This window comes from Cydia pomonella, chromosome 17, assembly GCF_033807575.1.
Source record: "Cydia pomonella isolate Wapato2018A chromosome 17, ilCydPomo1, whole genome shotgun sequence".
Taxonomy (NCBI): domain Eukaryota; kingdom Metazoa; phylum Arthropoda; class Insecta; order Lepidoptera; family Tortricidae; genus Cydia; species Cydia pomonella.
In genome coordinates, this window is record NC_084719.1 from 1,999,531 (window position 1) to 2,143,709 (window position 144,179).

The 144,179-nt window shown below is 36.9% G+C and overlaps 4 protein-coding genes across 6 annotated transcripts; 2 read left to right on the plus strand and 2 right to left on the minus strand.

The window, feature by feature from the left end:
• Positions 1 to 11,411: 11,411 nt before the first annotated feature.
• On the plus strand, positions 11,412 to 20,743 carry LOC133526782 (trypsin II-P29-like). Of its 2 annotated transcripts, none has more exons than XM_061863529.1 (10): positions 11,412 to 12,375; positions 13,256 to 13,302; positions 13,403 to 13,492; positions 14,200 to 14,308; positions 15,253 to 15,315; positions 15,460 to 15,554; positions 16,401 to 16,577; positions 17,017 to 17,221; positions 17,542 to 17,705; positions 19,623 to 20,743. In XM_061863529.1, exons 1-10 carry the CDS (start codon positions 12,342 to 12,344, stop codon positions 19,779 to 19,781), a joined length of 1,143 nt encoding a protein of 380 aa, XP_061719513.1. In that variant the 5' UTR covers positions 11,412 to 12,341; the 3' UTR covers positions 19,782 to 20,743. The 2 variants fall into 2 exon arrangements, with proteins under 2 accessions (XP_061719513.1, XP_061719514.1); XM_061863530.1 differs by having other exon boundaries at positions 13,403 to 13,450.
• Positions 20,744 to 24,767: 4,024 nt separating this feature from the next.
• LOC133526781 (serine protease snake-like) lies at positions 24,768 to 42,748 on the plus strand. 2 transcript variants are annotated; one of them, XM_061863527.1, is made up of 11 exons: positions 24,768 to 25,034; positions 25,108 to 25,172; positions 26,631 to 26,693; positions 30,572 to 30,686; positions 36,874 to 36,936; positions 38,923 to 39,014; positions 39,809 to 39,883; positions 40,406 to 40,513; positions 40,973 to 41,195; positions 41,745 to 41,908; positions 42,548 to 42,748. In XM_061863527.1, exons 1-11 carry the CDS (start codon positions 25,007 to 25,009, stop codon positions 42,728 to 42,730), a joined length of 1,179 nt encoding a protein of 392 aa, XP_061719511.1. In that variant the 5' UTR covers positions 24,768 to 25,006; the 3' UTR covers positions 42,731 to 42,748. The 2 variants fall into 2 exon arrangements, with proteins under 2 accessions (XP_061719511.1, XP_061719512.1); XM_061863528.1 differs by lacking the exon at positions 40,406 to 40,513 and having other exon boundaries at positions 24,772 to 25,034.
• Positions 42,749 to 87,565: 44,817 nt separating this feature from the next.
• Positions 87,566 to 89,029, minus strand: LOC133527109 (tryptophan--tRNA ligase, cytoplasmic-like). Its single transcript, XM_061864000.1, has 3 exons — positions 88,909 to 89,029; positions 87,889 to 88,826; positions 87,566 to 87,811 (listed from the first exon to the last, which is right to left on the minus strand). Exons 1-3 carry the CDS (start codon positions 89,027 to 89,029, stop codon positions 87,566 to 87,568), a joined length of 1,305 nt encoding a protein of 434 aa, XP_061719984.1.
• Positions 89,030 to 91,696: 2,667 nt separating this feature from the next.
• On the minus strand, positions 91,697 to 92,683 carry LOC133527110 (putative inhibitor of apoptosis). The gene has a single exon (XM_061864001.1). It carries the CDS (start codon positions 92,681 to 92,683, stop codon positions 91,697 to 91,699), a length of 987 nt encoding a protein of 328 aa, XP_061719985.1.
• Between the last annotated feature and the right edge of the window lie 51,496 nt (positions 92,684 to 144,179).

Genomic DNA, 144,179 nt, shown 5'->3' on the forward strand with positions numbered 1-144,179 from the left:
CTGGCTCTCCATGTTGTAGCTGAGTTAATTTTACAATTCACTATTTATTTATACAATTATCACGCAATTATTTAATCAAAATACATAAACACAAAATAGCACATAATCTGAGCGACAAAACAAAGTGATTCAGGTGTGATACAGCTCACCCTTAGGACGCGTGGACAGGCCGGCGGCTCGAGCGAAAGTAAATCTTCCTCCGTTCAAAAACAAGCCAACCGGTCTGGCAACGGTCACCTGATTCACGGAAAGGTTAAAAAGTCGCCAATAGATGGCGCACAAACACAGGTAACAAGCTAAGCCGCTTGTCACCGTAAATCATCTACTATAATTTCACCGTCCGCCGCTAGATGGCGCAGAAAAGCATGACAGTAAGCAATCACAGATGGCGCTAATAGCAATTACGCCGACACGACCATCCTGCTGCAGGTCGCGCTCGACATGCTCTACAGGAGCTATCACACAAAACCAATCATCAGCCACTCGGCCAATTCGACATTGTAAGCTAGTGTTCATAGAAGGAGGCCCCTGTACTCAACGACTATACAACAACAAGTAATCTCAGAAGGAGGCCCCTATCCTCAACGACTATGCAAAAATAAGTAATCTCATAGAAGGAGGCCCCTGTCCTCAACGACTATGCAACAATACAAGATCTCATAGAAGGAGGCCCCTGTCCTCCACAACTATGCATCAGCAAAATTCTCATAGAAGGAGGCCCCTGTCCTCAACAACTATGCAACAGCAAAAATCTCATAGAAGGAGGCCCCTGTCCTCAACAACTATGCATCAGTAAGAAATCTCATAGAAGGAGGCCCCTGTCCTCAACGACTATGCGATAGCATCGAACCTTAAAAATGGAGGCCCCTGTCCTTCTACATTTTCAAGCATTCGAGCTCATAGATGGAGGCCCCTGTCCTCTACAACTATGCATCAGCAAAATTCTCATAGAAGGAGGCCCCTGTCCTCAACAACTATGCATCAGTAAGAAATCTCATAGAAGGAGGCCCCTGTCCTCAACGACTATGCGATAGCATCGAATCTTAAAAATGGAGGCCCCTGTCCTTCTACATTTTCAAGCATTCGTACTCATAGATGGAGGCCCCTGTCCTCTACAACTATGTTCCACTGACAAACTATCATAGGTGGAGGCCCCTGTCCTCGACAACTATGTAACAACGGTAACACAGTATCAGATATGATATTAATCATTTACTTGATATTCCAGTGAATATGTTAGAACAAAATATTTCATCAAAAAGAAATCTTGCTAGATATAACAACTGGACAAATACAACAATTACTCGTTTACATGTGATTTTAAGTACATTTACTTGGCCTACATAGTGACCTGTACATTATATTTATTGCTAAACATTAGAATGAACAATTACCTTAATTTTTAATCAGAATTACTGCAATTAGTAATGATTACACATTGACTTAATGTTGAATAGTTATCAATTATTACACATTCACTTAACGTTGAAGGAGTTATTAATGATTGATTACACAAACACTTAATGTTGAATAAGTTGTTAATGATTACACATCCACTTAACGTTGAATTTAAATCAAAAGAGTTAATTGCAACAGTGTTACTATTAAATTTTCAGTAAAATCGAAATTAATCTCAGGCTTTAAATCCCTTTTTTTTTTGTGTGTTGTTAGATTTTATTTATTTATCGGTTCTTGACTTATCGCCGACATGGGTTCCTGACAGCTGTTACTATTTCCGTGTTTTCCTTTGTTAAATGTCTGTTTGTTCAAACACCACGATCTTCAATTATTTTATTCAAGTACAGGTTGGTTGCGATCAACGATACTTTCAGCATCATTCATAAAGCACACTAGTTTAGCGGGTACAGCACATGACATATCTGTAAGGGCTTTTAAAGAAGTAAGAGTAGTCTTATTTTTTTTTTCATTTTATGGCTAATTGGAGAGCATCAAGACCTTTCTTCCAACCATTAGACTCATAATTTCGGATTGCCTTGTCAAAACTGCCAGCATTCGCTCCACTTGATCGTTGAATCGACTTACTCTGGCGCTATGAAATATTGTTGAATGCCGTTCTCTTTACTGTACGTCTTAAATTCAGTTTCGAAACCAGTGTCCTAATGACTTATTATTTGATTAGGTATTCGAAACATGCATGTACATAGGTACCACAACATATTCATGTTTATCTTTGCACTTATTGTTTGGAATGGCGTTGATTTACCTACATTTGTACTTGTTTTGCTCCTGAAGATCCTTTACTGGTTTTCCATTTGACACAGTTATCCACAAGTTGCATGACAGTATTGGATATCGCGGCAAATAAATAAACTTGACATAATTTTACCAGTGTCTTCTCCCGTCCAAAATGCTTCTGGATCGTAAACAGGGTGTAGTAGCTATTTATTATACTCCTTTGGGTCATACCTTTGGAGTATATTTGAATATGAGCTGTATTCGTTCACTTCTTTAACGTGGTTCTGACTTCTTTATTATTGCGGCTAAGTCATGCTCAGGTTTCAGCACTATGACACTCCACAGTTATTAAACTCGCGACTGAAGAGTTCTGTGTGCTTCGTTGACGATAGTCTAGTGACGAGAATGACGAGAAGATTCGATACTGTCTTTCCGGTTTTATCATTCTAATGTCCATGTATGCAGTGTATGCTAATACTCGTACGTGTTGACTGAACCATACTGAGCCATATCATGACAAATGAAACAAGAGTCATCAGCTAATCTGTTTTTTTTTTGTCACTCTATAGGTGCTATGCAATATAATCAAAGAGATACTAAAGTCTTGGTATTCCGCTTTTAATTGCCGATATTCATTTACGTTAGTCAAATCTGTATTAATGAATTGTATAAAGTCTTAACTCGCCGTTACTAGTACTTAAGCAGTTCCCATTAACATAGTAATACTTTCAGTAATGTTGACATATAAACCGGTCCATCTCATCAGATCGGATCCAATTATAAGCTCACATGGCGTTTTGTGAGGTTCTGCTGCAAAAACTAATGAGTACGTTGATAACGCACACGACTATTGTACAGTGACTAAACAAAATGGGATCGCTTCCAAATGGCATTAAAAAGTAATCTTCTCGTTTTCGCGTAAAGTTTGGTCTAATGGTCTTCTTGCTAAGGAACGATCTGCTCCGCTGTCAGATTATGCATTGCATTTATTGATTATGCATACTATAAGATTATGATCATTGGCTTCAATATGCATTGAAATGTATACGACAGACTTAACTGTAATCTAAGCTATTTTGTCACCATCGTCCTTGAGTTTTTTGAAGCAAACCATTTCTGTGTGACCTAATTTCCCACAATAAGTACATTTTGATGGTTGCTTTTCTATGGGTTTCGTGCTCACTGTTGAGTCATCAATGGTTAACAGAGGCTTAGGTTCACTAAATTTACTATTGAGACAATTTGATTGCACATGGCCAACCTTGCCACATTTGAAACAAGACAGGAGCGATTCGTCTCGACTGTTGCGAAGCCTAGGCCGTTTGGCTGGTGGTTCAACACTCTTGGGTTCGCGGGTTTTTGTAGTTGACACAACAGAGATCAATTCAGGCACGGTTATGCATTTACTCGATATCAGGCGTAATCGCAGGTATTCATTATCAATACAACCTATAATTGCTTCGACAGCATCTTTTTCCCTATCACCGCTCATAATTCTCTTCCAAATAGTCCAAGCCCGTGTAATAGATTCTGATGGATTTGACGCATCGAATTTGAAGTTACGTAATTTCACTATATCATTTGAATACCGTGCTTCAGGTTCAAACGTCTGCACTAAAGCATCTCGCATGTCGCTCCAAAGTGGGGATTTTACAAGCCACGTATCTCCGAGGGTCTTCGCTCGACCCTGTAATAGTCCCGCAATTTTAGTACAAATCTCGTAATCCGTTAGATTCCAATGTTGTTTAGCCCTATCTACGTGCTGCACCAGTCTCTCACTGGAACTTCACCATCCGGGTTGAATGGCGCAATATAAATATCGCTTAGCCTTGGGCGTTGTGACGAAGTAACAGCTTTTGACAAAATGCCAGCTAACAGTTGATTATTTGTATTCATGTTTGTTTGATTTTGGTTTGTTAACCTATCTAATATATCCGCTAACGACGATAATATTCGACTGGATTCATTGTTAGAAGCGTTGGTCGCGGTAGAAGTTTGCACGTCGTTATTGTTTATCACGGTCGAAACTGGTACGTGGTTATTTATTGCAGCAAAAGACGACACGATATTCTCGCCATTTATAGCGCCAGGATTCGACACGTTATTGTAATTTGTTGCGATGGGAAATTGCACATTATTTTGCATGATCGCACCGGAAATCGGTATGTTATTTTGAATTGTATTAGCAGGTGTCGAGACGTTGCTATTGCTCGTTGAAATTATCAGGCGCTCATTGATTATTGCGGTAGGAATCGGCAAGTTATTTTGAATAGTTACAGCAGGCACCAAAACGTTATTTTCGTTATTATTGTTAGTCGATATCGTCAGGTTCTTGTTATTTAACGGGGCACAAATCGATAAGTCACGATGGTTTATGTCAGGGTATCGCTGAGTCGCGGACGCGTAAAGCAATCTTTTTCCACTTCCGATGTCGGATTTATAAGTTGATATTATAGGAGAAGCCGAGCCGTCATCATCTGGCTCGCTCTGGCTCTCCATGTTGTAGCTGAGTTAATTTTACAATTCACTATTTATTTATACAATTATCACGCAATTATTTAATCAAAATACATAAACACAAAATAGCACATAATCTGAGCGACAAAACAAAGTGATTCAGGTGTGATACAGCTCACCCTTAGGACGCGTGGACAGGCCGGCGGCTCGAGCGAAAGTAAATCTTCCTCCGTTCAAAAACAAGCCAACCGGTCTGGCAACGGTCACCTGATTCACGGAAAGGTTAAAAAGTCGCCAATAGATGGCGCACAAACACAGGTAACAAGCTAAGCCGCTTGTCACCGTAAATCATCTACTATAATTTCACCGTCCGCCGCTAGATGGCGCAGAAAAGCATGACAGTAAGCAATCACAGATGGCGCTAATAGCAATTACGCCGACATATATTATTATTATTATATAAAATATAATTGTGGCCTCCTACGTTAAAGGGTACCTTATTGTACCCATCTTTTTAAAAGTATACATAGCTACTAATGTTAGTGAAAAGCGTCACAAATTTTACAGTTTGACAGTTCAACCTTGATAGTATGCCAATGCCAAAACAAAAATAATTTGATTTAAAATACACTATTATTATTAATCATATGAGCCAAATCAATTTGATGCTCTTAATGCCATGAACAAATAGATAAATAATAGCGGCCTTGTTTTACTAGGTATTCTTAATTTAACCGAAGTTCTGTTTCACCAACAAAACTTGGTACTTGTAAACTTATTCCTAATGGATACGCCAGCAGTAAGCTAGCTAATGCAATCATTATGAAGTTCCTCAGTCTTCTCAGTTAATTAATGAGCGCGCTAATGACGAAATGTTAGGCCGGTTCCTAAATCCGCTAGTTCAATGTTGTTATCGATTCAAACTTCGATGTTAAATTTTGTTTTGTTCATGTTGTGTCTAAGACCGCCTGTTGCTAGTGCTGTTTTATTTTGCGGCGCAATAAAGTATGTTTACTTTACTTATTTATTTAGACTTTATTGCATAGACACGTAGAATTATGTACAAATGGCGGACTTAATGCAAAAGGCATTCTCTACCAGTCGACAATGTCAACCATGGGCCAAACAGAAACACTAAAAGATGGTGCAGGAAAAAAAACAATTCAGTACGAAAATTTATATACATATACATACTTACATAAACATACATATATATTATATGAATAAATATAGTTATACATATGGAATGGGATACTTGGTATTAAACTATATTTTATCATTTTATGATGACCAAATAAATCAATAAAATACATGATTCAGAAGTGGTTAACCAAAACCGTAGATTTTAGAAAGCGCGTTCCCAATCGTTATTTTCAATTTTAAATGTATCTATGTTGGGATTATTAAATAACCACTTCTATTTTCAATATTCTACGTGTACCTACCTATCGGATAAAAATCAGCCCGACATATACATATATGTTTTTAATTCTTTGTTATATAACGTATATTATTCAACAGGTGTGTCATCATTCCTATTTGCCATAAGACATACATACTTACGCCAATCACCATTGTATGAATAAGATATGAGATACCTTCTTTTTTTTTAACATAATGAATTCCCCTCAGCATAATGAAAAGAAAACATTTCAGATAAGTATACGTTCATGCTTGCAATCTGCGAAATACCATTGATATTACATCTTGCCGTTCTTTTACATTTGCGTTTTCTACCTGTGAGTTGCGACCCCTGGGGGTTGTGAGCCTCTACGCAGGGATTGCGGGAATCGGTCTAAGGATATCCTTAGTAAAAAGAAAAATAAACAATATGTACATGTTACAAACAGCGGATGGTCGAGAATTACTTTAAACAAGACATATACAACATCAACACACTTATAGACTTGTAGGATTGGACCAAATCAGTTAATTTGAATATAATAGCAAAAAGTATAGAAGTACGTCAGTATTGCGACGAGTAAATGCCGTCAGCATAGTTATAGTAATCCTCTGTATATATACATTATGAATATTGTTATTGTAAATAAATACTTGTTTTCTTTATCAGAAAAAAAAATGAGCAAAAAGTAATAGTATAGATAGCAACTATATAGTAAAAATCTTTATGAGGAAAGGACCGGCCGCTTAGGAGCGAAAATCAAATCCCATTTAAAGCTAACTCTTATAATTAACTATAAAATCTAAAAAAAAAACAATAAAATGTATTTTTATAATGTTAATATACAGAGAGACAAAGAGAATTAAGAAGACCAAGAGTGCTCACTCCATACAACGGTTTTGTTTTCAAAAATACTACTAGTGGTGGGTCGTTGACGCTACTCGGTGCTAGATGTCGACTACGAAAATAATATGCGTTTTGGTACCAAAACTGATGTATGGAGTGAGCACTATGTACTTCTTATTTCTCTATGACAGAGAGATTTATGTAATGTATGTGTACATTATTAATAATAAATATGAATATGATGAAAATGGGGACTATGGGGAAAAGGTGGTTTTGCGCGGCGTTTTCGTCTAAAGATTTCATTATATCCCGTTTATTGAAACAGCTAATTTCCAAACCGTCTTATAATTAACTAGGCACTATAACTTTTAGCTCAACACCGTACTCGAACTTAAATTCCCCAGCTTCAAGCTCCAATAGTTAGCGAGTTGAAGAAAGGCTCTCATTTAATCTTTCAGGTACCATAAGGCCGATTTTGCTTTAACAATTTGATATGGTTTTCATCTTATTTTGATATGAGCTTGACCGTGAGTATCAATCAGTGTTACTGACTCAGGCTGGAGCTGATGAAATGCAATCAAGAGCAGGTTTTAATAAGGCATTTCGGTAGAACTTTGTTCGCTTCAGTCTGTTCCTTATCCGTACTTAATAATTCACTTTACTATTACAATATTAGTACTGCTACAAAATCATACTTACTTATTTACTTACTCCGTTGGCTCAGCGACCCAAAATGAGACTTGGCCTCCGACACAAGACAGGGCCACTTTTCTCGACCACTTATTTTTCTTTCTTTTTCCTTTCTTTTTCTTTTTTTGCCACTTTTTCTTTTTTCTTTTTTTTTTACTTATTTTTCTTTTTTTTCTTCTACAAAATCATAATCAAATCAAAATGTTTATTTTGTAAATAGGCTTATGCTAGCTCTTTTACATGTCAACTTACAACTAGGTATATATTCTATTTAACATACGTAAAAAATTATAGTTAATTTAATTAAATGCATCTTTATCCTCTATGAATCCACTAACAATATAATAAGCTTTTTGTAATAGTCTCGCGTTTCACAATAGTCTTGAATTTATTTATTGACAATTTCAATTTATTACTTGGTAACTTAATAATAAAACCGCACACCGTTCTTCATAAATGACATGTTTACTTTTTGTACTTAAGCGGAAACCTGGAATCGTTAATTTATTCTTATTTCTAGTATTAAAATTGTGTATGTCACTATTCAATTTAAACATGTCAATATTTTTCCTTACATACAATATGTTATCTAAAATATATTGGGAAGCAACAGTGAGAATATTAATTTCTTTAAATTTGTATTCACTTTGACTAGACACTAAAGCACTCACTTTATTTTGTTTGGTTACTGAACTAACATTGGACACGACTCGATCCTATTGTGTCAGGAAAAAAAATCATTAGCTATAAACAGTTTAATTACATTAAAATAAAAGCAATTCAGCAACTAATTCACACTATGTACAAATATACAACAATTTTAATTCTCAACAAATTCATTGATGTCCGTGAGATACTTAACACGACTTAAGGTTGTATCAAAATGAGAAAAAAAAAACACATAATATTGTCAATACAGAATCAGGCTCCTCGGCGTATTCTCAAGGAGCTAACTCGTATATTGCCTGCATTATGGAGCCTTTACAAGCCAAGTTCCACACTTAACCGGGTCCACTCCCTTATTCATGGCGCGCAACAAGTGCTTTTCATAATTGAACACACCTGCCGGTGTCTCTGGCGTTGTATGCTGTCCTGGTTATTTTATTGTTTTAATGAGTTCGGTTTTCCTTTCTATAGGATTTATTTATTTATTTAACGTGGACACTGACACAAAGAGATAAAGAATGATTGGAAAGCTTCGAAGGTGTTGGCGGGGAATGTTCTAGATAGGATTAAAGAAAAAATAAATGTAATAAAGGATATAGAATATAGAAGAGGAGTACTAATTCGACATCTGCTTTGACACGACCTGTTCTTAAGAACAACATAGAAGGAAAAATAGAGGGAAAGTGAAGAAGAAGAAGACCTAGAAAATAATATTTCAACCAAATAAAAGGAAAGGTTCAGGTCGTGTCATACCAGAAGGTTAAGGAGTTGGCAGAGGACCGGACGAGTAGGACAGTGTTCCACCGACAAGAGCACGGCTCTTAAATATGAAGAAGATGATTTATTTAAACTTTATTGTACAAATAAAGAAAAAAAACCGGCCAAGAGCATGTCGGGCCACGCTCAGTGTAGGGTTCCGTAGTTACTCTTCCGTCACAATAAGCTAAACTGGAGCTTAAAGTATAGTAAATTGTTAACCAAGGGATGAAACGGTACCTTTCACCTGAGTTAAATAAATAGGCAAATTTGCATAATCAGTATCTAATTAAAATAAGTCTTTTTACTATGAAGGGAAAACTTTTTGCGATAACTCAAAAACAGCTAAACTGATCATGTCCGCTATAGTTTTCATTTAATGTGTTTATTAAGCTCTACTTCCACGATTTTTTTCATATTTTTTGGACTTATGGTTCAAAAGTTAGAGGGGGGGGACACATATTTTTTTTCTTTCGGAGCGATTATCTCCGAATATATTCACTTTATCAAAAAATGTTTCTTGAAAACCCCTATTAGTTTTGAAAAAACCTTTCCAACGATACCCCACACTCTAGGGTTGAAGCGAAAAAAAAATTTCACCCCCACTTTACGTGTAGGGGAGGTACCCTAAAAAAAATTACATTTTTAGATTTTATTGTACGACTTTGTCGGCTTTATTGATTTATATATCCATGCCAAATTTCAGCTTTCTAGCACTAACGACCACGGAGCAAAGCCTCGGACAGACAGACAGACAGACAGACGGACATGGCGAAACTATAAGGGTTCCGTTTTATGCCATTTGGCTACGGAACCCTAAAAACGGCCTTAAAATTTACGGTTTTCGCAATTTTTCCTTTATCTGTGCTATAAGGCGTTGCTTCGTACCAAATTTCAAGATTCTGAGTTCACGGGAAATGTAAGTAGGTTTTGATTCCCTTGCGGGTGTCGGAAATTTGCGGCATAAATGGCTATATCTTTTGATCGCGTTGGCTTAGAAGTTTGATTTTTTCACAGCTCCAAGGGACAGTAGACCTGAGTATTTGATATAAATTCCAGCTTGATATCTCTACGCGTTCCTGAGAAAAAGGTTCTTGACAGACAGACGGATGGACGGACGGACAACAAAGTGATCCTATAAGGGTTACGTTTTTTCCTTTCGAGGTACGAAAGGAAAAACAACCCTAAAAATGTACAAAAACTTAATGCCAAAAGGCATTCTCTACCAATATAAAATAAATAAACGAATAATAATACAAACTTAGATAGATAGGAAACCTCCATAATTCCAAAACAGATATTGCTAATAAACATACGAATAAATGCTCCAGGATTTGAACCCGGGACCTCCTGCTTCTTAGACTGACCCTGTCGACTGTCTGGAGTAGGAGGCCGTTGAGTTAACAAATATAAATAATTCATAAAGAAATACTTGTTGTCGGTTAGCTAATATTGTTAGGTTTTCTTGGACATGATATGGAAGGTTGCCCTCACTAGATGATACGTAAACTTTAACGCAATATTATACAGAGCGTTTATTTAGTCACCTGCAATAATTTACGGGGTGAATATATAGATCATAATAAGCAGCTTTTACTATGGGACCTACCCCGAAATCGCGAAAAAAAATTGTCTACTTATTTCATAAATTTTGGTTCTCTGACCTTGAAATTTTCTATGGGAGAGTAATTTTATTTCGCGATTTTAGGGTTGGTCCCATAGCAAAAGTTGTTCAGTGTGACCTATAAATTCAGTTTGTAAACTATTGCAGGTGACTAAATAAACAAGCTGTATGCACCCAGTAAATTATTGCAGATGACTAAATAAACAAGCTGTATTCACCCAGTAAATTATTGCAGGTGACTAAATAAACAAGCTGTATTCACCCAGTAAATTATTGCAGGTGACTAAATAAACAAGCTGTATTCACCCAGTAAATTATTGCAGGTGACTAAATAAACAAGCTGTATTCACCCCGTAAATTATTGCAGGTGACTAAATATACAAGCTGTATTCACCCCGTAAATTATTGCAGGTCACTAAATAAACAAGCTGTATTCACCCCGTAAATTATTGCAGGTGACTAAATAAACATCCTGTATTACACGGTCAATAAACTTTAGTTTATTTATTTTTGACACAATATTTTTTTTTTTTTTTTTTTTATAACGATAGGCAAGCGTTTGACCACGATCTCACCTGATGGTAAGTGATGATGCGGTCTACGGTGGAGCACGCTTACCTATGAGATACCTATTTACCCTAGCCTTGAAGAGACCCAGATTGTACTCATGCGGAAACACAGACTCGGGCAGGGCATTCCACTCCTTGGCAGTTCGCATAAGAAATGTTGAAGCAAAACGCTTCGTGCGTATATGTACGTCACGTATGAAGCCAGTTAGTAAAAGATCCGCTCTGGCTTTGATTATATATTAAATAAATGAAATAAAATATAATAAATATTTGATCGACAATGAAAACAATGAATAAATGAAAGAGACAAAAAAGAGACATTAGCCTAGTATTAACGAAATTTCAAATGATTATTTTCCTTATAATTTTTAGGTTGACATGACATCATACAACTAAAATATTAGCAAGAAATAAACAACAAACTATATTATTATTGTCGAAAGCCGGTGTTGCACGAATTATTCAGTTGTCGACCTCACATGCACAGATTAAATAAGTCACTAGACCTCCAACAGACACACCACTCTCAAAAATTATACTTCTAAAAAATTCCTTCCTTCAAATTTCCTTCAAAGCGACAATACAAACTGGTAGAATGATATCTGATTATAAGATATAACAAGATTCGTGGATATCATTAAACCTCTAAAAAAATATGTAATCGTTCAGTTTTCAATGTCATCTTTCTGATACCTACCCATGTGTCAAGGCATTTTAGAAAAAGGTCGCTTCAGTGGACAAAAAAGTTAACGACTCTAGTAATATTAACATTGCGATGTCTACAGGAAAGAAGCGAACAAGTTAAGCATACTACAAAATGTATATGACTCATATGAATCATTGCTCTCCATAGCTTTTAAAAAAAGATAGGATGTTTATTTTTTACAAATTAAGGAACGGAATGAAACTTATGGATGTATGTTTGAGAATGGCGTGTCTACTACCTATAATAAATAATAATAATCTATGCCGCAAGTCCTTTATCAGTTCCCAGTATATAACAATAGGTATTAAGAGAAGAATAACAACATTAAAGTCCAATTAACATCATTAAGTATTTCGCATTCAAACCATTTCAACGTATTGTTTTAGTAAAAAATTGTAACTAGTTTCATTTTTAAATATTTAACTTGAAATGTGGAACGTTTGTGTTTTGTTTATGCTCCCAGGTATGTACAGTCGAGTTTAGAATTGCTAAACACTTTTATGTACAGTTAAATGACCCAATTATAGTCCATTAAGTACTGCAACTAAGTATGATCCATAAGTTATAATATGTACGTAGGTAATTAAATCAATGCCATTCTTTTTTTTATAAATAATTCGGGCAACAACGATTTTGAAATTTGTGGCTGATACTGTATCACTGCCACAAATTTTAACATAAATTTCTCGATAAAATGACATTATTGCCGCAAATGTCAAAATCGATTATGCTACCCAGATTTTTAGCACTTGCGGCAGGAACGCAGTCGGTAGTAATGTCACGCTACAATACTGCAGCAATAATGCTGATGCAGTTTGAACCCAAACGGTACCTTAACACATTCACTGCCAGACAAAAAACGGCGCACTACCCCAGAAACCGGTGGTCTATAGCTGCGTATAAAGGTTGTCCGGCATCTGAACAAAGTTCACGAGCGCCCACCAGGTGGGTTCCTGGCAGTGAATGTGTTAACCTCTCGACAGCAGTTCCTCCAGTTGACTGTAAGGGGAATGCGTCTAACCGTGGTGGAATGGAAACATATTTTTTTTTCAACCAAGGAAGATCACAAATATCGACTGCTCTTAATGACAGCCACCTTCGGAATGCTCACCCGCAGATATTTTTTTTCACTTAGCAGGGCGATAGTTCTGAATTCAAATACATAATTGTAGCCAGTTATCTTCAATAAGACTGTGAAGGTTGGAAATCGGGTAAATTATGATGACACCTTTATTTCACTTGTTATTGCAATAAAACACTTTCGACGCCGACTGTATTCGCAATCGCAATGCATTTGTTTCTATCGGAAATGTATAAGTAATTAATGGTAATAATTATTGCAGCGGTATCGAGTGCGGTGAATATATCATTTGGAAACAGGAATAAACGGGTAAATTATGATTTAATTGTGTTTAAAATCGTTTTATCAATGTTTGGGCTTTGTATTGATGTTTAAGCGCTATAATTTTGTGTGTTTGTGTGTGTTGCAGCAAGATTACTGGAGTTGGGGACTGGTTGAGGATAATGAGCCAAAAAATGTAAGATTGGCTACAACTACTACTACTTCTCTTAATTTTTATGTACGTACTCGTATTTATTATATTTTTAAGAGCTTATGCTAATGGAAGCAGCTTCTAAAATTAGTGTGATAAGGACAACGCCAGCCGGCCTAGCCAAGGTGACAAACGTTATCTCTACGACAACGAAACACTTTGTGTCTCTCTATCTCTTCCATATAAGTGCGACCGTGACAGTTGCGTTTGGACCGCTACGGAGCGTAAGCGATCTGCATGTTGGCTACGCGACCTGGTTAGGCGAAAAATCCTCCGTAAAAATTTAAACAAAAGATGTTTCGTACTCGACAGTTTCCTCCTCCAAAACTTAACCAAATGTAACGACAGTATGAGATCTAAATGGTAATAAAATTATCTGCGTCGGACTGTTTTGCTTTTTAGGCTAATTGATGTCAGTTTTTAATATCATGCTTCTCTTTGCGGCCTAGTAAATTAGGCCGTTTTTGCGAATATTTGAAGAGCACTAGCGCCTTAAGAAACAAAAATATCTAAAAGCAAAACAGTCCGACACATATATGAATAATAATAGTCTATATTGAAAAAAAAAAAACATTGATCTAGCTTCAAAACCACGTTTGTGTGGAGAAATGACCACTCCTGTTGCCTCTTAATTATCTGCTCCATTGTCTAAGGAAAAATAATGGATAAAATTGTATGGCCCCTAAATAACTTTACGTGTAATCTTTATAAATATAAATAAATGTTTATGTCAGAGCCAACTGCTGTCCACCACTCCAGCCGACGATGAAGCGGCTGCGTGTCAACCGTACACCTCAGCTATGCCTAATTTCTACCAGCCAGGTCGGCGGATAAGCGAGACCAGTGAGTACATAAGTCTATGTCTACGTCTATGTCAGAGACACCGGCTGTCTACCACTCCGCGGACGATAAAGCCGCATGTCTACCATACACCTCAGCTAGACCTGATTTATAGCAGCCAGGACGGTGAATCAGTGAATCGTTCCTAGAGACCTCGGATCTCCAAGTGATCTCTCCGACACCCTACTCAACATCAAATGTTAAATAGGATTCCTTGAGGCGTAGAGCTGGTTGGACTGGCGTACCCCCTCATCTCCTTCACGAAATATAGATGCCAGTCGTCGAGTTGCGGAAACCTGCCAATGCTATAGTCATGCCTAGCTCAAGCCTTTTTTATATTCTTCAAATACCTTAAAATTGTATTATTCAGTAAGCGTCTACTAAAATACACTTTATAACAAGTTTTAAGTACGTCTCCAAATTATTGAACTTTTTAAATCAGTCAGAGTCAGAGTATTAGTAATCTGTGAATCAGTGTAGGTTATTGAGCTCGAACTCAAGAAGTTTACTAAATCCCATGTCACTGTTTCGCTGTATATCTGTCTGTCTGATAACTCTTCACACGTAAACCGCTGAACCGATTTAGAAAACAATGATTATGGAGTATTTTAAAGCCCGGAGGATATGGGTTAATTTTTACCAATTATCATTCTACGCAGACGAAGATGCGGTTAAAAACTTGTTTTAATATAAAAATAGCATGTTCAATACGAAACATTTTCAAAGCGCTGTCAATTTAAAAAAGTGTAAAAACGGAATGGACAGCTCTAATGAAAACCGTTAGTAGATACTTTATGAGAAGCTATTTTTGTAGCACTGAGATTTTCCAAGTCTTTGACAACAATTTTTCACAATTTGCATTATCTTTAGGACACTTCTATAGCTAATATTAAACTGCACAAAAAGGTCTATTTAAGCAATAATGGTTAAATTTGTTATATTTTCAGAATGCTACGAATATGCTTGGCAAATGCAAGACCAAGATGAGAGAGATCAAAGGGAAAAGGCATGTAAGTTATTCTGCTTGTCACTCGTCCCTGTGGCAAAGCCAAAGTTGTTTTTTTACGTTTAGCATCTTTAATTTTCCATAACCTTAATAAATCTTTCATAAAATAGCTTTTCTTATGAAAAAGACTTGATGAAAATGTTTTCAGGTTTGGCCTACAGGAGACAAAAGGCTGGTTTACGGTCGTTTCGGAACCTAGTCGTCGGTGGCCGACGAGCTCTTGCTGGGGAATACCCTCACATGGTGAGTTCTAATCTTATTTCTATACAAAACAACACACAAAAAACAAATGTCATACGAATAGAAAAATGTATTGAAAAGTCGCGTGACTATTTCTATCCATTATTAAAGTTTCGATTGGAGTTTTCTATCAACCATTGTCATCTTGGCTAGTTTCCCTGACCATACGGTTACGGTACGGTATGGTCTTCTAGTAGTCTCTAAACGTCATCAAATCTCCTGAAAAGTTACTTGTATGAAAAGTTTGACAGATCTCTATAGTATGACTCCTGCCGCCGCCATATTTAACGTTCAATAGTTCGTTCAAATGCTGTGACTTGTGAGTTTAGGTCTTTCTTTGAGCGGAAAGCTGTGCATGCCTGGGCTCGCGGATATGATCATTGCCTATTGAATTTTTATTATTAACGAAAAAGAGTAATTGATGAGTTCGGTCAAAAACACCATCCAGTATGGATTATTAGAAAATAAATTATTAGAACAATTTTATTTTGTACATAAATACTCACAATTTTGTAATGGTGCGGTTTAAACCTATGTTTGTGATTTTTTGTATCGAGCGAAAGCAGTTTAATCAGGTTTCAAATCAATTAAGTTACTAGAGAAAGACCTCAAAATGTGCTATTCGTATTTTTGGTAACCGTGTAATGATCTATAAAAGCGCTCGATTTTTTTTAAACTCTGCTCTGTGGTCTGACCCCACTGTACCTTAATAATGCGTGTAACCCACCATTGAATACTCTCATTTTGAGAAGAACTTATTTGATATGTTTCCAATAGGGACTATCGGAGAAATATTGCTATCAATGATATTTAATATAATACTTGAAAGTTGGCCCACCTATTTTTCAGGGAGCGCTAGGCTGGAGAGCCGTTGAAGGCACCTGGATCTTCAAATGTGGAGGGGCTCTAATCAGCCCCAGATTTGTGCTGACAGCTGCACATTGCACTAAGTCGTCGCGTGATCCCACTGTGGCTGAGGCTGCTCCGAAGATCGTGAGGCTGGGAGCCAGGAATATTCTCGATGTTGTGAGTAGTTGGCTACACGTTGAGCCAAGTTTTCACGCGTTATCACCGTGGCAGACCCTGTTTGACGTGGGACTGAAAATATATCTAAAAAAATAAATATATCTAAATAAATATATCTGAAAATATATCTAGAAATATATCTGATATTATTTTGGAATTTATTTGTTCTGATTGCTTAGATATTTAACATAGTCCTCGCCATGCCAGACGCTGTTGAATCTCGTGAGGCTGGAACACAGGAATATAACAAATATTAACAAAATACTGTAGCTGAATTGTTGAGAGCCTGAGAGCTTTAACTAAGTCATGTAAACCTTAAATTAGGTATAGAAATTATGTACGAGTAAATGAAGGTGCTCGTGTTTTGCATAACTCAAACAAAAATGCCTTCATAAAATTCCATCCTTCATAAAATGGTAAAAACAAATTTTGCTTTCAGCCTGAGCCCCACGACGAGCTAATCACTAGAATCCTCGTCCACCCCTCCTACTCTGCCCCTCGCAAGTACAACGACATAGCCCTACTGCGGTTGTCCAGAGACGTCGAGTTCACCAGATACATACAGCCAGCTTGCTTGTGGACCTCGGTCAATACAAGCGCCATTTTCGGTGCAACTGTTACCGGTTGGGGAGTAGTGGTTTCAGGTATTTACAACAATACAGTTACAATAACCATTATGCTATTCTATTACATCCACATCCTCGCAAGTACAATGGATGAATGGATGCATGGAGTATAATGGATTAATGAATGGATGGATGGAAATAAATGGATGGATGGAAGTGAATGGATAGATAGAAGTGAATGGATGAATGGAAGTGAATGGATGGAAGTGGAATGGATGGATGTCCCTATTATGGCTGTCCAGAGAAGTCGAATTCTCTCAACTTTTGTATTTAACAACAGTACACAAGTATTTTCCTCCCTCTCAACAAATTATGTTCAACATATTAACCATGTTTAGGTGGTCGCGATTCATCCCCGAACCTTCAAACGGCGGAGGTGGACATCATAGAGTCCACCACCTGCGACGGTCTGCTCCGCCATTACTGCAACCGAAATTGGTGCGGGCTAGACCAGACGCAGGTCTGCGCCGGTAAAATTGAGGGAGGAGTTGACACTTGCCAGGTACTGTACTGTTATAAATAGGTACAATCTACAAACGGCTGAGGGGGGCATCACTACACTGTACTAGGCAACGATGTACACAGATTCAAACCAGCGATTCGGAAGGCCAAGACGGTGCACGGGTTTTTTACGTTAATATTTATATAATTATGACGTTTACTTGACACTTACACCGTCTGAGCTATCAAAATCGCTGCCAACTTATCTTGAACTGACTCCACGTATAGACATACTTATATACATGAAATACACCTATGATTCGGGAACAATCTGTGCTCATCACACAAATAAATGCCCTTACCGGGATTCTAACCCAGGACCATTGGTTTCATAAGCAGGATGAGGATTATAAACATTGCTTGGTTTGATCTAAGTTCATCTCTTTCTCAGTGTAAAAGCAGCCCTATGCCACAATGTTTCAATTTCAATTTCAATTTATTTATTTCCTTTAATACATTTTTAACTTTACAGTATATAATTCGTAAGAGTAGGAAATGATTCCTCCGTACTAGTAAGAACTGTATGACGGCAGGATGCACCACCTCTCCCAGAACACATTTAATCTATCTAAGTCTAGACACAATATACACAGTCAGTATCTCCGCAGTACTAGTTAGATATATTTATATAAAGATAAAGAGAATATAGTATATATACAGTACGCCTAGTGTAACTTTGATCGACATCATAACGTGACGAACGCGTTTGCGTTAAGTCTCATTTTGTATAGGATTTTGAGTTTCCAAAACGTCCCGCTTGGCGCGCTCTTTCGAAATCCAATACAAAATGAGACTAAACGCAAACGCGTACGTCACGTTTGGAAATCGAATTTATTTACACTAGGGGTACAGGTTGCAAATTAAACAAATGGTATGGGAAATTCAAATAAGTGTTTATATATGCGCGCGCGCGTGTGTGTGTGTGTGTGTGTGTGTGTTGTGTTGTTATTTTTTTACTATAAAAACCAATATTTACTGGCTTACACAAACCCCAAACTTTGGAGTATGTTTAAATGAGAATACGAACGGAAACCATTTAATTAGGTTAAATGTTTCAACAAGGCCGAAAACCGATTAAAAAGCATTGAATGTCTCGCCATTTCGAGGCACGTGAGCGATTTAACGCACTAAAAGGTTCTTACAACTTGCAAAATATATTGGACTTACGTCGTTTTTAAGGACAGTATTAAACGTTTATCTCTCTACCTGGATTTCATTTTATTTAATGCCGTCCGTTTGTTTTTGATGTAAATTTTTCGGATAAAAATATTACGATAAATCCTGGCGATCATGCAAAGCGCGGATTGTGGAGTTTATTATTTTATCCAATTGATCGGCGAATACGGTATGCATTTGAGGTTTTCATGTGAAAAATTGCATCTGATATTTATTAATCAGCATACGCCGGGTTTTGGGTACGGGTATGTGTTACATTAGCTAAAACAGAAACTATTTTAACATTTCTATTTTAAATTCATCATTTGGTAACTATTGATGATGTTGAACTAGGATGAAACACCGTGGGATTAAGTGTGATTGTAAATAATGAATTAAGTATTTATTGTTATATTAATAATGATGAAATTGATAATTCAATGTATATATATATACCTACCGCATTTTTTGACATTTAGATTTTATTCTAGAAAGTTTCTAGACTAGTATTTTTATACAATTTTGGTGTTTGACGATCCTTTTGTGTATGTAATTCAATGTTTTTTTTTTGGGAACAATAATAACTGCATCAATAAATTGCTCTGATATTTAGATTAAGATGATATTTGTAAAATTGGACGATTTAAGTGCTTGTTGCTAGGCCTATTTGAATAAAGAATATATTGACTTTTTTGAATTGACTTTTATTTTACGATAAACAAAATTATCAAATCAGTGTAGGTATCAATTTATTCTTTTCCAGGGGGATTCCGGCGGGCCGTTGCAAGTGCGAGCTGGTTCATTGACCTCGGTGATCGGCGTGACGTCATTCGGCTTCGGCTGCGCGCGCGTCGGAGCTCCGGGCGTGTATACTAGGGTCGCTGCATATAGCGATTGGATCGAACGTCACGTATGGGGATAAGGTGATTGATTCCAAATAAACAATTTATTATGGTTTGATCTCAAAATTCAAAAAAATATTCTGCAAGTAGACCTCAACGGCTCATTTACAAGTCAATACAACATTTACATATGGGAGGGGGGGGTATCGAGTTAATACTAGTATATAGTCATGTCACTATTTGACATGACATCTGGTTTTGATATTACCTCGGCGGTCATCTAATCTTGGTGGTAAGCGCGCATCTGACGCACGAGTTTTCCTTATTTTCGCTTGCACTAATTACCGTGATTCATCTTCAATGCCGTATCAAAACAGTAACAAATTGTATTCTTAAATTAAATTCGAATTGGGCTCAAGGTTTGCTAAATTTAGGGGTAGGGTTGGCAGTGACGTTTGAGAAAAAGACTGTGGGGTAACATCGTCGATCACCTGTCATTATATTATCCCTTACTGAACTGCTGAAAACTGATATAAATTTCGTGATTTCTTGCGTGAGAATACGGTGATAAGGTTTAATGTGTCGTGTGTCTTTGGTGTGTCTGTGCTATTTTCTGATTTTTTTTTACTTTTTTACAATATTTAATCGTATGGCATAAATATAAAAATAGGCAATTATTTACATTAAAATTATTCGTTAGTAATTTAATCGTCAACGTTCAGGATACTGATCCAAGCAGCTGCGTCGGGTGTGAGATGCAGTAGATCCTCGTACTAGATTATTTTTACTGATGACGTAAAATGGACAGAGTCAATTAAATCCAAGTATTTCGAAGTTGTATTAGTCTCCACACGTTTGAAATCATATTCGAATTTAAATTTCTTTCACGTTCGCAGCAAAATCTAATTTTGCTAATTGTTTTTAAGCAGCGAAGTACCCTTGTACGAGCTGGTGAGATCAATGATAGTATTTTTGGAGAATAAATTTGTTAGAAATTAGTTTGATATCGAAGTAAATTTTTTTTTATACCTAAATAACGTTATTATGTAATAAACATTTTTCATATATTAATGATTTTATTCGTCAACCGGTCCATTCAGAACCTCCTTGTGCATAATTGTATTATTCTACAGTACCCATTACTTTGGGAAACAGAATAGATACCTAAGTATATCATTTTTTAATTTAAAAATATTTTGTACTTCAGATACAATCTCACATAAATGTTCAATGTACATTGTGTAGCGGTGCGCGGCGCACGGTGCGGCGTGCGGGGTGGCTGACGGAGCGGCGAGTGCAAGTGGCTGCCGCTGTCGTCCAAAACAGTTTCGTTCAAGCCTATACATTATGATCGTACCGCTCGGAACCATACTTTGTGAGATGAATACTAAGCCAGAACTTGTGTTGTATATAAGGTGCATGGGGTAACTTTGAACGCGAGGTAATTTGTAAGGTAATAGCAGCAGGAATACGTGAGGAATTCCTAGTAAAGGTAGGTGTACACCAAGGGTCAGCTCTGAGTCTACTTCTCTTTAATCCTGTCATAGTTGTGTAGACCGCGCTCGATCTACCCTCATTCGTGCGCGTCGGCTGCGTTCGCTTTCAACTTCGGGTCCACACTTGTTGCGTCGAAATATCGGGAGCTCAATAAAAACAATATAAAATCTTCTTTTTCTTCGGGGTCTTCTGTCACAGGTATTTTATACTTACTAGAAGACTCCAACCTTTACAATTGAACCCTGTATTATTAACAAATAAAACATTTTTCATTTCCATTTTTCATTTTCATTTTCATAAAAGGTAATCACGGTTTATATCCCAGTCGATATAAGTGTAGAGAAATGAAGATGCTGAGATGGGCCGGAGGTGTCACCCTCGCCGACAGGATGAGGAACAAGCATATCACTGAAAGTTTTAAGATCCGCCCTATAGAAGAAAAACTATCCGAAACACGTCTTAGGTGGTACAGACATGGAATAAGAAGGCCTGAAGAGCATGTGACCCGACAAGTCCTTGACATATGTCCCCACCGGTCCGAGGAATTACGGCAGACTCCCCTTGACTTGGATTTCTGTCATCAACAGTGACAGCCCATGTAAATGACTCAACGACCCAGAACTGACGTGTCTGGCGACTAAGGACGAGGAGAGCCGACCCCAAGTGAAATGGGATAAGGTTAAGCAGAGAAGAAGAAGAAAGCGGGGTAATTTGGGAAAACGCTATTATCCCAGAAATGTTTCATACATTGAAAAAAAGAAGAAAGCAAGAAAGGTAATTTATTGGATACAGCACACATACGCACTTTAAGAACAAATTAAATTACTTTATATGAAAATATTTTAATTTGTATATATTTTAACAAATGTCATATACAAAAGACATAATGACCAAGGTCGCCTATTTTTGTTCACAATACACTGGAAAATGAAAGACAAATAATAGAAAAGAAACTTTTACGCTACTGCAACGCTTACCAAGGCATCTTGCTTGTTGCTACACCAGAAAGTGCTTCTGGTGTATAGGTAATACCTATATATATGTTGCATTATCTATGAAAAGGGACCTTATTGTCGATGGCGCTTACGCCGCACTGCGTAGCGCAGCGTTGTATTTGTATCGGAGCATCGTTAATAACAGCGGAAGCGCCATCGACAATAAGGTGTGCGAATCGTTGACGATCCCAAACTCACAAGCGGTATTGAACCTTTAAGTCTAAGGAGAGACTTTGCCTCCTTGTGTGTGTTCTACCGCTTGTACAATGGGCTGTGCTCTGAGGAATTGTTTGACATGATGCCAACGGCCGCTTTCTATCACCGCACCGCTCGCCGTCGGCAGGGAGTTCATCCTCACACCTTAGAACCTAAATGGTCGCGTACTGTGCGGTTCAAGAGGAATTTCCTCCCGCGGACGCTCCGGCTGTGGAATGAGCTCCCTTCCGAGGTTTTCCCGAGGGTCTACAGTATGGGGTTCTTCAAAAAAGGAGTGTTCAGGTTTTTAAAGGGTCGGCAACGCGCATGTAACACCTCTGGAGTTGCAGGCGTCCATAGACTGCGGTGACTGCTTACCATCAGGCGGGCCGTATGCTTGTTTGCCACCGTCGTGGTATTAAAAAAAAAAAAAGGTTCCTTTTCATAGACAATGCCACATAATGTAATTCATAGTTTAATTACCCCTCATTCGAAGTTCTCCAATGTATTTTACACCGCGCAAGTAACAGGTAGGTAGGTACTTAATTACCTACTTACTATTATAAACATTATAGATAAGTGTAACCACTATATTCGTACAGATATTGGTTTTACCATGATATGAAAGTAACTACTAGTTTTTGTACTGGGCCGGTAAAATCCTGACAACACGTTTATCAACGTCATCGACGTAAAAACACCTACTACACTAAACTAGTTGCTACTTGACAGACTACCTCCAACAGATAATGCATCATGATTAATGAAGGCAGTGGTTCACATATAATACATAGTTCGTACTCATACTCATACTCATATATTTATAATATTATGACATATTATTACAGTTGTAAGTTACATTTTTATTACAGTTATGATTTAAGTTTACAGGTTTACAGTTACAGGTTAGATTATTACTACAGTTTCTGGTATTGTCAATAGTTAAATATGTCAGTTGATTGTACAATAGTGAGCATTATATAATATAAATTAAATATGATATATTGACATATTGTTTCGATGGATATAAATTATCATAATAAGTAATACCGGTTGGTTATTTAGTCACCTGCAAAAATTAACGAGCTGAATTTATAGATCATACACAGCAACTTTTACTATGGGACAAACTCCGAAATCGCGATATTTTTTTTAATAGTATTGATTGGCAGCGCCATCTCTCTCGCTAGCTCGGTATCACCTGATTTGATCCAGTTAGAAGGTATGAACCATACTGTTCTACCTTAGGGGTGGCTAGGGGGCGCCGTAAGCCTTCAGTAAGAAATGCATATACTTGAAAAATTCGATCAATGCTGCCCTGACCCCGGTGGCCGAGTGCCTCAGGCACCTGCCGCGATAGCAGAGGACGCTGGTTCGATTCCAGCCTGGGGCACCGGAGGCCTTGGTCACTTTATCTTAGTATATGACATTTATTTCAGTTTAAAAAATTTACTCTCCTATAGGAAATGTAAAGGTCAGATGTCAGAGCCAAAATGTATGAAACAGACAATTTTTTATTCGCGATTTCGGGATTGATTCCATAGTAAAAATTTCTCAGTATGAGCAATATATTCACCCGTAAATTATTGCAGGTGACTAAATAAACATCCTGTATATTGTAGAATTCATTCAAGCTATAAAAAGCGTAGGAAAGAAGGTATAGGTAAAAAACTTAGTCACCTGTTGTATGTAGTTGTGACGTGTTCGAATAGACATAAGTTTTTTACCTATAAATAAGTTGGACGATTCTCTCATGGTGATATCTTTGGGCATTTGTTAAAAACTTTACGTAACGTAAGTATGGACCTAGTACGCAGCAAGCCGCTACACTCAGATTCAAATTTATATCTTTATAAATGTTATACTCGAATAGTTCATGTTTTATACTTAAAACTAAGCTTCTGTTGATGTTTTTTATTTAGGTAGGTATTCCTCTGGAGTTGCAGGTGTACATAGGCTACGGAGACTGCTTACCATCAGGCAGGCCGTATGCTTGTTTTCCACCGACGTAGTATAAAAAAAAAGGTAGGTACCTACATTTGTAAATTACCTTACCTTTTCGGAGTAGTAATTCGAATAAAGCTCCGCATGCGTCGTATGCACCATCTAGTTCAAGCGATCAGTTCTAGGGGTATTACCTTACCATTCATTAAAACCAAGCAGCACTGATCGTTCGTAAACCCTATGTCATAACAATAAGATCTATAATTAGTCAGCTAACCATGTCAAAGCTAATTTACAGCAACACTAATAACTGATCATTGATGTACCTTAAGACTATGCAAATAAGGTTGATAATAAATAAGTTAAATGTGTCATTATCTACATAATTATGTATGGTCAACTAATTTGATTCCTAGGCCACTATAGAACCATGTCATAATGACTTCTACGACAGTGCTTATTGATCGAGTGATGCATGTAATGTATAGAGTAGTTAAAGCGACAAGGTTATATAGTGGCCTAGGATTCAAATTGGTTGAATGTACACGTCTTTAACCAGATGACCGCGAAAACAAACTGAGAGAAGACGTCTTACGTTTACATAAACAAAGTTATTATCTTGCCTATACTCGTATTGCCTTTTATGACTGTAATATAGAATTATCATTAGGAAAATGCTCAAGTTAATTTTAATTTGCTCAGGTAATAAGATTGTCAGGTGTTTGTTTTGAATATTAGTTTGTTTATTCGTAATAATGATTATGTGTTTCGGCAGTGTCGTGTTGCGTGCAAACTGTGGGATCATATAAGGATTTTAACGCAATAATAAGAAATAAAAGGGTAAGTTAAGTGTACTAAATATACTCAATTAAATTGCGTAAGGCGATTTTCACACTGATGCGACTTTCGTATGTAGCCAATTACCCCCTTATTCATAAACGTGTACTGAAGTTATGATGCCGCTAATAATCGTTTGTCCCTCTCCATCATACCAATACGTCGGAAAGGGACAAACGATTATTAGCGGCATCGTAACTTTAATACACGTTTATTTTATTTTATTTATTAAGTACAACCACATCGTATATATTACATATCATCACAGTACTCTTAAAGTATGTATGATATTGGGAACGACGTAAAAACTATGGAACATTAAATTTTATAACATTAAATTTGTAAGACTTATAAAACAATTAAGTAATATATTTACAATTTTACCAATAAATACTAATATATAATTTAACACAGAATAATTTAAATTTGAAACTAATTATTATTTTTGTTTTGGCAATATCTTAGATTTAAAAGTGGGTAGACGGTCATGGAAGATGTCAACGAAATTTTATGAATATAAAGTATTTAGAAGTAATTTGTATTCCCTGATTAATATGACCTCGGTTTATTTAAAGCAAGATTGAATTACTACTGAACCAGTGAGCTCCATCTTAGGCCCTGTCTTCACTTTCCATCAGGTGTGACTAGGGCCAATCGCCGATCAGTATATAATAAAAATAAAAGCGATTATTCGCAATAATTGAAATAAAAACAGATTTTGCTTATCGCGCATTCTTCTCAATATTTTCTTACAAGGAAAGGTACCCAACTGTCCGGTTCCGATTTGATTTATATTTATATATGTTATAGAGTAGTCTAAAATAACGGAAACGTATTTTTTTTAGCTGCCCAAACTCAACCTATTGGGAAAAATTGTCCTCCAAAGTACTAAAACGTTACTAAATCTTCTAACTCCTATAGAAAGTGATGCTCAAGCAAGTTGCTAGTTAATGGCTTGTTTGAGTATAGGTATGTTTGAGAACAGGAAAAATAATGTACACGTGTTTTGTTATATCTGCTTAAACTCAAGTTTTCCTAAAAAACACCCGTCTTTATGTCTAACTTTAGCGATAAGATATTATAAAACTTCGAATGTCGATTTTTTTAGGAAAAAATGAGTTTTACGACCGGTCTGGCCTAGTGGGTAGTGACCCTGCACCGTACACCGTGGCCACAGCGTACGGTATAGGTGATAATCTTAAATACATTTTTTTACTAAATTAAACTTGATAAAACAATAAAAATAAAATGAAAAAATATAAACTTGAACATATAAAAAAAAAAAACAAAAGTTAGTCACCGGGCGAGATTCGAACCCGTATACATATATATAATACCGCCAGTATCCTTGGTACAATGCCTCAAGAGCCTATTTTAGATTTAAGTTAGTAATAGTAATCCTCTGTATATATCCAATTTATATATGAAAGTAGATTTAACATAATAAATAATACTTTTCAGCAAGATGTCGACTCCAGGTGGTCGTGGGGATTCGTTGACGATTATGAAACGACAACAAAAACAGTGAGTATTGTACTAGTAAGGTAGGCTATTTCTAGACTTATTGGCGATTTTTTAGATTCCATCTTTAATGTAGGTAAGCACTCAATTATAAGTTATTTTCAAAAGGCCAAGAGGCCAATTCAAACGTAGATAGATAGATAGATAGAATACTCTTTTACAGTACATATGGGGCTACTTTATAGCACTAGTGCGAGAAGTAGCATATTACGTTACTGTGTCGAACATTTAAAGGGCCATATCGACGGTCCCAAGTAACACTGTCGGATCTGCAAAATGACTACTTTCCAGCAGAGCCAATCAAAGTTTTGCAAACAGGTTTTGACTCTATAAAATCGTCAAATTATGATATTAACTTATAAAATTTGGGAATAGTTACTATTTTTAGATACTCTTAAAATGTGCATAAGTAAAAATAAGAAAATACTTGAGGAAACCTCAGAAATAGTACAACCGACATTTTTGCCTAAAGATTCTTAAACGATTTTGTCGGATGTGTCACATACTACTTTTTTATTTGGACATGGTTCATATAAAATGGTCGTATATGTCACTAACGCCTTTTTTTATTGGACAATAGATAATAATATGGGTCGCATGTGTCATTTACGACTAAATTACCTGTGTTGTGCATTTCTTCTAGTGGTAAGATACGACAGTTAGATGTTGTGTTATGTGTTTAAAATAAAACATTTTAATTGATATATGATTTATTCCAACATATGAGAAGTATATTGATCTAGAAAAAACAAAATAATATATATATTACATATATTATTGATTCAAATCAACATTAAATCACAGATTACTATTAAACGAATAGTCAACAAAATATGTCATTAATTAGCAAAAAGGATTGCACTTTAAAGAAGAAGAAACGCGACCTTTAATCAGTATCACTATCAGTATATGAATCACCTTGCACGTTTCTTTTTTTCTTTTGGCCTTTCTCCTGGTGAGTGAGAGCCTTATAAAATTGGTGGTATTTTTCCGGGATTATACCACTATTGCACAAATCGACTAAATCTTTGTGTTTAGCATAGGTCAAGGGAAGTGGTCCATCATAAGCATTCATGAGTTGAAATTCTTTTGCTAATCGCTGTGTATTGTTGCGAGTTGGATACTTAACAACCACAATTGTTTTTGGAAATTGGCCAATTTGTTATTTATATTCAAGCCTGTCGAATTCTGTTTTATTCACCTTCACTTCCCTAAGACGTTCCATTGCACTTTTTCATTAGATATGTTCTTTGCCCAATATTTAGTTTTTAACAACTTTTTGATATTATAAAGATCACTCGTGCCCATTTCATAAACAACATATGGCTCACCTTCTGACTTCGCCCAACGAACTAAGCAGTACCACTCCTCAGGAACATAAATCATTTTACGCACACTAGCTCTTTCTATCACGGAGTGGACGCTATCAACCTCGTTTTGAGTATGACCTTTTTCTAAAAATCGATGAGTGATAGTGACATTAAATTCTCTGGCTGCGAGCATATACAATGTAAAAACAATGCGATTTCGGTTTTGACCGCCACAGTTGTCAGACCAAAAGCGAAATTCCTCGACACCTTTTTGAGCATGTTCTTTTATAAAATTGTACAGACAACTAGACACTTCATTAGATCCACGTTTTGCAATACCTTCGTGCCACATATAGCATTTCCCTGTTTTATCACCGCAATTATAGACAGTACAATTTTCTTTATGGACTTTTCTTTTTTTGCTCTCGTCAGTTTTATAAGTTTTTTTTACGTGGCTTGCTTGTAGAAGGCGTGTAAGGGCCGCCAATAGATGCAACCGTTGATGGCGTTGGAGCATCAAAATCTGGATATGTAGAATCATTCTGAATAGGCGAACAATTCGAGCAGAATTGGCTATTGCAATTATGATGAGATGAGTGAATAGGAGAAGGAACTGGTGTATCAGACGCATTTTGTGGATTATTTTCTGAATCTAAAACAGTAGTATCTATCACACGAAATGATGTAAGGATAATATTATGCATGCCTGGAAATTTATCCTGCGGTAGATTCTACCTCTATAATACCTGATAAGATACGAGGAGATCTGCTCGTCAGGTTATCTATTTCTGTAGGCATTTCAGGGAAGTTTTCTAACTTTACATCAAGATTTCCAATTACAGCAACGTTAACTGCACTTTAACTAGCAATATTTGGTCTTATAGTAGAAATTTCATATTTTTTTAAATCTGCTGATGATGGTGGTATAATTTCTTCTTCACCTGGAATCGGTGAAACATCCTCGTCACAATTGCCATTTTCATTTTCGTCATTAAAAACATCTCCGAGTAAATATTGCAACTGGATTAAATCATCTTCATTATGCTCTGGAATCGGCGATTCTGGTGCACCTTAAAAACACGTAAATTATTAGTTTTCACTGATGTGATTAAAAACATGATAGTATATAAAACGTAATAAACTAAATGGTAGCTCACTCTAAGGCGTATGTGGCTAAAGCGTTACGGCTTATACAAGTGCAAGGGCAAGTGCTCAATACTACTACTTCATTACAAATCATAAGTTTAGATAAGTGTGAAACATTCAGCAGGTATAAATAATACAAAGTCTCTTTAAAGTAGTCAGTTATGCCACTTAAAACTAGAAATAATCTGATAAAATCCATACAAAATTGTCGGATGTGTAACTTACGACCTAAATAGTAATTAATTTTCCGTAAATAATGAAGGTAGTGTAACATAGAACATAAGCAGTAATTTTATATCCATGAAATAACGTCGGATATGCTATTTACGACATAAGTTATAATTTTGTTCCATGTAACAATGTCGGAAGTACCACATACAACACAATAAATTGTCATAATCCAATGAATATTGTCGCAACTACCATAACCAACATTATAGTATGGGCACACCAACCTAGTCAAAACAAATCTAAATAAACCACAAGAAACACCACGTATGGTATTTTTAAACAATAAACCAGTATTGTAATATTTATACTTTAGTGACATTGTACTTACCCATATTATCTTCAGAAAAAAGGATGTGACTTGAATTCACGGCATTTTGTTTCTTCTTTTTTCGTGGAATATTTTCACTGCCTGCAGCCAAAACTGATTGTAACATCCGTTTGGACCGATTACTTTGCCATAATGATTTAAAACATCAAAAATTCTTGGCTTTTTTAAATATGTGCCGAGGAGCTCGCGAAGTCGGCGCTTATCCATACAATATTGTGGGTACTGGCACAAACGACCGCGTCGCCCTACCCGCGCACCCGCTAACATTGTTGCAACGCGTCATCCGACATTGTAAACCGGACGCTGTGTAAGATACGACATTCTTGTGACATATTATTTCAGAAAATAGAGAGAAATGTAAAATTCTGAAAATGACACATTATAAATTTGAATGTTTTAAGATTATTAATGCAATAAAACGAAAATGACGATTTTGTAGATCCGACAGTGTTACTTGGGACCGTCGATATGTACTGTAAAACGTTGTACGATACATGTGCGAATAGGTAATTCGCAACTCGTGTCGATTTAAAACACTCCCTTCGGTCGTGTTTTAATTTATCGCCACTCGTTTCGAATTTCCTATTTTTCGCACTTGTATCGTAATGTACTATATTGGCACACCTCAGTAAAAGATACAGCTCAAAGAAAAACAATTGATTAGTGATAGAGGCAGACAACAAACGGCAGGCGGGGGGACGTATGTTTTGATATCAAAATGTTGTCCTTGTACATATCCGTACATGTATTTACGCGAGCTACACGTGCAGACGAATGATAAATGGCCTCCAAAATACCACTTAAACTTTTTGTGTCGAATTAATGGTTAAAAACAAATTATGACACAACTTTTGATTGTTTAACAGAGAAGCCACGAGCCATACGTAAGCCCCAGTCCAGAACCAGAACCAGAAGTGTGTCAACCGTACAACCCACCTACTCCAGACTTCGGGGCTCCTGGTAAGAGGATCAGCCAAGCGAGTAAGTGTCACGAATAACTTAATATAAATTAAAATTTAAAAATCCCTACGAAACAGATGAACTGATTTTAATCAAACATGTCTAAGAACCAGTATTATAAAACTTGCTTTCAAATGAAATAAAAAAATATACAAATCGGTTTACCCGTTTAAAAGCTATGGTGCCACAGACAGACAGACGAATATTATATAGCGGTCAAATTTATAATTATAATATCCCCCGTTTTGTGTCAAGGGTTAATATTTTTACTTACTTTTCGACGAGGCAGTGCAGAATTCAATACCCCGTTTACGATATATAACATTAGTTAAGTTTCAATTGGCATGGATTATAATATAAATTAGCACTTATCTAGGACTCTAGGATATAAGTGAGTAAGAGCGTCGAGAGTTTTCACATTTGTCCGATCTGATATTGATGATGCTTGAAGAAAAACAGTGCCATATGGCATCAAGTCTTTACCAATTTTTTTTTTTTCATTTTAATCTTAATTTATATTGTTATTTTTTTCATTTTATGTTATATGGAATTAATTTCTGAATTAAATTATTTAATTGAATTTATTCAGCAAATAGGCCACAGGAGCAATTTTACATGTCAAATGTTTACAAACAATAAAAATAACAAAATAACTACAAATATGAAATCAATGAAATAATAGATGCTTTATTAGAGATGTATACAGGCTCATAATGGCAAATTACACAAAAAAAAACTATGATAAATAAATACAACCAACAAATATGAAAAACTACTAAAATTCTTTAGAGATGTATAAGTGTTTAAGTATCAGAGGTAATATATAAAAAAAGCGATCATTAAATTATCCTTTGAGATGTAAAGGGTCCCCACTTCCCCAGGACTCGAATTTTTATATAAATAATAAAAAGGCATTTTGTTACTTTGCAGTCGTATGAACAACAGCCGATATCGAAACGGGCAATGTGAAAACAATAATATATCAAGCAAAGAAAATCAACCCGCAAAATCAGAAGAAGCGTAGAAAATTACTTAATTACATAATTATAATATTAAACAGCCGGAAAATATTTAAAATGTTGATAATAAAATTTGTCTACCGTCTATTTACGCACACAGATAAAACTATAGTTCAATCACGTTAAAAATGCAGTAAAATCATCCCTGTCCGTCGACCTAACCACGCGCGTAACCAATAAAATCGTACCTAAATAGAAAGTCAAGTTAACAGTGACCATTGAAGGCATACTTTCTAATTAGGAACGATTTGATTGGTTACAAGCATCGCTAGGCCGACGGAAAATGATGATTTTACTGAATTTTTTACGCGAACGAACTATACGTATATAAGTGTCTCGAAGACTACAAGACCCGATTGACCTAAGTATTTAAATAGCGACTAAGAAACTTTATACTCGCAGAGTATTCCTCCAGATAAACTATCAGATTTCGTGAAACTTTGGAGATGGAATAACCCGACCCCATCCATTTAAATCTCACCTCTACCTGTTGCTCCGTAACTTTTAATATCGTAATAATATCCAGCAGTCCAAGAATTTGAATTGAAATTATGACTGCTACGTAATGGCTGTTGATTTAAAAAAGAGTTGTGAGTTTGGTGGGAGTTTGTGACAGGTCTGATTCATCCTTGATGCTGAAGTTGGATTTTTCTGTTCGATTATGAACTAGGAAATACGATAAAATAAATTTCGCAAAGTTGCAAAAGGGAACAGAACCCCTAATGTAAATTATTTAGATTACGTTTGCGTTAAGTATCATTTTGTATGGCATTTAGAAACAGCGCGCCAAGCGGGACATTTTGGAAACTCAAAATTCCATATAAAATGAGACGTCACGTCACGCTATCGAATAAATTTACACTAGGGGTACAGATATGTTCTACTCGTATGTTGTAATTTTATGCGAACTGCCTATTTTTAGGGTTCCGTACCCAGAGGGTCAAACGGGACCCTATTACTGAGACTTCGCTGTCCGTCCGTCCGTCCGTCTGTCACCAGGCTGTATCTCATGAACCGTGATTTTTTGATAGATAGAAATTTTCACAGATGATGATGTATTTCTGTTGCCGGTATAACAACAAACACGAAAAACAGAATAAAATAAACATTTAAGGGGGGCTCCCATACAACAAACAATTTTTTTTTGCCGTTTTTACAAATAATGGTACAGAACTCTTCGTGCGCGAGTCCGACTCGACTATCCTTAATTGGTATATTTGGTATATGTAATGGTTTTACGAAAACGACCGCCATCTGAAACGCTCACAGTGTTTTCCGAAATACGAAACGATAATTTGTACACGAGTTCCAAAAAACGTCATTAGTAGAACATAAGCTGAGTTAGAATCCACGATCCGATAGGACTAACACTTACCGGTTTATACTTATTCGATAAACTGTAGCTTGCCGGGAAGATCCTTTGTAGTTCGTGTCATCCAATGACGCGCAGAATTGTCAAATCTCACCTTTAATAACATGACATTATGAGTCAAGACTCGCGTCTTCGTGAATGACACGATATATAACAGAAACCATCATCTATCTCATAAAAGTAACTATTACCGAGTTCTAACCCGTGTCCTCAAAGCCTTTTTTAAACTGAGGTTTGTTACACCAGCATCGTGGGAGGACAGTCTTATAATCAAAATGTCGAACGTGTCCCTAATACGTGCGCACATTCGACCTTATGGAAATGTCGCGATATTGATTCTACCCGCATCTAACAAAGTTACAATTTTGTTGAAACTTAGAGTTCAAATATGTTTTATTTTTACTGTATCAAAGAATTTCCTTCAAATGGTACGAGAAAGGTTTGTAGGTACGAGGATGGTACAAATAAACAGAAAACCACAACGAAAATAACACTGTTATGTTCAGTTACGACTTTTTATTTCCGTCGGAGTTTGATATAATCTGGTAAGTTTGAAGAGCTCCTTATTAAGAGTGGAATGAACACGAAAACACAACGTGGGACAAAACAAAATATATTTTATGTAATTTTTCGTATTTCCATACGTTTTCGTAACTCAGCGGAAGACTTTATAAGACATACAATGAAATTGTGCTTATATTGTACAGAATAAGGAACTCTATAGGGACCGTGCGCGTTGCAAGGTTTTGCTCTTTCCGGTGCATGCGACACTAAACTCAAAGTACACCAATCCTCAATTACTACCAATATTATAACAAACTATTCTCATAACGAATGAAACTCAAATGAACTTGTTACTAAAATGAACCGTTCTCGATTTGCACTTTCCTCAATATGGGCCAATTCCAAATGGACTGAAGCTCATAAAAACCGATACACAGAAGGCTCTTCTCCCAAAATACTCTAAATTTCAATCACAGAACACCCGTTTCCCATAATGATTGATTCACAAAACGGTCTTTTCCCAAAATACACTAAATTCTTGATTGTCATATTTTAGGAAAGGAATCGATGTCATCATTTATTGTTTCTTGAGATTCGCCATGGCCAAGAGGAGTTCCAGCACCGAAATTATTTTTATTGAGAACCAAAACGGGCGCCCGCTCTCCTTTATGACGGGCACAGGTATAATTTTAGTCACGAGAACAAAGATTCAATGTATATGTTTGGAGGAAATCGCCTTCCTCGAAAATTTTTGAGCAGTAGTAGTCGTCCGCATTGCTCTATATAGTTCTATAAGGCAATACTGACATCTTAGAAAAATACTATTTACAAGTACTTTCAACATAAATAGTTTTCGCTGAAAAACTCTCTTTACTAAACATAAGTGCCGCGAATTTGATACGAATTAAAGAGCCCGGTAACGTGTTTTTTTTAATTTCACTCAATTTTTGGATACTATTTTGCAGCAAATTGTAATTAATATATTAGTATGTATACATATTTCATATGGAACCCTAAAAGGCAACGTACCCGTATAAAGTATGACAATCGTGAATTTGGTGTATTTTGGGAACATGACGTTTTGTGAATCAATCATTATGAAAATCGGGTGTTCTGATACTTTCCCGAATATCAAATTTAGGGTATTTTGGGAAAAGAGCCTTTTGTGTACCGGTTTTTATGACCTTCAGTCTATTTGGAATTGGCCCATATTGAGGAAAGTGCAAATCGAGAACTGTTCATCTTGGTAACAAGTTCATTTGAGTTTCATTCGTTATGAGAATAGTTTGTTATAATATTGGTAGTAATTGAGGAGTGGTGTATTTTGAGTTTAGTGTCGCATGCACCGGAAAGGTTTTGCTATCTTTTGGCCTGAATGGGACACATACACATGCCAAAGTACATTGACACTTCATGCCAAAATTGCCAAAGCAAGTGCTGCCGTCTTCCGTTTTTGTACGTTTTCTTGTGCCTAGTAGGTCCTGCCATCTTGTTAGCTACATTGAAAGCATAAACTTCACATTTAGACCTCGCGCCAGAAATCTGACGTCGCTCCCTACCCAATCACCAAATTGTATCGAATTTTGACGAAAATGAATAAAACGAGAATATTAAGTGGCGTTTCTTTGAACTAAAACGTCACTTTTGATACTGATATATCCAATCTATATCGTATCTATACCTAATATTTGACGTATTATCTTAAAGTTGGAATCGGGCTGTTAGTACTCGTACGGCAAAAAGTTCTTTTTAACTTGTGAATATAATGGTAAATGAGTAACAGTTATTTCAAATATGGAAAATATTTGCATATTTATAAACTCAGCAGCTACATAAAATAGACCCAACTTTTAATCCAGCAAATATAATGTAATTTAAATTGCAAAGTTTTTGATAAAGCCAATGCAGTGGCATCTGCCGTTGAATCTGCTTTTAAGCCATTTGCAACTAAAGAGATGGGCCGCTTTGGGAAATATTGCCATAGCAATGTTGCACGGAGTGGGAACGTTAGCTATTTTCATTCTTTCTTGTAGAAAAGAAAAAAATCATTTATGATCATGATCAAAGATAAAGATAGTTTATTTTCCAAGTAGGCATATTACAATGCGCTTAACGTCAAATACAGCTTCGCCGGTTCTAACTCTACACCTCTGACCCGAGAAGATTTAAATCCCTCCTAAATTGTTGGAGAGTTACCCAGTATGGGACCGGCAAGAAACTTGGATCGTTATAATAATTCAAAATAAAAACCTACATAGTATATAGAGTAAGAAATAAACAGACACTTATCACCTTATCCATTAAACGTCTTCTAAAGTTACGATGACGCTAATAATCGTTTGTCCCTTTCCGACGTATTGGTATGATGGAAAGGCACAAACGATTATTAGCGGCTTCGTAACTTTAGTAGACGTTTATGAACAAGGGGGTAAAAAACCTGTTCCGGACCTGTTAAAAATGGTCAAGCAAATTAATTTGTATGTATATCTTTCATACTCGTGTTCAAATACCTATAAGTATTTATCTCCCCTTTTTACATTTGGTGCTTTACAGTTTAGAGAACCGTAAAACCATTAACTGTACTCCAAAACTGACTCGAACATCTTACTTTAAGGACCTGTTTCACAATGTCCAACCAAGTAAAGTATTAGATAGCTAATTAACAACTAAATTAACTGCCAGATAAAAGTAACTTAAGTTGTAAAGGTATTTATCAACCAGTTAAGCTCATTTGAAGATTGTGAATCGCCAACGACGACTTTATTCGTCAGATAAGTGGCAAGTACCTTATTCAGGACTTTACTTGGACATTGTGAAACAAGTCTCAAGTGTAACTATTATTCGAACTACTCAGTTCTGAGACCAAACATTCTCATACATGAGAGAAAAAAAAAGAAAAACTGAAACAAAAAACAGAACCAAAACATTGAGGTCATTTAAACCATCAGACTAAGCCAGGCAGTATTTCCGTCGCGTTGTCCTCATGGGAGCCTGGGGTCCGCTTGGCAACTAATCCCTAGAATTGGCGTTGGCACTAGATTTACGAAAGCGACTGCCATCTGACCTTATAACCCAGAGGGTAAACTAGGCTTGAGATTAGTCCGGTTTCCTAACGATGTTTTCCTTCACTGAAAAGCGTTTGGTAAATACCAAATGATATTTCGTACATAAGTTCCGAAAAACTCATTGACACGATCCGGGGTTTGAACTCGATCTCCGGATTGCAAATCACACGGCAGCCAGGCAGTATTTCCTATTGAAAAATAAACGACACAACACTATTAGTTACATAATTTAAATTATTCCATTTCAGAATGCGAGGAGTATATTTGGCACATGAAAACTCGAGATGAGAGACAAAAGAGGCGCAACCTGTGTAAGTACTAGTAGTAAGTACTGGCGGGGCCTCTATTGAACTTGATTTCTACTATACCAGCTAGCTTAGTTTTTTAGGGTTAAGGTCCCGTTCCGGTTCAGATTACACCAGCATTACTACATTACTGCCGTAAATGTCAAAATCCCCGGATAATACCCGGATTTTTAGGGTTCCGTAGCCAAATGGCAAAAAACGGAACCCTTATAGATTCGTCATGTCCGTCTGTCTGTCCGATTCTGTCACAGCCACTTTTTTCCGAAACTATAAAAGCTATACTGTTCAAACTTGGTAAGTAGATGTATTCTATGAACCGCATTATGATGTTCACACAAAAATAGAAAAAAAAACAATAAATTTTGGGGGTTCCCCATACTTAGAACTGAAACTCAAAAAATCTTTTTTCATCAAACTCATACGTGTGGGGTATCTATGGATAGGTCTTTAAAAATGATATTGAGGTTTCTAATATCATTTTTTTCTAAACTGAAAAGTTTGCGCGAGAGACACTTCCAAAGTGGTAAAAAGTGTGTCCCCCCCCCCCCGTAACTTCTAAAATAACAGAATGAAAAATCTAAAAAAAATATATGATATACATTGCCATGCAAACTTCCACCGAAAATTGGTTCGAACGAGATCTAGTAAGTAGTTTTTTTTAATACGTCATAAAAATTAAAAAAAAAAATTTTTTTTCATCAAACCCATACGTGTGGGGTATCTATGGATAGGTCTTCAAAAATGATATTTAGGTTTCTAATATAATTTTTTTCTAAACTGAATAGTTTGCGCGAGAGACACTTCCAAAGTGAAAAAATGTGTGTCCCCCCCCCCCCCTGTAACTTCTAAAATAACAGAATGAAAAATCTATAAAAATATATGATATACATTGCCATGCAAACTTCCACCGAAAATTGGTTCGAACGAGATCTAGTAAGTAGTTTTTTTTTAATACGTCATAAAAATTTAAAAAAAAAAAATTTTTTTCATCAAACCCATACGTGTGGGGTATCTATGGATAGGTCTTCAAAAATGATATTTAGGTTTCTAATATAATTTTTTTCTAAACTGAATAGTTTGCGCGAGAGACACTTCCAAAGTGAAAAAATGTGTGTCCCCCCCCCTGTAACTTCTAAAATAACAGAATGAAAAATCTAAAAAAAATATATGATATACATTACCATGCAAACTTCCACCGAAAATTGGTTTGAACGAGATCTAGTGAATAGTTTTTTTTGAATACGTCAATAAATTAAAAAATAAATTTTTCATCAAACCCATACATGTGGGGTATCTATGGATAGGTCTTCAAAAATGATATTTAGGTTCCTAACATCATTTTTTTTTAAACTGAATAGTTTGCGCGAGAGACAGTTCCAAAGTGGTAAAATGTGTGTCCAAAGTGGTAAAATGTTGAACAAGATCTAGCAAGTAGATTTTTTTTTAATACGTCTTAAATGGTACGGAACCCTTCATGCGCGAGTCCGACTCGCACTTGGCCGCTTTTGACACTTGAGGTAGTAATACAGTCAACATTAATGTCGCGCTGCAGGAAACGTCAAATTTTGTACAAATGTCTTGATAAAATTACCTTTTGACGTTTTAACAAAATCAATGTTGCCATCCTGATTTTTGCTACGGCTTGTCTAAGAAAATTTTAGACGCACTGCCACTGGTAAGTAGGTTCTCATACTGGTGGTTATATTATAATATCCCACCGGGTTGATGATGAAAACGAATACTTGGAACAATATTTTAACTTTATTCATTTGTTACAAACATAATAACCAATTTACAATAAATATTCCAAGACGTCTTCACCATATTGTTAGGTTAGGAATGTAAATTAAGTTAAAGTTTAAGTTAAAGTGTAAATTAAGAATAGGAAAAAATGCGACTGGAAATTACGCTATAAGGAAATAATGATTTTGGGAAAATTACCTAACCAATCTTTCGTTTGCATATACTATAATAAGTATGTGGTTTTAACAGGCACACAGTATCTGCTGAGTCGACCGAATAAAATGCCTGTCCTCGCGGCAATCGGTGGCCATATTACAATACCAGGGGAATATCCGCACATGGTGAGTACAAACCTAAGGCTGCCTTTCCATTGAGGAAGTAATGAGGGGAGACGTGGAGGAATCAACCAATAACACTGGTCGTCTGATTGTCCGTTGGATTGTGACTAATGCTATTGGTTGATTGCCACACGTACCTCTCATCTGCGCCGAAGTCGAAAACAGCCTAAGACACTAATTTATGTAAAAAAAAAAACAAAGTAAAGCCCCTAAGCTGAAGTAATTATTTATAAACCAAACAAAAACAAAAATAGCTAAGTAAATACTCACAATGTGTCTGCAAACTTTACGTAATGTTACAAATTTTAAATATAGAATTTATCCGAACACAGCTTGTCGACCACGTAGACTTAGCATAGGCTGCGTTTCCTTCAGAGATGTGCGAAGATGCGTAGCGAGGGATGCGTTTGTTAAGAACCAATAGAATCACTTAATTAGTTTTCCACACTCAGCGTGTAATGATTCTATTACTTCATATCAAACAATCCCTCGCAACGCATCCTCGCACATCCCTAATGGAAACACACCTTATTTGTAATCATTTGTATGTACAGTCAAGTGTAAAAATATGGGTGTACACATCTTAATCAAAAATATGTCCCATAGCATCTTATTCCAGTGTAATAAAAGCGTAGTACCATATTTATGAGACGATTCTCTCGATACATATTTTTGCAGCTGACTGTACCTGTTTGTTACTTACTAACTTTAAGCTTCTTGGTGCATTGGGTTTATCTGTTAACAGATTTTCAAATATATATATTATTAAATAATTAAACAAAGGTTTATATTTTTAGGGAGCAGTGGGTTGGAAAGCGGCTGGTGGTGGCACGTGGATATTTAAATGTGGCAGTTCTCTTATCAGTCACAAGGTATTTATACTACTTATTAAATTATTTACCAGTAATCTTAAACGTATACTTAATAATATAATAATAATTCAGCCTATATATGTCCCACTGCTGGGCACAGGCCTCCTCCTATGTCCGAGAGGGCTTGGGCTATAGTCCCCACGCTGGCCCAATGCGGATTTGGGACTTTACATACACCTTTGAATTTCTTCGCGGATGTATGCAGGTTTCCTCACGATGTTTTCCTTCACCGAATGTTGTTCCGTACATAAGTTCCGAAAAACTGAACGATTTGAACCTGAACTGAGATTTGAACCCGCGACCTCCGGATTAAAAGTCATACGTATACATAGTTAATAAATCTAAAAATGAAACTAAATGTATCGAGTGAGGAAGATGTTTAACTCTTCAGTTTCCTACGAGTTTGGAGTCTAAGTCTCTTCGACAGGTATTTCAAGAGACTCAAAGGATTCAAATTATTTACTTACCTGACGTTTTCTTCTTCTTAAAGTGCCATATAATTTTCCTGTTTCCTGTTGTCAGTTCCTGCTGACCGCGGGGCACTGCTCCCGCACATCCAGCAGAGACCCCTCTGTTGAAGACCCGGTGCCGAAAATAGTTCGCCTTGGGGACAAAAATATAGCTGACGTGGTGGGTTTTAAATTTTCTACATAATTATATATTATTTACTAATTTTCAATCTTATTTACTTCTTATAAAATAAATTATAGAATAATGTTATCTACATAAATCGTCACCTCTGCAGCAGTAAATCTCCGTATGGGTCTTAAATGTGTCTTAAACAAGGCTCGAAACTGGTTTTTTCTTCATACAAAAAATACCGTTTTAGTTATTTGGTTTATTAGTTCATTTTGAATGGGACAATCTAATAATACGAAGTTGTAACCTGTTGTTGTAATACATGATTTAGTCCTACGTAAAGAGCATAAAATAATTAAAAATATTTGGCTGTTTCGGGGTTTAAATAAAACAGTTCTGAGCCTAGGTCTTAAATACTAAGAACCATATTTTTATTTTATTATTATTTTATATGAAATACTTTATATGTATATTGGTTATAATAATGAAAGGCTTATTCCCAACTTTCAGTTCTCCAACCGCCAACTCCCCACTGACAAGACCATCTTGAAAATAACCAAGCATCCAGAATACGCCGCACCAAAGAAGTACAACGACATAGCGATCATTGAGCTGGTGGATGCTATCACGGACTTTACTGAGCTGATCCAACCAGCTTGTCTTTGGACCAGCTTTGACACTAGCAGTCTAGGTTATAAAGCCAACCTTACTGGCTGGGGAGTGATCGAGACGAGTAAGTTAAATCCAAAGGTTTTAAACTTACTTTGCCCTTGAATTTGTGAAAATCAGATGTAGCTGAAAGTATTTCCACAGGATACCTTGAATTTTTGCAACTTTATTACGAAAGCAATCATTGAGTTGGTGGATGGTGTCATAAAATTGACTGAACTCACTCATGGTCACCACCAACCACCAACCACCACCACCACCACCACTTTACTGAGCTGATTCAGCCAGCTTGTCTGTGGAGCGGCTTTCAGACTATCAGTCTTGGTCATAAAGTTACCCCTACTGGCGGGGGGTGATTAAGACAAGTGAGTAAAATTATGAAAGCATTTGACGTGGAACGTCTTTATAATCGTCTTTAGAAGTGCGACATTCTGATTTCGTAAGCAATTTCATGTTCAAGGAATTTAATAAAATGCCAGTTCATACGTTGTCAGTGACATTATCAGATTGGCGGTTCATTCATTCATATAAATTGTCACTGTGACAATCACAATACGTCACAGATCTTTTTTTTACTATAGAAGAAGGTCATGAAGGTAAAGTTATTTTGCAGCTGGTCTCCAATCGTCTCCCGAGCTTCAGGCAGCGGAGGTGGACATCATCGACTCTGGCGTTTGCGACCAGCTTCTGCGGCCGTTTTGCAGCAGGTTGTGGTGTGGTCTTCAGGACGGGCAGATCTGCGCAGGCAAGCTCGCTGGTGGCGTAGATGCTTGCCAGGTAAAATGAATATCTAGTGTGTCTCATTACTGGGTACCCCTTGACTCATAAAGATTTATTTTTCAAGTAGACAAATTACAAATCGTTTATTAACGTCAAATAAAGCTACACCGGCTCTAACCCTATATCTCTGCCCGAGCAGATTTAAGTTCCTCCTCAATTCAAGGAGGGTATCTCAATATACTTCTCGCCAACTCTTCTTAGTTTGACACTCCGCCGATGCCTGTTGTGTGACACTTACTTTTTAAACAGTACGGGTAGCCATATTTTTCGTATGCATCCCAAGAGGGCTGAATGACATGTATTTTACTGATTTTTAGGAAAAGTTAAATTTAACTATAAGACTGATAGTATCTTTAGCTACCTACTCGAACCTACTACTACTGACCAGGGTTATTGACCGAATGATATAGGTCTTCGGTTCAACTAGATTATTAAATGTCTTGTCTTGAGTATTACTTATACAAATTTACAAAGGATCGTACGTAAGATAAATACAATTTTTAAGTTCGCACACAAGAAGAACTGGTCTGTCTGGAGGTTAAATAGTTAGAGGGATCTAAATGTATTTGTTTGGAGCGAACTACTAGTATAAGAATGGTAACAGTAATTTTAGTCAATCTTCCTTTCATTCCCCAGGGTGACTCCGGCGGCCCTCTCCAAGTGCGAATCCCTGGTGTAAACGTCCCCGGACAAGGCACGATGCACTACGTGATCGGCGTGACTTCGTTCGGCATCGGCTGCGCCCGCTCCAACAAGCCGGGCATCTATGCCAGGGTGTCGCACTACATTGGCTGGATTGAGGAGATTGTGTGGAAATAAAATACTGCGAAAATTGCATTTGTTTTTTTTTATAACGATAGGCAGGCGTTTGACCACGATCTTACCTGATGGTAAGTGATGATGCGGTCTACGGTGGAGCACGCTTACCTATGAGATACCTATTTACCCTAGCCTTGAAGAGACCCAGATTGTACTCATGCGGAAACACAGACTCGGGCAGGGCATTCCACTCCTTGGCAGTTCGCATAAGAAATGTTGAAGCAAAACGCTTCGTGCGTATTTGTGGAATACCTACCATGAAGCGATGCCGGAGTGCCGATTGTCTGGTAGTGCGATGGTGAAATGGGGACGGAGGAATAAGGTTGTGCAGTTCCTCGGCACACTCTCCGAAATGTATCCTGTAAAAGATCGTTAGGATGGCAACCTTGCGACGATGCTCCAGACTTTGGAGTCGAGCATTCGTCAGATCGTCATCATGAATGATTCTCACGGCTCTGCTCTCAACTGACTCGAGCGCCTCAAGCTGTGAATTATTTGTAACATAACTAAGATTGCGTTATCACCTATTTTCTACTCTAGATTGTAGAAAATATTTGTATTACATAATATGTTATACATTATAATAAAACAGTTATATAAATTCAGTGCAAGTAAGTTGTCTCATGAACTTGTAGTGCATTTATTACCAAGCTAAAAATTAAATATAATTAAGCAACTAAGTAAGGCCCATAATAGATGTCTTCTTCCTAGCGTTGTCCCGGCATATTGCCACGGCTCATGGGAGCCTGGGGTCCGCTTGACAACTAATCCCAAGATTTGGCGTAGGCACTAGTTTTTTACGAAAGCGACTGCCATCTGACCTTCCAACCCAGAGGGTAAACTAGGCCTTGTTGGGATTAATCCGGTTTCCTCACGATGTTTTCCTTCACTGAAAAGCGACTGGTAAATATCAAATGATATTTCGTACATAAGTTCCGAAAAACTCATTGGTACGAGCCGGGGTTTGAACCCGCGACCTTCGGATTGAAAGTCGCACGCTCTTACCGCTAGGCCACCAGCGCTTACTTACTTAATATATGTATACCTTACAAACTAAAATACATACGTACAAATGTATTGTAAAATGAGTTATTTGTTGCGTTGTTGTGAGGTCCCGTGTAGGATTCGGCAGATTCCCACGGAACCGCCACCATACCCTTCTGCTAGAAGTAGAAATGGGTAACTACACGGGTAAACATGCATAATGTTGTAAATATGTTACATATTATGTATGTATGGTATGTTATTGTATTATATTTGGTTGTTGTCGAAGTAGCACCGCCCACAATCTCTCTGCTTTGCCTAAAGGTTGACTGGTAGAGAATGCCTTATGGCATTAAGTCCGCCTTTTGTACTATAAGCTTTTCTTTTGTGCAATAAAGATTAAATAAGATATAAATAAATAAACTGACTAAGTCCCACAGTAAGCTCAATAAGGCTAAAAGAGAAAATAAATAAATACCCGAGAGCGGGTATTTTCCCGGTATATCCCCGATATTTACCTTATCCGCGGGTATTTACGTTTTTCTTCTAAATATGATGTGTTAAATGGTACAGTCAGCATCAAAAGTAGCGTATCAAATAACGTTTCATAAGTATCTACCATTCTGTAACAGCCTAACAAAAAGTGATGTCCTTAGTATAGAACAACTAAGACTGTAAAAGATATACTTTTGAACGCGAATTTTAGAAATTTATCTATATTTGGAAAAGTTATTCGGAATATCAGATACTTTTGGCGCGTTGTTTCATCCGCTACTTTTGATGCTGACTGTGAGTAGAAATAAGATTAAATTAAGTAAACTTTTGTAATGTTACATATAACGTATATTGAAATCAATTACGAAAAGGTTATAATTAGGTGAAGTTTGATTTTAACATATCCTTATGCCTTCTGGAAATATTTTAAAATGATTTTAATATACATTAGAAAGATGAAATAAAGACTACTGGTAAATAATAACAATACAAAATATATAGTATCCTAACTTGGAAAGCTCATAAGTCAGATATATTTAGTTTTATGACAATAATGCATATAGCCTTTTGTGTAGAAAATCTTGTCTACTTTAGTTTGTATTTACAACACTTCGATATTAATGACAGATTCCTAGAAATATTAAAAAGTTAACTTGAGCTAAACAATCTTGATCTCATGCACATACTTTTTTACATTTTAATTTCAAAGTTTTCCATCTCCTCAATATATAGTCTATTAAATTGAATCAAAGATTTAATCCAAAGAACCAGAACCTGAGTTAATATTTACCAAGAAACCAATGTGGCTAAATATTAGGTCTGAATAAATATTATATCTACTTACTTCATTTCGTTCTACGTGTGCTAGTACTAGTACTAAGATAGAATTCAATTGCAAAACTGAAATATTAATTTCAAAATAAATACGATCTCTATCAAAAAAAGGTTTCATTTACATAACGTATCCATATTATCCCAATTATTCGTAGTATATACATGTCACGTACTTTGCCGCCCTTTTTTGTATTCGTAAAGATAAAGTTTAATGACTAATCGGTGCAAATTATATTTCATCAACTATAAATCCCGTTTTATAGGAAGAATACCTGCTCCCAGAACCTTCTTCAACATCCCCCACGTGCGCGTTGACCGATCGCCAGCGGTTCTCCTCCGCTCAACTTATCCTGACAGTAATAACCCTAGTTTGCATGGAAGCTGCCCCATTTGTCCTACACAGAGGACATTTGTACGGCGATACTCGACAAAGGATATTTTTATGACGGTTTATGAAGTGCCTGGCTTTGTTTGTTTCGTTTTTGTGAGGCTTAAATAAAGTAAATGTTTAAGTTGATTTTATTGAACAGGAAAATTAATGCAACGGGTAGTGTTGGTAGGAACACGAGTTTTTTGAATCTATGAAGAACTCGACTGGTTTAGAGTCTGCGGTAAAAAAACTTCCGAGTTTTTTTAGGTCCCGAGTCGAGTTTTTTTTTTAAGTTGAACTCAAAGGGACTCAAGCCTCCATGTGAAAACTGCGTCGCTAATCATGAAGCTTTTTTTTAAATTAAGAGTATTACGTAATAGGCGTTATTGTATGATTTGTGTACCTTACTCATTTTTCGTGAACACAATCCGTTCTAAATAATAAAAAAAGAGAGTTCCCTAAAATGTGACTAGATTAGAGTGTTTTAAAAAGACTCGAGTCGTTACCAAGTCGAAAAGAACTCAAGTATCGAGTTAGTTATTAGAGTCTGAAAAACTGAGTAGAGTCTTAAAGCAGGACTCAAAGGGCTTCAATTTTAACCTAGACTAGAAATGGTAAAGTAAGGACGCTAAGCACGAAAAATTTGATTTAGATTTATTTATGATGAATTGTAAATAGGACGAAGGTGAATTTTCAATAGGACTTGGAACCCCGGTAGGCATTTAAGAAGTGTAAGTTCTTACGATAGATGTTGCTAAGGGTCCCCTAGACCCATATAGTGCGAAAAATTGCTGATTATGGATGAGGCAGAGCGCTGGAGTATCGATCCAGAGGCCGTGAGTTCAAAGTCTTACCCAAGGCAATATTTTTTCTACTTTTAAATCCTATAAATTGACAGTATATATACAGGATGCTCTCTAAGTGGCTAGAATGGCACAATACGCAGACGGATCAGGCCACTGAAGGCAGATTAGGGCAAATCCGTTCCAGATCCGACTAAATGGAATCGCGGAAACCGCTCCACTTTGAAACGCTCGAACGATTGCTTTGGAAAAAACTACTTTGAGACGCTCGGGCAATTTGTGTTTGATGTTTAGGATGTCTCTGTAAAGTTGGTACCTATAAGTACTCTTAATTCTAAAGTTATTGCCTATTCGTTAATATTTCCGCTGTAAACAAATAACCAGTGAGATAATCCGTATGTCACAAATCCATCAAATGTCCGTATGTACGGCGTCTAAGCGCTTGCGCCATCGACCCTGAGCGTTGGGAGGAGCTTGCTGGAAGGAGGTCTTCTTGGCGTTCTAGCATCCATAACGGTGTCAAAACATTCGAAGATAACCGCCTCACTAGCCTAGACATAAAACGCCAGTTACGGAAAGAGAGACCTAAGCTCTCCTACGTGTACACGTTCAACGCAGCTGGCCAACTTTATTGTCACGCGTGCAATAGAGTATTTAAGAGCAAGTTTGGCCTGGCCAGCCACATTAGGGCTCATGCTAGACAACGTCCATAATGTGTTTATTTAGGGTCGCCGTCATCGAAAACGATGAGGAGGACTATATATATATATATATATGTCCAAACACAACTCTACACAAATCATCAAAAGTAACTTTTTTAATTTTTATAAAAAAAAAATTTCGGGCCTGAGGGCCAGTAATATGTAGAGTTTGTGAAGTTACAGCTTGTGGAGTTAGAGTCTTGGCTCTACATGAGATCTGATAACTTTTTGACAGTGCGATCCTTATGGTTTCGTCTGGGCCACATTTTACATGAAATTGTTTTTGGTGGGATTTTACTTCTTAATTTAAAGGGTGGGGGTGATTTACTAAAAATCCTGAAATATGTATTTTATTGTTTATGACAAGGAGTCCATAGATCATTTTTCAAACCTCTAGCATTAATTACTTTTTCAAATTGTTGATCTAATTTACGCAGTAGGTTGTTAATATCTAATAGTACAGTCAGCATCAATAGTAGCGGATGAAACAACGCGCCAAAAGTATCTGATATAAAATAAAATAAATAAAAATAATTAAATTAATATTATAGGACATTATTACATAAATTGACTAAGCCCTACAGTAAGCTCAAGGAGGCTTGTCAAATATCAAATATCAAACATTTATTCAGCAAATAGGCCACAGGGGCACTTTTACATGTCCATTTTTACAAACAATAAATTAAAAAAAAAAACAATTACAAATATCGAATCTATGAAATAATAAATACTTTATTAGAGATGTATACTGTCTCTAAATGTCAAATTACACAAAAAAAAACTATGATAAAAAAATAAAACCATTGTGTTGTGGGTACTCAGATAACGATATATATATATATGTGTGTGTACTTTACAAATACTTAAATACATATAACACTCAGGAACAAATATCCGTGCTCATCGCACAAATAAATGCCCTTACCAGGATTTGAACCCAGGACCACCGGCTTCATAGGCAGGGTCATTACCCACTAGACCATAACGGTCGTCAAATATAGATATTATTCCGGATAACGTTTTCAGATATAGATAAATCTCTCAAAATTTCCGTATATATAAAGACATCACTGTTTGTTAAGCTGTTAAAGAATGATAGATACTTTTGAAGCGTTGTTTGATCCTCTATTTTTGATGCTGACTGTACCTACATAAAAGTATTAGTAACATGAAACCGTTTAACTACCTTCTCTACTAACCTGTCCATATTGAACAAGGATCACAGGGTAGATCAGTCACGGGCAGGTACGGCGAAAGAGCAGCCCAACATTAATCACCCCTGCTTAATATGCGTCCTGACTGATGCTGGGCGGTTAAACCTGGGAGGTTATTTAAGCTGGGGGCCTATTTAAATCGTGAAATGTACTGAAGGTGACATGGCCGTTCATTTCACGGCAGAATTTCTGAAATTTGTAATGTGTCTTGCAAAATTTTACATTTAGGCCCACATTCTCTTTGAATAACGCAGGATGTATCGATATACCAACATGAGGACTCCATACTTTTTGGCCAAAGGGCCAAATCTACGAGTAGGCCTTCGGCTCTGCCACTTCACTCGCCCCGTGCATGACGTGGCGTGTGTGGCGCCACCCCAGTGGGTGCGGAATATATTGTTTATTTTACAGTTGGTAGCTGCCAAATAGTATGAACATGTGGTCCCACGTAAGTTCATATTCTCAACACGTCATGCGTTGACGTCGCTTGTACGTAATAATTCAAAACTCTGTCTTGTAGAAAGAAACACTGGCTAATAATTTGTCAATTAATTGAGATAATATAAGGCTCAGTGATTTGCATTTTACACATAATATAGCAATAAGTATAATATCTAAAATCAAGACGGTGTTTAGGCTGAGAACACTTTCATGTGAGAATGACTCAAGTATCCCATAGAATTAGCGTCTAAAGGAGGACATTACTTGAACTGCCATCACTATGAAAAACGATCCAACTATCCAGACAATGACAGTTCAGAAGAGTCTCGTTAAAAGTAGGAACAAACTTCACGTTGGAACACTTAGTATGAGGAGCGAACAGTCAGTAATAATGACTGCTAAGGCTGCCTCTTCACTGAGGCGGAGATGAGATATGTGTCGGAATCAACCGATACCATGGCTGCAATAAAATGAAATTAGTAATGTTCGCCGCCGCTGCATTACTGTCGCGATTATGACGTTCACTCCGTCATTCCTTTTGTGAAGGAAGGTGACAGATTCAGCGCCTGCGTGTAGGATGCAGTAGTATTGTCCCAACAGGTTGCCATCCGAACTTCACTTTAAATTTCATTTCAGAGCCTACTGCTTTAGGCAAAGGTTGCATAGGCTGTATTTTTAATTTCTGTAACATACTGTGGATATGTGTATACATTTGCGACTTGAAATAAATTTAAGCCTCTTTCTTCAATAATTTATAAATGCTTCATATTTAGACGCTTAGCACTCTGAATCTGATCCGCACGTGGCTCCGATGTTTGAGCCAGACATCAAAGACGTCGGAGCGACGTGCGAATCGGATCCAGTATGCTAAGCGCCTAAGGTAATTTTGAAAATGTCAAATATTTATAAAGCTAGAAGCATACATTTAGCAACATTAACACTACTGTAATCCTTATCAAGATATCTTGCTTACTGTTGCTACAGTAGAACATGCTTCTATTTAGTTTAGTACGAGTAGATGTTTGCCAAAATTACCCCACATACATTCAAGATTACCCAACTTTCGAAGTTAAAACAATGCGTCTTATTCCATTTCTAATAATTCGTAGATACAAGTAAACTGCGGTAGACTGTACGTTGTTTGTCCTGTAAGCAGTAAACTATATTTGGTTAACTAGGGAGGCAAATGGGCAGGTTTAACTCTAAGTACAGAACAAAGTGAATTGTTTGCGAAATAAAAACCGGCAATAAAACTATCTTCTCGGAGGATAACTGAGGACGCGAATGGCCACCGCTTACACCGACTACACATGAAGGATAGGGACGAAAAATTATAGAACTACACATAGGTAAAAAAAAGACAAAAAGTAGGTTTCAAAAGAGAGGTATGGGCATTGTGAATGTCATCTCCCTTTGTGTGGTAGGGCACAGCCGGTGGATGTCATTCCCATGTCATTGAGCCCAACTGGGGAAGTACCTCCACCTTACAGAAAACAGCAGCCAAATAACACTACACCCTACTCATAGTGTTGTGTTCCTGCCGGTTAGTAAGGTTGCCAGAGCTCAACGAGGGGGGGTTGGGTTTGGGGTCGGCAACGCGCATGTGACTCCTCCGGAGTTGCGGGCGTACATAGGCTACGGAGACTGCTTACCATCAGGCGGGCCGTTTGCTTGTTTGCCACCGAGGTAGTATTTAAAAAAAAAAGAGGTACTTATGATATTTCATTTTTCAATGGAAAATTACAGTAAGTACGTCTCATCGGACTAACGCGCATTAGCCTTTTCAATAAACGGGCTTATTGTTGCTCGACTGGAAATGGGTTGGTTTCCTATGGACATTAAACATTTCTATTAAGTTGCCTCAAAGCAGTCATAAAATTCATTGTGCCATTACCTTCTTCGTTTCTCATACTAACACACAAATATATGTTATTCTATTCTATAAATATAAATATTATAGGACATTATTACACAAATTGACTAAGTCCCACAGTAAGCTCAATAAGGCTTGTGTTGTGGGTACTTAGACAACGATATATATATAATATATAAATATTTATAAATACTTAAATACATAGAAAACACCCATGACTCAGGAACAAATATCCATGCTCATCACACAAATACATGCCCTTACCAGGATTTGAACCCGGGACCATCAGCTTCGTAGGCAGGGTCACTACCCACTAGGCCAAACCGGTCGTCTATCTTCATTATTAAGAAAGCACTTTGAGGTTTCAAATAGAGTAACTGGTTTATTTCTTAACTGATTATATTTCTATCATTTTTCTCAAGCGTTTGGTAAAAAAACTGAGTGGAGAATTTTTAGAAAATACCATTGAATTTTGAGACTACAACTATATCTTACATTTTCTGCTAAACATAGAGCATAGATGATCCTAACAACTAAGTTAGTAAGTAACCGCCACAGTTAAACGGCGGACCTAATTGTCAAGCGAAAACAAAAAGCGGTCTCAAATCTTACCAGTGTTGCGCGATGTATTTGCCGCATCAGAAAACTCTTCAATTACAGACGGCCCGATTCGAACCTTAAGAAATGTCAAAAATGTGCTAAATATACGATATGTCAGTATTAAAAGTGAAGTTTCTTCAAACAAAATCGTCACTTTTAACACTGACATATCCGATCCATATCGTATCTTTAGCAAAATCAGGCCGAGAGAATGTTATAATACGTTTCGGTGTGACGCGGAGCCAGGTTTACAGTAATCTTCCATTTGAGGCAGCGATTTGTCTAGCAGACGGATAGCGCGCTCTGCCTGATCCGCCGAGATCGTCTATTGCTACTGTTTCACTGGCTTTAACAACATTACTTCATCCAAAAAATAATTCTTTGTTAAAAATGTTTGCCTCTCAACATGTAAATTGTACCACAAACGTATAGGTAGTATAAACTTTATTATTACAGGATCAATTGACCAACGAACAACTAAATGTATTAACTAACTAACTATTGTGGCGCAGTGATCCAAAGAGGGTCTTGGCCTCCAAAACGAGAGAACGCCACCTGTCCCGATCCTGTGCCACTTCCTGCCAGTTATCGGCTTTGAGTTGGCACAGATCCGCCTATACACTGTCGCTCCAGCGGTATCTGGGCCGACCCACTGGATTTATTAAAGTAAACAAATAACTTTTGATAGGTTATTATCTCGAAATTTAGAGGGAAGCGAATGAAACTATTGTTGAATGAACGTTATCACACACACAAGTAAAAATAAAATGACGTCTGTAGTAAAAGTGACCCGCTTGCATTATTATTATTTTTATTTTTATTATTCAGAAACAAACAGTCATTCAATAACATTGAACAGTAGATTAAGCAGCAGTAAATTGACCTATAGTTTCCTTAATTTACATATCAAAATACGAAGCTAATGCACTTTTTAAATACAAAAAAATATCGTATATAAATGCAAACAATTTTTACAATACTTTAAACAAAATTATTTTTGAATGAATACCACAACAAGAGCAACAATAAGCTTTTAGGCTGCCTTTCCACTGAGGCGGAGATGAGAGGAGATGTGTGGGAATCAACCAATAACATTGGTCTTAGAATAAATTTAAAATTGGGAAAATTACTGTCTTGGGTGAGACCTGAACTCACGGCCTCTGGAGTTCAAGTCTCACCCAAGACAGTAATTTTTCCACTTTTAAATTTATTCTAAGCTTAATAGCATCGTTCGCAGACATTTCTGCTTTTTAAAAATCAATAGCATTGGTTATAATTATAAAGTAGTTATCCAGCGGAGAGGAGAAGAGATGTGGCTTACAAAGTTACAACCAATGCTACTATTGATTTGCGCACGTGATATACAAACAATGAAATTGTGGCAATCGCAACCTGTTTTTTTTTTAAATTAATTAATTCATTTATTTTATTTATCAAGTAACATAACTCATACAATTTGTTAGTATACAATACAATATTAATTCTTATATCTAATGTTAGTATAACTAACTAACTATTGTGGCGCAGTGATCCAAAGAGGGTCTTGGCCTCCAAAACGAGAGAACGCCACCTGTCCCGATTCTGTGCCACTTCCTGCCAGTTATCGGCTTTGAGTTGGCACAGATCCGCCTGTACACTGTCGCTCCAGCGGTATCTGGGCCGACCCACTGGACGGCGACCAGTCGGTTGTCCCAAATAAGCTCTCTTAACACCTCGATCCTCACCCATCCTCAGTAAATGGCCGAACCAGCGAAGTCTGTGGCATTTCGTTTCGCCGATGATATTGGGTTAGTTAATGTTAGTATATAACTAATAAATTAAACATAGTAGGGGCTGCAAGACACATGCATCTCACAGCAACGCCTCAAGTATGGACAGTCGAACCTGTCCGCAATTGAGCGCAGGATGGCGTTGGGGCTGTCCCGCACCCGGCGCACCAGGGATGAGCATCGCTTGCGTATGGTCGCATGAAAGCAATCCATACGCGCCTCCGCAAACATTCCAGATGCGCTACAGAAGCGGGGCAGCCCCACCAACACCCGAAACGCATTATTATATTGTATTCGGAGGGCTCCATAGGCTGTCTGCGTATAATAAACTGCATAAGCTGCATGACTATAAAGATGTACAAAAGGCTCTTAATACCACGACGGTGGTAAACAAGCATACGGCCCGCCTGATGGTAAGCAGTCACCGCAGCCTATGGACACCTGCAACTCCAGATGTGATACATGCGCGTTGCTGACCCTTTAGAAACCCGTACACTCCTTTTTTGAAGAACCCCATACTGTAGACCCTCGGGAAAGCTCGTAAAACCTGTATCGCAACCACGCGACCAAGATGCCGTAAGCGCCGTAAAATTCATGGCGCTTAATAATTGAAATAATTTATTAATGCATGTGGAGAATGGGTTACATATATTAGCTAAAATTGCTACTCTAGTAGTCTCACCAAACTCTACCTTTTCAGGCGTACATACATCGTACTTAACTACTTACGCTGTATAATGTATGGAAAAAATTGTCACGTGACTTTTCGTAGCTTCTGTCACCTCGTTACATTTTTTGTCTGGGCCCCCAGATGTTCGACTTTCAATCCGGGTGTGGTATATTCAAAACCTGGGTCGTACCAATGAGTTTTTTGGTACTGTACGTCCGGAATATGATTTGATTTTAACCAATAGATTTTCGGTGAAGGTAAACATTGACAAGAAACCTGCATACATCTGTCAAGAAATTCAAAGGTGTATGTATCAACTTATTACGAACGTCTACCCGCCGAATTAAGAACTGTACCCCTAGTGTAACTTTGATCGACATCATAACGTGACGAACGCGTTTGCGTTAAGTCTCATTTTGTATAGGATTTTGAGGTTCCAAAACGTCCCGCTTGGCGCGCTCTTCCTAAATCCAATACAAAATGAGACTAAACGCAAACGCGTACGTCAAGTTTCAAAATCGAATTTAGTTACACTAGGGGTACTGAAATATCTGACGAAGCATTTGAACGTCAATTGAGGAATTTTTTATTGGAAAACCCATTATATTCAGTGGATGAATACATGGAATTAAAATTATAATAACTGTTTAACATTATAGTTTATTTAAGATGACATTTGTTCATACATACATACATTTGTTCTAGAATATTATTAATTATTACTGCTCTTAGTTTTAATTTCGAATTTGTTTTTTGATAATTATTGTTGACGTTTTATAATTATATGTTTGCATGCCAAATCATTGACGATCATAATGTAAATTCATATAGATTAACATAAGAATAATTTATACTGTAATTTATCGTTATGAAAATAAATAAATCTAAATCTAAATCTAAATCTAAATCAACCCAACCCTCATAGTACTTATATCCCGCGTTATTCCCACGCCCTCTCGCGCATGAGAGGCAGCCTGTGTCCAGCAGTAGGACGTATTGTACTAATTGGTATTATTAAGTAATAAGTATATTAAAGATGATAAAAACATCCCTCAACTCTGTAGCTCAGTACCCGGCCCTACATGTTTTTGTATCATGAAACTTTACTGTCGTTGTTTATGCTCAAGTTCCTCAAGGACATTGTACGGCTGAATTGTTTATAACGTCCCTTTGGGGTTGGGATGAAAACATGTTTATAAAGCGTAAACATGTCATGTTTATTGTTACAATCAATTTATTGTAAATAAATCAGTACTGTCAGCTTAATAGTCGTAGTATCATATAAAACTTGAATGTCTCCAAAGGTTATGAAGAGATCTCTTAAAAGGATAATTTCGCCATTGTTATGTACAGGGTGGACAAATAAGAATGATACACTTTGTTTTTAAATTTTAATTACATTAAGTGGAAATTTTATTAAATATTTTTTCATAAATATATTATTCAGGGTTGGCAATTGTATACGGAAGATAATTTCTGCCAAATGTATACCACTAGCAGCAAGCAATTTTATCTCAAATGTTTCTGTTGTTTAAAACACGTTGTTTGCTCGATTTATTTTGAAAAAAAGTGACAGTGATTGGCACCCAAATTCTCCAAATTTTGTAGCTCTTGACTTATTTCTGTGGGGCTATCTAAAATAAAATAAAAAAATAATAATAATAAAATTCGATTCGATTATTTATGCTAACGAGCTGATGAAATTTAAACAGTTAAAACCGACTATTCGACACAAATGTACTAAGATAATGCCAAAAATGTGCGAATAGATGCTGAACATTGGGATGATAAGGGCTTACATTTGCCTGCTGTTAGAGGTGGACATATGTCAGACATTATGTTTCGCATGAATTTGCCAACCCTGAAGAATATATTTTTAAAACAATACCTAATATTTTTTGAACTTAATACAGTTAAAATTTAAAAACAAAATGTATACTTCTTATTTGGCCATCCTGTAGATACAATTATTTCTTTAACTGTGTTTCTTGTGTTTTTTCATTATAAAATATTGAAACTTTATAATAAATTCTTTAAACTACACCGTCAAGCGAGTAATGAATTATTTAATAAAAAAGTGCAAAGTTTCCCTATTGTTCGACGTGAATTAATCATAGTCGCGAAGTCCACGGCGTTATTTTATGTATTTGTATTACCTGTGTATAATATTACGAGTATGTTGCCTTTGGTGAACGAGCGTGAGTGAATCAAGTTGGCACCTTGAGAGTTGTAACAAATAGCTTTGAATTCATAAACTGGAGAATAAGTAGATGTCGGAAACCGAACGAAAAACATGTATAAAAATGTTTTGCGTTTTAAATGCGAAATTCAAATGATTGATATATGATATATTTATTGAGATAAAAATTTACAGCATTACGGCTAAGGGGCGCCAATGTGTTCTAAAATTAAGTAATAGTAATGCTATAGGTAATCAAATTATAAGATGAATAGGACAATCATTAATAAGCTACCTGTTGATTCACAAAAACGTTAAAAATTATTTTAAAAGTTTATGATTTTTATTTATTTATTTATACTTTATTGCACATAAAATATTAAGTACAAATGGTGGACTTAATGCCTTAAGGCATTCTCTACCAGTCAACCACTGGGTCAAAAAGAGACGATTCGATTTTTGTCAGCGAACAAGCCGCAGTTAGGTGCAAAAAAAATAATCGAGGAGTGTCCGGGAGCGGACGATTGGAGAGAATTGGTGTGCTAACGTGTGAAAGTTTCCATTGGCTAGAAGGCGATAGCTACGACTGATCATGATGGGTAAGTAGTTGTAGGGAACAAAAAGGTCGTCTTCGCCATCAAGTCCAACCTGGTCAGAGTCTCCTCTTAATATTTGAGATGTGGCAGATATTAGGTCGCCTTATCTCAAGGGAGTTAAAGCCAATAATAATCGCACCTGAAGATATTTTGAGTTAATTTTGGGCCATATTTGCGCGATTTTGGACCAAAGTTGGCTGGTTTTACGGTACCAAGGTGCGTAGCTAAAATGCCAATACGGCAGGCTCTCTCTATCACTTCAATAGGAGTGTGTGAGAAATTGGCGTTTCGGTCGCTACGGAGCGTAAGTGATTGGCATCTTGGCTACGCACCCTGAAATTAATACACACACCTCAAGATAAGAAAATAATTCTTAAATTATAAAAATCCCCCATTAATTAAAAATTCAACAAATTCTTTTGTCCTCAATAATTTAATTCAGACGTCAAATAATAAACGGCGGTTCCTTTACAATTTGTAACAAACAAGCCATTTGAATCCTTATGTAAGTACTGTCTAAGTCTATATTTGTTTGTAGGTAGTATAGTAGTACCTAGAGTCAGAGAGTAGTAAATATTTAAGACGAACAACATCCATACAAAACCGCGCTTATCACGTGCCTTTTTACTATTTCTCAATTTTAGCTTCATACCTACGTATAAAATCGGTCACGTAAATTCCGACTATAGTCTCTGCCATATTTATAAAAGTACAAGTAAAGCATACAAAAGCATTATAAGCCTATTCTTATTTAATGGCGCCATCTAGTTACAACTTTTCAAACCTTTTTTAAAGACAAAATACAATTTATACAATACTCTTTAGTGCACACCTCACAAAAATACTTTATTTGTAACTCTATTTGTGGTCTGCCAAGTCCAATTTTTCCTTTTGAAATTTAATAATAACAGTAGCGTAGCAGTTAGGGATTGCAAACCGGATTGATTTTCAATCCGGCCGGATCCGGACGGATTTTGGCCGTAATCCGGCCGGATCCGGCCGGACCGGATCCGGTTTGGTATAGGGATATAAAAGTTAATTAAATGACATATTTTTCTAGTTTTTTGCGTAATACGTATTCCTAAATCTATAATTTGAAGTTAATAAATAACTTCATAACAATAAAATAGAACTTGGTATTAAAAAGTGTCACAATGTCAATATCATTTTAAAAACAAAATTTTAAATCGGTAATTTATTATATTTAACCATTCTAAAGTGCTCAAATTTTCGTTTACAACTATAAATTTCATTAGTTTCCAAAGCAAGATGGGATGTGGGGTGGGAATTGGAGCTCCTTGAAAGAACAAGTTTTCGTAACTGTTCTTTGATTGAATTCTTTGTAGAGTCTGTTCGGAAAGAGAAGAGTCGTGGAATGTATGGGCCCCAATACATTCCACGACTATTCTCTTTCCTCACAAACTCTAACGTTGACATCCATTCTAGCATAGAGAAATAAGAAGTACATAGAGTGCTCACTCCATACATCAGTTTTGGTACCAAAACGCTTATTATTTTCGTAGTCGACATCTAGCATCGAGTAGCGGAACTCTCAGTACTGCTACTCGACAATAGATATCGCGGCAAACAAAAAGTCTAATGCTCAACGATTTTCCGCTAATATTATAACCAGAGTAACCGGAACTCTATTTTAAACTCCTACGCTTACTATTATTTATTACTTCTAACGAAGATATTTTACTTTTAACCAATTATGATATTAAATGCGCTCTAGTATTATCTTGCTCTAATTTATTAGTCCGAAAAAGTAGTAGACTGTATGACTTAAAAAATTGTACTTTTTTTAATTTATTGAAAAGTATATTGGTCAAATTATAAGGAACAACACATGACACGACGATCTTATGCGAAAAATAATAGAATGTATGATTGAAAACCATCGCGGAAAGGGACTCCCTAAGAAAAGTTACATAGATCAAATAAAGAATTGGCTAGACGTAGAGTAGCATGTACCAGGAGTTGAAGGAAATTCCATTAGATTGGATGTAATTGTAAAGACAAAAGATTCTCTCTTAAATTTGAATAGAAAAGAATCTATATTATATCATATTTTTTTGACGACCAGTTTGGCCTAGTGAGTAGTCACCCTGCCTACGAAGCCGATGGTCCCGGGTTCAAATCCTGATAAGGGCATTTATTCGTGTGATGAGCATGGATATTTGTTCCTGAGTCATGGGTGTTTTCTATGTATTTAAGTATTTATAAATATTTATATATTATATATATCGTTGTCTAAGTACCCTCAACACAAGCCTTATTGAGCTTACTGTGGGACTTAGTCAATTTGTGTACTAATGTCCTATAATATTTATTTTATTTTTTATTTTTATTTTTTATCATATATATACATATATCGGAGAAAACTAAAGTCCGCTGTTTCTAAATCCCATACAAAATGAGACTTAACGCAAACGCGTACGTCACGTTTCGCTATCGAATAAATTTACACTAGGGGTACAGATATTGCTTACTTTTCGAATTCGAAAATATTGTATTGCCTATTTATTGTGGAGAAACAAGATATTCTTCATTCACACATATTGATGAGCCCAACTGTAGTCGGTTAATCTCCTATCACAACATTATGATACGACATAAAGCATCTTACAAATGCATAAATTACAAATGCCTTCTATGGCATCTCCATCCTTTCATTTTTCCTTTTATTACAGTATTTATGTAATCGTCATATCGTGCCACCAACATGAAAGAAGAAGAAATCCTCTTCTGTTCCCAGTCATCGTCATAATAAATATATTTTTATCTTACTAAATTTAAACTTTTTCATTCGTTTTTTGTTCTGTTCAACTTCATACCTCGTATCCGTTGCCTTTTCCTCATCTGAAACGCACAGCGCGTGCTGTATTTAGGCGTTTTTTTATTATACCGGATCCGGTAGCTCCTGAAAAGTGCCGGATCCGGCCGGATTACCGGATCCGCCGGACCGGATTGCAATCCCTAGTAGCAGTTTTCAGTAACTATAACCCTCCTTTTGCTTTGCCGTAACACCATTTGACTTTGATCCTTATTCTTTCACTGATATGTGTTAAATTTGTTACATATCAAAAAGTGGCGCCATCTTATAGAGCATAGGTCAACGGTTATGGCGGCATCGTTCGAAACGATGCACCTGTCTTCTTCTTTTAAATATGGCCTCCATCAAATCTATGATGATTTTGCCAATGTCAAGTTTCGTTGTAAGTTTTAAGTGTGCTCGTAGAGCATGACGTTGTTCGGTAGTTGCTTTTAGTAAAGAGATAGCTGGACTTTACTAAAAGCCACGATGGATTGCCGGATGTTGATTAAAACATGGTTAAACGCGTTTCAAGATTAGTTTTTCATTAAGTGCACACTTCCGCGATAGTTCACTGCATAATAAGCTATCAATACTACACTTTGAACAACATAAATGAGCAAAACACAAAAAAATATTCTCGAGACGTCTTCGCCATCTTGAATCTCAACGACAACCCAACGATGCACCCATCCCTTTGGCTTATGCACTCGTTTTGTTTGAAGAAACGTCACGTTTGACACTAACATATCTAATCCATATCGTATCTTTATCAAATGTTTGGCGTAGTGCTTCTTCCGGCCATTTGTTAACTAGGATGTCTAGACTCTAGTTGTCCCGCCATCTCCGTCTGAACATACAGCGTCCGCGCCCATCTTCTGGCATCTACCCACCTATCTGTTTATCTGGATGCATGCGGCAGATGTTTAATTGAACAGAACCATGAGTTTTCTCGTCAACGTCAGCAATCTCTTCTTTGAAGTTAAATTGCCTAAAAGGATTTATTAACCGCGGACTGGACACGCATGACGCGTCGTCTAAGACAGGTTCATTCAAGTCTATACTTTTACGGAACCAGGCGCCGCGTGCGTCCAGTCCATCCACGGGCTAGCTAAACTAAATAAAATGTTAGCTTACTTTTTATAGCACTAGTTTACTTTTTATAGCACTAGTGCGAGAAGTAGCATATTACGTTACTGTGTCGAACATTTAAAGGGCCATATGTACTGTAAAACGTTGTACGATACATGTGCGAATAGGTAATTTCCTATTTTTCGCACTTGTATCGTAATGTACTATAAAAAGTTACTCGTATTTTCTATCTTAATTTAAATAATAGACACAAGCAGGGTGGATACACTAAAACTTTTCAAACATAAACAATGATTTCTGCTATCTACCTCACGGCAGAATACAAATTCATTTTCCCCGAAAATATAAGTCTGAAAAATAGCAACATACGTGCAGTTAATATAAATTCATAACGCTCATACCATAGACTTCCCCATATAGACTCCGCTTTAGCTATTATACAGGATACGCAGGGTAGGGCCCACGGCCCGGCCATGGTCAGCTATACAAGTAAAAACTCCTAAAAACTTTAGTGAAATTTGAACCTGTAAATTGAGACGGTTTTGCTTTGTTTTAAATTTAAACTAAACAAAACAAATGCAACTGTAATCCAATAGAACATGATTTTATTTTCATTGAACTTAAGGCCTAGTACGTTCGTGTTCTCCAGTCGCTCTTCATGAGCGTAAGCGTAAGCGATATGGAAGTGTGTGCCCGGGGGCGCGGATAATCATGGTATTTCATTTTAATTTTTTGTACGTTTAAATAAATAAAAAAGTAATTAATGCTTTCCCTCATTTGCTTTCTTTTTTATATGCTATACTTAGTTATAGTACCTAGTTAATAAGGAAAGTTTGCATGCTTCATTAAGTAAAATGTACGCACTTAAAATTACTTACAGACCAACTATGTTTACCACTACATTTTGCAAATAAATATATCTTTATCTTTATCTTTATCTCATAGTCATATTAGAATAGAATAATTTATTCGCAAGAATATGTATGTACAAAGGTGTCCTTATTATAGTGAGTAACAATATTCAGCCATTTGGCATGCAAATTTTAGGAATATCAACAGCATTAATTAATTTAGTACTTGCTATGTGTGTATAAAAAATAATGATATTGCCGAATGCCGATTTATAGAAGCAATATTCATACTTCTAGCATTTATACATAATTTGTTTTTTTTTTTATAATGCAATATTAAACTAAATTCGTATTTTTTTCCATCGAACGAAAGATAAAAGCCTCAAGATTGCTAATTAAATGTATGGCAGCCGTATTGTGACCCAAAAAAGCGCTACCACTTTTCCCCACACCGTTTTCTGAATCTACTGCACCTTAATAAGTACTATTTATAGGTATGACCCAGAGTCTTGGCAAGATAAAATAAATGAAATAAATCTGTTCCAACGGTTTATTTTTCAGTCATCCAAAAATTTATTCATATATTCGTTTGTTACTTACAAAACTAAATATAATACGTTTAAGTTTAAATCAATAAAATTTCAGCGGATTATATGGCGTAAAATGAATTTAAAATGAAATATATCCATTTCGATCCCTTTGTAGCTTAAAGAAATTATAATTATTAAAGTGAGTACCTTTAAGTTTTACATACAAAACTTCTACTTGGCATAAATTCTTTGTATAATAATTCTTAGCAACGAAATAAGCTTCAACAAGTAAATGTGTGACAAGTAATCTGTGGTTCATACGTTGGCCAACTTGCAGATCCTATGTAGGTATCAAGTTGCGTTCAAATTATTGAAATATTGCCAAATTGAATTACTTGGTGTTTATTAATCTTGTCAGTTAACAAGATTGATTTAAATCACATATGTTAAATAACCTAACTGGATCACAAACGCTCACTTATGGAGAATAACCGGACAAGCACCCGTACATAAGGAGATCCAAACGCGCAAATGGCATTGGATAGGGCATATCCTCAGGAAGCCTGACACCCACCTATCCAAGGTGGCCCTGACCTGGAAGATGCCCGGAAAACGGAAACATGGTCGCCCTAAATTTACTTGGCGCCGTTCCGTGGAGCAAGAGTTGGGTGTATTGGGGATGGGGTGGGAGGAGGTTACCCAAGCTGCCCAGGACCGGAGTCAGTGGAAGAAAATGGTTCGAGCCCTACACCCCAGCAGGGGGTAACAGGATGAAAAGAAGAAAAGAAGAAGATGTTAAAATAAAAGGAAATTGCAAAAGGTGAGTGACTTCAGGCAGATTAAAATATTTGTTGAATTGAAGTGTTCACAAAAAAACTTTAATTAGCAGTCATCGGATATCAGAGGGCAAAAACTAAATGACAGGGAGTTCCTATATCGATATAAACTCAATTATCGATGTGTTTCTAGATCTCGTTCAAACCAATTTTCGGTGGAAGTTTGCGTGGTAATGTACATCATATATTTTCTTTAGTTTTATCATTCTCTTATTTTAGAAAGTTACAGGGGGGGGGGGGGGGGGGGACACATTTTACCACTTTGAAAGTGTCTCTCGCGCAAACTATTCAGTTTAGAAAAAACTGATATTAGAAATCTCAATATCATTTTTGAAAACCTATCCATAGATACCCCACATGTATGGGTTTAACGAAAAAAAAAATTGTATGGGGAACCCCCAAAATTTACTGTTTTTTTTCTATTTTTGTGTGAAAATCTTAATGCGGTTCACAGAATACATCTACTTACGTCTACTTACATACTAAGTGGCTGTGACATACGGACGGACAGACAGACAGGCATGACGAATCCATAAGAGTTCCGTTTTTTGCCATTTGGCTACAAAACCATAAAAAGCATAATGGGATTATTATTCGTAACGACACGCATAAAGAAAAACGACGATAAAATGGGGTATCGAAAAATTCTTCTAAAATAACAGAAAAATATAATATTGTAAAATATAATAGGTAAGTTAATTTTATTTTAGATGGGAAAAGCATCGATAACTGAGTTTATCGGTATAAGAATTCCCTACCTGTCATTTAATTTTGCCCCCTAATATCCGATGTCCCAAATCTTCTCATCATTGCCAGACATTGGGTAGACGAAACGTTTATTTCTACCAAATTCAAATCACTGTTTTTTAGCCAAGTTATTTTTGGCATACTAGGCAATGTTAAGCAACATAGCGGTCTTCAAAAACAAAATCATGGCTATTCAAAATTGACAACGTTCACTTTCACACGTAGCGATCTAACTATAACACATATTTTACAGTACATATGGGGCTACTTTATAGCACTAGTGCGAGAAGTAGCATATTATGTTACTGTGTCGAACATTTAAAGGGCCATATGTACTGTAAAACGTTGTACGATACATGTGCGAATAGGTAATTCGCAACTCGTGTCGATTTAAAACACTCCCTTCGGTCGTGTTTTAATTTATCGCCACTCGTTTCGAATTTCCTATTTTTCGCACTTGTATCGTAATGTACTATTTTGTATCGGGCGTTAAAAATACATAGGTAACAATCGTGTGTAGATAAAGTGAATGTTTCAAAGAGGCAAATATTCGATCAACCCTTCAAAACCGCCGACCGCGAGCTCAAACAACCGCGTTCCATTTTCAAAAATACTCTCATGCAATCCGCCATGTTTGTTGTGGATTGTTCCGCCCATTGATTGGCAGTCAGCGTCAAAGAACAGCGCCGCCAACAACAACAAGGCGTTTTATATTTTAAAACTTGGAACTAAAAGGAATTTTAACTGTGAATAGTTGAATACCAAAAAACTAATTCCCAGTTAAAAGAACAAGACAAGTAACCTATCTCCGAAAATTAAGAAATGTTTCCACTTAGAAATGCAATGATTGCTTATTATACCTCCGACTGATGATGTGAGTTAGATACTTGAAAAAACCGGCCAAGTGCGTGTCGGACCACGCATAATGGAAGGTTTCGCATCTTCATATAATACAAAAAGCCGTACAAGCAAAAGAGTCTAGCTTATGATCAGTTTTTTGAAAAAATAAACTCTTTCATGGCTGAACTCATCATATTTTTGAATAATTTTCGTGGAAAGTATTAAGTTAAGTTATTCAATTATTAAGTATTGAGCTTTATTATCTAGAAATGTTTCAATTTTTTCTCGCCCGGTTCAAAAGTTAGAGGGGTAGGGACAATTTTTTGGATTCGGAGCGATTATTTCCAAAAGTATTCACTTAATCAAAAAACGTTTTTAGCAACCTTAATGTTATTTTTAAAGATATCGAAATATGTACCACATGTTGATTTTATTTGAAAAAAAAAGCAAAAATTCTCTTCTTGTTCTATGTATGAAGGGACCTCTCTAAGAATGTATATTCATAAATTTTAAACTTTTAAACTAAGTAGCGGCTTACAAAATACATCTTTGTTCCAAATTTCATAAAAATATACCTTATAGTTTCCGAATAAAATGGCTGTGACACACGGATAGACCGACGCATGGACGGAAGGACATGACGAAAACCTAAAAATAACCATATAATTAGTAGATTGTGTCACAAGAGAGCAAAATGACATATTTACGACGAGGGCTTATATTGAAACCTGAATGAACTGAAGGCTGATATAATTGAACCCCGAGCGTAGCCGAAATTCTAAAATATAATTCTAATTCTATAATCATGAGCATAGTAAGGGATTCAAGTGTTAACGCCCAAGGTGGAAATAATTTTGTTACCACGTGACACATACTGCTTTTCACGTCACCTGCGAGGAAATTATTATGTTCCAATAAAATATTTAAGCTAAAAAAACGGTATGACTAAAAGAAAAAAAAATCCTATGATATAACAAAATTATGCCACCTCTTAGCAAGGACGAAAAAGTCCTTTTTCGAATGAGTGAAGTGAAAAAATATATAGTAGTAAAGGACGGAGCAATCATAATATAAGGAACATGATTGTTCGTCCTTGTATTCAATGTTACATTACATATAAAAGTATGGAACACATATTTTTTTGCTTCAAGCCCGCGGTACGGGTTTTCTTATAAGATAGACTACTCTAAACAAATTTACTCTGCGTAAATAAGTAGGTACTCTACTGTATTCCCTAACTTGCAAATATAGTTGTTTTCTATGTTTGTGGTTAGTCATTGATTACTTGTCAACGTCAAAACGCAGTGTTCCCGCCAATAACAGAAAGGCGTTTTATTGTAGCGACGTAAAGGCTGGCGACATTTTATTTGTGTTGGCGTGGGCAAGGCAGGGGCGGAAGCGTTTTTGCCGAAAAGAAAAGCTACATTTTGTCAAGCCATTTCCGTCAGTACTGATAGGCGACAAATTAAAAAAAAAACGGTCCAGTGAGAGTTCGTTTACCTCGCGCACCGAGGGATCCGCACAAACTTTAAATTTTCTCAAGAAAGACTTTTGACCAGAAGTATACGATTAGTATAATTGTGTACAGCGCCATCTATGGACGAATTGGCTAACTAATTTGTGCGATCTGTATGTTTGTTCGTTTTCCAGGGATAATTATTTATCAAGTTAACCGATTTCAATAATTTTTATTTTATTTGATAGATGGTGCCTTTAGTGTAATCTTATAGGAATTTCAACTACAATAAACACTCGCAAACGAAATGAAAAAAAAAAAATAAAAAAAAATGTTTTGTAATGTTCAATTTGAGCTTTTTCAAATGATACCCCACTTGACCTAGTAACTAGACTTTGAAATTTTGCCCCCTCTTTATATTGGGAAATTTTCCATAATTAATACAAATAAAGTAAAAAAAATTACACTTCCAATATGTTTGGGTTAGCGTTATTCATTATTATTCCAAATTTCAAATCGATATAGCTTAAGTACTTCTCGAGATATTTAGCAATGTGACAGACGGACGGACGAACAGAGCCGCACCATAAGGGTTCCTTTTGTACCTTTTTGGTACGGAACCCTAAAAATAGGCGCAAAGATTTTTCCTCTCTTAGAAAATTAAAATTTTTGCGCCTTTTTCTAGTGATAAAGTGGGTTTTCCAGAATATACCTACCGTTCAGACTGCAACAAATGTAAAAAATCCGGGCAGTAACATCGATTTATCGAAACATGAATAAATTTTTTTTTTTTTATATACTACGTCGGTGGCAAACAGGCATACGGCCTGCCCGATGTTAAGCAGTCTCCGTAGCCTATGTACACCTGCAACTCCAGAGGAGTTACATGCGCGTTGCCGACCCTAACCCCACCCCCCTCGTTGAGCTCTGGCAACTTTACTCACCGGCAGGAACACAACACTATGAGTAGGGTCAAGTGTTATTTGGCTGCGGTTTTCTGTAAGGTACTTCCCCAGTTGGGCTCTGCTCTAGATCTGGAATGACATCTGCAAAATAAAACTCGGTCTCCTATATACTGGACCGCCGTAACCGCTCGCCTTACATAGTTGCTCTCTGCAGCTGAAATTAATATTTGATTTACGACTGTACCCGATACTTGTACTTCGCAAGCCTTTATTAAAACCATCCTATCTACAGTATTTGTACTTGGCAAATAACAATACTGACAAATGTTAAAATCTCCTTTGTTTTTGGAGAATTAGAGGAAACTTTCCACAGTGGAAAATGAGGACTACGCTTGTATGGAGAAGCGGCCGTCTCTTTTCCTCTTAAATTCGTTCCTGAGTTATGAATGTTTTCTATGTATTTTAGTATCTATCTAAAACTATTTACTTATTTATTATATAGTAAAAATATACAGTTACAAAAAGCGGACTTGATGCCACTACGCATTATCTACCAGTCAACGTTTATGTCAAACAGAGAAGTGTAATAAGTGCGGAGTGTGTAAAGAAACGCTAATAGATATAGATTTAACAGTTCTAGGTTAATACATAATGGGCAAATAGGTAGTATACATTTTGTTTTTAAATTTTAACTATATTAAGTTCAAAGAATATTAAGTATTGTTTCAAAAATATATTATACTCGTAAAGGGTTCGCAAATACATGCGGAACATAATGTCTGATATATGTCCGCCTCCTAACAGCAGGCAAATACATGCGGAACATAATGTCTGATATATGTCCGCCTCCTAACAGCAGGCAAATACATGCGGATCATAATGTCTGATATATGTCCGCCTCCTAACAGCAGGCAAATACATGCGGAACATAATGTCTGATAAATGTCCACCTCCTAATAGCAGGCAAATACATGCGGAACATAATGTTTGATATATGTCCGCCTCCTAACAGCAGGCAAATACATGCTGAATATAATGTCTGATATATGTCCACCTCCTAACAGCAGGCAAATACATGCGGAACATAATGTCTGATATATGTCCGCCTCCTAACAGCAGGCAAATACATGCGGATCATAATGTCTGATATATGTCCGCCTCCTAACAGCAGGCAAATACATGCGGAACATAATGTCTGATAAATGTCCACCTCCTAATAGCAGGCAAATACATGCGGAACATAATGTTTGATATATGTCCACCTCCTAACAGCAGGCAAATACATGCGGAACATAATGTCTGATATATGTCCGTCTCCTAACAGCAGGCAAATCTTAGTATAATTGTGTCGGATGGTCGGTTTTAACAGTTTAAATTTCATCAGTTTGTTAGCATAGCCACGTAATTTTAGATAGCCCCACAGAAGAAAGTCAGGAGCTGCAAAATTTGGACGCCAATACCTGTCACTAGTTCTCGAAATTAATCGAGCAAACAACGTGTTAACGATATGAATGGATGAAATTGTTGACATAAAATTGTTTATTCAAGACATTTTATGAATTGCATTTTTGTATTGATTAATATATTTAATAATATTGTCGGTCATAATATAAATTTATGTAAATTAATTCACGATAAGTCATATTGTAATTTTATATTATGAGAATAAACATCTAAAACTAAATCCTATCCAAACAAAAGTAACCATACATTCTGGAAGCAGCGATTAAATCCTAAGCCCGTAAAAACAGTAGATCACGTACAACATGGCCGACCGAACCAAATTAAGAAAGTTCCCAAGTTGTCTGCACCGGAAATCGAACCCAGGGCTTAACTGTAAGTAGGGCGTCTAAAACTTCACTCACAGTCACACTTCCACTTCTCAAGCTATCTAGAAATGAAGGAAGTACTAGTTATTTGTTGACTTCGTTTGTGGATAGCTCCCTTGAATAAGCTGTCCATATAGTAATCTAGCGTGGAAATTCTGCTAGCATCATGGACACCTTCGCACCGGCAACGGCAGGGAGCGGTTTAATTGTAGGTATAAAATTTTAGTTTATAATTTGTATCCTTAATTTTGTCACAGTCTAATACATTACCCGAAGCTAAAAGTAAGAAAACTATATACTTACGTGCTAGGTACAGGCTTCCTCTAACGCGCAAGAAGGCTTAGGCTAAAGTCCCCACGCTGGTCCAATGCGGGTTGGGGATTTCACTTTCCCCTTGAATTTTTTCGCAGAGGTACGCAGGTTTCTTTACGGTGTTTTTCTTCACCGAAAAGCTAGTGGTAAATATCAAATGATATACCATACAGAAGTTCTAAAAAACTTATTGGTACGAGCCAGGGTTTGAACTTATGAACCCGCTACCCCACACAGCCACCACGTGTACATTAATTTATCTTATCAGCTAAACAAGCAAGCGCTTTTGAAGAAACCTAAATCCCAATTTGAATTTAACATTTGGTTGTCATAATGATTTCATTTTGTTATCATTGGCCCGTGCGGCTCGCTCGCTCCAATGCACATGAAAACAAGAAAGAGCGAAACGCACGCGCGAAATATATCAAGATATAAGTTCGAATTGGCCTCATACTTTTCTTGGAACCGAATTGAACATGAGAGGTGCCCAACAGGATGCAATAAGAGTCACCAAAGTATGACATCAACCATTAGTTCGCATTTACACTAGACCGTATGTCTATATTCTCATTGCTAAAAGCACCGCTCTGTCGACTATCGAAGGCGACAGTAATTACGGCTCAGTCCACAGGAGCGGACATTCGAGATGTCGCTGTAATCGCCTTACAGCCCGCAAATGGAACGGTCTGGACTTCGAGCGCCGTGTGCAAGCCGCCGTGGGCCTGAGCTGTCAGAAACACTGTCCAACCAGCTTGGAGCAAATAGCAATAGATTTCCTAATGGCTTCTACGTAAACATGTTGCATAATAAGAGTACTATTTAAATGATTCTTCTTCTTCCTTGCGTTGTCCCGGCATATTGCCACGGCTCATGGGAGCCTGGGGTCCGCTTGACAACGAATCCCAAGATTTGACGTAGGCACTAGTTTTTTACGAAAGCGACTGCCATCTGACCTTCCAACCCAGAGGGTAAACTAGGCCTTGTTGGGATTAGTTCGGTTTCCTCACGATGTTTTCCTTCACCGAAAAGCGACTGGTAAATATCAAATGATATTTCGTACATAAGTTCCGAAAAACTCATTGGTACGAGCCGGGGTTTGAACCCGCGACCTCCGGATTGCAAGTCGCACGCTCTTACCGCTAGGCCACCAGCGGTACTATTTAAATGATTTGCAAAAAAATACTTATCTAACCTAAAATAAAAACTAGCTGTGCAAAACAGAATTTTTAAGAATACGTTTCTTCGAGGCGTCCCTCACAGAGAAACGCCAATTAAAAATATTTGAAATAATAATAATATGAGTTCACACAATTTGGCAATCAGGCGTATTCTATTTTTATTTATAGAATATGAATTCAATCCATATATAATCCGGATCGAATTCACCCTATAAATTATTGCAGATGACTAAATTTACGTCCTGTTTAAGTATGACCCGCAGGAAAGACGCCCGTTTCCTGCAACGTTTTTGATATATATGCAATGATGTTATTATCTTATAGAGATCTTTGAGAAAAGCCTATGTTTAGAATTTAGCGTCCTTTGCCTATTGGTCACTTTGCAGTATTCTTGTGAACTATAGTATATCAGAAAAGTAATGAACAGTGAATAAAATGTTCACCCGACACATATAGAGCTTGTAAAGTCAGGGCTTGTGTCCAGGCTGACAATAAGAACTCCAGCAATACTTTGACAAATTTATTAAGAAGTTCACAATTTGAAATTAAATACGAAATTATAGAAAATTGACTCTGAACGGCGTATGCGCGCTCGAGAGGTGACTCGCCGACTGGTTGGTATTGTAGAGTTATAGAAGCTAGATTTTTTATTTGTTTGGTCGGAATAAATGATACTTAATTTAATTTAGTTTAATTCTACATGAGATCTGATTACACTGCGAGTTACTTGGTCCCGTTTTGGCAACATTTGACATGAAAATGTTGTTGGTGGGATCTTAATTTTCACGCGAGTACTCGGCAAGTGGTTGGTATAATCCTCCATTTCTCATAAAAGTTTACGAGCTACGAAGAATAACTTCTAAAATCTCGTATCACGATTCTACTTTTGATTTCAATTGTAACCGTATATCCATATCATAAAGTCGAGATTCGAATGGTGTAGTTCCAGTAATAAAAACGTGTGATGTGATAGATTATTCATGCATCGGTCACTTAGTTAATTATCTGGTTTAGAATTTAATTAGTACTTATTTGGATTCGGAAAGGAATTGTTTTATATTTGCATTCTTATTTTAGACGTGGTTTCGAATAATAACCATAAAATTGCCCGTATGGATGGTAAACAAGTATTAGTACGGTCGCCAAGCCGCTCCGAGGCCAGATTTAATTGACTCAGCTCGGCCTTACCCACAACCGGTATCAATGTGTTCGGACAGTTCTCCTGATCACCGTACATGCGGTAGTAAAGCGGCAAAATGGTGGAGGGGATAGTAATGACGTCACAAAGATGGCGGCCGGACCTATTCTTTTTGGCGGTGTATCTCGAAAACCACTTAACCGATTTTAATCATCGAGGTGTCAAATAATAGCTTATATTATGGAGATTATTTCCTTTTCTACAAACATTTACGTGAAACCTATAGGAAAAAAAATAATCACAAAAAACAGTTTTTTTATAAAATTATTATTTTTTATTTTGTAAAAATCTCCGTAAATATTAGCATTTCGCAAATTTTGTTTAATATAAAACATATTGCTTCATTATCAAGGAATATAATGAGCCTTAAAACATACAGATCGAGTAATAAACAATGAAGCTACACTCATTTATTTGCGCATGGGTAACGATAACTGGCTTTTACCGGTCGAAACTGTGGTGACTGTTACGATACGTATTGAATGGAATTTATAGAGTATCGGTTTTAATTACTGAAATTATAATTAAAATTATAAAAACCAGACACAATAATGTTACCTTACTTCGACGTTTAGTCTCTTTTTTCGTCTTAATCATAGGTAGGTACATATTTCTTTTTACTTAAAAATTTTATACAGGGTGAACTTTTAACCACCAGTCATACTCTGCGCAGCGACTTTATAGGTCATACTTAACAACTTTTACTATGGGACCAATTCCAAAATCGCGAAAAAAATTTTGACTGTCCCATATAAAGGTGCGACCAACTTTACCAGACCAACACTTTTCCAAACTGAGCTACAGCTGTCCGATGAAGTTAAGTACTTAGGACTAACTCTCGACAATAAACTCAATTGGAACAACCACATCAACAAACGGATAGACAAGGCGGGAGTTGTCTTCTGGCAGTGCAGAAGGATGATTGGTAAGAGGTGGGGACTCAACCCGAAAATTACCCTCTGGCTCTATAAGACGATAATCCGCCCCTTACTCTGTTACGGTGCTCTGGTTTGGTGGCCAAGAACAAACCTAGGCAACGTACGAGACAAACTACAAAGACTTCAAAGGCTCGCATGCGCGGCCACCACTGGCTGCACGAGGTCTACCCCGACTGCAGCCATGGAGGTCATGCTAAACCTTCCACCGCTGCACCTACACATACAGCAAGAGGCCAGTCTCTCAGCGGTAAGGTTTCGAACCCTCAAGATATGGTCTAACATCACAGGAGCTCTTCACACAAAATGCCTGGAAAAGGTGTATGACGAATTTCCAGTGCTTAGGTCAGGCACGGACCGGATTCACAAACAAGCTATCTTCGATAAAAGGTACAAAATACAGTTATATGAGGACGACAATCATGAAGGACTCAATCCCCGGGAGCTGAGAATCTTCACTGATGGGTCCAAAACAGACAGCGGATCGGGCTCTGGAACCTTCTCAGAAGACCTGAACATGTCGATCACCACTCCGCTAGGAGCCCATAACTCGGTATTCCAAGCTGAGTGCATGGGCATCATAAACGCGGCGGCTGCCATCACTGCAAGGAAGGTAGTAGGATCCTCCATCCGCATACTCTCCGACAGTAGAGCAGTCTTAATGGCTCTAAATAGCCATATAGTTACATCCAAACTTATACACGAATGCCACGAACGACTAATGGAGGTATGTCATAATAACAAGATCACCCTACAATGGATCAAGGGACACAGTGGATCCCGAGGTAACGATGCTGCGGACGAGCTTGCCAGGCAAGGATCGAATGCGGGGGCGATTGGTCCGGAACCGATTCTTCCGATACCATTTAGCAAGGTACGCTCAATGCTGCTGGCACGTACAGGGAAACTACACACAGAACACTGGCTGAACCAGACTGGATGCAGACAGGCAAAAGAAGCCATGCCTGGCATCAATGGAAAACTCACAAGGGCGCTCCTGCAACTAGGGAAGGTCCGACTGAGTATGGTAACCAGTGTCATAACAGGTCATGGACTATTTAACAAACATCTTTTCACAACAGGTGTCACAGACAGTCCCCTGTGCCGAGGTTGCATGGAGACAGAAGAAACAGCCTCTCACGTTGTGCTGGAATGCAGCGGAGTGACTCCATACAGGGCTAAACATCTCGGATCTCCGAGAGACCTCCCCGAGGTCCTACTCAACATCAAAGGTTTGATAGGATTCCTCGAGGAGCTGGGCTGGCAGGACTAGCCCACCCCCAACATATCACGCAAAATAGGCGCAAGTCGTCGAGTTGCGGAAAAATCGCCCGAATACAATACAATACAATACAATACAAGGTGCGACCAGACCGCAGCTTAAAAAACGGTCACGATACGGAATCGCAGTGACGCGTCGTATGCGTACCGTTTTTGACGCATACTCCCCACACCGCTGTTTAAAAAACGGTGACGGTACGGAATCGCAGTGACGTGCTTCACGCGAATCTTTTTTGTTCGCAAAACAGTTGCGTCTTTTACGTCACCGGTACGGTGTCTGCCATAAGATCTCCGTGTAATATTTTTTGCGATTTTTACGCAGTTCAATTTACGGTGCGTCAGCTTATTTTAAGCAGCGGTGTGGCGAGCATGCGTCATGGACCCGGGTACGTCCTTAAACTACGTCCAAAAGAGAGGTATGGGCAGCCAGTGGGTGTCATTCCAGATCCAAATTTTCTTGCGTGATTCGGCATTGGTCCCATAATAAAAGTTGTTCAGTATGACCTGTAAAGTCACTGCGCAGAGTATGGCTGGTGGTTAAAATTTCATCTTATACCTATATTCGACACAAGTAGTAAGTACTTACAGACCAACTATGATACACATTTTGCCTGTATAGTGATACATAGTGAATAAATTAATACCTGATTTAAAAAATAAAACAAAAATAACAAATAGCATGTTATTTAATTCAGTAATCACTAATCAGTCTTAAACAATGAACATCATACTTTTAGATTAGACAACAAAATGTATATTTATACTGTGTTTCGACTTGAAAGATTTTACTGCTTTAAAACATAAGACAAACCTACCAACCAAATGTATAAAAAAAAATGTTTTTTGTGATTATTATTTTCCTATAGGTTTCACGTAAATGTTTGTAAAAAGGAAATAATCTCCATAATATAAGCTATTAGTTGACACCTCGATGAATACAATCGGTTAAGTGGTTTTCGAGATACACCTACTACCGCATGTACGGTGATCAGGAGAAACGCCCGAACACATTGATACCGGTTGTGGGTAAGGCCGAGCTGAGTCAATTAAATCTGGCCTCGGAGCGGCTTGGGGACTACTAATAGTAAAAGTTGTTCAGTATGACCTATAAAGTCGCTGCGCAGAGTATGACTGGTGGTTAAAAGTTCACCCTGTATAAAATTTTTAAGTAAAAAGAAATATGTACCTACCTATGATTAAGACGAAAAAAGACACTAAACGTCGAAGTAAGGTAACATTATTGTGTCTGGTTTTTATAATTGTCATTATAATTTCAGTAATTAAAACCGATACTCTATAAATTCCATTCAATACGTATCGTAACAGTCACCACAGTTTCGACCGGTAAAAGCCAGTTATCGTTACCCATGCGCAAATAAATGAGTGTAGCTTCATTGTTTATTACTCGATCTGTATGTTTTAAGGCTCATTATATTCCTTGATAATGAAGCAATATGTTTTATATTAAACAAAATTTGCGAAATGCTAATATTTACGGAGATTTTTACAAAATAAAAAATAATAATTTTATAAAAAAACTGTTTTTTGTGATTATTTTTTTTCCTATAGGTTTCACGTAAATGTTTGTAGAAAAGGAAATAATCTCCATAATATAAGCTATTATTTGACACCTCGATGATTAAAATCGGTTAAGTGGTTTTTGAGATACACCGCCAAAAAGAATAGGTCCGGCCGCCATCTTTGTGACGTCATTACTATCCCCTCCACCATTTTTCCGCTTTACTACCGCATGTACGGTGATCAGGAGAACTGTCCGAACACATTGATACCGGTTGTGGGTAAGGCCGAGCCGAGTCAATTAAATCGTGTTTCTAGAGGGCTTTTGAGATTTGGCGACCGGACTATATACAATCCGCATTAATTATGGATAGTGAATCAGATATCCGATAAGGTAAGTACTTAGCTACTATTATGTAAGTAAGAGACGCTAGTTACAAAATTAGTAGCTATGTTTCCACTACATGACTACAGAAGGTTTATCAAATTAAAGCGACCATTTACACGACTTTAATACCAAAATGTAAAGGCCGTAAACATTTGGACATATTGCATATCACTTGCCAACTTCTAAAGTAGGTACTTGAACCTAATAATTAAATAAATAAAAATCCTGACACAAATTTGGTAAATTTATTCCAAATTAGCTTTTACCCGCGACTTCGTCTGCGTGGAATGATTTAAGCGTTAAGAGGTAACAGGCAGACAGACACAGAATTAGTATGGATTATAAACTGAAATAGACGTTATTTATACACGACATTGACCAGACCACAGGTTTCCAATGACCAGAGCTGGAATCAATCTTCGCCTTCGCGCCGTCTATGCACATTTGAAGTTAAAAGCGTCAACCACTAGATCACCTGTATGCTACTCGTAACGCTCGAAAGTTCTTAGTTCTCGACTATACATGAGTAAATAATTAAATAAAATAATTTAATTTATATCCTAGTTATTTCTATTCCCCTGAAATCTTCAAGAACGTATATAGGTATAACAGTGGTAATGTCAATTTATTTTTATTTTGAAACGTAATAATATACAGCATTACAGTCGAGACCAAAGCACTGTACAATTCAGATTATATAATAGGATTACATACTAGGAAAAACAGATCACAATCAACTTTCGTCCATCACCTCGCAATACCGCAGACACATCTGATACACAGCCGTCCATCGACTTGCAAACATATCACAATCTGGTGCCCATGACAGAAGGGAGTTCAGCAGCCTTAGAGCCCGCACAGCAGGCGAGTTTTTATGTGCTGTTTGCTCGCGATTCTATCAAAAGTGAAAAATGCATGTAACCTCGGCCCTTGACATTCGATTTCATTTACGAAGTCGCACTCGCTCACACAATGCGTGTCAAACAACAAAAGATATTAAAACGATCCTCGCGGCCTACAGCTACATAATAAACCCGTGTTTGAGCCAGCCTTTCAAATGGGATCTTTTTAATAAAAAACTAAGTGTGGAAACGTTTATAAGTACGATTCCCACCGAACAGATGGAGTCGAAGCGCATTTCTCATTTGTACAGCCGCAAGCCGGCTCCTCACGGACGCTGACGGCTCCGCTCGGACTCCATCGCTTTCGCCATACATAATGTCATCATCATCGTCTCCTAGCCGTTTTCGGCCACAGCAACTGCTTTCTACCGCTGAGAGTGTCGCTGGTGCGCTCTCAGGTAACTGACGTAGCCAATCTTAGCAGCGAATGTGCGGCCACACTCGCTGCAGGTCAGCACCCCTCCGACGTAATTATATGTTATGGCCATAGGTGGTCTGGCCTTTAGCTCGTCACGCTTATCGTCAAGTTCTGTGCGTCGCCTGGCTTCGAATTCACGCACCTGCATCTGCACAATATGCCTCCACTGTGGACGGTCACCAGCTAGACTCTCCCATGTCGTTGGTTCTATATGAGCTCTCTTCATATGCCGCTTCAACACATCTTTGAACCGCAGAAACTGGCCGCCTCGCTTTCGCTTACCATTTTGCAGTTCGCAGTAGAAGATGCGTTTCGCGACTCGGTCCTGGGACATCCGGGAGACGTGACCGCACCATCGTAGCTGTCGTCTCATTAGGTAGGCCTCTATTCCGGCGACATCCACTCCGACTCCAGCCAGTCGGTGGGAATCGTACAGTCTTTAGTGTAACCCTAGTCAGACGAAAAGGCTAGAAAAATCATACTACGCATCTGAAACAAAGATGATTCATCGCATTGCATTGTCGGCTGGGGGGCGATTTTTGAATTTCGAGCGCTGAATTTCGGCACTCGAAAATCTGTGGAAAACTGCGAAATGCTATTTTTGAAATACGAGCGATAGAAATTGTAGGTAAAAGGTATTGTTCACTCGTTTTCAAATTTATCCGTAGAATTTAAATGCCTAATGGAGATAGTATTTAACGAAATACACGAAATCGAGCGGTTGAAATTCAAAAACGGCCTCCTGGTCGACACCTCAGGGGACCATAGGGATGGTGCTGGCGCGTAGGTCCCTACGACCTACGACTCTCAATTCTAGCGGTACGGGTAACACCGCTAGTGTCTTCGGATACTTACCGCAGGCCGATTTAATGGACGAAGACATAATACATCGAATGATGACATTTTATCCAGATATTGGAGCTATAAAATTGCAAATTAAAAGGACTATTTGTATTATTTCTAGGAAAATACGTTAACAAAGTACATTTTGTACAGAACAAATCGGAATAAACTGTATACCACGAGGTCACCGCACTCAATAAAAAGCGTACAAAATGATACCTTTATTCTGTTAAAATAAAGTCGCAATAAAGTAGGGGACACGTCCGCGACCACGCTCTTCCATTTGGACGAGGACGTGCGCCGACGTGACGGACGCTTGCCGCGTGCTGTGACCGCGTTCCAGTTGCTTATCAAGCGCACTTTGACCATTGACCAGCCAGTACAAATTGTTGTAATTTGATTTATTAACTATATTTTTTCTGATTTTTTTTTATGATATAGGAAACAAACGAGCGTTGGAAATAATCACCGTGCAAAAGCATCCGTATGCTGTTTAGTGAAATAACAACTTCCGTACAATGGTTTGTTCGCCCTGTGGTAGAGTAAAAACTTATACTCAACGAACTAGAATATCTAAAGAAGTCTGACGAGGGGTCTAAAACGGCCTCTCGGGTATTGTGCAGCGAGCAGCTCGACTGTACAGGCAGAGTGCGTAGCCAACATTCCAATCGTTTACGCTCCGTGGCGAAGGAAACGCAACTGTCACTATCGCACTAATGTGCACTTAATGGAAGAGTGATAGAGAGAGATGACCATGCTACGGTACTGAGTGTTAACGATTGGCATGTTGGCTAAGCACCCAAGAGCGCAGTTTGACAACGTCAAATATTGTAATGCCGTGCAAGAAATTTATCATATAGAACTTTGTTTCAGCCAATCAAAACGTTTAGTAACCAATCGCAAATTTTATTTGATAGCGGAAAATTGTGAGTAGTATTACAACGTTCGTCAAACCAGTACCATTGTGTCTACCAAGAAACGTCAGTGTGTCTACGCAGGTAGCATCCCACACTAATAGCCGTCCCAAGCTCCAAGGAACTAAGGACACCCCATCAGGCCTCTTGCCATCATTCCTGATAATGCCAGTCGGCTCAAGAAGAGCAGGCACATTGATAGTGGCAAGAGATCGACGGTTTATGTCACTAAGCGACGCATGGCTTGAAAAACGACCTGCACTTTTTTGACAAGATAATCCACGGTGTCCCAGTCGGTCCACGTCCGTGCCACAAGAGCATATATGTGGCGTACATACCGACACCCCGAGTCGCAAACCAGTCGCCAGTCTTAGGGAGGTCGGATCCAAGAAAGTACCAGTATTAGGTGAAGGATGGGCATGTAGCCAGTAGCCGGCTTCCCGGGCTCCGACCGCCAAGAGCCTCGCGTGATCTGGACCTGTACAGTTGTTTAGAAGAGAATTGTAAGTTAAATCACAGTAAATATTATCCCAGTTCCTTTATGATTTTGGGTTGTCTGAAAACTTTTTGCTCGGACAAGCAATTTTAAAAGCATTTTTAGCATCCTCAAAGCCCGCAATCTCAGTTTGTGGGCAAAGCCCTTAAGATATTTTCTATGAGACCAGATGTTCATTTATTTTTCCAAATATTCAGTATATTTTGACTTATGAGCCAACAGGAGTGGTTATTTCTCCATACAAACGAACTCGACTGTTTCCTCCGTGGTTTTTGAAGCTAGACCAATGATTATTTCAACAAAAAGTATTATTATTATCCGTGTCGGACTGTGTTTAGCCTTTGAATTATATAGCCTAAAAGCCGATACAAATAATTTCATTACCTTCAGATCTCAAAATTTTGTTACATTTGGTTAAGTTTTGGAGAAGGAAACAGTCGAGTACGAAACATCGTTTTGTGAGATTTTTACGCAGGATTTTTCGCCTAATCTGGCATTGTCCTTATCGCAATAGTTTTAGGATCCGCTTCTGTTAGCGAGACGGATATATTCACCTAAAATATTTTAATCTCAGCTCCCGTATCTTCGTAAGAAAATGGTTCACAGCTTTGTCTATACAATTCCGTCACTGCTTATACTGGTTTTTCAAGGCTTGAGCTTCAAAAGCAATGGGAACAATAGTTTCTGGCGGTTACAGACAATGTGTTGAGGTGAGCTGTGGTTTGCGGTGAATTCTCGGGTATTTTCGTAAACTTGTAAGCGAGACGTGAGCGGTAAACTGGGAAAATATTTTAGTAAATTAATCTTATATGTATGGGATAGCCCACTGTTACCGGTGACTCTAATATGACTTGGAACTCCAGTAGCCATTCAAGATATGTAAACACTCTTACGGTTCATGTCGCTAGGCGTGGGGGGCGCTTTTGAAGGATATAATGGAAATATTCGCAATCAACGGGTAAGTCTTGGTAGCTCAGTTGATAGAGCGTCGTCGCGTGTGTTTTTTTTTTTCTTTTTTCCCTAAAATGATGGCATGCTTCCTGGTTTACGAAGGGGGTCTTTTTTTGCTCATAGTTATAAAACCTCTCAATTGATCCACAACTTGCACAATCAAACGGCATATTTACAATAAACACATTGATATTCTCCGGTTGCCCCCGATACGTCAATCCCAAACAATCGCGTCCCGCGGCACCTGTTGCGAGCCCCTGATGAAGGCCCTCCGAGAGGCTCAACGTAAAACACTCTAGTATACAGCTAGGTCACTACAACTTGTACAATGATACGGCATCGCGTATATTGCAATAAACACATTAATATTCGGTCGCTTCCGATGCGTCAATCCCAAACGTCCCGCGGGCACCTGTTGCCAGCCTCTGATGAAGAGAGGCTCAACTGTGAAATAATCTTGTAGCTAGTTCACTGCATTGTGACTGCCTGTGAAGGAAGAAACTGCAAAAAGGTCATTACATCAAGAAATTTATATAGAATTCAACATTTGCGGCAACAATGCTGTTGGAAGCATTACTTCAGCATTGTTGCAGCGTGACATTCTACTAACTCTATTACTGCCGCAAACCTCAAAACCGATGTTGCTGTCCGGAATTTTGACATTTGCTGCATTACTGCCGCAGTAAAGCTGATGTAGTCTGAATCCGAACGGTACCTTTATTGGTGCGCGCGAGATGTACTGCGAGTCGTGTCAAGGTAACAAGTGTATTTCGTAACAATATCCAAACCAAATTTTAACAAATTATAAAATTGTCTGAATATCGGCATGAAGAGTGACCAGGCTGCAAAGTAAGCTGTTATTAGACCCCACAGACACCAAGTTCGATGTTCGCGATATCATCGATATCATAACTTTATCGTCTTCGTTTCACAGTCATTGCAATGATTATTGAACTCTATTGCCCAGGCAATAAGGTAGCCCCAGTTGACAACTGTATAGCTGCAAGTGAGTGGGCAATGAAAGATTTCTTTGTTTCCGAAACTCGAAGAAACTCACAATTGTGGAAGAACTTCCCTTACAGTTTCATCGGAAGTTGATGTATGGCCGAGTTCCCAGACATCGTTTTAAGCCAACTTCTCATAAATATATTAACACGACCTTATAGTCAGTGTCTTACAGGCGTGTACATATATTATTGGAACATGGGATTGGTGGTGTTTGTGAACTCTATTGCTAAGAATGGCTGCTTTTGGCACGTTGAGCCACTTTAGGTGCAGACTGCACTTATGTAATAAATATTATAGGACATTATTATAGACTAAATAAGCTCAATAAGGCTTGTGTTGTTGGTACTCAGACAATGATATATCTTCTTCTTCTTTCCATCCTGTTACCCCCTGCTGAGGTGTAGGGATCGAACCATTTTCTTCCACTGACTCCGGTCCTGGGCAGCTTGGGTAACATATATAATATATAAATACTTAAATACATAGAAAACGCCCAAGACTCAGGAACTAATATCCGTGCTCATCACACAAATGAATGCCCTTACCAGGATTTAAACCCGGGACCATCTGCTTCATAGGATAGCGTCACTACCTACTAGGCCAGACCGGTCGTCGGACTCAGTCGGAGCCGGGCGGACTTATTAGAAGCTCTCATTTTTTCAATTCCTCTGTAATCCTCACCCTTCCGCTATTAAGTGTATTTTAAAGATATTATTGGCTCCTCCTCAGCTACAAGCACAGCGGCCTGTTACACCGAATCCGTTGCATTACAAAATATTCAAAAATACTTTTATTGTTTACCTCATATTAATTTTCGTCTCTCCTGTTCCTAAAGTTTACAGCCGCGTCAAATATCACTTTTCACTTCCTAGTGAATGTTCTTTTATTTGTTTAAAGCTTTCAATTTTAATTCCCAAATTAGCCAAAGACATCGGTACACCAATGTTATGCTTAGATACCTATATTTGCATTCGGTTACACATGTATTTAATTTCCTCATACTTAAAATTAAAATTAGAATTTTAACTCGAGTGAAAGCATTTAAACTATCAACACTCCCACTTAATTCGAACGCCAAAATACTACAACAGAACTGATCAACTGAGTACCTTTCATCCCTTGCTTAACAATCCTATTTTAGGGTTTTCGCGAACAAACGGATCTTCGTGTTTTAGAACTTTCTTTTCGGGATTTAATACCGATTATTATTTTTTAATGCTATGCGAGTCGAAAGTTATTAATACATGAGTATAGTAAGTAAAACAATGTAAAATCTATCACAAGATAATTGTATATAAAAGGACTTGTAAATGTAAATATGTACCAATAATTATCATATCATATCATGGCATATGTTTGACCATCTGCCAACTTAAATCATTGAACAACTGGAGACGTCTTGCCTGTAATTTTCTGTCCAAAACAGTCTGCTGAATTTTTTGGGGGAGGGGCGCGTCAAATGTATAGTCAAGTAAACGTCAGTCCATACAATACATTGGGCGAGGTTTCCGACAAAGCGACTCCGGCTGCTAAATGTCCTAAATAATTCTATCACAGAAAAATAACCTCGCGTTTTTACGGAACAAGGTTAGATGTCATGGAATGCTCCCAATATAGCCCTTATTTTGGCTTCTTTTATCTCCTAATCGGTGTGACAGGCTCAGAACCCACGCAGACGTGCTTGCGCATACATTAGTCGCACCTCGGATCAACCCCGCTTAAGTTTAATAAGGGCTACGTAGGTATTAGGCAATGCATATTGTTTGCTCATTTCTAGCTAGTTTATTTTGCCATGAAGATCACGGATAGGGGCATCCCTTGACTAACTGTTGTGTCGGAGCTGCACGGAAATGAAGATGGATGGACAGGATATACTACACCATTAGTAGGAGAGAAGCAAATGATTTAAGGTCGTATCATAACAAAATCAAGACCTTAACAAGTCGTTAAATCTGCATTCCTAGGTGAAATAAAATTAAATGAATAAAACCTACTATACCTAGTAATAAATACCTTAAAAAGTATTAAATAGTTTTTATTTTTTAAGATACATTTCATATTTCATAATACACATACACATATTATAACTGCGAGGCATATCTTTTTTTTTATGTAATAGGCAGCAAACGATCAGACGAGCCGCCTGATTGGAAGCAGTCATCGTCTCCCATGGACATAGGCAACATAATATTTGGCAACCCCGCTGTGTCAGGGTCAGGGAGCCGGCCGCGGAACCGGCGAAACTTGACACCCTTCGGCTCCACCTCGAAAACTCCTCCTTGATGAAGGTCGCTAGATGTTTAGTCGGAATGCTCACCACAAAATAATTGAAATTCACATTGTGTTGAGATCTTCGGGAACCTCAGAACGAATCCGGTCTTGGCTCGGACATAGGTACTCTATCGATGTCCTCGACCTTCGTATGGTACTTAAACGGATGATGTCGGTTGGATGGACACCGAAGAAATGCATGAGACCTCAGCTTCCAGTGTGGATATGATAATCATACTTTTCTACTCGATCAATAAATTAGTAAATTAATCAGTAAGTCTGTTTTCAAAACTAATGACTGTCACCTCATCCCCAAAATCGAGTATTTGTGTACACTGTCCACTTTAAAATGTGTCCTGTCCTATCTCACTGTCCACTTTGAAGTAGCGAGACTGTTACGACTCTTGCCTTTTTATTTCAATTGCGTGCCGTCACCTACCACTGGCTTCTTCTTCTTCTTCGTCCTTCCCTCATTCCTGAGGACCACTGGCTACAGCCAAGGAATTTGATTTTTGTTCACTTCGTACATTTGGCGACCGGTTTGGCCTAGTGGGTAGTGACCCTGCCTACGAAGCTGATGGTCCCGGATTCAAATCCTGGTAAGGGCATTTATTCGTGTGATGAGCATGGATATTTGGTCCTGAGTCATGGGTGTTTTCCATGTATTTAAGTATTTTATACATATTTATATATTATATATATCGTTGTCGAAGTACCCTCAATACAAGCCTTATTGAGCTTACTGTGGGACTTAGTCAATTTGTGTAATAATGTCCTATAATATATATATTTGTTTTTTATTGTTACAGTGACAATCAATATGGATCTCACATTATTGTACGTATTCGTAATCGTAGTTTAAACTGGCCTACTTGACGTTAGGTTGTGGATATCTCAGGGCCTACCGAGAACACCGGAAACCAAAATTTAGTTATGAGCTTCTTGCTAATTTGAGCAGCCTTGATCGTGTTTTCATTAGATACAGGTGCAGGTTCGGGCAAATTACAAGCCGATGTTGCTAAATAGAGGGATCTGTTTTTGAATATTTATGAGATATTAAAGGTTTATTGACTTGGACCGTATCCAAGGTAATAATGATAGTTCTAGATGTTATCTTGTGGGCTATCTAAAAAGTTATGGTTTTCTAGAAAACGCTTTCAGACAAATTAAATAAAAAATTGGCAAATACAACATCGGATAACATTTTTTTCGAAAGTATGTTAGGAAACCCATCTGGTAACTCAAAATACAATTGTTTTTTCGCAAGTAGGACTCAAGGGCTCTTTTAAATAAAATTAAATTAAACATTATTTATTTTCAGGCAACTCATCATCATCATTCGCTTGCCCTTATCCCATTCATTTGGGGTCGGCGCAGCATGTCTTTTCCTTCCATATCTTTCTGTCACCCGTCATACATACCTTACAGACTAACATACATACAATAATAAAAATCTTAAAATATAAATTTCATTTTGACGACGCAGTTTTCGGTTGCGCCACCTTTTCCAAGTCAATACAAGATTTATAGTAACATCATATTGTGACATGAAAATACATTACACCGTTTATAAAACAGGCAATAACTGGGAAATCGTTACATTATAGAAAATAATTGCTACAACAGATATGTATATAGTCTCTATGGTTATAACTTTGCACCAAGTAAACAAAACAAAGTGAAAAGGTGTCTTTATAAACGTTACTTTGTTATTGCAACTGAATTAGCTTGGTCAGACACCAGGCCTCTTCGGCCTAGGCGATAATGAACAGAGCATGAAATTGTTTTGTCTCACCCCGCGACGGCATACAGTTTGACCGAATCTTGACCGAATTTCAATTCGTTCGACGCAATGTCGGAAAGTTCAACGATGGTTAAGGGGCCTATTTAACAGACCGCCGGACGGTATCGGCCTGTCAGTTAGAACAAAAAGTTGATAGTTCAAAGCCTCTAGTGTAAATTTATTCGATAGCGTGTTGTCTCATTTTGTATGGGATTTAGAAACAGCGCGCCAAGCGGGACGTTTTGGAAAAATTAAAAATCCCGAAGGGGTACCGAATCAAGCAAATTTTGTTTAAACTTAACCTAAGTAGTAGTAAGTAATATGCAGTTTGTTCTGTACTCTGTAGGTACCTAATATAAGGCACACATGCAGGGTATTACTTATAATAATAATAATAAAATAATAAAATTCTTTATTGTGCACTACTAAAGAAAAACTCATAATACAAACAATACAGGACTTAAATAATAATTGGGAGCTCACTATTCGCCAACAAACTGTCTTCAGTTTGGCGAAGCTTTTTTATGTATACAGTGTGTCCCTAGCCATTGGACAAAGCCGAAATGTACATATGCATTAGGGTATTTAGAATTTAGTGTACAAAGTATCATAATGCATAACAGCCGGTGTAGCGGTTTCGAAGAAATTAACAAATTACCAATTTTTACTTTGGAGCAGCCTGTATGTGTTAGTAGCTCCTATAGTAATATCCTCAAAGAATAGTATGGAACCTTCTTCAACCTTTTTGATTATCTTTTTTATTTATGACATTAATAAGCTTCTGACTTTTGAAAAATGTCATCATTATCAAATATTTCGAACAAATTGTCAAAAACACTGCCAAAGATTAACACAGTGTGTTTCTTTTTGCTGTCGGTTATTGCAAATAACTTTTGTTCGAAAAAAATATTTTTTTATCTTTTGTTCTAATTTAAAAAATATTAACGTCAGAGCATTCCTGAGAAGTAACCCTATGTGGGATTTCAGGGTTTGTCTAATGGCTAAGGTCACCCTGTATAGTCATAAGTATTTGTTGAAATAAATAGAAATCTGTGGGCCCCTTTATACCGGGTGTGGCCTGTGAACAGGATAATTCTCGAAGTCAAAATTTGGGAGCTTGTCTTTTTTCAATGCCAAGTATATTTTTTGAAAGTTGTTCGTCATTTCTGTTCATTATTAAGAAAGCTATTGATTTTTAAACTTGTAAACCATAGATTCTTCTGTAATATCCAATAAATTAACAATTAAAACTGTATAAAAATTCACAGTACATATTTATTCTGAAGAATAATACTAACTATCTGCATAAAGTTATGGGACATCAAAGATTATGGCCCCATTTATCACAGCAATCTATCATACTATTCGCACGCCAAGTGGCAGCAATAAAATTACTTGCGACCTGTGCTTGACGCCTTCTTTGATTGATTGTATCACTATATCACTGTCACTGAAATTTCATTAGTTTTCTAAACTGGAGTATTACGAGTATGAAGTGGAAAAAAACATCAACTTTGTAGTTAGTTCAGTATTTAATAACTAGCTTAACATCTAACGTGTCAAAAATTGTGCTGAGCATTGTCCTTCTCCTTTTTTCGATATGATTGATATTTTTTGACTCGAAGAACTTCTGGAGGTTGGATTACAAGGCGCAGAACCGTATACTGGAGTTATGGTCACGTAAGGGCTGGATGTTAGGCTACTTCCAGATGACGTGGACGATGTCGATCCCGATTTGGTGAGCTCGATGTACTGACGCTTAGTAGAGCTGCAATTGTTGAATTTGTCGATCAAGCCAGAGACTTCCTTATCAGAACTCTTCTTGTAAGTTGTTATCTTACGGTCAGCCATTTCGGTCGTATGTTCAAGCCGAGATGTGTTCACAAGTAAAACTCATCTATAAAATTGATACCACTGAAGTATTTCGGTCACGCGAATAGTAGTCACTGGATAATAGTTTGCTTTCAGCGGAAATCACCAACTCTCCCGATCAGCACAAAGGAACTTAACGAATTACTTGGAATTACACAAAAATCAGAATAATGATAGCGGCAATCTGCTACGGACAGGTACCGATTTCTTCGTCTGAATAGCGAATGAGACTGGCATGCCATAGCAACACACTGTCGTTATAAACTCGTTTTGTCAAGGACGTCTACAATCGCCAATTGAAGATTATTATCTGCAATGTTTCAGACATATTTATAAGAAGGTACTGATTAAATTGCATCTTATGACGATTTAAGTCTGTTCCATACAGTTATTTTGTATTTTCAGGTATAGGTTAGTTATGTCAAATTAATATATTAATATTTGTGCTTAGAAACGCACAGGAATTTTCATGCCTTCAAAACCTCTACATCGTAAGTCAAGATCCCTGCTGTCGGTACATCTAGATTCTAGTACAGCATAATTGGTCCTTGATCACAACCAGCCATGGCTACGAAATGATCAGGACAAAAGGGCAATTTCCCAAACAATATTTTTATGTTTAACTGTAATTTAAATCTATTTAGATTGGTGCGTAATCTCCAATTGTTCTGCATTGAGTTATTGAATGTATTCCAAGGGAAACCAATTATACTTTGAAAAAAACAAAGTTGAAGTGTTAACAAAGGATCGTTTGGACAGGTCTTAATTGGCTCTGATTGAAGCGTCTCAAGGCCTACAATCATTGAATGAAGACTAATCAGCTCAAGAGCATTCAATTTATAAAGACCGTGACCAAGACAACATATATCATATAGTTCTTGAGTGTCTAAGTTTTTGCAGTCTTGTTATTACTTATGTATCGATCATCTTTTATCATGTTTATCATAGTTTGAACTTTTGACAAGTAGACGTTCAAGTGATCCAGCTTTGTGTCAAGTGCCAAGTAAACATTACAAATTAATGAAACGATGCGAATTTACTTAAATAAACTTTTATTCAATAACTTAACCCTCTAATGCATGTGTACATTAACTCTGTTACATAGATTAACATAATTACATCTAATAAGATTCTTTTTCAATGTGGAATTACTGACTTTTTATTTCTAGACAAAGCAAACCTTTCACGCTTAAGACTTAAAAAAGTTTCACTATCTCCAGGTTTTCTCATAGCAAAGTCAAGGTCCCTCGGTTTCATGAATTGTTCAACTAGATCATCGGTGACATATCTTTTCCGCTCTTGGTGTTCACTGACCATATCCTGGAGTACTCTTGTCAACGCTTGATTCAAATCTCCAGTTAGTAAAGCTCCACTCGTGTAACCCTGTGAAAAAAATCCACCATTAACATAATAAATAACCTATTGATTAACAATCAATTTCACAAGGAAGAATAAATTACTTTTCTGAGTTGATCCAGTTGATCATCATCCTTGAGGAAAAATTTCAGCCACTGGTAGGAAATGTCGATATCACAATTCCCGCCGAATTCCCTGTGCTCTTCGACAGTTGGCCGTCCACCGGAGAACGCCTTTTTCTTTATTTTATTTTTAATTTCCATGGGACTGTCAGTCAAAAATATCGTGGAATTAACATCACTGGCAGACATTCTTGACTGCGATCCTTGCAATGCTGGGAGGATTGATGAATGTAGCAATGCTGGCTTGAGGAAACCCAATTTGGGTGCAATATCTCTTGTCATTCTGAAGTAAGGATCTTGATCAATGTCACAAGTAATCAAGCATGGGAGCTTAGCATTCTTAAAAATAAATGGAAAAGTGCTGGAAAAAGCTGGAGCTGCTTGAGTCGGTGGGAATGCTATTTTACCAACAGAATCACTGTCATCAAATCCAAAGATCTCTTTGATTTGGTTGTACGTTACACACTTTTGAATTCGAATCATGTTTTGGTAGAAAGCTGGATTGTTTCCAATATGCTCGAGATTTGAAAATATAAATGTCTTTTTGACATCGAAACCAAAGGCTATTATGTCCTTGGTGTTCTCGTACGCAAGATCGATAGCATCTTCAACCTTTATGTTCTTCTGTATCGATTTCTCGTCGTCATTCAGTTGTATCACCAGTGGAACGTCAAAGACATCTTGGAGCCACTTGCAAAATACAAATGGTATCATGTCTCCTACGTGCATAGCACCTGAACTAGGACCTCTTCCAGTGAACAAGTAAAACGGCTGGCCCTGCTCGTAAAAATCCAATGCCGTATGCACATCACAGTGTGAAGAAAATAAGCCACGACGCAAAAAGTGATGACATGGTTTCCCGGTGATCTTTTCAAATCTTTCTAGCAGCCCTTGATCTACCTTCGAACTGCCAAACCACTCTGAAAAAGATAACGTACATTTTATGACCATGACACTCATCAACTTAAAAATTATCGCTTCGTGATTTAGAAGTATACTCACCTATCAACTTCTTGTAGTCTATTCCTATATCATCCATGCTCGTAACAGTCCAAGGATCAACGACATCTTCAGTGTCTTCCTTGATATTTAACTTTTCAATTTTTCTTCTTATAGCCCCCATTTTCAATTATTCTTCGAGAATCGACGGTTGTTCTGACTGCAATAAATGTTATACTTATTAAACTTATTAACTTGCAATAAGGTCGGAAATTTCATCATACATGAAGCAAAATATCAATTTGTACTTACATGAGATGCTTTAAATAACGACGCACAAAACATAAAACACCCAGTTGTTTATTCCACAACCACGTCTCTTCCCGGCTAGGACACGACTAAAGTTCCCGTGGTTCTGCGGCTTTTTATATCAACGATTCCCTCAGCATCCATGTTAGCTCTTGTAACAAGAATTTATTGTGAGTAATTAATGTGATTCATGATCGTTCAAATTACGTCACGTGTTCCGATTAAACTCGAAACAAACAGGAAGATGACCTTATTGGGAAATTTCCGGTCTTTCCACGGGAATGTCACGTGATTTATGTTCGGGCGCTTGTGTTCTAGGATATTTCTGTTGGTGATAAATACGGTCGTTTTGATTGACCCTCAATGGACTTCAGACATGTAGATTGTTTCATAGAAACTTTTCCATTTGCAAACTAATAATGATTCTTCATGATGAATCTGATGAATTCTTTGAGCTCTTTCGATCCACTGACGGCTAACTTCAAAATTGTCATCTATTCTATTTTAAAGAATTGCAGTTCTTTAGGATAGTCCTTACAACACAATATAATAATATTGAAACACTCTGAGGATGGCGTTTCTTCTATATTAATTTAAGATAAGCCAATTGGTTGAAACTGGTTTTCAATGCCATGCCTCACAACAGCACTGTTGCAAATAACATTCGTTTGTTACAGTATACCTATCGAAAACAAGTTTATTATACCTCTTTTGCGGTCAATATACCACAATAATGAGGAATACACCAATGAATTTCAGTTATTGCGTCATCTTTTTAAAATAACATAAAATGGAATTGTGAGCTTCTAGAAAACAAGATGATAACGATGAGTACTGAGAATTTTTATTACTATTAAATTAACTGGTGTGACGTGCCAGAGTCAAACTAATTACGTTAGGGTGGCTTATCTCCTCAGTATAAAAAAGGAAGTCATCATCGGTTGTTTCAGTTGAAAATTGTCTGTCGACACGAGTGGTCAACTTCAACAGGAAATATCTGCTGGTAAGTGTTGTTATCTTTGAAATTTTATATTTGTGTTTTATAGTCCAATGTCTTGCTAATTATGAGTCATATTGCTATGGTGATTGTGACTCATAGTAATGTATTAACATATGCTATTTCTTTAATTTTATAGAAATATGGCGAGACTTGGATCGATTTTCCATGTCGGACTAGTCGTGGTTATGGTGGTTGCTGGTACAACTTCGCAATGGGTAGATGACACATGGCACTCAGAAAATCGGGCCACCGAATGGAAATATGGGTACCGACAACCGGAATACCGCCAGTGGCCGTGGGAAACCAATAGACCGCAACAAGAGCGGAAAGCTACAGAATGGAAGAATGGTCAGAAGGAGAACAGTGGTCACTTAGTATGGAAAAATGGCCGTTGGGATTGGAGCTATGGTAACTCAGAGTTAGAAGCCCAAGCTGAAAATTGGAGGAATAGCAATTCACAACCAGGATATGGTTATCGGCCGACGGAAGATAGATGGCAGATAGAACAGCAAGCTAAACAATGGCAAAATGGCGCGGGCAGATGGGTGTACTAATCAATGACATTTTATGGAATCTTCAGAAGCAAGATAAAAAAAAAATTTGTACGTTCATTAGCTTTGAAGAAAATGTCTCTTAGTTTGAAATTTTTTGTAAAATTGATAATCATGTAATAAAAGTAGATTTCATGTATAAATTCATACTTTTATTATCTTCTTTACATTATTATAAACCTTTTGATCATAAGTACCTACGACCTAAGTTCTTCAAGTCGAAATATTGGTTGAATAACTAACATATGAAATGGAAGAAATTATTTCTGCTACTGTTATCCTGATCATATATTTTTAGCGAAAGATGCCACAGCAACCTTTGAACTATAGAAGCAAGAGCTTCCTGTTAATATGGTCATTCAAATTATTTTGTCCATAAACTTCAGATACTTTAGTTTAGTTTCAAGTAATACTTATCTAGAAATCTTCTAGCAGCATAGAAAATACAAAATGATACTTAGAAATATCGCTATTGTCTTAATGGTCAGTTGTTTGCTTTGAACAACTTAAAGAATTTTGCTCAATCTACCTCGGCAATACGATTGATCTTAAATTTTTGGCACTTAAATTCTTGTTTGTATAGTAATCATCACTTTAACGTTTTAGTGTAAGACATTTTTAAATTTCACGAAGCTATAGGTAGAAAAAAAAAAAAAATTAAAATTTTACTTTATTTTATTTTCTTTATAATACTACACTAATAGTATACTTAGGAACTATACATAAAATACTTTATAGCTAAATTATCCAATACTGCTATTCCTTACTTCAATACTGTCTAATTTGAAGCCCTGAATATCAATGATAATACAGTTTATAGCTCTATATCTGGCTGTTACGGAAGACAATCTTGGTGGTGTCTCGTTATTTGGATATTGTCTGTAAAATTGATTTTTCCTCATTTTTGACCTCGACTTAAATTATCTTAATCTTAATATAATCTTAATGTAATTTTAATAGATTAACTTAAACAATTCTTAACGGGGTCTCTTTATGCGATGCGCGCACGGACCGTTGCGCGAATGGGCGTCCGGCAAATTGGACAGAGGGACAAGTTGGGCCCGCATTTATTACAACTGGACATATGCTTACAAGGCAACATAACTATAGACAATTCTGCTACACAGCATATTCTACATTTAGGGATATCATTGTCTACCGAGCCGGACTCTGTTTCTCGTTCTTGGAAGTTTTCGATCGTTTCTGTGTTTTCCTTGGGAATTGGTACTTCGAATGGTTCCCCCTCCTCCGCAAGTCTGGTGATTTTATTAGCTGCAAGCTCAATGAACTCCGGTCCTCGAACAGACCAGACGTAGTAACACTTAGGAAACCAGTGTGCGTGCTCAATCCATGGGTCATCTTCGGGTATCCAATTACTGAGTCCACCACCACAATGATAGCATTTGGTTTTATCACTTTCCCTAACATAGAAAAATCCTGCTTCGGCCATTTTTTCTGGAGTTAGCGTTGGCGGACCAAGCCAATTTGTAAAAGTTCGTTGGCGAATTTTTTCGGTGATGTAATCTTTATGCTGGGGTGAACAATGATAACCAAAACATTGTATTGCTCCCTGTGGAGTTGTTGGGTCTAGTTCTTTTAATGTTGAGCGTCGATAGTAAGAATAATCAATGATGATCCGCTTACTTTGAACTGCCACATAAATGTGGTCTTCATCTATTGGTACATTACCGCATGGTTCTCCTTTGGCAAATCGGCAGATTGGTGACCATCTTCGATGATCTGTCATTGCGTCATCTCCTTCTATCCATCTAGAAATATCTATTCCACACTCGAAACATTTGACGCTATCTTTAAAACCAGTGTAAAAAAATCCTGCGGCTGCAAGGTGGTCCGGGTTCATAAATATTACCGACCACGTTGAATAAGTATCTCTTCTTACGGCTTCACGTTTGTACTCAGGATGTCTGGTTCGGAGGGAATTGACAATAGAGTTGGGCATTACTGCCTCTTCTTCCATCTTGTTGGCAGAACGGCTGAAATGATTACTGTGATTAGATGTCTTAATTCTTCTGGCATAACTTCAACTACTTTGTAAAATCTCTCGTAAAGTAAATTCAGTTTCTTGCTCTTTTTACCCTTCTGTAGAATGACAATAGAAACATTAAACTGTCGATAGACAAAAAGACTAAAATCGTCCACCCAAATCGCCTAGCGTACTCTAATATAAGAGCTCAGCGAAGAGAGGAGTAACGATACATTTAGAAGGTCACACTGATTGCAATAAATTATGTTACTTATTAAACTTATCGACTTGTAATGAGGTCGGAAATTTCATCATACATGAAGAAAAATATCAATTTGTACTTACATGAGATGCTTCAAATAACGCCGCACAAAACATAAAACACCCAGTTGTTTATTCCACAACCACGTCTCTTTCCTGCTAGGACACGAATGAACTTCCCGCGGTTCTGTGGCTGTTTATATCAACGATTCCCTCAGCATCCATGTTAGTTCACGAGAGTTTATTATGAGTAATAAATGTGATTCATTATCATTGAAATGACGTCCTCGGCTCCAATTAAACTTGAAACCAACAGGAAGATGACCTTATAAGACTACTTTAGGTTTTTGACCAGTAGAGAATCTAACTTGTAAATTTTAATGCCAAAGATGATTACATTCAAGTACACGTAATTTGGTGAATGCAGATTTTAACATTACTTTACAATTTCTTAATATTTTTCAGTGTTTGAATAAGTATTGCGAGATTTAAAGACAATAAGTCTGTATGATAATCAACAAATCAACAAAAGACTGCCAGATAAATTCATGTAGACAAATGAAGTAATATTAGATATTCAGTTCATATAGGTGAGCAATTTGCTGATTTATGTAAATCACAGTATAGATATCTTAGTAGCTAAAGCTGAAAAAAGTATTTTTAACTAGTAAGGTAAATGATGTTTAATGTTGGCCCTCTCGTTCTTGTTGAGAGAAAAATTTACAAGAGCAGATTTTGAATGTGTCAAAGCTAAGTGAGTTAATTATTTCATCTGGTAAATCCCTCCAGAGTCGGATAGCAGATACTACAAAAGAGTGTTCATAGACTGCACTGGTAGGTTGGAATTTTGAAAGTATTGTTCTACTTGGCAGCTATTTTCTCTGATCTTCTGATATCTGAAGGTAGCCTATTTTTCTGAGCGCATGATCAATTCCTTACTTTCGTTATTCAATTGAATCAATTGTTGACAGCTTAATTATCTCTTTCTAACAACTGCAATAAGTTTCAAAAAAATTTTGGCACTTCTTCAGAATAACAAAATTTGCAAGGGTTGCATCACTCTGATTTGCTATCTCAAAATTCTACATTTTTTGAACAGGAAAAATCATAGTCATTTGTATTTAAAAATATATACCTTTATTAAACAAAATACTGAATTATCTAGCCGAGTTACGTGTCACTGAAATCTTTTGATAATTTTAATGGAGCTACTCGGAACTGAAGGTGGCATCGGGGTTGTTGTAGGCTCAGGAACTCTGTATGGAATAGTAGGTTCCGCAGAATTCGAATCATCGGCTGTGCTGAGTTGTCTTAGAACTGAAGGTGGCATCGGGGTTGTTGTAGGCTCAGGAACTCTGTATGGAACAGTAGGTTCCGCAGAATTCGAATCATCGGTTGTGCTGAGTTGTCTTAGAACTGGAGGTGGCATCGCGGTTGTTGTAGTTATTATAATTTCCTTTGGAAAAGTAATTGATGTCTTCATCGCTTCAAGTTTTTCATTAGTAACAGAATCTGATACCATAGTCTTGTCGGAAGATAAAAGATTGACAACCGCACTGGCGACTGGTTCTTCATAACTTGTCTTCTCTTCATAAGGAATTGAATATGCTTGGGCACCTAGAACAATAAAACAACACTAAATATCTATCTACTAAAATTATTTACAAGTCAAAGGGTGAAGACACATATGATATTAAATATAGCTTATTTAAATTAAATAAATACTTACATGATAAAATGAGTAGAGCTACGGACAGCCCGAGAGTGCTCTTGGCAGCCAACATGGTTCCTGGTCCAAGTACGAATGTGGCTTCTCTCAACGGCTGGCCGTTGATAAAGCAGTTTATTTCCTGCTCTACGTATCCTTATCATAGTGTGACTCTCCGCTTGACAGGATATCCTATGATACGTTAACGTTCAAAACAGAAAAACCACCACTACAGTGGATTTATTAGAACTAGAGCAATTAAAAGTTGTTGTTTTGCTGTAGAGTCAAATTCTTAAGGCATAACTAGGAAGAACTAAGAACAGTCTTAAAGATATGAGTGTTACGACTACTAAATTCAAACATTTGTAAAATATTTGTAAATTCAAAAACTCTGAGGTTTTTGAATAGCTTCTTCATCTAGTGCAGCTTCTACAAACTCGACATTGGACTTGTAAGCGAATTCTAGTCCCAAAGGTTGCAGCTTGGCTTCAGCAGTTGGGATGAACGGCAGTGAGACAGATCGAGTCAGCGAATTCTTGGATCGTTTTCCAAATAAGAAACACGAGCAATAAAGCTCCTTGTAGTTGGTAGACTTGTTGTTCACTTTTTTATCAGTTTTGGGCAGTGTCCGTTTACTGATGCATTCAGTCATTTTTTTGGATGTTGCGTTCGGGCGTAGAAATAATATTGAACCCGGAATGTCCAAACCTGAAAAGATTCAAAAATTCATTTGAATTCTTGTAACAAATCTAAGATAAGTCACCAGAAATATTCAGAATGGAATACAAAAAAAGTTTGGTTTGAATCAGGATTTGAGAACTTAATTTACCAAAACTATCAATAAAACATTTTAACTTATTTGAAGCAGGGAGTACTAGTATAAAAAACTTACCAATAAATTTCTCGTCGGACTGTCACTAAAGTCTTTACAGTAACACCACACAATTGATACAATTTGATGATACCTTTAAACTTTGAATTTATAGTATTTGAGAATCAAAAAAAATCGAGTCAACATTTTAACGGTATTTTGAGATTGAGGATACAATTTACAATGAAAATTACACTGCGGTGTATTTTTACGACATTGCAGGACAACGCATCAAAACAAACTCGTAAAAGAAGTAATAAATGATACTACCGTATCAAATTAAACCTTTCGAATTCATCAAAATACTTCTTTTAATAACGCGCATGAGTAAAATGACCCTACCCTATTAGTGTTAATTACTAATATTTACGATACTGTTATTGCAATACGGAAAATGCGCAGTTGGTAAATCAAATATAGGCTAGTGAACTCACAATTCAATGACCGATCGATAATGCCTTTGTCCAATCAACTGGTCATTGGTCATAAGATATTTACAGCAGAATACTTTATGAGCGCATGCTTATCAATGAGTCCCTTTTTGTAGAAAGTTAGCAGACTTATTTTAATAAAGGTTTTAAGAGCTCGAATATCATTTGTATCGATTAATTACTAAAAATGATTAGGTCTCTACTCTATCGACATCATAAGGCCCGTTTACATGAGATTCCCTTTCACTGCGTGCCATCTTTAGTTGTGAAAAATAACAAGCGGTTACTAATCATTCGTTACTTAGAAATTCACCGTTTGACTACTTTCGTTCGCGCTTATGTTAAGCGCCTTCCACTTAATGATCAGCAAGAGCAATTATTGCTCAGCCTAGGCCTTTCATATTTAGTTCCGCTAGGATTCTCCATTTTGTTGTTTTTTATATGTTCGGACAACGTAATACCGTAGACAAAGGAGCTATGCATGTCACTGAAATGAGAACAGAGTCATGACGTTGATTGGCGTAGCAACAATGATTAAGGTGACAGGACTTACTTATCTGCTGACTATTTTCTTAAAGATATAGAAAAACTCGTGCTGGTAAGGTTCATTATCATTTATCACTATCATATAAGAGATAAGGTTGTAAATGATTTCACTAGATGAAATATAAATAGAGGAATGAAATTATAAATAAAAATTAACATTTTGTGTTTATTTTGTTCGACGACCGGGCATTTTCTTGATTTTTTCTTTTCGTGGAGCAGCATTCAGCACAATAACAGGTACTGTTGTTAATTTTCCAATGGTCTTTTGGATTTGTCTGTAGATAAGCACGTAACACAGGGTATTTATTTTCATAAGAATTGGAACTCTGTGAACAAACAAAAGTAATTAGTCTTTCTTGTATAATTAGTAGTTTTTTGGTGCTTTGTGCGATAACGAATGATAAGACCGCATATAATAAATCAGTAATGAGAATAGATTTACATTAATTACTCACTGTGCACAGATGAAGTGACGTAATCGCTATTTGAAATATTCTAAAAAAGTTTGAAAATCCAAAAGTGCACGCCTCATAGCGGTCATTTAAATGAAGTTTGTTAAAAAATTTCATTCAAAGTTCTTGATAATGAAATGACAACAAGAAAAAATATCAATTCAAGTTTAGCGCCAATTTTTGAGATAAAATTTACACAGCACATGCGCCGATCTCAACTTTTCACATAAGGCCTAGAGTTATTTTCAATTAACTTCAAATTATATTCTATGTGATAGATACATTATTCACATTATCCTATAAGTAAAAAAAGTCAATTTGAGTGTCGTAAAAACGGCTTTTCTTGACATCTCGAGAGTAGAACACTACTTCAACGTTCCGATTATGAGGCGTGCAGTTCGATTTTCAGGTTAAACATTTCAGTGTTGTTTACGAGTATGGCTATGGTTTTTGAACCCGAATAATATTAACATATACATAATTACATTACATGGCAGGCATTATTTGACTACCGAAACACTATAAATAAATGAATATGATGTGTATATATAGAATTGAAAATGCAGGTTACGAAATTTTCACTAACCTTCAGTTTCATCTCTTGTCTTAGTACAGTTAAAAAATGGCTGTACTTACAATATTTTCCTGAGTTTTGGTTGATAAATCCATTATTACGGGCTCTTTCTAGATGACCAGTTGACGAGGAGAAGAATCTGAAAATAGACAGAAGAAATAAAAAATGGAAATTTTGGAATGGCGACAAGAAATCTAGGCTGAATAGAAAGAATGTTTTCATTAAGAGTTTGTGATATTTTATGTCATACACTCAAATGATTTATATGATAAAAAAAAAATGAAATTTACCGGTAGTTGTTTTCGAGAATACTTGCAAGAATGATTGCAGACGTTAATGCGCTTCAACGGTGAAAATATACTGTTCAACTATTTTTAAGCCGCTCGCATTTAAGCAAAATTATCAGCGGTCGAGTCAAGAACAGTAGTCATTCGAATGTGGCAGATATTAATAAACCCACATGCGCAGGCAAAGTAATTTATTGCAGCTGGAGAGTTCAACATTTGGTTCGAATGATTAGAGAATAGTCTAATGCTAGTTACATCTTAATTTTACACGCAGATTTCCATGGAATTATATTTTAGAAATCCATATGAAATATACATTCTAAAGTCACTCCCGCAGTTTATTTTGAAGACGTGGTTTATAGAACTCAATATCATAATATGTAAACACCTGTGGGTGTAATACGTGTGGGAGTTTACCCTCCGAATGTACTTTTAATGTCATATACACCTATATAAATACGATCATTTAGACCGAGTGTTTTTATTATCAGTCTGCATCGCTGCTTTCTCCCGATTACTAGGGTTTGATGTGCTCTCACTTAATCCGCGGTAAGAAATGGACTTTGAGTACTCATGTTTCCTGCCGATGGAGTGGAATGGTTGTTCAAAACCCTTTCTGAAAACTTTGATAAAAACTGAAGCCACCAAGCACTGGAGATCCTGTCGTCGCTTGGAAGGAATGACAATCCGGCTGCAAGATGTCACTGCCGTGCTGGTTTACTATAGCTACTACCCATGGCTGAAGAAACCTGATGACCTGCAATCGCATCCTGACGAGGGGTACTTTGGAATGAGGATGGAGTGCATAATTTGCTCGATAGGGTGAGTAGATTTCCAAGTCAGCTCAGGTTTCCTATAACGAAAGAATGTGACGAGCTTCCATTTTGTTCCAGATCCTTCACATGGCCCAGCCGATCCTGCGTTTATGTATGAATAGTTAATAAAACCCTGCCTGAGCACAGAATTAATCGAAATGGAAATCGTAAATCAAATAGCATTTTATTATCTTGATAACCTCGACAATGTCATACAGATGACCTCCTTATATCCGCGATGCGCCTCAGCGGTCACATTAACTATATACCTATTAGTGTTTATTGTTTCAGTTTTAAGTAATCAGTAATAAGACTATTTAATCAAGTGAATACAATGTTGTCGTAGGCCATAACAGACGGTTAAAACTAGAGGAAAGATGTATGACAAAAGTTACAATTTTTAATATTATTTATATAATTTAACTTTGTGTTAATTGATTTATTAACTGGTGAAGACATCTTGCTTCTCTTTTACGGCGTTAAACAAAACTATCTCTTTTGTATTTGCCACAGTAAAGCAATAACTACTTCCATTAGTTTCCCTGAATAAACAACATGATTAGAAATGATTTAACTCCCATAAGGAGCAGTATTTGAAATGATTTGAAATGTTGAAAATTAAATCATTTCTAATCATGTTTAGCCCCTTTTAATCATTTCGTTTAATCAGGGTTAGCGAAATAAATTAAAATTCCGAAAAAAAACTCTACAAGAAAATAGTTTATTATATTATCTATCATCTTTATACTTAGTTGTGTTATTAATGATATGGGATTGTAAGTTTAATAAAACAATACAATTGAAATTCGAGTTTTATTAGGTAAGATCTATGAATTATTATAAGTAACGTTTAAAACCAACGACCATCTTAGTTTTATGTTAGTGTTTACAATTTTACTTCTTAGACAAAAAATTAGATATTAACTTACAAGAGCAAAGAAACTAGGTTAATATCATCTTAAACACTCAAACAAGAAATTCTTCTCCAAGATATTTCGGAAAAAATCGTTACGCTCATCGCCTTGGACTGAAACTGCTCATGACAGTGAAAGATCTGGGTTCCGATTGAAAAGCAAATCCAACTCAGGTCCAAAAGAGTCTTTCAACAAGTTCTCTTTCACAAGATTCCGGCGCTTGCTCACGCGGGACCAAATTATGCAAAGTTTGTCATGGATTCTTTCCGGCGCAGGCCACAATTTGTTAAGCAGGTCCGTACTTTCCATGTGGATGTAGAACTAGAAACAATAGTGTGAAATCAGTATAAGAATGTGTAAAGCAAGTTAATCTTGTCCTTGTCAATACTCACTTCCAAGAGTGTCATAGAGCGACCTCTGGAATCCGTTGGCTGACGAGTTGGAGCCGTACGGAATAGCCATGCACACTCTTCCAAATGAAGTGGAGCCAGGCACCAGAAAATCGGGTCCATTGCAGTCAACCATCCACCATCAAGATTCTCAGGTTCAGGCCAGTCTTCTTCATATTCAGATTCACAGTCACTGATGAGTTCGTAGTTTGAAATCTCTTGATACATTGATCGGTTTGATAAAATAGCCACTTTACCCAGCGATCTCAACTATGACAAAACTGAAATGAGTAAGTATTGAAAATACTTCGATATTTATATAGGTGTTCATGCATATTATTCATGTAGAGAATTTCTACGTCGTTCCTTTTGTTAACTAAATTCAAAATTATGTGCAACTGAATACCACTCAATACTCTATCAAAATAAGTAGATTTAATTGTCTTTGATTTGATCTCAAAAGGCATATTGATCAATAGTAATCATCAAAGATATGAATTCATTAGAACAATCAAATAGCGCACCGCTTACGTTATACAGTTCATTGCTCTCTATAAGATCTTATCAGCAGTCACTTATACCAATCTATTTCCGTCCAGAGTACACACTTTGTAAACAAAACTAAAAGTTATTTTTACACTCATTTATCTTTGTTAGTAAACAATTACACTAATAACTTGTAACATTATCATGAATCATGACGAATTAGCATACTATTCGTCATGCTTGTACAGAAGTAGGAACTCCCCAACAATGTTAGTTGCCTCATTTAGAGTCGAGTGCAATCTACGTAATATACTGTGCTGTTTAGCCAGCAAACTCTGGTCTGGTGGGACATCTATCGACGCTAGAGGAAAAGTTTTTGGGACGGCATAATAAGACTCCCGTGACAAACTGGGTTGAGCAACTGGTGCATAAGAAATTTTGACTTGGGTTGTTTGCTCTGACTCTTCTTTTGGAGACTCTTGTTCTTCAAAAGTGTAAGTACTTGAATTGTTCGATTCACTGTGTTTTTTGAATGAACCAAGCCTGTTGAAAAGCTTGAAGACGACATTCTTTTTGCTTTTTGATTGGTCAGACTCCATATTTTCTTGTTCAATATTGTCAGAGCTTTGGTTCCCTTATTCTTCAATACCTGTGGATAAAAAATTAGTCATAAATAACTATTACCTGGATTATATAGAGACAAAGAATACTTTTGCACCTCAAGCTTTCTCAACTTTGTTCTACGAGACTTTCGACAGGATATAATATCTCCATTCGGTTTGATGATTGCTTGAAGACTGATTAGAACTATGATACTTCGACGAGATATATACTGATGCCCAATTGGACTTGAATAGGGTCGAGTACCATTTGAGAGTCTCACAATTGCTATAGTCCTTGACTATTAGTTTGTGGAAATCATTTCAATTACAGGACCCGGGTGACGATACCAACAGACTTACTAGTACTTTCGACATTGCAATAAGTTGGAAGCGCATTATCATCTTCGACTATGCACCGTTGATACTGTATCTTAAATATAACCTACAGGGGTGACTTTGTTTTTGTCGGTAAGCGCGTTAACGTGGTCACTAGAGATAGCTAAATCACGTCATAATGTGATTGGAACTAGATTATTATCAACTTGCATATGAGCATTTATCGTTAACTTGACGCTAAGTTATCTGCAATCACCTAACTAAAAGTCTGGCTGTCAGTGAAGTGCCAACTCACCATAGCAACAGGAGTTTGGTTGACTAATCTCAGAATATGTGTCACGGATAGCTTCCTTGACATCATCAGAGAGATTAGGTTCTTGGAGATGAAGCAGCCCACATGTGTCAAGATCGGACCTCTGATATGGTTCTGGCTAATGGTTCGCTCATCCCGAAGTATTTTGCCTAATCCGTGTGACACATGAGCGCAACCAAAACTAACTAAAAAATTCAGTTACTTTCCATCGAAATTCTAATGTTCGTTTGTTCTGCCACAAATACTATTTAATGCGATAGGTCATGGATACCGCTTATCGCAAACTCGATTTTGTTTGCCATAGCGTAAGACTCGTATTATCTAACGAGATATTTCAGTATGATGACTTCGAATGCGAAACATGTGGGCCGCTATTTTTGACCGTGTCATGATTGCGCATTCACAGTCAATGTTAGCCGAATGTCATTTACCTCTGAAGTTCAATGTTTGTTATTGTTTTTTGTCTAAAATTTCCTGCTTTCGTTTTTTATGACAAAGAATAGACAATAATGAATGCATTCAACTTTGAAATATTATTGTGGTGGATGACTTCTCAATTACCAACTTAGATACATTGTTATGAAAACATTGCACTGGGTGTTGCAACATATGTTTCATGAAAAACAAACAACAATATCAATAGAATCAAAGTTTTTTTATTTTCTGGCCAGGATTTACAACATTGCTCGCGACTGGCAAAAATTTAAACGGGGTGTAAGCTTCCTATTTCTTGGAAACACTCCAGAAGAATTTGCTTCTACCAGTTTGATACGTTTCTGCATTGACCATAGAATTTATAATGATTTGGTCAATTTCAAAGGATTTGGATCATTTTGGAATTTTCTTAACTCTAAATAATGAAAAAAACAATGCGCATGCATATAAAAACACAATAAAGTTTACAGCTTAAAATACAATTCTGATAAATCAGCTCCTGAATAGTCGATCAATTTAGCAAATAATTTTGTCACTGCTTTCAATTGGATGCGTGGCACATCGTCGTAGTATTACATTCGGGTCAAATGTTCCACTCATGTCAATTATGAGCAATATTTTCTCGCTAAAGTAGGAAGCATATGACGATTTAAATCATTGAACAGCCTACTTTTTATGATCTCGCAGAGATATGTATTTTTCAAGAAGTTTAGTAGCGTTGCCAAAGCTTGAATGTAACTCGCTGAGAAATTTAAGTTCCACAGATGGTTCTTTGTTCAGCGATTGGTTTGATTGAGTTGGAGTAATCCAAGGAGACGGTAGGGAAAGACTACTTTTGCTCGTTGAGTTAGACTTTGACTTCACATTGAAAGACATATTGGGATCTTCAAAAGGCTTGAACTTTTTGGTCGATGAATCCTTTGCTGAAGCGTCTTGCTTTGTAGCAGACGAAGCACTCAGGGTAGAAGAACTAGAGCTTGCTGAGGGCATTAAATTACTGTGATACCTTTTGGTGGGGCTGAGGCGTCGAATAAATCTAAAAACTGCGTTCTCAGAAACCTCTTTCGATCTCTCTGAACTACCAGATGCTTTGCGATCAACCATTAGGTGTTTCTACTCAAAAATCCTGGAACGGGTTTCTTCCCTCTTCAAGTGATGGAAAATCTGCAAGTAAAAACATTATTTATTATCAGAAAGACTCGAATAAATCCTACATGGCAAACTACGGAACATTAGAATTGAATTTACCTTGTCAGCGAATTGAGGGCAGAGGACAATTATGTGCAATACATCAATCTCGAACATTGGTCGTGAATGATTGACAATTTGACACTTGCAGTGAGATATATACCCTCGGGTAATTATTTCCAATTGAACATCAATGGTGTCGAGTGATACTTGAAATTCCAGATGATTTGTCCAGAAGTGCGTATACCACTTCAATAAAGAATGTAACATGAATAACAACGCAGTGCCAATTGGCACCAATAAATTTATTGTTTCAACTCGAGCATGGCTCTTCATGCTTTAACTCTTCATGCATCAACTCTTCATGACCCCATTAATTTTCAATCATTGAACGTAAGTAGCCCGGCCTGTTTATAAACACCGATTCAAGCTCCCAAGTGAAGAGTTCCTTTACTGATTGAGAGAGATACGAACCTCATTCTGGTGCCTAATATCAAGTCAGATCTTCATAAACATTTCTAATCAAAGATGCCCTGTCGTGCCTGTCAAAAATTGTAAGTACAGCTAACCATTCGACTGATAGTATCCTAAATGCCTTCTAGAAGTAAAAGTCTTTGTTTTTTTCAGTGTTCGAGAGCACAAGACTGTCTACTTGGTTCCTCGTGAGTGGCAGGTGTATCGAGACTTGGAATGTATGGTATGGAGGTGCCATTCTCAATACTACCGCACCTACGGCAAAACTGAAGACTTGGAATTGAATGCTAATGGTGTCGCAGTTCGTATGGAAAACTACCATAACCAGTCATGGTTAAAGAAAGTCTCTGATTTTTCTGAAAAGCCAGACCCCAAACGATACTTATCTATTTTTGTAACTTGCGTCTACTGTAACAGAATGTAAATTGAAATTTCTATTGCTGACAAAAACAGCGCATTTGTAATTTAGCTCTAAACTATTTGTACATTGATAAATAAATATTTCGATAGCTGTTGAAAGAATAAATTCATTCCGTTTACCTTCAATAAATATCAACCCATCAAGATATGACTCTGCAAAAAACCGTAGCATAAGAATCTTTGCAAGAGCTCCTTTAGTTGGCTGTCCAAAAATGATAACTTACTATTCACATATTACAACGTTTCACTGTAGTATTTCCAACTCGTTCAAAGGAGGTTGCAGCTATAGCGATGTAAATGGTGACTCATTTGCATAAGATAATCATTTCGACTAACTATCACTAAATGAATACAATTCTAAGTCATTAGTAACCGCGCCGCAGACAGCGTGGCGTTGAGCATTCCACGCGATAGGTAATTAATGATTAGATATGCGACAAAGTATGTATAGCGTAAGTATAGATAGCGTTCTATGAAAAGAACTCGTTTTAACTAGATGAGTACTTATCTTGTTTCGTGGAGGATCTGACGTAATCTGTTGACAATTCGCTATGCAACAGAGCTTAAAACAATTAAAATAACACTCTGTAATGAAGTTATCGTCTGCGAAATGAGCATTACTTTACTTCAAACAAATATCATGACATAGTGTTGTATAAACAAACAAATTAAGTCAATTTCTATCGACAAATGGGACGTAATTTTTCAAAAATTTTAAGGTTGGTTCAAATAAACGTGAAATTTCATACACCTTCTTTTAAATTTCGACATCAAAAGCTTTCCTTGTGACAGGAGCAAAAATTTAACTGTAGGATGTACTCCTCAAACTGATCAACATTTTTGTTCAGGGACTTTAAAAAATAACTTGTGATTTGACTTTTAGCACACTTTAAAGTTTATCCTAAAGACGGGATATGCTTACACTTTGCGATGATATCCTGTTTAGTTAAAATTGTACGGGAAAATCGTAAAAGTTAAAATGAATACAAATAACCCTAAAATGAGCCCAGCTAAATGTTTGCCTCATTAAATGTTTCATCAAAACTTCATAATCTTGTATTATAAGATCCCTAAGTTAATTAATCTGTTATATTCTTTGACCTTTCGTCCAATTACAAGTATTTTATTATTGTATAATATTATTTCAAAGGACGTTGAAGTTGGGAAATCCAAAGTTACTCGAGTTATTTATGTAATTAGGGATGTTTTCCTTCTTATTTATCTTCAAATTTTCAAGCTTAATAACTAGGGACCGATTCGAGTCGAAATACTGGCAGAAGGTGATGTTATTTCTTTCATATCAACATGTAATGCAACCAAACACACAAACAAAACTATGACTTTACGACGAGCTAATTTTGCCTGCACATACTTATAGGCATATCTAAGTACATTATCGGTTTTGAGACATTCACCGGTCACTTCAAATTACGGTGAATTCAAATTACTTATGAATGAAAATGCGAAAATACAAGCAGGTCAGCATGTTAGAATGACACACGCTAGAGGCTAGAACGTCGAACGGCCCGGATCCAGGCCAAGGCTTCCAACACATCGTTTTCTGTAAAAAAGTGGCTGTGACAGAATCGGACAGACAGACGGACATGACGAATCTATAAGGGTTCCGTTTTTTGCCATTTGGCTACGGAACCCTAAAAACACGACGTGATGACCGATGCTCGGAAGTTAGCTGTTTATGGAAAACGAAGTGTCGGACCGTTATATTAGCATCCTTCATGAAATCAGTTTGTTCTTAGCAACTCTATCCCTATATCATTTTTGGTTAAGTAATATTTTTTTAAAGGTTTTGGATTTATTTTTATATCATAGTTTTTTTTTTGCGTGATTTGACATCTAGAAACAGCATACAACTGTAATAATGTATATATTATTTCATCGATTCCATATTTATAATTGTATTTTGTAATTTTTATTGTTTGTAAAAATTGGCATGTAAAAATGCCCCTGTGGCCTATTTGCTGAATAAATGTTTGATATATGATATACTACCCAACATTCTCTTCTTCTTCCTCGCGTTGTCCCGGCATTTTTGCCACGGCTCATGGGAGCCTGGGGTCCGCTTGACAACTAATCAAATGATATTTCGCACATAAATTCCTAAAAACTCATTGGTACGAGCGGGCGTTTGAACCCGCGACCTCCGGCGAAGCACTGTACTACTACCCAACATACTACTTTAATATTTCTTGATACATTTCACAGCTCAACGTATCAAGGCGCCCCAGATTGGCGAATAGACGCCGCAACAAGTGACACGAGGAGAGTGATGGATGGACCGAAGCCGACGTGACAGAGGAGGTCTCGCGGGGCCGCAATAGTATGATAAACAAACTGGTAAGTGTGTACCGGCTTGGTTAACTGACCTTATATATAAAGGTCGACCAAAATGGTAAATTGTGTCAAATGGTCAAAAGTGTTGCTGTTAAAATGTATTTAAGTTGACAGAATTAATCAAAATTCTAGAATACTGACTGGACACAGTATGTTGAATAAACACACATACGAATATCATTTACCGTGAGCCGTGTGACAATTGGCTACTTGGCTGTTTTTTGTTAATAATGTCAAACGATCTTGATTTTCCTGAGGATCAAATGTCTATATAGGACTCATGGCATTTAAGCAATACAAAGGTCAGAAATGGCCAGTTTTCATCATGTAAATTAAGATGAATGAATTTATTGAATGCATTTTTGTAAACTGTTTGTATAATATAGTCGCCATGACACATATCGGAGCGGCCAAGGTGCTCACAAATATCCGAACACGCCTTGTCAAGTTGCTAGAGTTCATGTTCAGATATTTTTCAGTACCGCTCCGATATATCTGATGGCAACTTTACGAAACATTTCACTCACACAAAGAGACTTTCCGAAAGGGTAAAACGGGACCCTATTACTAATACTCCGCTGTCCGTCCGTCTGTCTGTCTGTCCGTCTGTCCGTCTGTCAGCAGGCTGTATCTCATGAGCCGTGATAGTTAAAACTTTCATGATGTATTTCTGTTGCCGCTATAACAACAAATACTAAAAAGTACGGAACCCTCCTCGTTGGGCGAGTCCGACTCGCACTTTTCCGGTTTTTTTACTTATACCTATTTAAAAATACTACGAAAATAAAATTCAAGTAAAGAAAGTGGCCTTTTGATTTTTCTTTGCGATACCTGGTACCTATATAATAATATAATTATAATCTCAGCTCGGGAAAAACATAATTGCGGAATATTATGTAAATCTTGACATTTTTACGTCTTTGATCATTTCCTGAACTTCATTTGATCTTTGACCTCGAATCCGGGGAGCGATCTAATCTGGAGGTCGTAAATCATAACCCACCTTTTGACACGTCGGTTAACGCGATATTACATTCTTACACGATTTCATTTTATGGTGTACGCGCGCGAAAATATCACGTCATTTAGTAAAGTACGTATTGTAGTGCAATACGTAATATAGATACTAGTTTTTGGCCTCGACTTTTTCTTCGTGAAATTATTACTTTAGGAAATTCCGCCCCTTTCAAGGGATGCTTCGTCTGGTACCAGTTTTTGGAGCTAAAATGGTTAAACAGAGAAAATAGAGCGAATAGACATTTGACCATATTTTCAATATGGTTAATTTTCATTGACCATATTGAAAATAACCGTCCATTACGGTTTACGGTTCAATTTGTAATGGTTAATTTTCAACATGTTCAATTCTAATTGACGTTCGGCCAACACTGATAAATAGAATGTTCATATCAAAGGACCATGGGCAATTTTGAAGCTTGGCCCCAAAACCAACACAGCTGAGAGTAAGGTCGTTAGATAGGTCTTTAAATCTTCTTCATTTAATTCTATGGACACCAAGCGGAATTCCATTGCAGAACTGAGATATTTGTATTTTAGTCAAAATGTCATCACCCTAATTACCTACGCAATAGAGTCCAAGTAAGTAAGTAAGTAAAGCTGCGAGCGTGGCAAACCATTCACCGCGCTCGCCCAGCGAACGACTCTATTGCCTGGGTAATAAGGGTGATGACAAATTGACTATAATATAAATATCTCAGTTCTTCAATGGAATTCCGCTTGGTGCCGATAGAATTAAATGAAGTAGATTTAAATACATATTTAATAGCCCAACTCTCGTTTGTTGGTTTTGGGTTCATTTTGACGCATGTTCTTTTCATGTTCATATGATTGTTTGGTGGCGTCCGTGTGTCTCCTAAAGTTTTTACCTTGAAACTAATAGGTATCTATCTACCCATAGATCGTGTCATTCACGACGACGCCTGCCTTAACAGGTGTCATGTAGTTAAAGGTTAGAGTTGACAAATCTGCGCTTCATCGTGGATGCCACGAACTATAATTGTATAATCTTTAATGACTTAGCATCAAGCTATTGTTACACATGCTCTAAAAGCATGCTAAAAAGCGTGTTATCAGTATGCTCAATATGAGCATGCTTATGGACTGTTTATATTTGCTAACAATGAGCATGCTAGTTTTACATTTTACTGCTACGATACTACCATGCTCAATAAGCAAACCTGTTCACACACGCTAAAACACGCCCCCTTCCACCCGCGCTGCCGGTAGCATGCCTAAAAATTGCACGGCCGTCGGTTTTTGAGCAAACTCGGAATGAGCATGCTCATTATTAGCAATGTTTCGACACACATACTACTAAGTAGCAATTGCTCAATAGTGGCATGCTTTCATGCTAGTAATCAGCATGTGTAACAGTACCATCGAGTGAAAAAGTACATGTGTAACAAAGCAATCCTTAGGAACTAAATTTAAAAACACAATACAGTAAAAGTAAAGTAATTTATTAAGAAATAAGTTTAATATGTATAAACAGATATAGTAATGTGTTTCTTAAGTAATGACAAACAAGATATTACACAGTGCTGTATTGGCTTGTTGGCCATTGCTATTAATATTAACAGCTATAGATAGCTAACAGATAAAGAACCTTTACCTAATGTTATTTGGAGCCTCGTCTGCCAACAAACCATACTCTGGCAAAAGTTGTGATTTAGTTTTAAGGCTTGGTTTTTGAATAAACATTTATTTAATTTCATTTCATACCATTTCTACGTCTTCATGTTCTTAAAAAACTGCCACTATTCTAAAAGCAAAACATTTAACATAAACAGTGTACGCACAAAGCGACCGGAAGTCATTAGGCCATTTCCGTCACGTCCAAGACAACCGGAAGTGCCGCTTGACTAGCTGTTTAAGGGACGGAGAAATAATTGTCTTTAGTTTTTGTGGTTCTATTCTGGGTGAGACATTTTGGGTGAAAAAGAGGACATATTCACGACTTCTTCGGCACAACGATACGGAATAGAAATATACAACATTCACAGTTATGTCTCCTAAAGGTATCGTACCAGCGTTACTGCAGCAGTATTGCAGCCCGATGGTTTATGAAAAGATACAACTTTACACCTGTAGGTACTTTGGTAAAGGTATATTTATGCATGTTGTGGGTAAGCATATAATAAATGAAGATTAGTCTTGATCTGAAACTGGTGTTTGATTGTCGCTTCCCAATAAGACCTATGCTTGAGTGTCAACCTCATGTTTGTGTGTTGGACACCCAGTTGTCAGTTCAACGTACCGAACGGAAATATGTTTACGGCAAAAAAATTTTTTTGGTACAAGCTTTTATAGCTTTTATCCTTCTTTACAGGCAACTAATACTCATCGAGACAATTCTAAAAAGCCCAACCACAATTGGTTTGCGTTGTTTTATCACAAAGTACCCATGGCCACCTCCAGTCTCCATCATCAGATCAGCTTCATGTCGTCATAAAATTGCATTGTCTTTCGATTTACATATGTGTGCAAAATTTCAGCTCGATCATAAATCGGAAAGTGGGTCAAATTTAGCTTCCAAACTTTGACCCACACTAACTTAAAGTTATATAAAAGCTTGTAAAAAGGGATTACGTTTGTATGAAGAAGAGGTCACAAGATTTCGTTCCCCTTCATCTTAAAATTGCTACCTACTGTTTTATTAATAATTTATACACAACGCAACATAAATATCACAAAAAATTAGATTTACCTAATACTCTTCCTACTTCCTAGACTTAGTTAAGAAAATAATAGCCTTAAGATAAGAAAATCATGAATCATCCCGATACCATCGACTTATTACGTGTGGGGCCTATACGCCCACCGTTACCCGAGCCCTCTTACTAGGCTGTGTACCAAGTAGGAGGGGTCTTGAAAAGTGGGCGCAGTTAACCACACTTCCCGATCTGCCCCTAATGGTGTGGAAGGACTAGATTAAGCTGCGTCTGACAGTTCAAATTTTTCGGATGTGTGTGGCCAAGTGCATTGGTTAATAAGGGACGGTGTAGAAAGTTTAATTTACTAGAGGGCTAAGAAGTTAAGGTGAGTTTGCAAGCTAAGCCTGCAATCTGAATGTCACCTTAAGAGTCCGTAGCAAACTTTAAATAATAAAAGGCCGAATTTTAATTAACAATTTACTCATCATTAATGCAGTCTGTAAATTCAATACGGTGAAAACTCAAAACGGTGGTTAGCATACTAGGACCTTAGAAGTATATTGACACAAATTTTGATTAGAAACACAATGAAAATGTATTAACCATATAAAATAATTCCGCCTGCAATGTTAAACTTGTTGGCAGTTACTATTTTTTTCTCGTATCTCGTAATGTTTGCAGTACATTGATGCTCGGTGAATTTCCAAAACTTAATTACAGGGTCATAATTAAATATAACTTAAAAAACTTAATTACTTCTATATCTAGTTTAATTTATCACCCTTGGATTGGACCGTTGACAATTTAAATAATGAAATAACGCTTGAAATAGCTCCAAAATTGTAAAACGGTTATCTCCTGTTGCGTCCATGCGCTGAATTAATAACAACGTGCTGTCAGAGTTACCCTTCTCAAAACAGGAGCTTGATTCAGATTTTACCATTTGTCATGGTTTTGAACCTTAAACATCGTCTTCTTGGTAACTGGCGCGCATTTCTAGCACGGCTTTAACTAATGATTTATTATAACTCAAGAATGTTATACATATTTCAAAATTGAAGCGTTTACCTTGTGACAAATTGTACAAGTTGCCTTCAGTCGCACCTGGGCAAGCGAGAAATGTGCACGTCCTAACGAACTCCCGCTCACTGATAGAGAAAGAGAAGAGCTCATGTTTAACAACGAGTATGACAAAGATGAATCGAATGCGAAAATAATTCAAAAATAAAAATAACAGATTTCTTCCTAGACATAGAAATATATATAGAAGTATTTTTTGTGCTCTTTATTTATTTATTTGAAACATAATAAACAGCATTGCAGTCTAAACCAAAGCACTGTACAATTCAGATTATAAAATAGGATTACACAATAGGAAAAACTGATCACAATCAACTTTATTTCATCACACAGCCATCCATCGACTTGCAAACATATCACAATCTGCCCATGACAGAAGGAAGTTCAACAGCCTTAGGGCCTCCGCTAACTGGCGCGGGTGCACGGAGCGGACGAGCGGGTTAACGAAAAATAGTATGAGCTAACTGAAGCAGACGCGTGCGGCGGATTTCACCTACAAATAGCACCCGCGTGCGTGCGCACGCGGCGGGGGTCCGCGTCAGCTAGCGTAGGCCCTTAGAGCCCGCACAGCTGGCGAGTTTTTATGTGCTATAGTGCGTGTAATTGGGACGGCCAAAAGCTTGTGACTTCGCGGTCGCAGGAGATTTTTGGCCACAAATGGAGCCATGAGTCTAACAGTTCCTACCAGCTCAGGACAGTCTCGCCACGTAAAATTCCACATGCTGTCACTTATGTTTGAGTATCTACATAATAATACAAATACAAATAATCTTTACAGTACATATGGTGCTACTTTGCCGCACTAGTGCGAAAATTAGCACATTACGTTACTCTGTCGAATATTTAAAGGGCCATATGTACTGTAAAACGTTGTACAATACATGTGCGAATAGGTAATTCGCAACTAGAAAAAAAAAGACGCAGCAAAGATCATGTGGTACAGATAGCGCTAGATTTACCAGAGCAAAACAAGAGGAAGGGCCGCAAACCAACGACCTGGTGGTCAAAAATACAAGGAGACCTCAAGCAAGCCCAATTGCCAGAACAAACAACCCAGGGCAGGACATCCTGGCGCAAATATGTGAGGAGGCCCGACCCCAAATAAAGGGAAAAGGGATGGAAGAAGAAGAAGGTAATTCGCAACTCGTGTCGATTTAAAACACTCCCTTCGGTTTATTTATCTTTATCGCCACTTGTTTCGAATTTCCTATTTTTCGCACTTGTATCGTAATGTACTATTATTGCACACCTCAATACAGAAACAGTACAAACATAACATAGAGTATAGTTATACAATATCATTGGCTTTAATTTCATTTCGCATTCACCAAAGCGTGAACGTGTTTCAAGGTCATATCAAAGTAAGATCAAAACCGTAACAAGTCGTTAAATCGAAATCGGGCTCCGGTAAAGAGGAATATCCGGACATACGAAAGCATTTTTGCCCAAACTGAAATGAAGACCTTCGCTTCGCATCGATAGTAGTAGCTTGTGCAACGAGGGGGGTCAGTGAGATATTGCATAAGTATATATTTAAACATATAAGTACATTGACTAGTGCTGCACTGGTCGTTTATTAGTGTAGGTTTTAAGGTTCTGACGGAAGATCAGCGCTGTGGTCTCCGCAGCATGTATGCTGAGTCAGCGCCTATTCTTTACCACAACACATGACCCTCTACTAATATCTCTATTAATCTAAAAATAAGACACGTAATACATTTGATTGTTGACGTAATTATTGATATTAGTGTCAAACTGTATGTTACTTTTTCTTTGTCTCTTGTCAATTTTCTTTCTCTCTTGTTATTTGTTTGTGTCACAAAGCATGTAAGTTGTGGTTGAATAAAGATTTTATCTATCTATCTATCTATCTATCTATCAAACCAGGGTGATAATTCCCGACAGGCGCAGGCTGGAAAGAATTTAAGGTCCGAATTTAAGGTCCGAATTTACAATATTCTTGCCCCCGGAGTTAAACGCAATATTATTCATCATATTTGAGAAGAAAACAGCGCTGGTGGCCTAGCGGCAAGAGCGTGCGACTTTCAATCCGGAGGTCACGGGTTCAAACCCCGGCTTGTACGTATGGGTTTTACGGAAATTATATACGCATATATTTATTTACCAGTCGCTTTTCGGTGAAGTAAAACATCGTGAGGAAACCGGACTAATCCCAATAAGGCCCAATTTACCCTCTGGGTTGGAAAGTCAGAATGGCAGTCGCTTTCGTAAAAACTAGTGCCTATGCCAATTCTGGGGATTAGTTGTCAAGCGGACCCCAGGCTTCCATGAGCTGTGGCAAAATGCCGGGACAACGCGAGGAAGAAGAAGATATTTGAGACGAAAAAACTAAATTTTAAGCGAAATAATTCTTAAATACAGTGAGATAATTATCAAACATTCGTCGCCCATATTGTAATTATTTGACATTTAAAAAATCTATTATGCTCGTGGCCAAGTATGGTGAAAATAATGAAATAACGTTTCAAATAGCTGTAAAATTGTAAACCGGTTATCTCTTGTTGCGTCCACGCGCTGAATTAACACCGTGCTGTCAGCGTTACCCTTCTCAACACTTCGCATATTATCATAACAAGAACAAGTTATGAATTTGGCCTGGATTTTTTAATGGATATGATCTTCCAGTGATACAAATGACAGTTCTTCAATCAACCGCCTAATGCATTACAACTCCAAATCAAATTCATAAATTCTTATTACAAAAAAAAATTGTATTTTCATTTGTTTTTTTCTGCAATGTATGTTTTATCTGCAAATAAATATTGATTGATTGATTGACAATAAAAATACGCCGGAGCAGCATTGGAACTTTAAAAATAGGGTCTTGATTTGATATGACTCGCAGTGTATCTTGTTCGCAACATGTTTCTCTTCGAAGGCCACAAAAATATGTGACACGCTCTTATGTCTTTCCAAATAAGATAGTGTCAGATATTTTTGCAGCCTTCGTTGTGTAACATATTATTGCAGACTGTACTACCTCTAAAATATGTCTCAAATCAAGATCATTAGCCGTATAGGTAAAAAGCTTAAGTAAGTCACCTGTTGTATGTAGTTGTGACGTGTTCGAATAGACATTTGTTTTGTTTGTGTGTGTCTTTTAAACATGTATTGTTTATTCGAACACGTCACAACTACATACAACAGGTGACTTACTTAAGTTTTTTACCTATACCACGGGTTGACACTACTTGACACTTGACGTTTACGTTAGCAACTGAGTAATGTCCATGTCGCTTGTACTGATGTATTGGTGCGGTGCGATAGAGAGGGAATGCGATCGAGTTCAGCCAGAGGTAAATGTCAAATGCCAACTTGTGGTAGCCATGCTGATTTCCAGTTTCAATGCCGATTACTTACCCTATAGACGGAGCATGTAAAAACACTCGTCACTATTATACAACACGCTTTCTACTATTTAGTAGAATGGAACATGACATAACCCCTCATTTCACTAAAATCAAAGTTTTATTAGGTGTGTAAAATCTGATACAAATTAGTGCTATGAATTTGACTGCTAGTTGGCGCTGTATGTCTCTGTTCATTATGCGGCAACTCTAATTGTCAACCAGTTGACGTTTGACGATTCATTTACCAGAAAACATAATTATGGCGCTGTACAGCGCGTAATCTTCTTTAGCTGTCACACTCAGCACGTTTTATTAACTAACGCAAACGGGACTTTAAGTTTCAAATTTACCTCCGACGGTTCGAGGACGGCGTCGTCCCCGTGGTCTCGGAGGAGACTGGCTAACGTTGAAATCAACATCTTCTAGCCGCGCAAGTTTTTCGAACTACCCGCACAAAAAAAAAAAAAAAAACATCGCAAAAAAATCGCAGTAAAAATCGTGAAAGTTTAAATCAGTGTTCAGCAAGTTTTTTATGACTTTATACATCTTAATACAATCTACAATTATTTTATGCTGTAAGTGATAAAGTGCCCCTTCCGTTTTGAAATTAACGGTTTTTGTTTTTTTTTTTTTTTTAATATTAAGTTACAATATTGTAGTTAGCTTGACGCTAAAGCCGAGCGTAGTGACACTATTCCACAGCTACCCTCATATTTTCACACTAATTAGGCCATCGTAAAAGCAGCATTACCCATTGATCGCTTCCCACTGGATAGAGCATATAAGCAAAAATCGCGATCGACATGCATATTAGCGCTGCCTTTCTACATGACAAGGTACCTCATAGGGAAACCTTGTATTTTGAGTAATTTATATGCAAATGTATGAATACACCATAGCTATATACCTATATAAAAAGTGAAAATAATTAAACATGAATGAAAATGAGTACCTATTTAGGTACTTTTTTTTCACTAATATGTTCTCACTGCTTAAGTGAAATCTTGTAGGTATATGTATAATATAGTTATATGTATAATATAGCTATAAGACTGATTCTAATAGACAAATTACTTAAGTGAGCGAGTCGTATGCGTTGGCATATTATTGTATCGATTAACGTATTAATTTTACTAATAAGTTTTGGTTTCTTTGTTCAGTATATAATATAATAAGTATTAATATTTAAAAATATTAGTGGTAACACGTTTAAAAAAAAATTAAAATTTTTTAGTGCTAACCACCAATTATCTGTTAACCTATTGCTACCGGTGGGAACCTATAATTGGCTCTTTGTTATTTATATATATAACTATTGTGCAATTTATAGCTGTTGGTTCTCCGAACAATAAATAAAAAAAATAATATAGTTAGTTTTGCCACGCGAGACCAAAGGTTTTGCGCACCCTAGGAATCACATTAGAATCACTCATTAAGTACGTTAATTATTCTATTAAAATCTTTCACTTGCTCAAAATCACCACTTGCAGCTAAAAATTACTTTAGCTCTCTTGTTGCACAATTTAGGGACTATCCGGTATAATAATGAAGGTAATTTTGCACTAAGCAAAAAATACATATAAGTAATATAGTATTTTGCTGAACGGATATGAATTCGAATAAAATTTATGAAATAGTTACACATACCTACCATATAGGACATAAAAAAATTTATTGGCACGGAAGTGTCAAATAAAGGTGACATTCGGATGTCAACATTGTCAACAGCTGCTGAAATCAGTACTGTTGCGGCGTCATCTTTACCGCCGCTGTATTTTGTATTTTCTTGATAAAATGAGTCACGGAATGAACGTCACAATCGCGGCAGTAATGCGGCGACAGCAACAACGCCTCAACAGTAATGCACTTGTACTTGACATTCCTTAAATTTCACACGGAAGAATTCGCAGGCAGCTAGTGCTTCAAAGTGCGGAAGCTGTTGGAGGTAGTCTATGATATAGCAGTGCTGAGGACATGCTAAACCCAGCTCGTGTATTTTACGTTATTAACTTTAGCCACGGTACACTTCACGCTTTTAGCCAGCGGTACACTTCACGCCAAAAATAAGTGCCTACACAAGTCACGAAAATATGTAACTTTAAGACGAAACTGGTGGACCCGCGAAATTTTACCTTTTCATACAAAAGTAGTCCTCATTTTCCTCTCCGGGTATTAACATAATTGAAAATATTTTGCAATGATTTGTTGTATATCAACCACAACTATGCCCCTAAGTTTGATTTATTTAGAATTTTTAATTATTATACGAGTTAGAAGCATTTAAAATTTTGTATGAAATCTGTTTTCCGCTCCAAATTTTTATAATAATGCAAAATTCGAAAAAACTCAGTATTAAGGGCATAAGTATTAATAATACATTGTGTCCATAAATGTTATTTTATTTTATTTTTATTTTATTTTATTTGATAGGTACAATAACACAATGCAGGCAACAACATTTTAAAATATTCCATACTTAAGTATCTTATACACTACCCACACCACGATTACAATTGTACACAACACAACCACGGAACAATTATTAAGCTAAATACAATTTTTCACTATAAAATCTTGTTATTAAAGGCAGTAAACAATAGGTATAGTAAAATATTAACATTTTATTTTATAAATATATAATAAATAAATTAATTAATTATTACACGCAAAGCCCATAAAAGTGTTAGTAGTACAAAGCATAATTTACTCGTACGTATACAAGACTATTGTTCATAAATACAGAAGTCACAAACATAATGAGCATAAAAATAATAAAATGTCAATCTTTTAAAATTCAAAATTCAAAAAAATATTCTGCAAGTAGGCCTCAAGGACTCTTTTACAAGTCAGTACAACATTATAGTAACATCATATAGTGACATGAAAAATACATAACAACATTTATAAATACAACAGCCAATACCTGGGTGAACATAACATTATAATAATCTTAAAATAAATAATTACTATAATACAATAGAGATGTATAGTCTCTATGGTTAAAAATACATTAAATCTGGAGATGTAAAAGGTCCCCAATGTCAGAGTACTAATACTAATAAAATAAGGAGAATGTAAAGTCTCTCCAAGTATCAAAATAAAATTTATTCTAAATAAATAAATCGCGTCTGGACTGTTAAACTAGCAGTCTCATAAACTAATGCTACAGAATACATAACTAGTATATACCAAGTCAAGAATATTATACAATATTACAGAGACGTATAGTCTCCACGGTTAATACATTAAGTTTGGAGATGTATAAGGTCCCCACTTTGGTTTTGGTTTGGTTATACTACGTCGGTGCCAAACAAACAAACAGCCCACCAGAATTCCATAGAAACTGCTTACCCTATGAACCTAACCTATGAACGCCTGCAACTCGAGAGGTGTTACATGAGCGTCGCCGACCCTAACACTCCGTACCCTCGTTGACCTCTCAGCACTCTTCGTTGTTTAACATTTCTGAACAAAAGCTTTTATTTTAATATAAATTATTATACATCTTAACCATATCGTTATCGCCTACATAGATTTCAGAAGCGATTTCCACGTATTTAGACGAGCGCGCCAACCGTCATCCCTTCAACGCATAAAGTTAGCAAAAGTGCGTGCAGTGTCCATAAATTTGGTGCAATTCCGGACAGTTGCGAGCGAGCGAGTTTCATGCAAATCGGCAGCCAGTGTGGCCACGTTGAGGGAACTTTCAAATTATTCGTTAGCTTTTGCTTAGACGGAACGGTTTTTGATGGCGTTTATACCTTGTACAGTCAGCATCAAAAGTAGCGGATGAAACAACGCGCCAAAAGTATCTGATAAATTTCTAAAATTCGCGTTAAAAAGTATATTTTTTACAGTCTTAGTTCTATATTGAAGACATCACTTTTTGTTAAGCTGTTACAGAATGGTAGATACTTATGAAGCGTTGTTTGATCCGCTACTTTTGATGCTGACTGTACCGTACTGTAACTGTAACTAAGCGATATTTTATTTCACGTTACCGATAATATCCAATCAAAATGGCTCAAATTAATTTCACGCTTAGGAAATAATTATGTTTACAAATGAATACAATGTGTCACCTTTTTATAGTATTTTTACTAGTATTTTTTTGTTGTTTTAGTGTCCTGAATATGTTTTATTCTTTACTTTCCTTTTTCTTTATTTCTTCCTTTCTAACTAGTGTTTGCCAGTGACTGCGTTCGAGTGAGAGTCGTTTAGCAAATTTACACTTGAAATAAAATGGGTCCTATAATGAATCCACATATAAACTAGCTATTTCTGTGTGCTATTATCCTAAACTGTTATACATAACGGCATTGAAAAGTATACAGGATGTAACAAACAGTGAGGATCCGTTTAAGGGATATTTGGCATTGTGTTCTGATTAGGAAAAAGTAGAAGAAAACATTTTTTGTAGCGACTGAACGACCTGTCCCATTGAAAAAAAAAATATATTTTAGGTAAAAAAAATGTTTCTTCTACTTTTTTCTAATCAGTATACGACATAGAATATGCCCTACGGATCCCGACAATTTTTTGTTAAACTCCTCCTTCTTCTTCCTCGCGTTGTCCCGGCAGTTTTTCCACAGCTCATGGGAGCCTGGGGTCCGCTTGACAACTTATCCCAAGATTTGGCGTAGGCACTAGTTTTTACGAAAGCGACTGCCATCTGACCTTTCAACCCAAAGGGCAAACTAAGCCTTGCTGGGATTAGTCTGGTTTCCTCACGATGTTTTCCTTCACCGAAAAGTGACTGGTAAATATCAAATTATATTTCGTACATAAGTTCCGAAAAACTCATTGTTAAACATACGTACAAAATAAAGGGTTTTTAATCCATACATTTATTCAGTTTAAAGGTATCTTTGCGAGGTGCACCGCTCATAAAGCCACTAGTGATACATGACGAGGTTTGTATACCACGCCCTATGGTAGGTATATCATGGACACCCTACACCGGATCTGTTGCATTGAAAACACTAACAATAACACCTAACCTACTAATCTGTTTACACATACCAGTGTTCACATGCAAATATTTGGGGCCGGCCGCCATGCTTGCTCTAACATTTGAGGTATATATTTTATATCTATTGCAAAACCCCGTTGTGTTGCGATTCATCTATGTTGCCAAAATCTATGTTGCAATTCATTTAAAATGAGCGTTTCGGCAAAATTATCTGCCTTAGGAATTAGGAAACACTAGTTGCCTGACTTCACCCAAGAAAATTGTGAAAATATGAATTTTACCTATTAAGAGTCCGCAGCAAGCACGGTTCTCCATACAAACGTAGTTACGTTCTCATTTTAAAACGACTCACTAGATTGCTCTGAAACTATTTACTTGCAATAGGATAAGGTATATATATGCCTGTAATTAATTTATGTAGCTTCTGATACCATAGTTCAATAATTTTTAAGAAAAAAAAACTTCAACGAGGAAGACCGGTGAAAGAACGATTATTGTTGATTTGGATTTCTTACAATGAAATTAAAAAGACAGCGTCCTACGCCGAATTATGTATAAAAGGAGGTAACATGTTTTTTTGTTTGTCACTGCACCCGACCTGACACATTTCATATTTGCCCTATGGTGGACTCGAATACCCAACTGCGGGTATCTTGGGTATTCGACTGTATTTAAAATAAATTATTTTGCAACATGCATGAAATAAAGTACCATACAATTATTAGAAAAACTGAATAGGATAGAAATATAAAAAAGTAGGTGAGTTGACCGTGACGTCATTTAAAGAGTTTCCTCGATTACTTATGGATCCCATCATCAGAATTGAGTTTTGACAAAAACAGGACCAATCTGTATATATAGGTATATACCTATATATACAGATTAATATAATGTATATGGTTAAGCATAATATATACATTCAATCAAATTTTTTTTCCAAAATCGGTTCAAAAATGACGGAGTTATGAAGTAACAAACATAAAAAACATACAACCGAATTGAGAACCTCTCCTTTTGAAATCTTGAAGTCGGTTAAAAATACAGCGAATTTAAGTTTTTCATACAAAACTTGTTTCTGCTTTTTTTTGTTTGATAAATAAGCTGGAGCTATATAAACTAATTACAGGCATAGACATTGTATGTGCAAAGTTTCATTACAGTCCAACACGTAGTGTTAAAATGAGAACCAAAATCCGTTTATAAGTATGAGAAGGTGTAATTCGGCCGAGCTTGCTGCGGACTCTTAATAGATGTCTATTGAATTCTCGGTAAATAAAACTCGTCCCCAACTTCGCTGAATATTTTATTTATTATGAAAATGTTACTAAAACTTATTCCAAATCCTAAATATGTTGAATAACTAAACGCAATTTATAGTGGAGTTATGATTTAATTCTAGTTGAGGCGAAGTTATGTTAGTAAAGTCAAATTTAGGGTGCGTATCTTAGCCATCCTTATTTAAGTTAATTTCAAGGGTGCGATCCTGAGCTAAAATTAAATAATTCTCTCAAAGAAACTGGTATGCTTATTTCTGACTCCATTTTACATAAAATAATAATATATGACGTCTACGAGCGTGCACACTTGCCTTAGCTCCTATTTAATATTGATTAGTGTTTAGTATGAGTTTATACATTTGCTACTAAACGCAAGTACTATCTCGGACGATCGACATTCGAAATGTCGTTTATATGTCGTAGTTTTCAATTGTTTGTTGGATTCAAATATAATATCCGTATTACATCGCTATTGGTTACTTTTGAATATAATGTAAAATAATGTACTTAGTCAAACTCCGACCCCGAAGTTAACGGAGTTAAAAAAAAGCGGCCAAGTGCGAGTCGGACTCGCCCATGAAGGGTACCATTTATGACGTATTAAAAAAAAAACTACTTACTAGATCTTGTTCAAACCAATTTTCGGTGGAAGTTTGCATGGTAATGTATATCATATATTTTTTTTTGATTTTTCATTCTGTTATTTTAGAAGTTACAGGGGGGGGGGACACATTTTTTCACTTTGGAAGTGTCTCTCGCGCAAACTATTCAGTTTAGAAAAAAATGATATTAGAAACCTAAATATCATTTAGAAGGGAATGTATATCATATATTTTTTTTAGATTTTTCATTCTGTTATTTTAGAAGTTACGGGGGGGGGACACACTTTTTACCACTTTGGAAGTGTCTCTCGCGCAAACTATTTAGTTTAGAAAAAAATGATATTAGAAACCTCAATATCATTTTTAAAGACCTATCCATAAATACCCCACACGTATGGGTTTGATGAAAAAAGATTTTTTGAGTTTCAGTTCTAAGTATAGGGAACCACCAAAAATTTATTGTTTTTTTTTTCTATTTTTGTGTAAACATCATAATGCGGTTCATAGAATACATCTACTTACCAAGTTTGAACAGTATAGCTTTTATAGTTTCAGAAAAAAGTGGCTGTGACAGAATCGGACAGACAGACGGACATGACGAATCTATAAGGGTTTCGTTTTTTGCCATTTGGCTACGGAACCCTAAAAACCGGTTTCCCTTTGTTATTGGAAATAAAGGAAAAGAGGGACAATTTACTCCCGGGCGATACTAGATCTCGTCAACCCAGGATACCAGCCCGCTGTACCAACTGAGCCACCGAGACTCATCCAACCGAGATAGACTATTTTTCCACTTTTAATTTAAACTGAAACGATACCGAATCGCATACACTTGTTATTATTATTATTTCACTTTTCTTTTATTTCTAAGCATTAAGATAACGTTTGTTAACTAGCATTTTTCAAATTGCATGAAGCCAATTTATTATATCTATATCGGAGGTAGGAACATAAACGTTATTTACTAGTCCCATTAAAAGCCGCGGGTAGCCATTAGTGTCACTGGGCCAGATAAGACCCTAAAAAGAGCCATATATTCTTAAAGAGGTCTAGAGGCCAATTCTGTTTCTACAATTTGATCAGGTTTCATTTTATGTTGATACGACTTTGTGTCATCAGGACTCTTACACGCACGTAGAAGTGCGAGCGATGCCTAATGAAACGACTCCGGGGGGCCTAGCCAAGATGACATTCGTTTGCAGAAAATGAAAACCAAGATGACATTCGTTTGCAGAAAATAAAACCAAGATGACATTTATTTGCAGAAAATGAAAACAAAGATGACATTAATTTGCAGAAAATGAAACTAAACGCTCTGTCTATCAATCTTCTATATTAGTGCGATAAATGCATAAATATGCATTTCATCTTGGCTAGGCCTGATTGCATTTCGTGAGGGCCAAGTAGCGTTATTGGCTCACGCTCATTGATGAAGCTAAACACGCTGATCCAAGATCATATCAGGTACAGAGTGGACCAAAAATACGTTGACAAAGAATTTTTAGGGATTTTTTTCTTACTTAGACGTCTCTTATAAATTATCATTTTAAATCACTTTAACTAAAACAATACGTATTACAGTCGACTCTCGTTAATTTAAAACTCGAAGGACTTTTAAAATATTGCCAATTATCGAAAGTTTGAAATATCAAAATGTTCGAAATGTTTGAAAGAAAAAGTATTGAAGTTCGAATTATTGAGTAATAATCCATTTTTTTTTATTAACTGCTATTTTTTAAACAATATCAAAAGGTTTGAAGTACCATACATGTACATACATAATATGAATTAATTATTAGTCTTTCGGAAGAAATATATTAGTTTGCTTTAAAGCACATTGCTGAGACTGATCAATAATTTGTTTTATCAAAACTAGTGCCTGAAATGCTTTTTCATCTGTGTAAACAAACAAATTAGTGCAGAAATGTGCGTCAACTGAATCATTACAAAAACAAATCCAATGATGATACAAGTTTGAACTTGTCTCAAAATGTAGGGTAACTTAACTCCGCAATCTGATAATTTAAACAACTCAAAGGTTAACTGGAATAGATCTTTCAAAGGGATAAGTTCGCCTTTGTACTTCTGACTAATTGTATGTTACTTTTAATTAATTAATTTTTGTACAATAAAGAGTTTACTAGTACTACTACTACGAGTACTTTGACTTGTCGAGTGTTTGACGCCTATGAGTTCGAATTAACATCTCGTTTTGTTGCGTAGCAATGTTTTTTTTTTTATCGAATTACCAAGTGCTTGAAAATGTATTGTTTTTTTTCTAAATAAAAAAAAATGTTCTAGGGAACTCGTGACAACTGCCAATTATAGAGAGGTTCGAATTATCGCTGGTTTGGATTAACGAGAGTCGACTGTATCTTAAAACTCCTCAAAACATAGGTACTCCTTTAGCCTTGATATACAAACGCAAACGTTAAGTTATCAACAAGATGCCCACTAAAAAAACCTGCCAAGTGCGAGTCGGACTCGCAGAGGAAGGGTTCCGTACCATTATCTATAAAAACGGTCACCCATCCAAGTACTGACCCCGCCCGACGTTGCTTAACTTCGGTGATTGGATGAGAACCTCGAGATTGGAAAGAAATATTTGTTTTATTCTGTTTTTAGTATTTGTTGTTATAGCGGCAACAGAAATACATAATCTGTAGAAATATCAACTAGCTAACTATGACGGTTCATGAGATACAGCCTGGTGACAGACGGACGGACGGACGGAGTCTGTAATAGGGCCCTGTTTGACCGTTTGGGTAAGGAACCCTAATAACAGCATATTTTGGGCCACCCTGTTAAATGGAAACCAATTGTTAAAGCAGAATACGCCCCCTTATGCAAATACGGTAAAAGCCCACCTCGATCTGTTTGCTTATATGTTGTGGCTATTACGTGAGTGATACATAATCTTTCTGACGGAGGATATACAAGCATTTCGTTAAGTCATTTAACCAATCTATCTAAACACAGCAGTAGATTTCTGAATTCAAATTCAAATCATTTTCGAACGCGAAGTGCGAGGGAAACGCATTAAACTATTATTGCTACGTATAGAACAGGCACAGAGCGGCAAGAGAGAAAAGTATTTTGCACAATGAGTTGTTGTTTTGACAACAAATCATAGAGGCAGAGCGTGAATCTCGCGAGCTAAACGCGTAAGAGCCATGAATTTTACGGCGTTTACGACGTTCTGGTCGCGTGGTACAGTCAGCATCAAAGGCAGCGGATCAAACAAGGTTTCAAAAGTGTCTACCATTCTGTAACAGCTTAACAAAAGTTGATGGTTCTATATGAAGACCAATTTAGACTGTAAAAGATATAGTTTTGAAGGTGATTTTTAGAGAATTATCTATATTTGGAAAAGTTATCCAGAATATCAGATACTTTTGGCGCGTTGTTTCATCCGCTACTTTTGATGCTGACTGTACAGGTTGCGATTGCAACAATTTAATTGTTTGGTATGGCTTCTCTATAGTAATAATAACAAAATGGGGAGATGCAGGGGTTTCGTGAGTGTTGTGGATTAGTTAGTGACAATGGATCGCTGGCCAGCAGAGCAGCGTGCATCACTGACATAAATGTACTAGACAGGCTATTGAGAACAAATTGTGTCCGCCATTTTTGACGTTTGACTTCTGTCACTAAGCTAAAGAACAAACGTGCGCCAGAGGCGTAACTGTTATGACAACTGTTCATGTTCTGCCTACATACGCACTGTAAAGAACCTGGATGAAATGTATTTATTTCCATACAAGTGTATTGAAGTTGTTTTACATATGTGACTCTGACGATATTTAAATTTATAGAAATGGTCATAAAACTCTTTCTATTTGATTCTCATATTCGTAGCATTTACAAAATAAACAGTAATATATCATTATTGAGTATTTATTTGCAAACAATAAGGTAGGTAATCATTAGTACCCACGTGTTACATCTGCGAAATGTAATCTATGTGCCAAAGAAAATGGCGTACCACCGCGAGTGTTTGAAGTGACTTTTCATAATAAACTAAATGAGTTTAAAAAAAGCGTTTATTCGCAGTGGATTGTTATTATGATGCTTTTATTATGTTTCTTGATATTATTGGAATACATTTTCATAACGCAGAAAGGCATTTTTAATTTATATTATTTTTTTAATTTTTGTTACTTGCGTGGTATCTATATAGACGCAATGAAGTGCCGGCACTTCATTGCGGTGCGGAAACATTTTGTTACAGATGAGATGCCGACTTTAGTACTACAATACCTCAATGCGTGTATATGCTATTGAGTAAGGCTTATTGTTGTACCATAGGATTTTCACTTAGTACCGCAATTATTTCGGAATAGGTACGCGGAAAAGGTTTGAGGAATGCATACATGCAGGTCGACATCTAGAAAATGTCTCCTTCTTCTTTTTCTAATGGAATCCGCATTCATCTTTGCGCATCCGCATGACCTATTAGCGAAATTTTACAATACAATACAAATATACTTTATTGCACACTTCAATACAGAAACAGTACAAATATTACAACACATAAAGAAGAGGTAAACAACAGGCGGTCTTATCGCTAAAAAGCTAAAGCTAAATTTTCTGTTTGTTTAAATATTAATTTGTGCATTATGTTATTTTTGTGCTAATAAATTCTTCTTACCTAATCCTGTCTAAATTATGGCTTAAACATGATCTTAATTTTTTAGGCAAAGCAGGATGCACCAAATATATTTCAAATGAGCATTATTTTCTTGTAATGAAGGAAACACACCGCGTATTTGACCTTTCATATGTTCCTAGTAAGAAAACCAAGCACAAACACAGAATAATAAAGTGTAGAAGCCAAAAGCAAGCTACATTGCAATCCCAGTCTCGCAGTTCCATCCCAGCAACAGCTTAGCTTACTTATTGTATACTATGTTCCCGCTAGTGCGTTTAAAGTTAAGACACGGGTGGTATGGCGGCACGGATTAAATAAGGAAAACACGTTCTTTACTTTATTTTTTATACCACGTCGGTAGCAAACAAGCATACGGCCCGTCTGATGGTAAGCAGTCACCGTATCATATGCACGTCTGCGACTCCAGCGGTCTTTATTCACTTGAATTGTTTTTTTAATACGAGTACAGTACGTGCGATAGTGTCATTATCAAAAAATCAAGATCAAAAATGTCTTCATTGCAATATTATGGTACATTTATAAGTACAATAGTAAAGATGTTACAATATTTATATAATAACACATGATCTACCCATCAGAACATGCAATGGGTTCATCTCCATCACTTCAGTACTGAATAATAGTATCTGACATATATACAGTTAGAGAAAGATAACTTGTTTTTATGTGTGCCTTCTTTAACGTAACTTTAAATTCCTGACATCATTTTGATGTAAATAGTTTGGCAAATGATGTACTTGGCCCATGTTTACTTGCATGCGCTACAGCACATAAGTCATAATGTCATATTTCACAGACTTACATTAAAATGTACTAGTAACCCTCACCTCACCTCTATAATAAAATAAATAAATAAAAATGTATGTAAGGCTTGTTAAAGGTATTATTCGGGTTCAGACTCCACCTCAATACTGCAGCATTAATTCTGAAGACTGCATTGCTGTACGAATCTTCAAATTTAATATTAACATCTTCATATAATATACCTTTTTAACGTCTCTTAGCCCAAATGCAGTCCTGAGCAGCATTTCTGCCGCAGAATTGCGAAGGTTAGCTGCAACTTTTTAGAGTTCTCCGTAGGATTATTTACGTTTATTTTGATAGGTACCTAGATTATTTAAGAAAAGAATAAGAATTGTTTATTTAAAATAAATATCTTATTAAAATTTAAAAGATATCTTGCGGCCCCACACTAGGGTATGCCTGTCACGTGGTAGCCAAAGTTAGTTTGGAAAACGAAGTTACAACATTACCATAATACTCAGTAAAAGCGTTGATATAGTCTAAATATAGTCTTGTTTAAAGGTAACATTCGGGTTCAGACTGCATTGCTGTAGGTATCGTTTAATTTAATATTATCGTTTTGATAAAATTTCCCTTTTGTCGTCTCTTGCATAAAGGCTATTGCGATGTAGTCTGATTTCGAATGTTAACTGCAACTTTCATTAGTTCTGCGTAGCATTACTACTTCATAATTGCTTCAGGAAATGTCAACCATTACTTCTGTCTGGTTTGCCGCATACTGCAGCAGCAGCGTTGATACACTCTAAATTCAACCACCATTAGTAATGTCAGTTTGATAGTCGCCATATTAAGTCTATAAAATTACATAATCTGTGGCGCGTAAATCTTGGCGTACGGAATGCGATCCCGTGTCGCCGCCATGACAGTTCAGTAATTAGGCACACAAAATGGCCGCCGTTAAGAATTTCACTTCGACCCGAAGCTGACTTGCTTTAACGAAGTTTGCTGGGTTATTGGATCGTGTTTGTTGGCTACACATTTCGTATCCTTTTTGTTTTGATCGAAATTCTATTGTATTGTATTGTGTTGTATTGTAGACGAGATGTAAGTATCAACTTGTAAAGAGATATTAGCTGGAAGTTTGCATACACTTTCATTTTAGTGTTCTGAAAGTTGTCGTATGTTATTCAAGGTTGACCTGCCATAAGTGGTAGACCTAATACATTCGATTCCCCGCACTATTGGCTTAAAGCGAAAAAAAGAATTAATAAATAAAACATTTTGTACGGATTTATATTTACTTTTTTCTTACCATTCTGTTGCCATGCCTGATTAATGTATCCATGCTAAATTGCAACTTTCTATCACTAACGACCACAGAGCAAAGCCTCGGATGGACCGACAGATGGACATGGCGAAACTATAAGGGTTCCTAGTTGACTAAAAGATGGCTTCCGTCTTTATGATGATTTCGTCTATGTCAAAAGTTTGCACAGAGTGCATGACGTTGTTCGGCAAATTACAAATTACAAATAGCCACGAAAATTGCCGGATGTTGACTAGAGACTGATTAAACGTGTTTCAAGATTAATTCGTCAGCAACGAGCAAACAACAACAACATATTCTCGAGACGATTTCTCCATTTTGAAGTTCAACCGAAAATCGACATTTCTATTTACACAACTATGTTTGCTATGCTACTCGTTATATTCAGCACTGAATGTAAATCCTTAAAATGTTACAGTTGTAAAAAGAATCCTATGGAATCAACAAGATTGATGGCCGACTAATTGGAGAGTATTCGGTAGATAGTACATGTCTGAGGGTCTACCGCGAACTTTGAAAAATTAAAATTTCGATACCAATCGCTCTTTCATATTGGAACGATAGGGTCATATTTTTGTTATCTTTTTAACAGACTTCAAAAACTGTTTCGTCATCGATTCGGGATCTTTTCTTTATCGATCTAAATCTAAAGGAAGCCTCCTTTGTATATCACACCTATGTAATATCTAAACATATACATATGCCTATGTATTACCAAGTATTAAAAAATATTTAAAACATCTGTCTTTCGGGGTTTAAGACAATTTCTAACGTCATGCATCTTCTTCTTCCTCGCGTTGTCCCGGCATTTTGCCACGGCTCATGGGAGCCTGGGGTCCGCTTGACAACTAATCCCAAGATTTGGCGTAGGCACTAGTTTTTACGAAAGCGACTGCCATCTGACCTTCCTTCCAACCCAGAGGGTAAACTAGGCCTTGTTGGGATTAGTCCGGTTTCCTCACGATGTTTTCCTTCACCGAAAAGCGACTAGTAAATATCGAATGATATTTCGTACATAAGTTCCGAAAAACTCATTGGTACGAGCCGGGGTTTGAACCCGCGACCTCCGGATTGCAAGTCGCACGCTCTTACCGCTAGGCCACCAGCGCTTCTAACGTCATGCATATCTATTTTAAGACAATTTCTAATGTCATGCATACCTAGTTTAAGACAATTTCTAATGTCATGCATACCTAGTTTAAGACAATTTCTAATGTCATGCATACCTAGTTTAAGACAATTTCTAATGTCATGCATACCGATTTCCAAAAAAAGAGGGAACTTAACCAAACCAAAGGTTTTTTGACATCAATAAATTTATGCCTCACCAAACACTCGATCAAAAACTAATTAGCAGTTTAATTGATAGATTCACAATGGGAAAGTAACAATGACTCAAGAACTTCAGAATAACTTTTTTCAAATTAAACCACAGAACACGCCTCCAATGCCTTCCATGGCTGTTTGAAGCTTGGAAACTAATTAGAGGTCTTCCACTTGGGATTGGAATTGGGTTACAATTTTGATACCTAATTATACTTTGGCTTTAGAGCCGCTCTCATAAGCCTTTTTGCGTTTATTATTAAAATTATAAGTATTTTTGTATGGTTATTTACGAGTATCTACACGGGCTTTAGTTGCCGGAATATAAATTATATTTGATTTTTTGTGGATTATTTCTATATGGAAATGTTTCTATTGCATAGGATTTCAAGTGAAGTTACGACTATTGTTAGCTAATTTTTTTTTAATAAATTAAATTGAAATAAAAAGCAGTTACTCCGTTCGCTTATGTATGTGGATTGGACACGCACATCATAGAATACCTTTAAAGAGCAAGCTATCTCACGGGGTTTTCCTTAAAAGAAGAGCATTGGTATTGAACCCCTAAAATATATTGTCGCACGTGTGACTGCGGCCAAAGATGTAATTTATATTACTAGTAAGTAGAAGCACATCAATAAGTTTATGAGCTATTGTCCGTCTAGCTCAGTCCTCAGTTATTGTTGAGAGACCCTCGGCAGAATACTAAGCCACTCTCAAATGGAGCTGGTGCAATAGCTCCGCTGAACTAACTTCAGATCAACTCTACTCGTGAATTGTCTCGCTAGGATGATGCCCGAACTTGTGGATACGGCATTAAAAAATAGTGCATATTCAATTTTAAAAATTAGAATGTTGTCAATGTGTATTTTTCGGAACATTAGAACGCCATTCCGATCTTAGTAGCGCAATGTCCTCCGAGCAGTCAGCAGCAGTTCGACAACCAATGAACAGCGTCTGGAAGACTTAGATTCTAAGCACCATCGATATACTCGAAAGATGCGGTCTAAGCCCTCCTACACATATCTGCAACGTGTAGGAGGGCTTCGGCCGGCTGGACAACAACTCCACTGCGTATCGTGTGACCACATCTAAACATTTTGTGCACAACGAGGAAGATTAAAGAAGTAAATAATAATAATAATAATTCAGCTATACGTCCCACTGCTGGGCACAGAGGCCTCCTCTCATGCGCGAGAGGGCTCGGGCTATAGTCCCCACGCTAGCCCAATGCGGATTGGGGACTTGACATACACCTTTGAATTTATTCGCAAATGTATGCAGGTTTCCTCACGATGTTTTCCTTCACCGAAAAGCTAGTGGTAAATATCAAATGATATTTCGTACATAAGTTCCGAAAAACTCATTGGTACGAGCCAGGATTTGAACCCACGACCTCCGGATTGAAAGTCGGACGTCATATCCACTCAGCCACCACCGCTACTCAGAAAAAAAAAATTAAGAAAGTAATTAAAGAAGTAATGTTCGGACATCTGATTCAAAAATCTCACCGTATACATAACACGTGGTATATGCCATCTCTTGCAATAAGGTCTACCTTTCGTCTAACTTTTAACTGTGAATAAGTTAATTTCAACTTTACTCAATAATAAAGTCAACAGGTTAATAAGTGATTATCGTCAGCTTCGGACTAATTTAAGCTGATATTTGTGAAGTAGGTAAAAATATTATATTTAAAGTAGTTTTATTAATTTTTCTAGAATATCACCTCACATCTTTTCCAACCGTCTGAGTGGTTTTCCTATAAATGCGAAATTCCAACATTATTTTCGTCTTATTTTGACATCACTTATAAGTTATAAGTGCATTTAGCTCGTGATTTTCTAGATACATAGATAGATATGCATGTGCTGCATTTTAAAACCGACGTTAGACGCTGCAAATATGTACTGTAATGATGGTCTATTGTCAAATTTGGCGGTCAATAATTTTAACTTGATATACGTTCTCCGGCGGATACTGATGGTCGTACTGCCAAATATTAAAGTTAAAATTCAATTGGCAAGTACGGCTATAGCCGTAACCAGCGGAGAATGTGTTAAAGAACTAACTGAGGAATAAGATTGAATACGAGATATACAAGCTAAAGCATGGTAAATAAGGCTGAAGATTCCAACCAAAGGGTACGTCCTCTAGCGTGACAGATTCGTATTGTTGATTTGTTTAATTATATTAAAAAGGGTAATTGACGTAACAAGTCTAAAAACTGAAAAAGTTTTTAAGTTAATTTTAAATTTATTACTTATCATCTTAAATCTAATTTATAATCTCATTAAAATATGTTTAACATATTGTCTCTGAGAGGAGAGTGAAATTTGAGAAAATAGTGACTTACTTAAATACTTACGTATTATTAAATATACCTCTTACCTATATTTATTGTTATTAAAACTTATGTACGTCTTATATTAAGAAATGCATTATAATTCTCGCCGGAACTCCTCTCATTCTGCAGTCAAAAAAGGCACTCGTTAAATCGATATATCGGACGAGGCGGCACCCGAAAAATACGAGATCCATTTTTGATGAGCCTCACTGCCTTTAGATATTCATGCAGGGCCGCGATTGAGAAATAATTCTCTGGGGGCGCTCCGGGCAGTGTTGCCAGCGACAGCGTGTAAGTTTGGAAATATATTTGCTTCTTTAATGGTTCTTACGCGATAAAAAATTGGTTCTTAACTACTTATAGGCAAAACTGCATTTACAACGTCTGTATACTCTCATTTTATGCCTTTTGGGTTTATTAATGCGTCAGACCTATTATGTAAACTTAAGTTTCTTAAGTAATTGAATTTGTTAATACAAAGTGGAGACATTTAATCATAGGTACACGTATTATGTTTATAAAAACATGACGTTTATAATAACACAACCTTAGTTTGCTTTGTCAGAATTATTTACGTAGATGCATCTGTATACTTAATGTAAAAGTCCTGTATATTCGGCCCACTGTATATTCTAGTAAATAAATAATTGTATTTTATTTTGTATTTGATGTCACTCTATCACTTAATCGTTTGTCGATATTTATATCACAAAAGTGGACTATCCCGCATGATCAGTAAAGCTACTACCAGTTTTGAGATTAACATATTCGCGTCTACGTAAATTACTTTCTTTACAACTCGCTGGCAGTAATATGCGAGTACGAGCGAGATGCATAGAAAGTAAGTTACAATAGACATGAGACCGTTGTCCCATACTAACGCGAATTTCCTGAAGACTTGCAGGTCAAAAATATGCACAGAAAAATAATCGCCTGTTTTAAACGCTGAAAAAAAGTCTCAACACAGGAAATAAAATACGTCCGTACGGAACAGCCCCTGGAATGTTCCATAAGGCGTAGTTTCCGGAAAAGCAAATTGAATCTGTTCGCGTCAGTCAACGTTTACATAAGCTCGGAAATACACTAGACGTGCTCTAAAACCTACTTATCATTATCGACAGGATATCAAACTTAGAGCAAATATGACAGCCCTATCGCCCCTATCTACCAGACGCTCAAAGGAGGTTTTAAATGAGAAATTGGAAAACGAAGCGGGTCCTAAAGTGCGGGAGCTGTTGGGTCTTGTCAACAAATATCTCTCAATGGCCAGTAATGGAACCGCCACGTAAGTTCCATCTTCGACACATTTAACTGACTTATCTTGAACTCTATTGCAAAGGCATTAGGGTCTAGTGATGGTCAGTTAAGTTGTTGTAAGTATCTGGTCTGTCAACTCTACAGATATATCAAAGTGCAGCGATTTTATTTTGCTTTTAGCTCGTCGTGTGTCTTGATAAATAAGCAGGATAAAAGAAAAAGGAGTGGATTGTTGACTCGATGGGATTTGGAGTTCAGTCGTTGGTTAATTTTAGATTATAATATTATTTATTTTATTTAAACTTTATTGCACAAAGAAAAATGTACAAATGGCGGACTTAATGCCAAAAGGCTGTTAAATAGTATCAAGGACTCACGTTAGAACGGCCCGGGTCGAGCCGAGGCTTCCGACACTTCGTTTTCTATGACGAGGGATCAGTGATCACGTGATGCTTTGATTCTATAGAAAACTTGTGTCAGACGTCTCAGCCCGGACCCGTACCGTTCTAATCTGAGCCATTCTTAAAGGATTAGTTAATAGTATTACGTTAGTTATTACGCGGATAAAATAAGAATTAATAACACTGGCGAGCACAATCAAGGTCATCATATAGTAAAACGAGGCAGATAAACCCGACTCGAAATGAAATTCCTCCAGTGTTTTTCTCAAACTAAAATATCCCTAAAGCGATGTGAAATGTAAGATCTGTCTGCGACGTACGTAGCCGTTACTGAGACGTTCGCGAGCGCTAACTAGCAACTCTCGCCGCAACTCACACAAAAGGTGCAAGTTTTGACTCAACCCGCCGTGGATCTCGGTAGTCAGCTGCAGAGTTGACACTTTATCCTTGGATGTATGACTGTATCTCGGTTAATTACCGAAAGTACCAGGCACGCAGAAACACCAGGAGGGCTAAAGCAGCGATATTGATGAGGCTCACACAAAAGTCGCAAGTTTTGACTCGACGCAGGCCCTAGCGACTTTTATAGATAGATTGTCACTCTGACAATGTACAAATGTCATGAAATTAAATTCTTTGACTGTACCTCCACTGTCATATTGTACAATCAGCGTCAAAAGTAGCGGATCAAATCAAACAAGGTTTCAAAAGTACCTACCATTCTGTAACAACTTAACGAAATGTGGTGGTTCTATATGTAGAACAATTAAGACGATAAAATACATACTTTTGAATGTAAATTTTTGAGATTTATCTATATTTGGAAAAGTTATCCGGAATATCAGATACTTTTGGCGCGTTGTTTCATCCGCTACTATTGATGCTGACTGTACTAGTACCTACAACGAAGCGTAAAATTAAGTACATCTGACACTGACCACAGTCTGGAGGACGATTTAGATTTAATAACTCGTTACGGTTTTAATACAACGCTTATGACGCTGACATAAAGCAGTCGTTCTATAATAGTTATTCAAATAAATAAATAAATAAATATTATAGGACATTATTACACAAATTGACTAAGTCCCACAGTAAGCTCAATAAGGCTTGTGTTGAGGGTACTTAGACAACGATATATATAATATATAAATATTTATAAATACTTAAATACATAGAAAACACCCATGACTCAGGAACAAATATCCATGCTCATCACACGAATAAGTGCCCTTACCAGGATTTGAACCCGGGACCATCGGTTTCATAGGCAGGGTCACTACCCACTAGGCCAGACCGGTCGTCAGATGCTAATAAGTTGAATTAAAAATAATAAATAATAACTAAACTAACTAACTATGGCGCAGTGATCCAAAGAGGGTCTTGGCCTCCAAAACCTAACCTAACTACTACTATACTACTATGACGTATTTTTTCTCCTAAGTTATTTCTAATTAGCTTGTTGATCCGAGTAGATCCACCGCATAATTACCTCCCAAGCTCTTACAAAGTAAAAGAGGCACTTCACACAGACAGTTCCACGAAAGAGACACGACGGTATCTGCACAAACTTTGGAACTTCGCTAATAAAAACCTTGAAATAAAAATCAAGTGACGTTTCAGATTATTGACATCGAAAAATATACTTTGGAGGGCATTATTTCCTTGTAAGTTGTAGATCCTTACATTGTATGAAATACTTATGTGAAAATAGCCAACTTCATATAGGTAAAAGTTGAAATCTAAAGAAGACTAATATTGAGATATCGCGTTTCATCGCGCGTATTAAATGTACTATTTTACCTTTACTTGGTCTTTGCTGTCCCGGGATTTATGGCATTTTAAATAGTTTTTATGTATCTTAAATCTTAATATATCGCAAATCTGCATAATGTGGAGAATATTATCCAAATCCGAAGCCTGTGCTGGACACAGGCGACGTATTTAGTGTTATAGGATGAAATAATCAGGCTCAAACTTTCTTAAAAGAACCACGTATATTAGAGGACAATCTAAAACCGCATTTCGTCTGGCGGCTGCGGGCGACACCGTTGATTTACCGCGCGTTCGCTGCACATTCACAAAGAGCGATCTGCGGGCCGCCAGCAGCCCGCAAAGGGACCTAGTACCTAGTACCGTTAGCGGAACTACAGTCAGCAGAAATAGCGTTAAATTATATATAAATATAAGAGAGTAGAGACTGCACGATCCCACAGTCAAACCGTGTAAACTGTTTTGTGGGACTCCGTACCTGTTTGAGATGTATGATTTTATGTTAATAATAAATAAATAATAATAATAAATATAGGGTTAGACATCGTTTAGGTAAGCATGCTCCATCCTTTTTCAGAATGGAAAATATTTAGAGGTGTAGAAAAGTTTTCTTTTTTATGTTTAAATGAATAACTAAGAAACTCCAGTGGCGGATGCCGAATCGCTCTTTCGTTTTATCAGTAAGAAAATGTCTGCAACAAGAGACTACTTTTTCGCGAATGTCTGGTATAAAATAGCTACACACAAACTACCGTCGAACTACACTCAGTACATGGATATGAAAGTTATCTGAACACAATCAAGGCGTCCCAAATGCTTTTAAACCCAACTCCAAGTTTCCAGCACTCGAATAATAGCGGCAAATAATCGAATTTCAAGCAATTCTCGTGCTCAATTGTATACAGCCTGACCAGCGTCACTATACCTCTCCCCGGGATTGAGGAACCAACATTTTCCTAGGGCCAGTCACTCGTGGACGGGTCAAACTGAATGGTTGTTCGTCAAAGGGTCGAATCGGTATAAAATGCACTTAGAGAAGTAAAGGTTTCGTACAAAGGGCCTATCTGAAAAGAAACAAGATTATTTCGCGCGATAGACGTGGGGCAGACTATTGGATTACGGCCATTTCCTTTTGATGGACGTTCCATGAAAGGGACGGTGACGGTACCACGGTTTACAAAAACAGATATTATTGCGATTCAATGTCACCTCTAATGTACGCCCGAGGTCCTTTGCGTTACCACAAAGGGTTCTTCAAGAAGCGGGTATTCAGGGTTTTCAAGGGTTAATATCGCATAAATGGCTCCTTCGTTGTTGCTTAGGTATGTCTACGGGTGCCGGTGACCGCTTCCGATTAAACGGCTCGTCTGTTCGTTTCCTGAATATCACATAAAAACCGCTTTCTCGCGTCTATTGGAATTGGAACCATTCTAAGAATCGTATTGTACGAAACCGAGTCATAAATGCCCACGACTGATACCTAAATACTTGAATTTAAATTACTTTACATTCATTACTAAAATAGTGGTTCTAAAAGACCTCACGAACTCTCATTTAAAAAAGAAGGAATCATTTCCATTCAGGATCATCTTCCATCCCCCAGGTCAGGGCCACTTTGTATAGGTGGGTGTCAGGCTAGTAGGGTGGGTGTGGGTGTGTTAGGTGTCTAAATAACTTAATCAACCAAAAAAATATTATCGTACCTGCTTACCAAATTTCATGAGAATCGGTTGAGAAATGCGACCTGTAGAAGAAACAAGCCGGATAGACATACATATTTTTGCCCAAGCTGAAACCGAGAACTTCGCTCTCAATCGGTCAATAAAGTAAACTTGTTTACTATCCTTGTACCAATTATCTTTTATCCAAATCCAACCGTTACCTTAAAAAGTAATTAAACATTTACCCTTTATTCATAAACGTGTACTAAAGTTACGATGCCGCTAATCATCGTTTGTCCCTTCCCATCATACTCGTACCAATACGTCGGAAAGGGACAAACGATGATTAGCGGCATCGTAACTTTAGTACACGTTTATGAATAAGGGGGTTATTTTATAAATAATTCATTAATCCTAACAAACTTTTTATAACTTTAAATATTAAATAGAATTTCAATGCCAAGGTCTTGAATATTTCATCATTTAAACCAACAAAAGCGTCTTCATGTTTTCTAAATGAAACCATGTTTTATTTGCATTCTAATTACCATCCCGTTTCTCTTTTAATTCGTTTCTTATCTACGCCATCCATCATAGCTCAGAAGTCCGCCATTTTTCACGGCTCGGATTGGACAGGCCGACAGGTGACGTCACAATTCAGCCTCGTTAATTTGTAACTGGGTAACTTTGACCTTTCGCCGTATTTTGTAACGTAACGGTACTTAATAACAGGTAATTTCTTAGGGTGTGTTTCGAACAGTGAAAAATGGAAGGAAGGTTAGAGAGGTGTGTGTCAAGAATATTGGAATTTTGATGAAAAATGTAAGGGGAGTAAAGTAATACAGGGATCTGGAGCAGTTGTAAAAATACAGTCTATTTTATGGTGTATTTTTGGTCAACTGGTATATAATGAAATATAAAATTATCGAAACGTAATTTAAAATGGGAAATATAAATTCAGTATATTTATGATCTAGTCACAATGGTCTGTGACTATATTGAATGAATATTTCCTAGATAAATTGCTGTTACTGTTGAACGCGCCTCAGTCGAGCCGTATGATTCTTTGCCACCGATTGCACGATATGGGATAAATAAGCGGCCAAGTGCGAGTCGGACTCGCCCATGAAGGGTTCCGTACCATTTACGACGCATTAAAAAAAATACTTACTAGATCTCGTTCAAACCAATTTTATTTCATTTTTTTTTCATTTAAGGTGGAATGTTGCATGGTAATAATAATGTATATCATATATTTTTTTTAGTTTTATCATTTTGTTATTTGAGAAGTTACAGGGAGGGGGGACACATTTTACCACTTTGGAAGTGTCTCTCGCGCAAACTATTCATTTTAGAAAAAAATGATATTAGAAACCTCAATATCATTTTTGAAGACCTATCCCCACGATACCCCACGTATGGGTTTAGAAAAAAAAATTTTTGATTTTCAGTTCTAAGTATGGGGAACCCCTAAATTTTTTTGTTATTTTTCTATTTTTGTGTGAAAATCTTAATGCGGTTCATAGAATACATCTACTTACCAAGTTTGAACACTATAGTTCTTATAGTTTCGGAAAAAAGTAGCTGTGACATAAACGGACAGACAGACGGACACGACGAACCTATAAGGGTTCCGTTTTTTGCCATTTGGCTACGGAACCCTAAAAACGCTTATTCTGACACTCACGTTGTCAAGCAATGTCGCGCCGAACTACTGCAGCAGTAATGCTGATGCAGTCAAAATCCAGACGGTACCTTTACCCGAACTAATGATCATCATCTAAACGACTTGAGTGGCCTTTTATGCCAAGAATTAACGAGAGTAAAAAATAATATAAATTATGACTGTACCAAGCAACACTAGTCATTGCAAGACTTTATGCCGTCGTAATTAGGTCTATGATTGGTCAGTAACTAACGATGGCACTTGACGCGCAGGCCTGTGATTGGTGGAGGGCTTGTGATCAATGGGGATGTTAGTTTCGTATGACTATAATCAGAGACCAGTACAAATAAAGACCGAAATCCTTAGAGCGTTTCCGTATTGTGCGATCCGATATCAGATGTCGGATGATCTTTGGAGAAAAGAAGCTGCTAGAGCACTCTGTAGTATCATCATCATGTCCTTCGTTTTTAGTTTACGGTTATCTTTTGAACAATAAATACTTAAACAATGAACAACTAAATATGAAAACTATGAAAAGGCACTTTTATATCCTTACTTCTTTATCGTATCCGACATCCGATATCGTATCGAAACATTTGAAAATGCTCTTAGTCTAAGTACTTGCAATAACGATGTAATGTAAAAAGGAAGCAACAAACTCGTCACGTGACTTCTACTGACCTTATTTACCACAGTTTTGTGTTTGTGTTATATTGAGATACCATCCTCCAATTGAGGAGAGACTTACTTAAATCTTCTCAGGCAGTGGTGTAGGGTTAAATCCGATGTAACTTTATTTGACGTTCATAAGCGCATTGGCAGAACAAAGCGCAGAGGCAGACCAAAAAAGAGATGGCGGGATGACCTCAACGCTTTTTGCAGCGACTGGCGGGAGCATGCACCAAACCTTGAGAGTGGCGGAAGAAAGGGGAGGCCTTTGCCCAGCAGTGGGGCACAAGATAGGCTATAAAAACCGGCCAAGTGCGAGTCGGACTCGCGCACGAAGGGTTCCGTACCAGCTTGTTGTATGAGAGGCCCCTTAAATATTTATTTTCTGTTTTTTAGTATTTTTTGTTATAGCGGCAAAAGAAATACATCATCTGTGAAAATTATACGATAACGGGTTTTTTTTTTTTTTTAAAGGTTTGTCCGTGTCTGTTGTAGACACAGGGCCCTCGCTAGTGATACGGGCGACCCTGTGCCCGCGGTGACATTTGTGAGGAGCATATATGGTTTTATGGTTTCAGATTTGGCATCACTATCTTTGTGGTAAATAGAGATGCTCATTTTAAAAATCTGATTTTGATTTATGATTAAGCTTTTTACCTATAATGATGCGGCTAAATGATAATTCGCTTGCGAGTTTGCATTTGACAAACAAAAACGTATTTACTGTTTATTATTGTTGTGAAATGTATGGTTTGGTTGACTTTCGCGGCAAACTAAATTAAGCACGAGTGAAGTTACTTATTTATCTTTAATTTAATAGTGACCTAGTGTTTACAGTACATTCTCGTATCAGTATCATATCATAATTTTATTGATATACCCAAATAAAAATACTACCATGTGACTCATGATGGCGTTATCTCATTAATTAACAGATATTTTCTTTTATTTTTTATCTATGATGCATATTTTACGACTATAAAAATAAAAACATTAACAAAAACGATCTATCACATGGCGGTGATAAAACGCAATGCGTAATAGATCGACGCGCCTATATGATGCGCCCTAGAGTCCTAACACTCGCTGCGTAATGTAGTTGGTACTGTGATGAGTGTGACGTTGCCATCACGCGCGCGCCCGCGCGCTGTATTCGTTCGGGTAAATGTTTCGTTGTGTTTGAGTGATAAGTGATGTGATATCTCAGTGTAACATTACGTTTTTGAAAAAGTGATGTGATATAGCATTACTTTTTGAAGCACTGTTTCGCGCATGTCTAGTTAAAAGCCCGGAAAATACTAGGAAGAAAAAGAATAAGACGCCATTTATTGCCACGCAAAAAATATAGTGAGTGTTACAAAATATATACCTAAAAAAACATGAACAATTAGCATACGTGACAAAAGGATAAGCTGGTTCAACCATTTCATTACAGTAATTATGACCGCGCAGCGCTGATTTTCAGTTCGTCCCCCTTCAATTAGTCACATGAATACTAGTAGATATGGTAATAACGACGAAAGATACTTTGTACGAAGATTGACAGTATTTTTTGTGACTCGTCTTTGTTTTCATTGCGTATAATTAAGTAAAAGTATCCTCATTGTTGATAGAGTTGAAGAGCTCTTGTTGTGGCAAATAAGGATCGTTAGGAATCGTTGGGTGAGATTGTTTTTACCCCATCGTCACATCAGTTGGTTATGTCATAAGTGGTGAAGAAAATGCACATCATTGAAAATGTTGGGTACACATATGACAAACAAGGTTGGGTCTTCCTAGTAGGTAAGAAATACCTGTGTCAGGAAGTCCCGCTCCTCCATAATAAACAGTGGTTGTTTGTAACAATTGTAACTATTTAATTACTTATCTATAACTTAAAAACTAGAAGTACTTATTACTCATTACGACGACAGAGCAGTTGTAGTAATAATAGCCTTACGGCATAAATACTATAAATAGGAACCTGTAGTTGGGTGCGTCTGTGTGTGCGTGATAGTGGTTGTGAGATTGTGTATTTGTGTGCATGTCCGTCTGTGTGTGTGTGTGTGTGTGTGTGTGTGTGTGCGTGTAATTGTTTACCTAATGTTTCAATTTCATTTTATGTTATGTACTTGCTTAAATAAAGAATATTATACAGAATTACAGTTTGTTTTATTTAGCATAGATTTACAATTAGTTGAGGGCAAGATTAAGTAGAAGTTCAGTGTCTTCATAGCTAAGTACCTTCAACCATTCCACTACGGATTTTTTACAATTATATATTCTCTGTTCGTATATATTAATTTTTACATTTATTTCGTTGTAGAGGTAAGCGGATTGTGTCTTGTACTGCCTTTTAGCAAACAAGGATTTATATGTTGTGAAGGATTTATATCATTGTCCATGGATATCGAGGCAATATCAGAAGCAACTTGAGGTTACTCCAAACATCGCATCTGGGAAATAAAACAGTAATACGGAAGTGGGTTTACGACCCCAAAACTCGGACCCCAAATATTGTCTGTAAATAAATAAGTGAACGCAAGTACTACTAGACCAAGAGCTGACCCCGGAAAACGGTACCGGGCCATACCGTGAGATGTCGTGTCTTACGATAAGCATTTAAAACTTGGTTTCATAAGGATTTATTGTAAATCAAAGCAACCAAAACCAACATAATACGCTTTCGATAGTACCCTGGTCCTCTCTATATTCCTGTCTGGTTCGGAAACCAGGACTCTGAAAGCGAGTATTCGGAGTAGAATTGACGCATTTGAGATGTGGGGTTGGCATGATGTTGGGTTTTCCTTGGACGGCGCGCCGCACTAATGCGTCAGGTTCATCTTGACATAATTGAAAATTCAGTGCCACCTGTCCTATCAGCCATTTGCATCCAGCGGATTTTTAACTACTTTCGACACGTGGTCAGACGGCAGCCGGACAACTTTGAAAAGCGCACTATGGTTGGCATGGTGGATGAAGAACGGGGTAGTGGACATCCACCAACCCGCTGGGTGAACATTGTAAAGATTTTTTTTAAATACACATTTATTTTAGTGTCCTCGTATTCGAAATGAAAAGTATACAACAAACTACCTCGACTGAAATGAGTGCCTTTCAGTATATATTGCGAATTTTAGTTAGGACTGATTGACAAGCCCGTTATATTACGCGGATTAACAAAGATATATTTTTTCATCACACTTGCTCGAAAAAGATCTTATTTCATGCAGGTGTGCTGAATGACAAAGGCCTATTTTATTTCCGCGGGAGTTATGGATTGTGAAAAAAAAGCCATAACTACCTAGGGAGTTATATCTTTTTTTTTAATCATGTCCCTTATTCATACAAACCAAGTAGCATAAATGAGTTTTACTTTTGAAACACTGACGTTTATAATTTAATATTTTTGATTATGTTTAAAATTAAATAATTTGATTAATTTAACTGCCGTTTAATATACTTTTACATAATATTCAATCGTGGCTGAATGCCGAATAGGTCTGTGCCTTCGATGCCTCACCTGCCAAGAAATTACAAAATGGCGGACGAATGTTTGATATGTCACCGCATTTAAGAATTATTTCGCTTAAAATTTAGTGTTTTCTTCGCAAGTGTGATGAAAAACATTGTGTGCCTTTAGGCGGGCCAGGGCAGATTCGTATTGAGACAGTTTCGTTTTTGGGCCCGAATCTGAGTAAGCCCGACTCTGTAGAGGCCAGATTCGCCATAGGTATCTTTCTGAACAAAACAATATCGACATACGACTTATGATATAGAAGTCACTTTCTTTTTAAAACAATTTCTGAGTAGGTCAGATTCGTATATGGTCCCGTGACATGACAGTAATACGTCTGATTGGTAATAAGTTGGGATCGGATTTATGCAGTTTCTTATCTCATCCGATTAGCAACGATTCGATTAAAATATTAAGCAGATTCTTTTAATGATGAATTCTGGAAATAACGCTTTCTTATTAGGACAGATTTTATGTATATTTAATTTCGAAAAGGCCAGGTACAATCAGCAGATATCTGAGATACTGGCCACTTTAAGATTAAATATGATAAAGTAATTAATAGATAGTTCTTAATGACAATGTCACAATGGTTATGTGATTTTCTGACCTACTCAGAATCCGGCATTATGAGAATCTGAAGAGCTAGGAATTTGAGATCTTAATAACCTGACATCTTAGGAACTTGGATAACTAATAAAATGCTCTATACATTATCGAACTTACTCAGAATCAGAATTAAATAGAAACTGGCAACATTAGAGTCATACTTACTCAGATTTTGGCCTAAAACTCAACTGGTTTAATACGAACCCGTCTTGCCCCGCCTAAAGGATTGTGTGTAACTCCGGGGGTAAGAATATTGCAAACTCGGGTCTTTAATTCCCTCCAGCCTACCTTTTTCCTCCATTCTTACCACTCTCGTATCCAAAATTTCACTTACCCCCCTCGTTGCACAATGTACTATTGTTTTAAACTATAGGGTTTCTATATAATCGTATCATATCATCACCTTGCTGCGGGACTGACTCTTAGACTTTTTAGACCAAGGGTTCCGTATTTTTGAACTTCAACTTAATTCATTTTGCGAACTTTCGGAAAGTTGGACGATAATTTAAGGAAGTTCGCAGTCGCATAAAGTGCGGGATCGTTCCCGAATCGCGAGTTATTATTGCTTTAATTTGTGTTTGTCAGGGCCGCAGGTGATTAAGGTGCGGTATCATTTTACGGGTTTGAATTGTAAATCCTTGTAATGTTCGCTTCGTCGGCTGGAAAAAATATGTCTTACGGTGTTTTGAGTAGTAACTTGTGTTATTAAAAAAAG

Coding starts and splice junctions, on each gene's coding strand:
- LOC133526782 (XM_061863529.1), top strand. CDS start 12,342: ATGTGGAACGTTTGTGTTTTGTTTATGCTCCCAG. Junction 15,316..15,459: donor AGATCAAAGGGAAAAGGCAT/GTAAGTTATTCT, acceptor AAATGTTTTCAG/GTTTGGCCTACAGGAGACAA. Junction 17,706..19,622: donor GAGGAGTTGACACTTGCCAG/GTACTGTACTGT, acceptor ATTCTTTTCCAG/GGGGATTCCGGCGGGCCGTT.
- LOC133527110 (XM_061864001.1), bottom strand. CDS start 92,683: ATGGAAGAAGAGGCAGTAATGCCCAACTCTATTGTCAATTCCCTCCGA.
- LOC133527109 (XM_061864000.1), bottom strand. CDS start 89,029: ATGGGGGCTATAAGAAGAAAAATTGAAAAGTTAAATATCAAGGAAGAC. Junction 88,827..88,908: donor AGACTACAAGAAGTTGATAG/GTGAGTATACTT, acceptor TATCTTTTTCAG/AGTGGTTTGGCAGTTCGAAG. Junction 87,812..87,888: donor AACTGGATCAACTCAGAAAA/GTAATTTATTCT, acceptor TTTTTTTCACAG/GGTTACACGAGTGGAGCTTT.
- LOC133526781 (XM_061863527.1), top strand. CDS start 25,007: ATGCTCAAGTTAATTTTAATTTGCTCAG. Junction 39,884..40,405: donor GTTCTCTTATCAGTCACAAG/GTATTTATACTA, acceptor TCCTGTTGTCAG/TTCCTGCTGACCGCGGGGCA. Junction 40,514..40,972: donor ACAAAAATATAGCTGACGTG/GTGGGTTTTAAA, acceptor CCCAACTTTCAG/TTCTCCAACCGCCAACTCCC.